Raw genomic sequence first — 144,179 nt, 5'->3', positions numbered from 1 at the left:
TCAGTTTTTCTTTGTTCTTATACTCCACATATGAGTGAAATCATTTGGTACTTGTCTTTATCCACCTGGCTTATTTCTCTGAGCATAATACTCTCTAGCTCCATCCATGTTGTTGCTAATGATAGGATTTGTTTTCTTCTTATGGCTGAATAATATTCCATTGTGTATATGTACCACATCTTCTTTATCCATTCATCTACTGATGGACACTTAGGTTGCTTCCATTTCTTGGCTATTGTAAATAGTGCTGCGATAAACATAGGGGAGCATCTGTCTTTTTCAAACTGGGCTGCTGCATTCTTAGGATAAATTCCTGTAAGTGTAATTCCTGGGTCCAATGGTATTTTTATTTTGAGCTTTTTGAGGAACCTCCATACTGCTTTCCACAAGGTTGAACTAATTTACATTCCCACCAACAGTGTAGGAGGGTTCCCCTTTCTCCACAACCTTGCCAACATTTGTTGTTGTTTGTCTTTTGGATGGTGGCAATCCTTACCATAAAACTCTTAGAAAAAAACATAGGCAAAAATCTCTTGGACATAAACATGAGCGACTTCTTCATGAACATATCTCCCCAGGCAAGGGAAACAAAAGCAAAAATGAACAAGTGGGACTATATCAAGCTGATAAGCTCTGTACAGCAAAGGACACCATCAATAGAACAAAAAGGTACCCTACAGTATGACTTGGGTTTTTAAAAATTTTTTTTAATTTCTTAAACTTTTATTGAAGTATAGTTGAAATATAATATTAGGTGTACAACATATTGATTCAACATTTCCATGCCTTATAAAATGATCACCATGATAATTTTGTTACTGTCTGTTACTGAAGTTACTAGAATATTATTGACTGTATTCCCTATGCTATAACTTATATTCCCATAACTTATTCATGTTATTACTGGAAGTTTGTGCCTCTTCATCTTCTTCACCTGTTCTGCCCATGCCCCACCTTGGCCAACTACCAGTTTGTTATCTGTATTCTTTTGTTTGTCTATTTGTTTCATTTTTTAGATTACACATATAAGTGAAATCACATGGTATTTGTCATTCTTTAACTTATTTCAGCTAGCATAATATCTTCTAGGTGCATTAATGTCACAAATGGCAAGCTTTAATTATTTTTGTGACTCAGTAATATTCCATTGTGTATATAAAACATATCTTCTTTACCCATTCATCTATCAATGGACACTTAGGTTGTTTCCTTATCATGGATATTATAAATAATGCTGCACTGAATACAGGCATGCATATATCTTTTCAGATTAGTGTTTTTATTTCCTCCAGATAAATACCCAGAAGTGGAATTGCTGGGTTCTATGGTATTTCTACTCTTAATTTTTTGAGGACTATCCATACTGTTTTTCAGAGTGGCTGCACCATTTTACATTCCTAACAGTGCAAAAAGGTTCCCTTTTATCTGCATCTTTCCCAACACTTATGTTTTTTTATCTTTTGGATTCTAGCCATTCTAACAGGTGTGAGGTGATATCTCATTGTGGTTTTGATTTGCATTTCCCTGATGATCAGTGATGTTGAACATATTTTCATGTGTCTCTTGGCCATTTATAGGTCTTCTTTGGGAAAATACTATACAAGTACTCTACTTAATTTTTATCAGATTTTTTGGTGGGGCATTGAGTTATATGAGTTCTTTACATATATTAGCCCCTTATTGGATATATCATTTGCAAATATCTTCTCCAATTCAGCCTGTTGCCCTTTGATTTTCTTGATGGTTTCCTCTACTGTTCAAAAACTTTTGTTTGATTTAGTCCCAGTTGCTTATTTTCACTTTTGTTGCCCTTGCCTGATGAGACAGATCTGAAAAAAATATTGTTAGAACCAATGTCAAGGGTTTTAGTGCCTGTTTTCTTTTAGGAATTTTATGGTTTCAGGTCCTAAATTTCGTTCTTTAATCCATTTTGAGTTTATTTTTGATTTAGCATATGAATGTGGTCCAATTCTTTTTTGCATGTAGCTATCCAACACTCTTAGGACCATTCATTGAAGAGACTGTCTATTCCCCATTGAATATTCTTGCCCTCCTTTGTCACAGATAATTTGAACATATAAGCATGGATTTATTTCTGGGCATTCTATTCTGTTCCATTGATCTATGTGTCTGTTTTTATGCTAGTACCATTATTTTGATTATTATTGGTTACTAGTATAGTGTAAAATCAGGGAACCAGCTTTCTTTCTCAAGATTGCTATGGCTAGTTGGGGTTTTCTGTGGTTCTATACAAATGTTAGGATTATTAGTTCAGTCCTGTAAAAAAAGCTGTTAGTTTTCTATAAGGATTGCATTGAATCTGTAGATTGCTTTTGGTAATACGGACATTTTATGAGTATTAATTATTCTAATTTATGAGTAGAGTGTATCTTTCCATTTATTTGTGTCATTCTCAGTTTCTTATTTTACTTAAATTGATTCCTAGTGATTTTATTATTTTGATGCAATTGGAAATAGGATTATTTTCTTAATTTCTCTGAGAATTCACTATAGGTATATAGAAATGCAACAAATTTATTTATTTTACATCATGTAATTTCACTGAATTCATTTATTCTAATAGTTTTTGGTGAAGTCTTTAGTGTTTTCAGTATATGTCATCTGCAAATGGTAAACTTTTGCTTCTTCCTTACAGAATTTGATGCCTTTTATTTCCTTCATTAATCTGATTGCCATGGCTAGGACCTCCAGTACTATGTTGAATAAAAGAGGTGAGAGTAGGCATCCTTGTCTTGTTCCTCATCTTTAAGGAAGAGTTTTCAGCTTTGAGTATGACCTTAGCTGTGGATTTGCCTTATATGGCCTTTATTATGTTGAGATATGTTCTCTCTATATGCACTTTGTGGAAAATTTTATCATGAATGATGTTGAATCTTGTCAAATGCTTTTCCTGCATCTACTGAGATAATCATATGGCTTTTATCCCTCCTTTTGTTAATATGGCAGACTACACTGATCGATTTTCAGGTGATGAACCATCTTTCAGCCCTGGAGTAAATCCCAGTCTGTCATAGCATATCATTCTTTTAATGTATTGTTGAATATGGCTTTCTGATATTTTGGGGTGGTTGTTCTATCTATATTCATCAGAGCTATTAGCCTATAAGTTACTTTTTTTTTTTTTTGCAGTGTCTTTCTCTGGTTTTGGCTTTAAGGTAATGCTGAACTTGTGGAATAATTTGGAAACATTCCTTCCTCTTCAATTGTTTGGCATAATTTGAGAAGGGTGAGTATTAACTCTTCTTTAAATATGTGCTAGAATTCACCTGTGAAGTTGTCTGGTCCTGGATTTTTGCTTATTGGTTGTTTTTTTGATTACTGATTCAATTTTATTACTAGTAAGAAATCTGTTCAAATTTTCTCTTCCTGATTCATTCTTAGAAAATTATTTCTAGGAATTCATCCATTTCCTCTATGTTGTCCTATATGTTGGTGTGTAATTGTTCATTCTCTTATAATCATTTGTATTTTGGGGTGTTGTTACTCATCTGAGTCCTTTTTCTTTTATGAGTCTTATTAAGGATTTGTCAATTTTGTTTCTCTTTTCCAAGAACCAGCTCTTGGCTTCATTGAGCTTTTCTATTGTGTTTCTAGCCCCTAATTCATTTATTTACACATTCATCTTTATTAGTTTTTCCTCCTAAATTTGTGCTTGGTTCTTTTTCTAGTTCCTTTGGGTTCATGGCTATATTATTTGAGATTTTCTTATTTCTTGAGGTAGGTCTGTGTCATTATAAATGTCCCTCTTAGATCAGCTTTTGTTGCATCCTATGGCTTTTGGAATGTTGGACTTCTATTTTCATGTTTCAAGGTAATTTTTATTTCCTCATGATTTCCTCATTGACTCATCAGTCATGCTTAATAGCATGTTGTTTAGCCTTCACGTGTCTGTTTTTTCCCATTTTTTTCTTGTAACTGAGTTCTAATTTCATATCCCTGTAGTTTGAAAAATGCTCAATATGATTGCAGTCTCTTTAAATTTATGAACACTTGTTTTGTGGCCTGACTTGTGATCTATCCTAGAGAATGTTCCATGTGTAGTTGAAAATAATGTGTATTCTGCTGTTTTGGGATGGAATGTTCTTTATATGTCTGTTAAGTCCATCTGATTTAATGTGTCATTTAAAGCCACTATTTCCTTACAGATTTTCTGTCTGTATGATCTATGCAGCAGTATAAGTAGAGTGTTAAATTTCTCCTTTTATTTCTGTTACTATTTACTTCATATATTTAGGTGCTCTTATGTTGCATGCAAAAGTATTTCCAAGCGTTATATCCTCTTGTTGAATTGATCCCTTTATCATTATATAATGTTCTTTCTTTAGTTACAGTCTTTGTTTTAAAGTCTATTTTGTCTGACATAAGTATTGCTACCTCAGCTTTCTTTTTTTCCCATTTGCCTGAGATATATTTTTCCTTCCCTTCACTTTCAGTCTGCACTTTCACTCTTTGAGCTGGTTCTTTGAGAAATGAGTCTCTTGTAGGCAGGATATAGATGGGTCTTTTTTTTTTTATCCATTCTGTCATCCTGTATCTTTTGATTGAAACTTTTAGTCCATTTACATTTAAAGTAATTATTGCTATATGTGTATATTTTGTCTTTTTAAATTGCTTTCTGGTTGTTTTTTTGTAGTTCTTTATTTCTTTCTTTTTCTCTTACTCTCTTTGTGATTTGATGACTTTCTTTGTTGTTTTGCTTGAATCCCTTTTGTTTATTATTTGTATCTGTTACAGGTTTTTGGTTTGCAGCTACAAACCAAAAACATACATATATATATGTATGTATGTGTATATATATATATATCAGCCTATTTTAAGTTGCTTGTGGCCACTAGATCAGGAGCCACTTTGGAGAGGTGCAAGTCCTGGCAGAGGCCACCAATTGGGTGTGGTGGGCATGAGCTGTTTTGTAGGGGCACTTGCTGGGGGTGAGTCCACAAGAGATTACTGGGCAGGGTGAACAGTGCTCACAAGGTAGATGAAGAGTGTCAGAACTTGAAACCATGGGCATTGGGTCCGATAGGCAAAGTGGGCAAGAAATACAGCACACACCAGTGCTTCAGTTCCCAGAGAAATTTCTTACAGATCCCCACTCCTCCAGCACACACACCTTAAAATTAGTCAATAAGTTTCCTTCATGTATGGCCCAAGTGCTTTAAAATTGCTGCCACTCTGCTGGGTCTTAGAATGAATTGGTGTGTGGGCCATTTCAGCAGGGAATCTCATTGTCATATAACCCTCTGGCTCTGCTGGATTTATGTCATGCTCATTTTCAAGGCCAAATGTTACAGAAGTTTATCTTCCTGGTGCAGTTCTCAGAGAAGAGGGTGCCCAATGTGGGCTTCGATCCCTCTTTCCTAGAGTGGACCTCCATGACTGTGATATCCCTTCTGCTTGTGAATCATCACAATGGAGGTATGAGTCCTGACCAGACTACATCTCTGCCCCTCCTACCCTTCTCGATATGGCTATTTCTTTATAGCTTTAACTGTGGAAGAGCTGTTCTGCTAGCCTTCAGGTTGTCCTCAGAGAGAGTTACTCCATATGTAGTTGCAGCCTTAGGGTGTCCATGGGCAGAAGTGAGCTCAGAACCTTCCTATTCCCCCATCTCCCATCTTAATTGGGATTATGATTTATTTTTTCCTCCCAACATAGGCCAAATAATATTAATTAAATACTAGGCAATTGTTCAAAGAATGACAAGGGCACTATTTGATGGATTAACTGAACTATTGTGCATATTAGATTATGATATTATATTATGATTCTGAAAACTAATATCAGTCTTAGATTTGCCCTCTAAGTTTGAGAAATCACTTTATCAGTGACACCACAATTACTTTATATTACACAAAATTAATTAACAGAGCTGTTTCCTTTTTTATATCTAACTGTAATGGCTCTTATACAATTTTTTTTTGAGGGCATCTCTCATATTTATTGATCAAATGGTTGTTAACAACAATAAAATTCTGTATAGGGGAGTCAATGCTCAATGCACAATCATTAATCCATCTCAAGCATAATTCTAATCAGTCTCCAATCTTCTGAAGCATAATGAAGAAGTTCTTACATGGTGAACAAATTCTTACACAGTGAATAAGTTCTTACATGGTGAACAGTACAAGGGCAGTCATCACAGAAACTTTCAGTTTTGATCATGCATTATGAACTATAAACAATCAGTTCAAATATGAATATTCATTTGATTTTTATACTTGGTTTATATGTGGATCCCACATTTATCCCTTTATTATTATTATTATTTTTATTTTTAATAAAATGCTGAAGTGGTAGGTAGATGCAAGATAAAGGTAGAAAACATAGTTTAGTGTTGTAAGAGAGCAATTGTAGATGATCAGGTGTGTGCCTGTAGACTATGTGTTAATCCAAGCTAGACAAGGGCATTAAAACATACACGGATGGAGAAGATTTCTCTCAAAACAGGGGGGGTGAGGTTCTAAGCCTCACCTCTGTTGATCCCCAATTTCTCACCTGATGGTCCCCCTGTGACTGTGCCTCTCTTAGGTTGTTTCTCCCTTGAGGAATCTTACCTGTCTCTGGCTAACCAGTCATTTTCTGGGGCCATACAGGGAGATGTAAAGTTGGTAAGTGAGAGAGAAGCCTTATTGTTTGAAAAGGTTAGCTTTTTACTTCTTTGCATATTTATGCCCTGTGGCTTCTATGCCCAGCATTTGTCTTGAGGTATCTTTACCACTTGGAGGAGTTATGATCCTCGGTAAATTCGATATGAGGCACAAATTCTATTTAAGGGTTGTAATTAGGAAGGAAGAAGAAAAGCTATAGAGGTAGCAGATGGAAGAAAACATGGGAGGATTGATTATTTCTTTGACATATCTTCTTGTAGAGTAACTAAAACCTGTATAGGTTTCAAACTACTAACTAAATTGCACACACACATTAACATAATAGGAATATAGTTACATAACCAAAGCAGATCTATAGTTACCAGCCATCTCCAGTGAAGCCAAGAAAACCAGTTAGGCACCCTAGGCATTTGTGAAAATTTGTTTATGATATGATGGATATTGTCCAACTGTACTTGAACAGTCTGAGAGAAATAAGATACATTAAAACAACCCATTCCTGGGAACTGTTCACATCCCATATGTTCTTTTAACTGTAGATAGTCTGTAGTTGTAAGATTTTGGAGCGCTACAACTTGCACTTCCCCTAATTCTTGGTTGAGTTCCAACAGTATAGATCCAGTCGAATTTGTTGTTTTACTGTATGCACAGGCCAGCTTAGATATCTCCTTCTTCATTCCAATGGCAAGTCCAGGAAACGGTGGGATGGATGCAGCTACAACTGCAGCATCGCCCGGATCTTTGTGGAGGCCTTTCGATGATCATCCTCTGGTATGACTCTTCCAGAGAGTGCTGATGTTGGAAGTTCTTCTTCATATTGTATCTTAGTTCATTTTCCGGGCAGCCAAACTGGGCTTTGATCCTCCATATAAACACAAACAGACACTTTGCCCTCACTCTGATATGCCCCCCATACCACTGTGTAGAGCTCATTGGAGATCCCCACACAGGAACCGCTCCTTTTTTTTTTTTTCTTAAGAGAAAGGAATATTATCAGAAAAGAGTACCTCCATAGCTGATCATCTGACACCCTTTAAGTGATCAACATTAAGGATATTTAAAGCATGCGTTGATCTTTGATTTACCAATAGTTTTATCCTATCAAGGAATAATCCCGCTTTTCTTTCTTTCTTTTTTTTTTTTAATCTTTAATCTACACTTACATGAAGAATACTAGGTATACTATGCTCTCCCCTATATCAGGTCCCCCCTAACAACCACATTACGGTTACTCTCCATCAGCTTAGCAAAGTGTTGTAGAATCACTACTTCTCCTCTCTGTGTGTGCAGCCCACACTCCCCTTTCTCCCTCCCCCCCATGCATGCTAATCTTAATACCCCCCTTCTTCTTCCCACCCCTTATCCCTCCCTGCCCACCCAAACTCCCCAGTTCCTTTCCCTTTGGTACCTTTTAGTCCATTTTTGGGTTCTGTAATTCCACTGCTGTTTTGTTCCTTCAGTTTTTCCTTTGTTCTTATACTCCTCAGATGAGTGAAATCATTTGGTATTTCTCTTTCTCCGCTTGGCTTATTTAACTGAGCATAATACTCTCCAGCTCCATCCATGTTGCTGCAAACGGTAGGATTTTCCCTCTTCTTATGGCTGAGTAGTATTCCATTGTGTATATGTAGCACATCTTTATCCATTCATCTACCAATGGACATTTAGGTTGCTTCCAATTCTTGGCTATTGTAAATAGTGCTGCGATATACATAGGGGTGCATCTGTCTTTCTCAAACTTGATTGCTGCATTCTTAGAGTAAACTCCTAGGAGTGGAATTCCTGAGTCAAATGGTAAGTCTGTTTTGAGCATTTTGATGAACCTCCATACTGCTTTCCACAATGGTTGAACTAATTTACATTCCCACCAGCAGTGTAGGAGGGTTCCCCTTTCTCCACAGCCTCGCCAACATTTGTTGTTGTTTGTCTTTTGGATGGCAGCCATCCTTACTGGTGTGAGGTGATATATCATTGTAGTTTTAATTTGCATTTCTCTGATAATTAGCAATGTGGAGCATCTTTTCATGTGTCTGTTGGCCATCTGTATTTCTTTATTGGAGAACTGTCTGTTCAGTTCCTCTGCCCATTTTTTAATTGGATTATTTGTTTTTTGTTTGTTGAGGCGTGTGAGCTCTTTATATATTTTGGACATCAAGCCTTTATTGGATTTGTCATTTACAAATATATTCTCCCATACTGTAGGGTACCTTTTTGTTCTATTGATGGTGTCTTTTGCTGTACAGAAGCTTTTCAGCTTCATATAATCACACTTGTTCATTTTTGCTGTTGTTTTCCTTGCCCGGGGAGATATGTTCAAGTAGAGGTCACTCATGTTTATATCTAAGAGGTTTTTGCCTATGTTTTTTTCTAAGAGTTTTATGGTTTCATGACTTACACTCAGGTCTTTGATCCATTTTGAATTTACTTTTGTGTATGGGGTTAGACAATGATCCAGTTTCATTCTCTACATGTAGCTGTCCAGTTTTGCCAGCAACATCTGTTGAAGAGACTGTCATTTCACCATTGTATGTCCATGGCTCCTTTATCAAATATTAATTGACCATATATGTTTGGGTTAATTTCTGGAGTTTCTAATCTGTTCCACTGGTCTGTGGCTCTGTTCTTGTGCCAGTACCAAATTATATTGATTACTATGTCTTTGTAGTAGTGCTTGAAGTTGTGGAGTGAGATCCCCCCTACTTTATTCTTCTTTCTCACGATTGCTTTGGCTATTCGGGGTCTTTGCTCAAGTTCATTGAAGAATGTTGCTGGTAATTTGAGAGGGATTGCATCAAATCTGTATAATGCTTTGGGCAGGATGGCCATTTTGACGATATTGATTCTTCCTATCCACGAGCATTTGATGAGTTTACATTTGTTAGTGTCCCCTTAATTTCTCTTAAGAGTGATTTGTAGTTTTCAGGGTATAGGTCTTTCACTTCTTTGGTTAGGTTTATTCCTAGGTATTTTATTCTTTCTGATGCAATTGTGAATGAAATTGTTTTCCTGATTTCTCTTTCTATTGGTTCATTGTTAGTGTATAGGAAAGCTACAGATTTCTGTGTGTTAATTTTGTATCCTGCAACTTTGCTGTATTCCGATATCAGTTCTAGTAGTTTTGGAATGGAATCTTTAGTGTTTTTTATGTACAATATCATATCATCTGCAAATAGTGACAGTTTAACTTCTTTACCACTCTGGATTCCTTGTATTTCTTTGTTTTGTCTGATTGCCGTGGCTAGGACCTCCAGTACTATGTTAAAAAACAGTGGGGAGAGCAGGCATCCCTGTCTAATTCCCGATATCAGAGGAAATGCTTTCAGCTTCTCGGTGTTCAGTATAATGTTGGCTGTGGGCTTATCATATATGGCCTGTATTATGTTGAGGTACTTGCCCTCTATTCCCATTTTGCTGAGAGTTTTTATCACGAATGGATGTTAAATTTTGTCAAATGCTTTTTCAGCATCTATGGAGATGATCATGTGGTTTTTGTCTTTCTTTTTGTTGATGTGGTGGATGACGTTGATGGATTTTCGAATGTTGTACCACCCTTGCATCCCTGGGATAAATCCCACTTGGTCATGGTGTATGATCCTTTTGATATACTGCTGAATTCTGTTTGCTAATATTTTATTGAATATTTTTGCATCTACATTCATCAGTGATATTGGTCTGTAATTTTCTTTTTTGGTGGGGTCTTTGCCTGATTTTGGTATTAGGGTGATGTTGGTTTCATAGAATGAGTTTGGGAGTATTCCCTCCTCTTCTATTTTTTGGAATACTTTAAGGAGAATGGGTGTTATGTCTTCTCTTTGTGTCTGATAAAATTCCAAGGTAAATCCATCTGGCCCCGGGGTTTTGTTCTTGGCTAGTTTTTTGATTACCGTTTCAATTTCTTTGCTTGTAGTTGGTTTGTTTAACTTTTGTGTTTCTTCCTTGGTCAGTCTTGGGAGGTTGTATTTTTCCAGGAAGTTGTCCATTTCCTCTAGGTTTTCCAGCTTGTTGGCCTATAGGTTTTCATAGTAGTCTAATAATTCTTTGTATTTCTGTGGAGTCTGTCGTGATTTTTCCATTCTCATTTCTGATTCTGTTGATTTGTGTTGATTCTCTTTTTCTCTTAATAAGTTTGGCTAAAAGCTTATCTATTTTGTTTATTTTCTCAATGAACCAGCTCTTGGTTTTGTTGATTTTTGCTATTGTTTTATTCTTCTCACTTTTGTTTACTTCTTCTCTGATCTTTATTATGTCCCTCCTTCTGCTGACTTTTGGCCTCATCTGTTCATCTTTTTCTGGTTTCGATAATTGTTATGTTATACTATTCATTTGGGATTGTTCTTCCACCTTCAAGTGTGCCTGGATCGCTATATACTTTCCTCTTAAGACTGCTTTTGCTGTGTCCCACAGAAGTTGGGGCTTTGTGTTGTTGTTGTCATTTGTTTCTATATATTCCTTGATCTCTATTTTAATTTGCTCATTGATCCATTGATTATTTAGAAGCATGTTGTTAAGCCTCCATGTGTTTGTGAGCCTCTTTGTTTTCTTTGTAGAATTTATTTCTAGTTTTATACCTTAGTGGTCTGAAAAATTGGTTGGTAGAATTTCAATATTTTGGAATTTACTGAGGCTCTTTTTGTGAGCTAGTATGTGGTCTATTCTGGAGAATGTTCCACAATGTGCACTTGAGAAGAATGTATATCCTGTTGCTTTTGGATGTAGAGTTCTATAGATGTCTATTAGGTCCATCTGTTCCAGAGTGTTGTTCAGTGCCTGTGTGTCCTTACTTATTTTCTGCCCGGTGGATCTATCCTTTGGGGTGAGTGGTGTGTTGAAGTCTCCTAAAATGAATGTACTGCAGTCTATTTCCCTCTTTAGTTCTGTTAGTATTTGTTTCACATATTCTGGTGCTCCTGTGTTGGGTGCATATATATTTAGAATGGTTGTATCCTCTTGTTGGACTGAGCCCTGTATTATTATGTAGTGTCCTTCTTTATCTCTTGTTACTCTCTTTGTTTTGAAGTCTATTTTGTCTGATATTAGTACTGCAACCCCTGCTTTCTTCTCACTGTTGTTTGCCTGAAATATGTTTTTCCATCCCTTGACTTTTAGTCTGTGCCTGTCTTTGGACTTGAGGTGAGTTTCTTGTAAGCAGCATTAGATGGGTCTTGCTTTTTTATCCATTCTATTACTCTGTGTCTTTTGATTGGTGCATTCAGTCCATTTACATGTAGGGTGGCTGTTGAGAGATATGTACTTATTGCCATTGCAGGCTTTAGATTCGTGGTTACCAAAGGTTCAAGGTTAGCTTCTTTAGTATCTTACTGCCTAAATTAGCTCACTTATTGAGCTGTTATATACACTGAAGATTCTTTTCTTCTCTCCCTTCTTATTCCTCCTTCTCCATTCTTCACATGTTGAGTGTTTTGTTCTGTGCTCTTTGTAGGAGTGCTCCCATCTAGAGCAGTCCCTGTAAGATGCCTTGTAGACATGGTTTGTGGGAAGCAAATTCCCTCAGCTTTTGCTTGTCTGGGTATTGTTTAATCCCACCATCATATTTAAGTGATAGTCATGCTTGATACAGTATCCTTGGTTCAAGGCCCTTCTGTTTCATTGCATTAAATATATCATGCCATTCTCTTCTGGCCTGTAGGGTTTCTGTCGAGAAGTCTGATGTTAGCCTGATGGGTTTTCCTTTATAGGTGACCTTTTTTCTCTAGCTGCCTTTAAAACTCTTTCCTTGTCCTTGATCCTTGCCATTTTAATTATTATGTGTCTTGGCGTTGTCTTCCTTGGATCCTTTCTGTTGGGGGTTCTGTGTATTTCCGTGGTCTGTTCGATTATTTCCTCCCCCAGTTTGGGGAAGTTTTCAGGAATTATTTTTTCAAAGAGACTTTCTCTCCCTTTTCCTCTCTCTTCTTCTTCTCGTACCCCTATAATATGGATATTGTTCCTTTTGGATTGGTCACATAGTTCTCTTAGTATTGTTTCATTCCTGGAGATCCTTTTATCTCTCTCTATGTCAGCTTCTATACGTTCCTGTTCTCTGGTTTCTATTCCTTCAATGGCCTCTTGAATCTTATCCATTCTGCTTATAAATCCTTCCAGGGTTTGTTTCACTTCTGTGATCTCCTTCCTGACATCTGTGATCTCCCTCCGGAGTTCATCCCATTGCTCTTGCATTTTTCTCTGCATCTCATCCCATTGCTCTTGCGTTTTTCTCTGCATCTCTGTCAGCATGTTCATGATTTTTATTTTGAATTTCTTTTTCAGGAAGACTGGTTAGGTCTGTCTCCTTCTCAGGTGTTGTCTCTGTGATCTTTTTCTGCCTGTAGTTTTGCCTTTTCATGGTGATAGAGATAGTTAGCAGAGCTGGTATGAGTGACAGCTGGAAGAGCTTTCCTTCTTGTTGGTTTGTGGCCTTCCTCTCCTGGGAGAATAGCGACCTCTAGTGGCTTGTGCTGGGAAGCTGTGTGCAGACAGGGCTTCTGCTTCCTGCCTGGCTGCTATGTTGTTTATCTCAGCTGTTGCTGTGGGCGTGGCCTGGCTCGGGCTGCTGCTCCAAAATGGTGGAGCCCTGTTGGAGGGGTAGTGGCTGGGGACTATTTATCTCCGTAAGGGGCCTCTGTACTCCCTGGTGCCCAGGGGGTTAGAGTGCCCAGAGATCCCCAGATTCCCTGCCTCTGGACTAAGTGTCCTGCCCTGCCCCTTTAAGACTTCCAAAAAGCACTCTCCAAACCAAAACAACAACAGCAACAACAGAAGAAAAAGAAAATAAATCAAATAAATAATTTTTAAAAAAATGAAAATAGAAAAACACACGATTTTCTTTGTCCTCAGGCTCCAGTCTCAGGCACCCGCTCTCCAGTCTTGCTTCCCTGTTTCCCTAGTATTAGGGTCCCTGTCCCTTTAAGACTTCCAAAAGGCACTCGCCAAAAAAAACAAAAGGCCGCTCCCGTTTCTTTGTTCTCCGGCATCGGCCTCAGGCCCCCACTCACCAGTCCTGCCACCCTATTTCCCTAGTATCCAGCACCCCACGCTTGCACTGTGTCTGCGCTCTGGTCTGAATGGCTGGGGCTGGGTGCTCAGCAGTCCTGGGCTCCCTTCCCCTCCCTGCTGACTCCTCTCCACCTGCAGGGAGCTGGGGGTAGGGGCGCTCAGGTCCCGCTGGGCCAGAACTTGTATCTTACCCCCTTCACGTGGCGCTGGGTTCTCGCAGGTGTGGATGTGGTCTGGGTGTTGTCCTGTGACCTCTGGTCTCTATTTTAGGAAGAGTTGTCTTTGTCATATTTTCATAGATAAATGTGGTTTTGGGAGGAGGTTTCTGCAGCTCTACTCACACCGCCATCTTGGCTCTGCCCCCTTCTCTTATACAATTTATAGATCATTTCTAACAAAATCAACATCTTGACCTGACACTTGATTAACTTTAATATAGTTTTGCAATACAATACTCCAAAGTTTGTTTTTTGCTGAACAATTTGTTTGATTAGATGACAATCTCCTGTTAAGTCTGCAACTGAGGAGAATTTGTGATAGTAATCTATGCTTAAAAAAATGATTTAGTGCTTAAATAGCAGTACCAACTTTAAATCTGCATAATTTCAAAAGTCAGTAACAAGCAAATCAAAATGATAAATTGTCTATTTTAGCCATTCTAAAGATTCTTCAAGTGAAGGGTTCTTTTCATAAATGTCAGCTCTGCTAAAATGTGAAGCATCAGCCTACTAAAATAGTGCGTATGGTCTTTCAATTAGATTATCCTTTCCCTCTTAAAGGAGAACTGCAACTAATTGGCCTAATTGCCTCTGAGAGCTTGGGACATTTTTATTTTCCCCCACATGGTTTATATTTCATTTGAGCAACAAGAGCTTTCTGTGATAATGACCTAACACTTTAATTAGAAAAATTGAAGTCTGATTTTAATGTTCAAATAGCCCACTAAAATGGAAATTCTAAATATTTTTGAAGAAGAAATACCAGCAGAATCGTGCTAAACTCTACTGTTACAATATTGTAAATAAAACATGTGCTAGGTTTAATTAACTTCCATTATCCTTCAGAAAAGCTACATACCTGGAAACAATATAGAACAGACGTACAAATACTGGAGGAGGCTCTTGCTGAAAAAAATCCAGTGATTTCTCTCAGTATGTACAGCATTCTGCAACTTTAAAAAATTATGGCTAACATTGTGAATTTCACATGGAAAGATGAATTTTGGAGTGTCTTTTCAGCATGCGACCAGATTCCTCCTTCTGAAAGTATGAGTCTAGTTTTTCTAGTGTATGTAAAGAATGGCCCATGTTGTGGTGTTATCAGATGAATTTAGGAAACAAAACATCTCAGGAAACACACCCAAAATAAACAGCCATTCTGTGTGTTTTCACAGAAAAAAAGTATAAACATACATACATATTAAGCATATGTGACTTGCAGTGATGTGCATTTTATTAGTAGTATTTAAATGTTACTATTCCAGATGGTTATCACTTAGAGAATACATATAATTTGGGGTTAGGTAAAAGTTAGGAGACTTGGTAATGGATTCTACTATGTTTATTATAAGTGTGTGGTGACTGGTTCTTGTGCAGGAAGCAGAGGAAGTAGGATGTCTCCTCTGCTCAGGCTCTTCCTCTTCTATAGTCCCATATCCTTACTGTAGATGAGCTGTGAAGTGAAAATACCCAGAATATCTCTGTCAAAAAACTGTTCTCATGCTTGCTCCATGTGGAAGATCCTGTTGGAGGAACTCCTCTACGGTCACTCAGTCTGATGACTATCCAAGCCTCCATCATTAGTCCTGGGCTACCTCGCATGCTTATCAGCTGCAATAGCAATAGCTTGTACGTGAAAGGCAGGAAAGTGAGAGCACAGAGGACACGTTTACCAAGGAAATGCCATTCTTCAGCTTTTGTAATTACTCTTTTTTCTCTGATTATTCTAATGAAGTCTGTCAACATTCAGGAATCATTTTTTTTTTTGCCAGAATGAATGCTCTTAAATTTCTAGAAGCAAAGGACTCACTAGTTTTTCATTCCTCCTCTGTACCCTTGTTATGCCTTTTCCTGCCATCCCATAACAACAAAAATGAGATAGTAGACAAAAGGAAGGAATTGATGATGAAAAGAGGAATGGATAACATAGGCAGGGGTTTGCAGCAGAGATGAGGGTGACAATAAAGAGACTGAAAGAACAAAATGGATTGCTGAGACATGGGACAGAAATGGCCACATTCCATTAGCCTTGCTTGCATTTTGAAGATACCATGTATCACCAGTATCATGAATGACACTACGCCCTGAAAACAACAAGAAACCATACATTTCAGGACCCCTCAAATAATAGGCAAACTTCCCAAGCCCTACTTAGTTTTATTTCCCTCTTCACAATGTGACATCATTAAAAATTCCAACCATGAAGAAGAAAAAAAAACAGATTTTTAGTCCTTACTGAGCATCAATCCTTAATTCAGATATTCCTCTGTGCCTGGCAGGAAGCTGGTTTACCAGTGCTCTTGAGATGGAAGTCTAATCTGTCTCCGGGTAGTGCAACTTCTTTCTTACCCACAACTGTGTTTAGATAAATGTTTGTTAAGTTCTGCTTCTTACCTGTGACCTCCAATGGATCATTTTAAAATGGATTTTATTACAAGATAAAATACAAAATCTGAGTCTGAAATTCAATATCCTACCTACATAATCAGCTCACTGACTGCCTTCATAAACATCTCTCCTACTATTTCAGCTGTTCTAACAGAAATCCACCATTCCCTTTGTCTGTCCTTGATCTGTCTACCGAACCACACAAAACATTTCCACACCTGAGGCTTTGCTTATAGTCTCCCTTCCACTTGAGCTCCTCTCTTCTCTTGTCCAATTTCCAACTACTCTTCTTGACACAATATATGTCCTACTTTTTCTGACATACTATCTTCCAGCTACACTGTCCAATAACAACTTCCTAAGCCCCTGTTGTACTTACTCAATTATGGCTTTATGTTACACTTAAATATTGGTATTGAACTTGCTGTATTTTTCTACTTAAAAGAAACAGAAACTTTGAGATAAATAGTCTTAGAGTCTTTTTAAAAATTATTTACAGAATCTGGTATGGCATGATATATATAGCATGTACTTACAAATTATTAAAAGACTGAGTACAGACTTCAAAATTTCTTTGCCTTGAACCCTGTAAATGTTGAAGGACAAAAATTAAGTTCAATAACTGAGTAATTCCAAATTATGGTTTCAGCAGTAAGTCCTAAGGCCATACTAGCATATATATGTATTACTCTACCAGGTAAGATACACATGACTTGAAAACTTTCTAATGTAAAATATAATCTTACAATTCCATACCTTGTGTATTTAAATAAAAGAAAATTCATAATACCTTTTGTTGAGTTATAATACTCTGTATAAATTTACCAAAATTTACAGCAAAATCTGTGGGATGCAGTGAAGGCCAGGCTAAGAGGGAAGTATATTGCAATACAGGCCTACATCAGGAAACTCATGGATAGGAAGAATTAATATTGTCAAAATGGCCATTCTGCCTAAAGCAATCTACAGATTCAATGAAATCTCTATCAAAATACCAACAACATTCTTCAAAAAACTAGAGCAAATAGTTTTAAAATTCATATGGAAACACAAAAGACCCTGAATAGCCAAAGCAATCCTGAGAAGGAAGAATAAAGCAGGGGGATTTACCCTCCCTGACTTTAAGCTCTACTACAAAGCCACAATAATCAAGAAAATTTGGTACTGGCACAAGAACAGACACATAGACCAGTGGAACACAATAGAGTGCCCAGATATAAACCCAAGCATATATGGTCAATTAATGTACAATAAAGGAGCCATAGATATACAATTGGGAAATAGCCTCTTCAACAGCTGGTGTTGGCAAAACTGAAAAGCTGTACATAAGAGAATGAAACTGGATTATTGTCTAACCCCATACACTAAAGTAAACTCAAAATGGATCAAAGACCTGAATGTAAGTCATGAAACCATAAAACTCTTAGAAGAAAACATAGACAAAAATCTCTTGAGTATAAACATGAGCAACTTCTTCCTGAATACATCTCCTTGGGAAAGGGAGACAAAATAAGAAATGAACAAATGTGACTACATCATGCTAAACAGCTTCTGTACACCAAAGGACAATATCAGCAGAACAAAAAGACATCCTACAGTATGGGAGAATATATTTGTAAATGACATATCTGACAAGGGGTTAACATCCAAAATATATAAAGAACTCATATGCTTCAACACCCAAAAAGCAGATAACCCTATTAAAAAATGGGTGGAAGATATGAACAGACAATTCTCCAAAGAACAAATTCAGATGGTCAACAGGCACATGAAAAGATGTGCCACATCACTAATCATCAGGAAAATGCAAATTAAAACCACAATAAGATATCACCTCACGTCAGTTAGAATGGCCAACATAGACAACAATAGGAACAGCAAATGCTGGCAAGGATGTGGAGAAAGGGGAACCCTCCTACACTGCTGGTGGGAATGTAAATTAGTTCAACAATTGTGGAAAGCAGTATGGAGCTTCCTCAAAAAACTAAAAATAGAAATACCATTTGACCCAGGAATTCCACTCCTAGGAATTTATCCTGAGAATGCAGTTTCCCAGTCTCAAAAAGAGATGCACCCTTACATTTATAGCAGCACTATTTACACTAGCCAAGAAATGGAAGCAACCTAAGTGTCCATCAGTAGATGAATGGATAAAGATGTGGCACATATACACAATAGAGTATTACACATCCATAAGAAGAAAACAAATCCTACCATTTGCAAAAACATGGATGGAGCTAGAGGATATTATGCTCAGTGAAATAAGCCAGGCAGAGGAAGACAAGTACCAAATGATTTCACTCATCTGTGGAGTGTAAGAACAAAGCAAAAACTGAAGGAACAAAACAGCAGCAACTCACAGAACCCAAGAATGTACTAACACTTGACAAAGGGAAAGGAAGGTGGGGAGTGGCGAAGGGAGGAAGAAGAGGAATAAAGGGCATTACGATTAACACACATAATGTAGCATGGTGCACGGGGAAGGCAGTATAGCACAGAGAAGACAAGTAGTGATTCTATAGAGTCTTACTCTGCTGATGGATAGGACTGCAATGCGGTATGTGTTGGGGACTTGATAATGGGCGGCAATCTAGTAACCACAATGTTGCTCATGTAATTGTTTATTAATGATACCAAAATTTTAAAAAAAAGAAAAAAAGTTTACCAAAGACTTTTTAGAAAGTGAGAATAGATTGACCTGTAGTTAATATGTACATCACTCTGAGAATGAAAATTGTAATCTTACTGAACAAAACAACATAACAAAAATGGTGAAAGACATGCAAACCAATGTTTGTAAATTGAGACTCAGCTAATCTCTTCTAAGGTCTGAAAGTTCCCAATTAAACTATTAAAGTAAATGGATGTGTTCTTAATTCTAACATCAAAGAAAGTACATATTGAAATGATTTTCACATATATAGTGGTAGGAAAAACCATCTCTTTCAATTTTGTTCTTATATGTAACAAAATAGTAATAAAAAAGCTGCTATCTACAAGAAAAATGCAGCTAGATCATTTTCCCCTTTCTAATAGAAACTTCAAAAAGACATCTTTTCTTTATCTTTCTTTTAACCACAAATACAATCTGGAACAGAAGCCAAGAATAAACTTTACCTCTTGGTGAGTTTCAGGCATTTGACAATTACATAGGTTGGCTCAACAAGTAGGCATTGATTGTTAGCATAAGCCAGGAGTCTATTAACACTTATAAATATTGCATGCAGAAGAGAAGCTGCACTTAGATTGATGATTAATAGTCCTGTTGTTGGTAATCTATAGTATCTATTTTGCATGGAAGAAGAAATTAGAAACACATTTCCGACTATCCTAGACAGACCTTAGATGCTTCATAGCGGAAAATTAAAATTTTAGACATTGCAAAGAGTATAATAAATGTATCTTCAGTCACCACATAATAATGGTACCTGAGGGACTTGGACAAGATCAAAAGCCACAATTTGACTTACCTTTCTTTTCCTTGACAATCTTTTTATAAAGCTGTGGATTTTTTTTTATTGTGATAATGATTTGTTTGTGTGTGTGTATCAGTCAATGTACAGCTGTATCAGCATGTTTGTGTCATGAGCAAGAGAATAAAAGAGGAAAGAGAAAAAAGAACTCCAGAAAAATAAGTATTTATGTGTAATAAATGTTAACTTTGATAACTGTACCATAAGAAACCCATATGCATGCAGATCAGGAGTGTAAAGCAGTCTGGAAATGAATTTTATTATCACATTTCCTGAGTCTTATTATAACCTTTGAGTAAAATTGATATTTTTTTAATATGGAAAAAAACCCTTTATTGTATCCTTAGAGTTTTTTATTATATCCACTATAAACTAGATTTTATAAATTTGGTAAGTAATTCTGAACTAAAAACTGCCATATCAGGTTTCTGTCTGGAAGAGAATTATGATTCGTGTTACTATTATCACTTATGCTGAGGAAATGCTCACATTCTACAAAAACTTTAAAAAATGATTTTAAGGTGAGCAGAGACTATTGAGCTAAGTTCATGTTATTAAGAATCCATTAAAAGTCCTTCACAGGCATTTCCTTTCTTTCCTTCTAAATTGCCATGAATAACAGGGGATATTTTACAGCAAAGCAATTTGCCCTACAGAGAGCACAAGGTCTGAATTCAATTCCCCAAAACACTTTATTTTTCTTTATTGTTACTTGTAACATGCTCACTCTACCAGAGTAATGAAAACAAATCAGAATGAGGATATAAAGTTTTGGAATTATTAGGTTGATACTCATACTATTTTCAGAAACTCAAGGCAATTTTATATATTTCAAATTTTAACTTCAAATTCTAAAAAGTGTAATAGTAGAGCTTCCTATTAACATGAATGAATTTGCTGATATGAAACCCCTAAAATTTATGCAGTAACTTTTTCCTTTGTATTCTTTCTTCTGTAACCCATAAAGCAAAGCTTTCAATTGCATAAAAGTAGGCATTAAGGGTCATAGTAACGAATATCAAAGAGAGTGGATAACTGTTCCAATTTGCTATTGATCAAACTTGGAACTATGGTGGGGTTTTTTTGTATCATTAATATACAATCAATGAGCAACATTGTGGTTACTAGATTTCCCCCATTATCAAGTACCCACCACATACCCCATTACAGTCACTGTCCATCAGCATAGTATAGAATTACTACTTGTCTTCTGTGTGCTATGCTACCTTCCCCATGCCCCCACGCCCCCATGCCCCCATACATTATATGTACTAATTGTTATGCCCCTTATTCCCCTTATCCCTCCCTTCCCACCCACCATCCCCAGTCCCTTTCCTTTTAGTAATTGTTAGTCCATTCTTGGGTTCTGTGAGTCTGCTGCTGTTTTGTTCCTTCAGTTTTTGCTTTGTTCTTACACTCCACAGATGAGTGAAATCATTTGGTACTTGTCTTTCTCTGCCTTGCTTATTTCACTGAGCATACCCTCTAGCTCCATCCATGTTGTTGCAAATGGTAGGTTTTGTTTTCTTCTTATGGCTGAGTAATACCTCATTATGTATATGTACCACATCTTCTTTATCCATTCATCTACTGATGGACACTTAGGTTGCTTCCATTTCTTGGCTATTGTAAATAGTGCTGTGATAAACATAGGGGTACATATGTCTTTTTGAAACTGGGATCCTGCATTGTTAGGGTAAATTCCTAGGAGTGGAATTCCTGGATCAAATGGTATTTCTATTTTTAGTTTTTTGAGGAACCTCCAACATGCTTTCCACAATGGTTGAACTAATTTACATTCCCACCAGCAGTGTAGGAGGGTTCCCCTTTCACCACATCCTCATCAACATTTTTTATTGTTTGTCTTTTGGATGGTGGCCATCCTAACTGGTGTGAGGTGATATCTCATTGCAGTTTTAATTTGCATTTCTCTGATGATTAGTGATATGATCATCTTTTCATGTGCCTGTTGGCCATCTGAATTTCTTCTTTGGAGAAGTGTCTGTTCAGATCCTCTACCCATTTTTTAATTGGATTATTTGATTTTTATTTATTGAGGCGCATGAGCTATTTATGTATTTTGGATGTCAACCCCTTATCAGATATGTCATTTGTGAGTATATTCTCCCATACTGTAGGAGGCCTTTTTGTTCTACTGATGGTTTCCTTTGCTATACAGATTTTTCATTTCATATTGTCCCACTCGTTCATTTTTGCTTTTGTTTCCATTGCCTGGGGAGATATGTTCATGAAAAAGTTGCTCATGTTTATATTCAAGAGAGTTTTGCCTATATTTTTTTCTACGAGTTTTATGGTTTCATGACACATTCACATCTTTGATCCATTTCGAATTTACTTTTGTGTATGGGGTTAGACAATGATCCAGTTTCATTCTCCTGCATGTAGCTGCCCAGTTTTCCCAATACCAGCTGTTGAAGAGGCTGCCATTTCCCCATTGTATGTCCATGGCTCCCTTATCATATATTAATTGACCATGTATGTTTGGGTTAATATCTGGACTCTCTCTTTTGTTCCACTGGTCTGTGGCTCTGTTCTTGTGCCAGTACCAAATTGTCTTGATTAGTGTGGCTTTGCAGTAGAGCTTGAAGTTGGGAAGTAAGATCTCCTCCCTCCTTTATTCTTCCTTTTCAGGATGCTTTGGCTCTTTGGGGTCTTTTGTAGTTCCATATGAATTTCAGAACTATTTGTTCCAATTTGAGGAAGCATCCTGTCGGTATTTTGATAGAGATTGCATTGAATCTGTAGATTGCTTTAGTCAGAATGGCCATTTTGACAATATTAACTCTTCCTACTGAAGAGCATGGGATGAATTTCTCTTTGGAAGTGTGTTTTTTATGTATTGTGATCACTATATTTGTCCTTAGATCCTAACACCCATCCATATTTTGGCACATGTGGTAACAAAATTGATTTTGGAGAAAGAGAAAGGACAGTGATAAGAACAGAGAGGAACGAGAATGTATTCCTACAATAGAACAATGCTCTTTCAAAGACACATTTAATGCCTGTTTCCCCATGAAGTCTTCACTTAGCTGTGGATTCTAAAATATTCCTTTTTAGGAATATAATCCCTAGAGAATAAAGCCCTAAATTATCTAATTTTTTTATGTTATTCACACAGCATAATTTTTCCTTTAGTCTATGATGAAATCTGAAACAAAATTATGTAAAATGTATTGACCAGTAAGAAGGATTTATCAGATGAACTAAAGAATGTTTCAGTCTTTATAGATGTGTTTTTCTTGACAACGAATTTTAACTTACATACTAAATGCTACTCCTACAAATAATGCTCCTTTGGTGCAGCTGTTTTAACTGATCTGAACAGGACTTTTCTTGACCTATAATATTTCCCTAGTTTTAGTATACTAGTAAGGTCCGAGACTACATAAATAGACTTTTTTGGGCTGCCTTGATGTTATGTGATTTTTCTAGCCAAGTAGATAGCCAAGCCAATCTAACTGTTTCAGTAGGGCCAAAAAGCTAGACTCAATGGCAATTATCAGTCCTCATCAGAAAACAGGTTGCTAAGACAAGGCTTCATTTGGAATAAACACCTCTTCTCTTCTCCAGATAGAGGTTTGAGGGAGCCAGGGACATGGGTTAGGTATTGTGTATCTGTGACAGTTTTGTGGCAGAGCAGTATTCCTTAATTGACCATCTAGCTGGGAGAAAGCTTTATTAGACACATTTATTGTCCCCATTGCAACTGGTGTAATGCAGATTACACTTCAAGTCAACTGTGTGACTGTTTTTTGGGGGATGCGTGAATAATACATCACTGAAATAGTCATTGGTTATTCTGACTATAGGAAGAATTTAATTATATTGATTTTGTGGCAACCTAATTGTTTGCCAAGAATTTGACTTATATTACAAAAGTGAAATTGACCTATGTGTAAACAGCTGATTTCATATACCTGTTTTTTTATATGCAGGTACACATGAAAAGTATTTTCTAGAAAATTATGGTAAAACAAAATATGGCCACAGTTTAATCACAGTTCTCAAGTGTGCATAAATGCACACAGCCTACTTCTGCTTCAGCTCATTCTTCTACATGCAATCCTTGTGTCATTTATAAAACTGCTTCCCTTCTGGACTCTGAAGGAAAGCAAAGCTTTGGGCCACTTTATCTCTCAGAATGATTCTATCCTTAGCAGCTTCCAATCCCTCTAGTGCTATATTTCTGAATAAATTTGTTTTTGTTCAGCGATATTTAGAGTACACAAACTGAACAGCATGTGAAATATTGCTCACCTGCAAAAGCTCTCAAAGGGCACTAAATGAGGTAACTATGCCATACAAAAATGATTGTTTCTGGGATAAGAGGATGAAACTACATGCAAGCAACACTCTCTAGGTAGAAATGAAATGAGTCATTTGACATATTTCAAGGGGCATACTGAACAGCTCAGAAAAGGCTTGTTTAGTAATAGCAAAAAGTTGCGGAGCTATGCATTCGTTTACTTAAATTGGTCCTACATTTGCCAGCCCTAAATACTGGCTAATAACTTCCTTTCTTCCCTTCCTTCTTCATTCCTACTTTCTCTCCTTCCTTCCTCCCTTCCTTTCTTTTTTTCTCCTTTCATCAATGTCCCAATGCAAATCTCAGCTCCTGAAAGCATGTGACAACTCCTCCAAGTCCACTGTGCTTTCTCTTCCCTAAATCCCTGTAGAAATGATCTAGATGTTTAATTATACATTACCTAATAGTGGTTTCACATTATTTATTACCATAAATATTTTTTCTGTGAGTTATATCACCAATAGGAAACTATTTGTGTGTTGCTTTAAAAAAATAGAAAAAATACAATGTCTTTATTACTCAGCTTAAATATAATCAGTACCACTAATTTTGAAGCCTTTGTGTGAAATATCTGTTTATGCCTTTCCCCCAATTTTCTATTAAATTGTCATCTTCAAATTTATAGGAGTTAATTTTATGTTCCAAATGGAATCTTCCATCAGTTGTATGTTGTAAAATCTTCTTTAGGTTTGTGGCTTATTGTTTTAAAAGAAAACATAGGAACTTATTCTTCATGAGTTTGGGATAAGGAAGAACTGTTTTTAAATAAGACATAAAAATGCAAATCATAAAGGAAAATGAAACATTTTTACTACAAATAATGTATTTTAACTAAAAATAAGTATAATAAAGAGAATGAATCATACCACAAAGCAATCATACCACAATTATACTTTCATAGATACTTTTTCTCATCAATCTGCAAATTTTCATTCTTTTCTGTTTTTTTTTTTTTTTTTTGCTGTTGAGAAGTGAACTATGTCTGATTGTCATTTCCATGTAGGTCAACTGATCTTTCTCTAATTGCTTCTAAGAACTTCTCTTTTTTTCCTTTTTTCTCGCTATTTTACCATGGCATGTCTAACTGGATTTTCTATTTATTAATTCTGCTTGAGATTCTTTGAGTTTGCTGAGTCTGAGGAAGAGGATCTTACTGAAAATCTAGGATGTTATTTACTATTATCTCACTGGATATGCCCTTTCCCCTAATCTTCCTATTCTCAGCAACTCAAAATATAATTAGACAGAGCTTGGGCTTATTCATTTTATCCTTCCTGTTAAGTGTTTCTTATCTCTTTGCCTTTTTGAATAATTTTCTATAGATCTATGTTCCAATTCATCAGTTCTTTCTGTGGCTATGTCTAATTGCTTTTAACTTGAAGTATTGTTAAAATTTGAAATATTAATATTAGTATTTTATTTTGTCATTTTAATATTAGTTTTTTCATTTAATATTAATAAATTTAATATTGGAATTTTAATAGAAATAGTATTTTTATTTTTAAAAGTTTAATTTGTGCTATTTTTTTAACATTTTCAGGAATATATTTTGAATTTTTTTTATAGCTTCAATGCCATTCTTTTTCCTTTACATGTAAATATATTTATTTTATATAGTTATCCAATGACTCCATTATCTGCAGTTTGGTAATCTGATTTTTTTAATTTGACTTTTCTTCTGGGTTTACTTATTTGTTTTCTCCAAATTCCTGTGGGTAAACCAGCATGGGGCTGCACTTGACTAAATTTTTGTCTTCATAATTTTAAAGCAACAATTGGTAAGATTTCATAGCACATGTGTACAATTATGAGCCTATGGTTCAAATAGTTTTTTTTTTTTCCCTTTCTACACAGTCCCATTTCCAGACCAAATCAGACAAGCATACTTTTGAAGGATGGATTTCTTTATTTTATATTTATTTTCCTAATTCACCTACTGAATATATGTCCTTTAGGGACATTTGCTTTATGTAGAGTATTCTGAGTTGATGCTCTTCCTTCTAAGGTCTAGTGCTTATCCATTCCCCTGGTATGTAATCCTTCTTTCAATCCCTGGTGTGTGGTGTCTGAAGATTGACAGATGACTTTCAGCCAAACATCAACTTTATTGCTACCATGTCCTTGTTTAATCATACATCTTCCTCTTTCTAGCTTCTATTTCCCTTAGAGTACTGCTAGAGCAGACATGATTTCATATACATATGTTAAGTGTTATAGAATTTTGTGTTTTGTCCCAGGAATGGTTTCTCTTTATTGGTTCTATTACCTCTTAATATTTTTTCCTTGGGGTAGTTATGAATTTCATTAGGGCACAATAATTATATTGCCTTTCATTGAAATCTAGAGTATATCTTGCTCAAAGTTATGTATTTAGAAGGGGATTTATAAACTTACTAAAATGGATTAATTCATTTTATGCATTGGTTTACTTGCATTGGATTAAGTCATCCAATTGGTGGACACTGAGGTATGCAATCCAGCCCACCTCCATTGAAGAATAAGTTGGCCGAACTGCTGAGAGTATTGCCAGTCATAACATTATGAGAGTCGGGGATTATCCCAGCAGAACAGATACTTGTGGGCTGGCCCGCACTCAGTGAATCCAAAAGCAATTGATGCTGGAGCATGAAGTCCCTCTTGGCTCCCCAGAACTTCCTTAATGTTTACTCAAAAGCCTGGAAATGTTGCATGTAAGTTGCTCTCCACTTTTGCTTATTAGAGATGTGTATCAAGTCAATATAATCTTTTTGTTGAGTACTTATTTATCTATAAAACATTATGTCAACTCCTGTGGTCACAGGAGGTAGTAACTGAGTTCAACTAGCTGAAAGTAGCTTAGTTAAATTGGAAGGCCCCTAGAAGAGTAAAAGGAAAAATCTTACTTTTAATTTAATTTGTTTGAATTAAAAAAAAAATTTAAGGTGTTTGCTACAATCCTTGGCACTAGAAACAATTTAAAAATTATGTGTGTCAGACCTAACTGGAGTGAAATACTCAATTGAAACAGTCATTAATTATTTTTCACTGACTAGTAAAATCTTTAAATATACTTTAATATCTTTCTGATTTAAATGTAATATATTAAGTTGATTCTTTGGAGTTAATATAAAAGATTTGATGTAAGTTAAGAGTCATTCCAGAAGTTTGGGAAGGGTGACTGAATTCACACATTTGCTTCTAAGAAGAAAGAGCAGGGTTAGCTTCATCTACCCTGTGTAATAAATAATAATCTAAGACTTTGAATGTGACTTGGTGATTTGAATCAAAGGGGAAAGCTGCTAATGTAACCTCAACTTTGTAAGTAGATTATAGCATAATATATGATAGTCAATTAATTCACTTAGGTAAAACTGGCAATGAAACAATCACATGAAGGGTATATTTATTGTTTACCAAATCAATTAATGGTTTTAACTGATTTCCACCACTGAATATGTTTTCTGTATTTGTTCTTAAAATAAGCTTGTTTTTATTTTTTAGAAGTTTTACAGATACAGAAAATTTACAAGAATATTCCCAAGAACCCTGTGTATTACACATTCAGTTTCTTCTATTGTTAACATTACTGTGGTACATTTGTCACAACCAGTGGACCAATGTTGATACATTTTAACAAAGTTGATACTTTAGTCTGACCTTCATAGTTTTTACCACATGTCCTTTTCCTGCGCAGGGATCCCGCACTGGATACCATATTACACTTGACCATCATGTCTCCTTAGGTTGCTCCTGACTGGTAGTTTCTCAGACTTTCCATGTTTTTCATGATAACCTTGGGTTTTTTAGGAGTACTGGGTGGGTGATTTTGATTACAATGACCTTGAGTATTGGTGTGTCTGATTTTTTTCTCATGATTAGACCGAGTGTTTTGGTTTTAGGAGGAGGACATCACAGGTAAAGTGCCATTCCCACCATAATATCCATAAAATGTCTTATCAATGATAATATCCTTGATCACTTGGCTGAGGGCAATGGTTGTCAGGTTTTCCACTGTAAAGTTATTCTTTTCACTTACCTTTTCCATACTGTATTTGTAAAACAAAGTCACTATGTGCATCCCATACTTAAGGTTTGTGGAGTTGTATTCTACCCCCATTAGGAGAGAATTCCCATTGCTCTACTGACACTGGAAATATGGTGACGTATGTCCATTCCCAATTCAAAGAATTTAAATGATGTATAGTACATCTTTAAAAAATCATTTTAAATGGATTCCTGAATGGGTATAAAAGAAAATAATCTGTCAACATGAAATTAAAGAAAAACAGGAAACTGAATGGTAAGGTTAGCTTCCATTTTGGGGGTTTCTTTTGAATCCTGGATATCATGCCTTTGATGGCAACAAGTGGGGAAAAAGATATAACATAGTCATCCAATTGGTGGACACTGAGGTATGCAATCCAACCCACCTCCATTGAAGAATAAGTTGGCCAAACTGCTGAGAGTATTGCCAGTCATAACATTATGAGAGTCGGGGATTATCCCAGCAGAACAGATACTTGTGGGCTGGCCCGCACTCAGTGAATCCAAAAGCAATTGATGCTGGAGCATGAAGTCCCTCTTGGCTCCCCAGAACTTCCCTAACGGCCATTTTAAATCCAACACTGAGACTGTCATTGGGCCTGAATCACAGATCAACGTACCCTCTGCATAATTCTTCTTTCTCTTCCTTACGAAGGGGTTGATTCCAAGGCTATTCCTTATTAAATGTCCAGCACATTAATCTCTGTCTCAGAATATATACTTCTGAAAAACATTTTCAAATCCATATATAATCTTTTGTTATTTGCAGTTTTCACTTAATATTATGTTTACAAAATCCAACTATGTTATTGTTTTCATGATATTTATTCCAGCTCTTAATGGGAGAAGCAGCAAAAATCACATGACAAAGGGAAGTATACAGAGAAAAGGAGTAATTTGAGGCCATTAGTCTACTATAAGTGAATTCTTTACAAATAATGTCAAATAGTTCTCTTAAGTGTATTTTGAACTAACTTGAAATTGCCTAGCAATTTGTAAGCAATTCTATTACTGCGCTGATCTATACTGCCCAGCATTTGAAATTGTCTGACTGCTTAATTTTTGCAGATCAAAAAGATATTAAGTGTGTCATTTTAGTATTGATTTACATTTCTACCTTATTACTTATTTTGAATGTCATTTTTTTGTATTTACTATTTACTATCCATATATTTTCTCTTCAATGAAATACCTGTCCTACCAATTGGTTTGTTTGCTGTTTTCTTCACTGGTTATAGCTTCTTTATATTCTGAAAACTATTTCATAGAAATACATGTTGCAAATGTTTACTTCAATATTATATAGTATGTAGCTTAGTTTTTTACTTCCTCTGAGGTATCCATTGATAAAGAGAAATTCTTTATCAAATATTACTTTTTATTTTAGAGATTTTGGTGTCTAATTTAGCAAACACTTTAACTTCAGATTAGAAAGCTATTTAATTATATTTTTTAAGTTTCAAGAGTTAGCTTTCACATTTAAATTCTTAACATATCTGGAGTTGATTTTCTCTCAGAGTTTGTCTTCCTTTCTTTTTTATTGTACAGTATGAGGTAAGAATCCAACTTTTTTTTCACCATTAATAAAACCTTTTTTTCTGTCCCTTTTTCTCTATGATTTGCCATTATATCCTGATCAGATACCAAAACCCTGTGGACATATGATTCTAATATCTAGTCTGTTCCATTCATCAATTAGTCTACCTACACAAATAAAATGCATCTTACTTTGTATCCTTTTATAATCATCTTCACATACAGTAAGGTGGCAAGTAAATCCTCTATTTTCTTCAGAATTGGTGCTTTGCTCTTACATGTACTCTTCAGAACAAATTATTAAAATATTATTAAAGCTCTGTTAAGAATCTGAATGAAGTTTCAATGAATCCATACATCCATTTGGAGAGAATTGGCATCATCCCTCAGGGGAGAATTGACATTTTAATGTTATGAAGTCTTCCTACCCAAGCCATTGGGATATATCTCTATTAATTTAGGTTTTCTTTATTCACTTGAAGTAGCGTTTTATGATTTTCTATGTGTAGGTCTTGCAGAACCTTGTAGATCTTATAGGTCCTTATTTGATTATCTTCTTAAGGATTTTAAATATTTTGATACTATTTTAAAGACTTTTTAAGATTTTTTCTAATCTTTGCTAGTACAAGGAAATGGAATTGAATTTTGTATATTGGTCTTTATCACTTGCTTAAACTCATTTTATCTAATAATTTTCAAAATCTTCTGTTTTATATGTAAATATTTCTGTCATTTGACAATAATGATCAATGTATTTCCTCTTTTCTAATCATTTATGCTTTAACATATTTTTCTCTTATCACACTGGCAAACAATATTAAACAGAAAAGGTAGAAAAATGACATTTTTACATTATTTTCAATAATTTTTATACAGAGTAAATGTGATTAGATAAGAATATCCTGATGTAATTTTTCCAAGGATGTTTTCAAAGGACAGTTGCTGCTGTTATTTTAGCCTTTCTGTAAGCAGCAGTGGAGAAGAAATAATACATATTTTGATGGGACAAAATCCTTGGCTCTAATATTAGTTCTGCTACTCAGTGGGTGGTGGCTTTGGGAGTTTTTGAAATAATTTAAAATTGACCTACTACACATCTCTTTGAGTTGAAGTGAGGAGTCAGAGAGTTGGTTAATACAGGAAAGGGGCATGTGCATAAATAGCTACAAGACAAGTAAGACCCAATGTTAGCAGACCATACTGGGCTGTAGATACTTAACTGGGACAAGTTACTATAGTGTATTTCATCTTCTCATCACTCATAATAAATATTTCTGGCAGTTCTCAGAGGAGATTCACATGAAAAGCATTATTATAAGAAGTTTCCCTCCAGGCCTTTGCACTCCTCTGGGGAGTATTTCTCTGCTGTAGATGGCTGCTGTGGTTTGTGGTTCCCAGTGCTGCTTTAGACCTGGACAAGAGCTGCTGCTCTGGGTACTGTTCTACCACATGATTTAGTGGAACATTTGTACCGGTCACTGCCGACATCTCTTTTGACTGTCTCTGTATCTCAAGAAGGCTAAGTCACATTTTGTGTTTCTCATTGTGGCAAACAAGGGCTCCTGCCTCTTTGTAAACCTGCAGGATAATGATAATACAAAAGCATTGTCTGTACCTCATAGGAAGCAACTGTTGCATTTTTATGAACAAGTTTCCTTCTCCCCTAGACTTAAATACAGGATCAGGAATCAGGGAAGAAAATGGATCTGAAGAGCTGCCACACCCCTGAACTCAGAATGACTCTTCTTTAAACAGCTGAGATTTGTAGCTTCAGTTCAGACCTGGACACTGAGACCTCTTCTGACTGACAGAGTTGATTACCTAGCAGAGACACACACATGGATAGATTTCTATTAGCCCCCATCCCGATTTGAAACACATGCCCAGATACATCTGAACCACAAGCAGTAGACAACACAGCCTAGGGAAAGCAGAAATCCCCCCTGTAACAGGTAGCAAAACATGACTGAGAACAGGATTCTTCTCTGCTTTATCCTTAGGAGTGGAACACTATAGTCCAAATAGCATTACTGTGTAATAACTCAGGTTAGGCTTTAATCAGATTTTCTCCATTTACTTAATCTGTACCAGAATTTATCAGGTTTTTTGGTGGTTTTGTTTTGTTTTGTTTTTTAGTAAATCTGGCTCCTACTTTCCTATGAAAGAGTTTTAATGTCTATTTAATGGTGGCTAGTATTATCAATTAAACAGCATGATATTTTTGGAGGTAATTGTTTAGGAAGACCTTTTTGTTGGACATATTTCTATTTTGAGATTTAATTCTTCAATCAAATGTATACAATAATACAGTGATATATGCTGTTATTTCTCTGAAACCATAAACCAAATTCATGATGGAATAGGTGAAAGCAATTTTTTATAGGGTTGTTTATAGATAAAACAGGACACTGATTGAAAAGTAAAAAATACAGTCAAAGATGGGTAGTTCAAACTAATATAAGATTCTTAGAGGCTGTATCATTAATGGCATTTATACCTCTGAATTTGCAGCTGCAGTTCTTGTTTATGTTATTTTTATGTTATGACGATGATCATCACCAAGAACAAAAATCTGACATTGTGGTATGAGCTACATTTACTAAGAAAGCCAGTCACAACAAACTGGTTACTCAGGAATATTTGAAAATCTGATTTATGCAGAATCCAAATAAGATAATCTCAGAATTTCTTTAATAGCTTAATGCCTACAATAAGCCTAGTTCAAGTATACTACACTGTATTATTAACAATAGTCACCATGCTGTATATTAGATCCTCAGAACTTATTCCTGTAACTGAAAACTTGTGCCCTTTGACCTACGTCACCCCTGAGAGTTAATCTTCAGCATTCTCACCACACACAGAAAAAGTGAGCTGTGTTAATTATGTGAAGTGATGGGTGTGCTAATTTTATTCGTCTTGGTAATCATTCTACAATGTATATGTATATGAAATCATCATGTTGTTTACTTTAAATATATACAATTAGTCAATTATTCCCTAGTAAAGTTTTAAAAAAGTTTAAAAACAGGCCTAGTTCATGAAGAATTGTAAAGATAGTAAATGTTATGCTTTTGCAAATGAGATTAATTTGGAAACATATTTCTTCATTTCCTAAAATAGAATAAGGGAGAATTACTTTTCCTTAATTGTTCTGTCAAGTATACATTATGGCTATTGGAAAAGAACCTTAGTGAAATTAATAAATTACAAGAGCATAATTTTCTTTTTCCCAGTATTGAGATAAAATTAAAGAACAGAATTGTAAAATATTGGAAGTGTTCTATGTGATGATCTGAACATACACACTGTGAAAGAATTCCCCCATGGAGTTAGTATAGCCCACATATCGAAATCTTCTTTACCATTTTTTTTGTTGTTGAGAACTTTTAAGTTCTTATCTCTAACCAGATTTCAGTTTTACAAGTAAGAGTCACAGTTTTCTGAAATACTCTTTCAGATTTTTCACTTGGATCAACATTCATGGAAGTTGGCAGAATTTCTATTTGTCTTTTATATCTGGTAATATGCAGGCTATGGAATGTATAACTAATACTATATAGATAAGGGCAATAAGAACTATTACATAATATCCTCTGGCATAGCAATGTCAGAGTCTGCCTCCCTATCACAGTCCTTTGAAAGGCATGGGAGATGTTTCTTAAATTATAAATTGTCGATATTTATGCACTGCGATAGTATTTCCTTAGGCTTGGAAAAATAATAAGATATATCTTTAATAAGTTAATGTTCCAAGTGTTGTAACCAATACGTACAGAGGACTTAAGAAGTACTTATCTAGCATGACTTCGAATGTTCTGATTTAATATATGTCAGCTACTAAGGACATCAACTAGAGAGATTTTTCCAAATTTCACACCAGAGAATATTAATATAATGATAAAAAACCATTCTTTTCTTTACTAAGCCAACATATATATATCATTGGCAAATGATCAGCTGATTTTCATCTCACTCTCATCAAAATATTCCCTGGTTTATCTGCTTAATAAAAAACTCAAGGTCACTTTCATATTGAATTGAATAGGGATGTTATTTTCATGTCACATGCTGTTATTTTTATATCTCCTTTAAATATAATCACTATTCTGCAAATAAATCCAAAAGGCAGAATGAAGTCAAAGTATCAAATATATTGAGTAATGATTTGTAAACTATGACCCACTCAACACTTAATGCCCATGTAACTTCATAACTTGTCCCATAATAATCCCATTGTCTTGTTGAAGGAAAACATGGCGCAGAGGAGGTAATTTCCCCTGAGTCATGCACATGGATACAAGCAGAGTAAGGCCTAGATAGTGGGCATTCCTGGATCAGATTGCATGGCATGGGATTCTGAAGGAGTGACTCTGATAATTGGAAAATTATGAAAATGTATATAATGCTGGTCAAATTAGTGTTTGTGTCACGGAGTCATGAATGCAAGGAGGGGTGGAGGCTTCTCTCGGTAATGCTATAAAGGTCCGTGTGAGCTGCCTCTCGAGTGGATGCTGCTTTTCAGGGGATGATGAGAGAGGGGTCTTTTCTGGGATGGAGGTTGGGAAGGAATTCTGGGAAGGAATGGAGAATGAGAATTCAAGAGTGTCAAGGAGGGGAGAATAGGTCCTCTTTGATCCTAAGTGTGGGGCCAGAGTGAGAATTTCCAGAACCATAACATGGCTCAGAGGACCAAGAGAACAGCAGCTGTGAGTCTCTTCTCTGCTGCTGATGACTGGACAGCCTGCATAGTGATACCATATGTATTAATATTACTAAACCCATTTGCTGTGATAATGTGTGTGATAAAATCTAAATGATTGAAATAGGAACATGTAATTAAAAAAGAAGTATAAAATATTAAGAGTTACTGTAAGGGCATATTTCACAATGAAACAGCAAAAGGAACCAACTTCAGAACTGACATGTGTAACAGTATAATTTGTTCAAGGGCACAGTATTTAAACCAGGCACTGTAGTATGTAAGTGTTACATGGTTTTGAAATTTTTACAAAATGTATAATGACTAAGAAATGCAAAAGAATACCTAAGTGCAGTAAAGAATACCTAAGTGCAGTTACAGATATTATATTTCCTGATTTAAACAATGTATGATTTACATAAACATAATGATATATCAAAAAAAGTAGTCTCCAGGAAAAATTTCATTCCCCTCTATCATAGAGGATATTAGATCTGAGACTACTGATGATATTCAGGCCCTCTGTGCAATAGGATGGTGTTATTCACATGAAAATTGTTTGGGATTCACTCTGTTTGCTGGGAACACACATTTTACCTTGTCACTTAAAGCTAGACATATTGATTCTTTTAGTAAAAATATTTTTCTGCTACATATTCTTCGAAAAGATAGTTTTATATAAAGAAAGATCATGATGACTTGTACACATGAAATTGGTATATTTAAGAGTAATTATTCACAGTAAAAACATTTTCTTCACTGCCATCAGGGCAAAATTAATTTAGAGAGCATATCATATATCCACTATCATGCTTCTGTAGCCTACATGAGATTGGCCAAGAGTCTTGGGTTGTGTCCACATAAGTATAGGGGAGATGATTTCAAGTTTCTTCTGTATTCGTATGCAGTTGAAGAAAAGCATAGATTTAGGTATTGCAGGCTCTGTAATATTTCACCATATTGGGTGAATTCCTCAGATACATATTCAACCCCATTCCTCTTTTGTTATATAAATTTGACCCACATTTCAAGGTCATAAAGATTTACCTTATCATTTTTAATGGCCCTTTGAAGTATTATTCTACAGAATTTTAAAATGAGAAAACATTAGTATTTCAACTCTCCAATTGTATAAAAATAGGCCACTTTATCTTTACATTTGGACATTGATGAGCTGCCTTACATTCCTGGGTCAAGCCTCCCTACTACCACAACAGCCAAACCTTCTCATTTAAGGAAGATCAATAGCTATACAGATTTCTCCTTTATGCAGTCTAGTTTACAACTCACTTTTAATATCATTTAAAAGTACATAAGCAAATCCTACATGACATTTTTATTACCATTGTAATATCTCAAGTTTAATTTTTGGCAGTAAATATAGGTTTGGTGCAAACTTAAAAGCAACCCCTGAGTTTAAGTATATTTTTGATTTATAAGATAGTTTGACTTGGGGGTGCCTACCATCTTTATAAAAGACACCTGTGCATGTGACAGATCTAAAGTAGTTTGATTTTCAATGACCTCTAGGAGTTGTATTTTGATTTTAATAGACATTACAATTTAGGAAACCTACCAAAGTTTAAAATTCTATTTTTAAAAGACTTCACATGGTATTGCCATTGGTATACCAATGGATGTTAATTGACCTACACTGCCAAGTTACATTTTTTGAAAAGCCCCAAATGAACTTCAGAGTCCAAAGAACCAAAGAATGGTATTTTACCTTTGAAGACATGTGTAATCATTAATAAAGATGTTTAGAATCTGTTAAAGGAGAGAAACAGGTTAAAAGCCAGGACTCTTGACATGACACAGATTTTGGGTTTCAGTTTCTGCCCTGCATCTTAAAAGCAGGATCATCTGGGCAAGATAACTTATTCTTTCTACGTCCCGATTTCCTTATCTGTAAAAGGGGGTAAAAATAGTCTTTATTTCATAGATTTCTTGTAAGAATAATTGAAATATAACTAAAGAGCACAGAATTCTTAGGATGTAATAATTGCACACTTTTGTTTCCTATTTTTGGCCTCTTTTCTGGTCCAAGACCAGATTTGGTGGAGAATGACGGATGGTGAGGCTATCCAGGGTAAAACATACAAGAATCAGTGCTTTCTGAAAGATAAGCAGGTGTCTAAATCCATGCAGGTCACTCAGAACTCACAGCAGAGGGCACTCCGCAGTCATCTTGGCAGTGGACAGTCATGGCTCCCAAACTTTGGGAAGCTCTGCCTGCTTAGGCTGTTTTTTCTGACTCATTCTTGCACATCACGATTCACTAGAATTAAACAGTGATATCAATTTGAGTTTTCAAAAGTTAGTTACTACCGAAACATGGTAAAATAGGTGCTCATTGCAGATTCATAAAAATAATGATTGTAGTTACTAGAGCTATCTAGCTCATTTATAAATGTTCAGTACTTTTTCTTTTGCTCGTCTTTTCTCTCTCACTTTCTATAACAAATGAAAGCATATTAGTGGAAATTCCTGAACACCTTTGAAGAAAATGAAATAATACAAATATGGTTATGGTTTTTGTTATTAATCTTTTTTGGAAAAGACTCACACATAGAAATGTTAGGAATTGTGGTATTATATATATGTATTTGAAAGACCTAAAATTCTAAGGAATTAGACTTTTCTTAGTTTTATATCCAAGAAAACTATGGATTTCTGAGTTTCTTTTTGACATTCATTCTGACCATTATGTGGTTTAGTAATCCAATCAACAAAGCTTTTAATTTCTTGCTGTGTTTGGAAGCTGCTTTGGCTGAGGACTGAAGGTCCAGCAGGGAAGCGTCCACTTCTTCTTGGCATCTAGCAAAGAATGGTTTAATGACTGAACTCTCACAGCATGCTCAGGCAGAATAATTAGTACTTCATAAAAACCTTATGACTCATTTAATGCCCTTTCTATGCTGCATATTTTGTTATTTTTAAATGGTAGCATGCCATGGTTGTTTAAAATCATGTCACCTTAAAACTTGCTGATGTCTGCATGTTATCTGTCAATTCAGGATATTTTTAAAATATAGTTGAACACATGCATTTTCAGTGCAGCAACCAAACATTTTTATTATGCAGTAGAATGGGTTATGGAGAGTATTTACATTCAAAATTAAATACATAAAGATGTATGGGGATGAGTGATATGGCTGCATCACTGATTTCAAAGTAACTTGATGTAGAATGAATACTTACACACAATCAGATGATCAATACTATACAGGAGAGATCTAAAGTAACAATATTAACTTAGTGAGGCTATCTTTCATTCTATTACAAATGCTACCATGCATTTTGCCCATTACAGTCATGGTGCCAGGTAGAGAGAAGTATTCTGAAAAATAACAGAAGCTCTGTTTCCTGAAATGCTATGTCCTCCTTTCAAATCATCTAAGGATGTTTTCACAGAATATTATACAGAAAATGATCATCACATCAACCTCTTTACTGACCCACCCCACTCCCTCCAAAAAGCTCTGCAAATGAGTTTTTATTTCAGGTGGTAATGATTAATATTATTTTTTCTGATTCACTTGAACTTCTCATTAAAATGTCATCTCAAAATAAAATTGAAATCTATATACATGAAATTCATTACATTGAAGCTGGCACTCATTAATTTTTTTCTTTTAGGTAATAAAAAATTAATAGCATTAATTTCAAGTTTGAGTTTAAGTATATTCACTATCTTGTATTCCTATTTCCATGTATTTACTATTAGAATTTCACATATGAGAGTATGGGTATGGGTATTGGTATAAAGGAAAATCTCTATTGACTAAAATACTCTAGTAATTATAGATGGAAGAAAAATGGACCTTTGGAATATTGGTTAAAATGCTTTTCTACCTTTTTCTTTAATATATATTTTGACTTTGCTTATAGTGAATTTTGCCTTGTGAATTAAAATATGTATGTGGTTGATTTTAATATATAAAGAACACCTACAATTAAATTAGAACAGGACCAAAACCTGAGAGGAAAAAAGGGAACATTTGGAACAAGCAAGCCCCAAAACCAGCCTACCAAAATGACTCAATATAATAAAACTATGCTCACTCCTACATATAATGGAAAAAATCCAAAACAAAGCAATACTCAAATACTATATATTTATACCCAAATACTATGTACATATATGTGTATATATAAAATCTGATATATATCTGATAATCTCATCTAATGTGCTATATTTGTACATATTTACATGTATTATAGTAATACATATTGTTCTTCTTAAGAAAGAATGAAGCATCATCTCTCTAGATATACCAGATTAGAAAATAATCACAGAAATACATGAGAAATAACTTACATTGTTGCCTAGGCTATGGAAAAACAGATACACTTTTATACTGTGGTTTCAGTATGGGCACCGTGAGCAATATAACCATTGTAAAAAGTAGTTGGGCAATACTGAACATAATTATAAATGTACCTATTCTTTGACCCCCAAAATTTCTTTATATTTAGCCCATAGAAAGATTTCATACAGAAGTGAAATCACGTTATAAAAAGATATTCATTTCAACATTATTTAAATAGCAATAGATAAGAAACACCCTACATGTCTATCATTAGAGAAATAGTTAAATATATTATAACATAGTAACTAGAAACATAAGTTTTAGTGCCGCCTTGGAGAGCTCTCTAGGATTTATCATAAAGGGGTGTGCTGAGCAGTATCTGCCAGTATGTTCATCATGTAACTGTGGACATACGAGACTAGTAGCAGTGGTGTGGGCTGATAAATGGGTGCCTGTGAGAAGGAAACTTTTTGGCATATGTTCTTTTGATTCTGGAACCATATGACTGTACTATTTGTGCAAAAATATGTTATGAAATTAAAATTAAAACAAAGGAGACAAAGTAGCTGGGTCATTCTTACTTCCAGATAACTGCTCTCTATAGATGTAAAATTAACACTGATACCTACATAAAATGATTGCTTTATAAATCATACACAGAAAGTGTAATTAGGAACCAAGAATATTGGTAAGTAGCAATAGATTTACAATTGATTGAAGAGTATGGTTACTAGGATAAATGTGCTGAAATTTCACATCTCTGTGTCTTTGCATAAGCTAAGGTCATTGAACCTAAAGGTTCCTTCTCCTATGTCTCCTGTTTTTCTATTTGAGGAACACTGTTCATTCTCCAAAATGGGTTCATATATCACTTTTTAAAAATGTAAATAGATACTCCAATGCAATTAGCTTCTTGCTTTGTTCTTTACTAAGAACTCTGATTATATATCTATTACAGCATATTTAATCTTTTATTATATATTTTTCCTTCTAATTTCTCATAATATACTGTCAGCTGCTTGAGAACAGAGATTTTACCTTGTTCATTTTGTATTCTCAGCATTTGGCAATATCTGGCACATGGTAAGAGACCAACAAATGTTTTTAAAATAATTGAACAATAAATGAAATGCACAAGGTAATAAAAATGGTTGCATGAATATAAACTATTTTAAATAAAATATAAGGATATAAAAGAACATGACTTTCTATTGTATGACTATTTTTTATATTTATGATGAGTATGAAAGAAGCTCTATTACAGGGGCACAGCAACAACATTAATTAACAACAGTGTGCTCATGCCTCTACACTATTCTAATTTTGTAGGTTAGTTAACTGAGGTGAATGAAGGTTAAGTAACCTTCCTCCAATAAGGTGATTCAAAAATTGAACAATGAGGGATTTAAATGCTGTCAGTATTTACCCAAAGTCTATACTCTGCTGTATAATTCATAGATAGCCTAAACGAACATGATAAAAATGACTAAAGAATATATACTCCAGGAACTATCTACAGATGATACATCTACATTTATTTGGTCTACCAATCGGGAACCATCAGGCCAATGAGAAAAGGATAAAGATGACCAATTAGTACCTTAAGTTGTTTTTAGCTGTGACTTAGCTCTATTCATGGATGGCATGACAGGATGGTAGGTTGAAACCAAAAGCTGTATTTTTCAAAATATATTTCCTAAGAAAATGAAATGCTGACACAGCTAACTATGAGAGTTTGTGGTCATTCCTAAGGAGTTCATCTTTTTCAGACAGTAAGATTATGTGGTGACTAACACCGCTTTGGATTTGCTTTGGATTTGCTTCTATCAAAGCTAGGTTGTAATACCCTTAGCTCCATCCATGTTGTTGCAAATGGTAGGACTTGTTTTCTTATGGCTGAATCATATTCCATTGTGTGTGTGAAATAAGCCAGGCGGAGAAAGACAAGTACCAAATGATTTCACTCATCTGTGGAGTATAAGAAAAAAGAAAAACTGACGGAACAAAACAGCAGCAGACTCACAGAACCCAAGAATGGACTAATAGTTACCAAAGGGAAAGGGACTGGGGAGGGTGGTTGGGAAGGGAGGGATAAGGGCAGAGAAAAAGAAAGGGGGCATTATGATTAGCATGTATAATGTTGGGGGAGGATGGGGAGGGCTGTACAACACAGAGAAGAAAAAATAGTGATTCTACAGCACCTTACTATGCTGATGGACAGTGATTATAATGGGGATTGTGGGGGGTACTTGGTGAAGGGGGGAGCCTAGTAATCATAATGTTCTTCATGTAATTGTAGATTAATGATAACTAAGTAAGTAAGTAAATAAATAAATAAATAAATAAATAAATAAAAGATAAAATGGAAAAAAAAAAGCTTGGTTGTGCCTTCCAATTTGTTTGTTCAATCAGTGTTCTGAGTGTTACATAAATAATTCATTTTTAGGTCTCAATGCCTCTACTATATTGCCCTTCCTTATTTCTAGCCCCTAAAGTTCTCTTAGTAATCATAACCAAAGCTATTATTGTTCATTTATTTTCCCTGGGGCATTTGTACCCCGTCCAGTTAAATTCCTCATTTGATTGGTCTATATGAGCTCAAGGTGTTTTTTTTTTTTTTTTGACTAGAGGCTTATCTATTTTGTTTATTTTCTCAAAGAACCAGCTCTTGGTTTCATTGATTTTTGCTATTGTTTTCTTCTTCTCAATTTTGTTTATTTCTTCTCTGATCTTTATTATGTACCTCCTTCTGCTGACTTTAGGCCTCATTTGTTCTTCTTTTTCCAGTTTCGATAATTGTGATGTTAGACTATTCATTTGGGATTGTTCTTCCTTCTTCAAGTGTGCCTGGATCACTATATACTTTCCTCTTAAGACTGCTTTTCCTGTGTCCTACAGAAGTTGGGGCTTTGTGTTGTTGTTGTCATTTGTTTCCATATATTCCTTGATCTCTATTTTAATTTGTTCATTGATCCATTGATCATTTAGGAGCATATTGTTAAGCCTCCATGTGTTTGTGAGCCTCTTTGTTTTCTTTGTAGAATTTATTTCTAGTTTTATACCTTTGTGGTCTGAAAAGTTGGTTGGTAGAATTTCAATATTTTGGAATTTACTGAGCTCTTTTTGTGGGCTAGTATGTGGTCTATTCTGGAGAATGTTCCATGTGCACTTGAGAAGAATGTGTATCCTGTTGCTTTTGGATGTAGAGTTCTATAGATGTCTATTAGGTCCATCTGTTCTACTGTGTTGCTCAGTGCCTCCATGTCCTTACTTATTTTCTGCCCGGTGGATCTATCCTTTAGGGTGACTGGCATATTGAAGTCTCCTAAAAAGAATGCATTGCATTCTATTTCCCCCTTTAGTTCTGTTAGTATTTGTTTCACATATTCTGGTGCTCCTGTGTTGGGTGCATATATATTTAGAATGGTTATATCCTCTTGTTCGACTGAGCCCTTTATCATTATGTAGTGTCCTTCTTTATCTCTTGTTACTTTCTTTGTTTTGAAGTCTATTTTGTCTGATATTAGTACTGCAACCCCTGCTTTCTTCTCACTGTTGTTTGCCTGAAATATGTTTTTCCATCCCTTGACTTTTAGTCTGTGCATGTCTTTGGGTTTGAGGTGAGTTTCTTGAAAGTAGCATATAGATGGGTCTTGCTTTTTTATCCATTCTATTACTCTGTGTCTTTTGATTGGTGCATTCAGTCCATTTACATTTAGGGTGACTATTGAGAGATATGTACTTATTGCCATTGCAGGCTTTAAACTCATGGTTACCAAAGGTTCAAGGTTAGCCTCTTTACTTACTGCCTAACTTAGCTCGCTTATTGAGCTGTTATATACACTGTCTGGAGATTCTTTTCTTCTCTCCCTTCTTATTCCTCCTCCTCCATTCTTCTTATGTTGGGTGTTTTGTTCTGTGCTCTTTTTAGGAGTGCTCCCATCTAGAGCAGTCCCTGTAAGATGCCCTGCAGACATGGTTTGTGGGAAGCAAATTCCTTCAACTTTTGCTTGTCTGGGAATTGTTTAATCCCTCCATCATATTTAAATGATAGTCATGCTGGATACAGTATCCTTGGTTCAAGGCCCTTCTGTTTCATTGCATTAAATATACCATGCCATTCTCTTCTGGCCTGTAAGGTTTCTGTCAAGAAGTCTGATGATAGCCTGATGGGTTTTCCTTTATAGGTGACCTTTTTCTCTCTAGCTGCCTTTAAAACTCTTTCCTTGTCCTTGATCTTTGCCATTTTAATTATTATGTGTCTTGGTGTTGTCCTCCTTGGGTCCTTTCTGTTGGGAGTTCTGTGTATTTCCGTGGTCTTTTTGATTATTTCCTCCCCCAGTTTGGGGAAGTTTTCAGCAATTATTTCTTTAAAGACACTTTCTGTCCCTTTTTCTCTCTCTTCTTCTGGTACCCCTATAATACAGATATTGTTCCTTTTAGATTGGTCACACAGTTTTCTTAATATTGTTTCATTCCTGGAGATCCTTTTATCTCTCTCTATGTCAGCTTCTATATGTTCCTGTTCTCTGGTTTCTATTCCATCAATGGCCTCTTGCATCTTATCCATTCTGCTTATAAATCCTTCCAGAGTTTGTTTCACTTCTGTGATCTCCTTCCTGGCATCTGTGATCTCCCTCTGGACTTCATCCCTTAGCTCTTGCATATTTCTCTCCATTTCCATCAGCATGTTTATGATTTTTATTTTGAATTCTTTTTCAGGAAAACTGGTTAGGTCTGTTTCCTTCTCTGGTGTTGTCTCTGTGATCTTGGTTTGCCTGTAATTTTGCCTTTTCATGGTGATAGAAATAGTTTGCAGAGGTGGGACAAGTGATGGATGGAAGAACTTCCGTTCTTGTTGGTTTGTGGCCTTTCTCTCCTGGGAGAACAGTGACCTCTAGTGGCTTGTGCTGGGCAGCTGAGCACAGACAGGACTTCTCATTCCTGTCTGGTTGCTATGGAGTTTATCTCTGCTATTGCTGTGCATGTGGCCTGCCTTGGGCTGCTGCTCTAAAATGGCAGAGCTGCATTGGAGGGGGAGCGGCTGGGAGGCTATTTATCTCCATGAGGGGGCCTCTGTTCTCCCTGCTGCCCAGGGGGTTAGAGTGCCCAGAGATCCCCAGATTCCCTTCCTCTGGACTAAGTGTCCTGTGATGCTTCCGTCTGGTTTTGGGGTCCCTGTCCCTTTAAGACTTCAAAAAAGCACTCGCCAAAACAAGGAAAGAAAAAAGCTGCTTGCTTTTCTTTGTCCTAGGGCACCAGCCTCAGGGACCCGCTCACTGGTCTTGCTGTCCTATTTCCCTAGTATCCAGGACCCCACGCATGCACTGTGCCTGTGCTCTGGTTCAGATGGCTGGGGCTGGGTGTTCAGCAGTCCTGGGCTCCCACTTCCTCCCCGCTCCAACTCCTGTCCTCCCGCCGGGAGTTGGGGGGACGGGTGCTAAGGACCCTCCAAGCTGGGGCTTGTATCTTACCCCCTTCGTGGGGCGCTGGGTTCTCTCAGGTGTGGGTGTGGTCTGAATGCTGTCCTCTGTCCTCTGGTCTCTATTCTAGGAAGAGTTGTCTTTGTTATATTTTCATAATTATATGTGGTTTTGGGAGGAGATTTCCTTTGCTCTACTCACGCCACCATCTTCTGTTTTATATCCTCAAGGTGGTTTTTTTTTGATACTTAACATACATCAGTGGAAATGCCACTGCTTGTTCAAAAGTAAAAATAAGATAACTAAAACCCCAAGAAATTAGGTTCAAACTTGTTTAGAAAAAGCACTTTTGTTTATTCTGTTCAATTAAGCTGATATATTCAGCTTAATTTTTCTTTCTATAAGTTATAGATTTAATAAAACTGAAAACAGAAAATAATTAAGAATGACTGCTAAGTACTAATTAATATATTTGTCATTGGTGATTATTTTATATTCTTTAAAATTGGCAAAATCGCTATGTGCTTTAAATTACAGAAATATTACAGAAAATAATTGACACTAGTTTGATATAATAGAAGATAGCATCTACAGAGACTTACATTTACTTCTATACATGACTGATATTTACAACTTTTTTGATGCTTGACATATGTTTACTTTTATAAGTCATGAACTCTTTGACCCTGAGAAACCAGTATAAGTTTTTGAGATAAAGACCTTTTAGATGTGCAAAAATAGATCACTCAAGTGTTTATCAGATAGTCAACCAACACATTCTATGTTCTCAGAAAGGCCCATTTCCTACTGAAAATTATTCTTTTGGTCATATGAAACTGTCAGAAGTCAAGGAAAGGGAAGAAAAAAAGAAGTTTCATTATTTCAACAGTCTCATCTAATGTATTCTTCAAAATCTAGCCACAGATCATAAACTAGCTAAACCTTAGTTTGACATAACCAAAGACAAGTTGAGCAGATAAAGAAATGGATAAACTTATGAGGGAGGTAGAATAGGAATAATTTCTATTTCCAGAGTACATTTCTTTGAAGGAGCTCAAGGCTAGCGATGAAAAAAAATATGACACTATAAATGAATTTATTTTCTCTCAGAGACACATATCTAGAACAAGGGATACTCAATAGAACACTAGAACACTATAACACTGTTGTGTGCTAAGGAATCCTTATAGGCAGTTTGTTAAACTAGAATCTGTTACTGATACAATGCAATTACAAGTCAGAGTTTGTGCATGTCTCTGTTGTTTTTCCCCCAACTTTCAAGACTTGTTCAAGCCTCTTCTTCCATGAAACCCTCATGCAATGCCTCAGTTCAAGCTGCTCTATTCCCTATTCTCTCTCAGAAGACCTGCTGGACTTTTAGGCAGTTAAGTACTTAATTGTTTTGAAATGGACAAACACTTTGACACTTTGAAATCAAAGTAGTTATTTGTTGAAGGAAAACCTCAGCTTTTGTCATTACTGTTATTTTGTTTGGAGACTTCCCCTATCCCCTTACCCCCAAAGTTATAGCCTATCTTTTCTTGATAGAATGACAGAGACTTTAAGTGTGATCATGATGGTTTATCAGCTTGACTGTGTGTGGTGCCCAGATATAAAAACATTATTCTGAGTGTATCTGTAGGATATTTTTAGATTAACATTTGTGTGGATAGACTGAGTAAACTAGATTGCCTTCCCCAAAGTGGGAGGGCTTTGCCCAATCCAGAGAAGGCATGAAGAGACCAAAAAGGCTTGAGCAAGAAATTTAATTCTCTGTGCCTGCTAGCCTTGAGAGGGAACATTGGTGTCCTAGTTTTCAAGCCTCTGGACTCAGACTGGAAGTTACTACATGGGTCCTCCTGGTTATCAGGCCTTCAGACTGCAGATCTTGGAATTTCTCAGCCTCCATAGGGTATGAGCCAATTTCCTATAATAAATCCCACTGGATGTAACCTACTAGTTTTATTTCTCTGAACAATGCTAACACAGTAATTAAGAATGTCCTCTTAAAAGCATAAGTTCTGGGAGGAAGAAAGGGAGGAACAAGCAAGGACACTTCAGGCTACTTCACAAAAAATCTGGTATTGACTTTATCCAGTGTAAATTAAGTTCAATGTTGCAGTGCATTTGTGCAACACTAAGGGATATGGAAAAAATCACTTTGGTTCAGATGTTCCAACAGTTGAGTTGGGACAACTTGGTTGGGCAGCATTAATCCAAATGTATCTCTGAAAAGTAAAGAACAGATATATTTTTGGATCCTCTCTGCAACTTTGATTCACATTTCTCCTTTCTTGTTTGCCCTATTCTTTCTATAAAAAGAATACATAAGGGAAATACATAGATATTAATTTTTACTTCTCTTCTGTATCATAGAATCTGTATGATTTAAAATAATATGTAACAAAAGGAGAAAAAGCAGAGCATCAAGGGGACTTCTATGGAGAGACAAATATCAAGACTAAGTTTTAAAGTGGCTGAGATATATTTTTGTTCATGATACATTTTCTTGTTCACAATTGACAATGTTACTTTGCAAATTACTTATATGTCTGTCAGTTCTTATACCAATATTTGTGACTTAGATCAACAGTATTAAAACTGGATTTGGCATACCCTCTGGGGCCTCAATATCTTTACAAAATGTGTGGAGGGTTTTGAGGGCATAAGCATGCCTTCCTTACCCCATCTAATGCTGATCTGAGAGGTAAAGATCCAGTGAGGAAAGGCTTAATGCCTTTTCTTTCTGTTCTTTTGCATTCTCTTTTCTTACTTAAAAAGAAAGACAAGACTCTAACCATCTTGAAACTCATTACAGAGCATTGTCTCCTGAGTGTGCACTGATTCTAGTAGTTTAACCATGTCTTTACAGTCACAAAACTGTCTCATTTATATCTTTAAGATGTATATTTGCAATTATTGTTCTGCATAGTTGTTTTCATCAAAGCTTATAATTTTGTTGTTTTGATCCGTTGTATATTACTTATAATTGTGTGCTAGTAATAATAGTAACAACAAGATAAAACATACTTTTAATACAAAGACATTTGAATTTTTATTCTTGAGGTATGTTACAGAAATCAATAAAAATTTTTGGAGGAAATATATTGTTAGGAAAATTTTTTTGGGGAAATAGGAATGTAAATTTGAGTTTAAGAACACAGAAAACTTGTTTCTGAGGGGAAAAAGATGGTGACATGAGAAGTGAGGGAGAAACCTCCTCCCAAAAACACATAACATGAAAAAGCAGCAAAAACAACTAATCCTAAAAGACTGAACTGAAGACTACCAAACAGACTGCCTACATCTGGGGAAAAGAGAAGACCTCACAGAAAAGGGTAAAGTAGCAAAGCTGCAATCTAGCAGGACCAAAGCCCTTCCCCACCCCAGCTCACAGGTGGTATGAAAAGAAAAGGAGTAAGGAGGGACTAGAAGCCCAGGACTGCTAAACATCCAGCCCTGGAGATCTGCTTCGGAAGCATGAACCCACATTACATAGTGCTCTATGAGGTTAGTGGGGTTGGAAAGCAAAGACAGGCAGAGCAATCTCGGAGAGACTGAGATTCTGGCTGCTTGTGGAGAACAAGTACTCACAACTAGATGCTCCAGAACAAAAGAAAGGTGGGCACTTTTAAAGACTTCCCAACAGCATGAGGGGTACAAAAGAGGCAAGGATTACCTAGAGCTTGCTACTCAGAAGAAAGGACAGGTGGACAAAATCATCCAGATACCCTTAAACCTGCAGGTTGGGAACTTCAGGTACATCAGGTGCTCCATACCATGGCTGGCAACACAGCACTGAGGCCCCTCACTGTGATAAGCAGCTTGTTGCTCATTCCACCCGGCAGGCACCAGTCCACACACCTGCTGACCCCGCCATTTGTGTCAGGCCAGCTGGAGGATGGCCCCACCCACCACACCAACAGGGGAGTAAGAAGAGGCTCCTCTCTGCATGCTTGGCCCACTGGCCCTGGCAATGGAGGCAGGCATTGCAGATGGGAAGCAGGAGAGAGCAATTTTCTCCTGGCAGATACTAGTGCCCTGTGCCTGTGATCCCAGCCATAGCTCCAGGTGCCTGACAGCTTCAGAGAGTAGAGCTTCTGGGCTCTAGAGGGCGCTGCCAACACAAAGTTGTTATCCATAGTAATCATTAGAAATGTGAAATGGCAAAAAAATTTTGTGCAAACAAGAATCCAGCAAATGCCAAAAAGAGGGCTAAGTGAATCTGAAGTAACCAATCTTCTTGATAAATATTTTAAAATAAAAATCATAAATGTGCTCACAGAGCTACAGAAAAATGTTCAAGATCTCAGGGAGGAATTCAAGAGATAGAATCTTGAAACATATGGTTATCTGAAATGAAATATTCAATGGAGGGATTTAGAAGTAGATTAGATGAGGTAGATAAGATGGTAAATGAAATAGAAATTGGAGAAAAGGGAAACAAAGAAACTGAGGCACAGAGAGAAAAAAAGGATCTTGAGGAATGAAAGAATATTAAGAGAACTGTGTGACCAATCCAAATGGAACACATTCATATTATAGGGGACCAGAAGAAGAAGAGAGAGGAAAAGGGATAGAAAGTCCTTGAATGAAATAATTGGTGAAAACTTCTCCAATCTGGGGAAGGAAATAAGTCTCTCACGTCACAGAAGTGCATAGATCTCCTAAAATAAGGGACGCTAGGAAGACAAAATCAAGACATATAATAATTAAAATGGCAAAGATCAAGGACAAGGAGATAGTATTAAAAGCAGCCAGAGAGAGAAAAGAGATCATGTACAAAGGAAAACCCATCAGGCTATCAGCTGCTCAGCACAAACTGTCTCTACAGTATATTTTAAAGGGACTGTTCTAGATAGAAGTGCTCCTAAGGCTAAATAGCTGTCACCAGAGAAAATAAAACCACAGTAAAGGAAGTAGACCAATTAATTACTAAGCAAATGCAAAATTAAATCAACAACCCATAAAGTTAGTTAAGGGATACACAAGGAATACAGAATATGACACCTAATATATAAAGAATGGAGGAGAAAGCAAAAGAGGGGTGTAAAAGAACCTTTACATTGTGCTTGAAATAGTATAAGTGAGTTAAGTTAGACCATTAGATAGTAAAGAGGCTGCCCTTGAACCTTTGGTAACCATGAATCTAAAGCCTGCAATGGCAATAAGTAGATATTTAATGATAATCACCCTAAATGTAAATGAACTGAGTACATCAATCAAAAGACATGGAGTTACAGAAAGGATAAAAAAGCAAGACCCATCTATATACTGCCTACAAGAGATTCAATTCAAATCCAAAGACATATACAGAGTAAAAGTGAAGGGATGAAAAAAGATATTTCATGCAAATAATAGAAAAAAGAGGGAGTTGTAATGCTTGTATCAGACAAAATATATTTCAAAACAAAGTAACAAGAGACAAGGAAGGACATTACATAATGACAAAGGGGTCCGTCCAACAAGAGGCTATAACTATTATAAATATCTGTGCACCCAACATAGGAGCACCTAAATATGTAAAACAAATACTAGCAGAATAGAACAGGGAAATAGAATGCAATGAACTCATTTTAGGAGACTTCAACACATCACTCACTCCAAAGGACAGGTCAACCAGATAAAAAATAAGTAAGGAGACAGAGGCATTAAACAACACATTAGAACAGGTGGACCTAACAGATATCTACAGAATACTCCACCCAAAAGTAGCAGGGTATACATTCTTCTGAAGTGCACATCAAACATTTTCCAGAATAGCTCACATACTAGGCCGCAAAAAGAGCCTCATTAAATTCAGAAAGACTGAAATTGTACCAACTGGCTTCTCAGACCATGGAGGTATAAAACTAGAAATAAATTATAGAAAGAAAACAAAAAAGCCCACAAACACATAGAGGCTTAACAACATGCTTCTAAATAATCAATGGATCAATGACCAAATATACACAGAAATGAAGTAATATATGGAGACAAATGAAAACAACAACTCAACAGCCCAAAAGTTATGGGATGCAGCAAAGGCAATTCTAGGAGGAAAGTATATTGCAATACAGGCTTACCTCAAGAAAGGAGAACAATCCCAAATGAACAGTCTAAACTTACAATTAATAAAACTAGAAAAAGAAGAGGAAATGAGGCCCAAAGACAATAAAAATCAGAGCATAAATAAATAAAAGTGAGAAGAATAAAACAATAGAAAGAATCATTGAAACCAGGAGCTGGTTCTTCAAGAAAATAAACAAAATAGATAAGCCCCTAAGCAGAATTTCAAAATAAAAAAGAGTGTACACATTTAAACTGAATCAGAAATGAGAAAAGAAAAATCACTACCGACACCACAGAAATATACAGAATTATTAGAGGATACTATGAAAAATTATATGCTAACAAATTGGATAATCTAGAAGAAATGGACAACTTTCTAGAAAAGTACAACCTTTCAAGGCTGACCAAGGAAGAAACAGAAAATTTGAATAGACCAATTACCAGCAATGAAATTGAATTGGTAATCAAAAAACTATCTAAGAACAAAACCTATGGACCAGATAGTTTCACTGCTGAATTTTATCAAACATTTAGTGAAGACCTAATACCCATCCTCCTTAAAGTTTTCCAAAAGGTAGAGGAGTAGGGAATACATCCAAACTAATTCTATGAGGCCAGCATCACTCTAATACCAAATACAGGCAAAGACACCACAAAAAAAGAAAATTACAGACCATTATTTCTGATGAACATAGATACAAAAATACTCAAAATATTAGCAAAGCAAATTCAAAAATACATCAAAAAGGTCATCATTATGATCAAGTCAGATTTATTCCAAGGATTCAAGGATGGTGCAATATTTAAAAACCATCAACATCATCCACCACATCAATAGAAAGGACAAAAATCACATGATCATCTCCAAAGATGCTGAAAGAGCATTTGACAAAATTCAACATCCATTCATGATAAAAACTTTCAATATAATGGGTATGGAGGGCAACTTGGACATAATAAAGGTCATATATAACAAACCCACAGCCAACATCATATCTAACAGCAAAAAGCTGAGAGCTTTTCCTCTAAAATTAGGAACAAAACAATGATGCTTACTCTGACCTCTTTCATTCAACATAGTACTGGAGATCCTAGCCATACCAATCAGACAGCACAAAGAAATAAAAGGCATCCAGATTGATAAAGAAGAAGTTAAACTGTCACTGTTTGCAGATGACATGATATTGTACATAAAAAACCCTAAAGAATCTAGTCCAAAAGTACCAGAACTAAAAATTGAATTAAATTCAGCAAAGTTGCAGAATACAAAATTAATACAAAGAAATCTGTTTCATTCTTTTATAGTAACAATGAACTAGCATAAAGAGAAATCAGGAAACAACTCCATTTATAATTGCATAAAAGAGAATAAAATACCTATATCTAGGAATAAACCTAACCAAGGAGGTGAAAGACCTATACCCTGAAAACTACAAGACACTCATGAGAGAAATTAAAGAAGACACTGATAAATGGAAATACATCCCATGCTCATGGATAGGAAGAATTAATATTGTCAAAATGGTCATCCTGCCTAGAGCAATGTACAGATTCAATGTAATCCCTATCAAAATACTGACAGCATTCTTCAACAAACAGGAACAAACAGTTCTAAAATTCATATGGAGCCACAAAAGATGTCAAATAGCCAAAACAATCCTGAGACAGAACAACAGTGCTGGGGGGATTATATTAAAAAGCCACAGTAATCAAGACATTTTGGTACTAGCACAAGAACAGAACAGTAGACCAAATGGCCAATTAATTATGATAAAATAGCCATGGATATACAATGGGAAAATGACAGCCTCTTCAACAACTGGTGACAGCTACATGTAAGAGAATGAAACTGAATTATTGTCTAACTTCATACATAAAAGTAAACTTGAAATGTATCAAAGACCTGAATGTAAGTCATGAAACCATAACAGTCTTAGAAGAAAACATAGGCAAAAATATCTTGAATATAAACATGAGCAACTTTTTCCTGAACACATTTCTTTGGGCAAGGGTAACAAAATAAACAAATGAACAAATGGGACTATATCAAACAAATTTAAAAATTTCTGTACAGCAAAGGACACTATCAGCAGAACAAAAAGGCATCCTGCAGTATAGGGGTTAACATCCAAAACACATGAAGAGCTCACATGCCTCAGCACCCAAAAACCAAATAACCCAATTAAAAAATGGGTAGAGGTTCTGAACAGATACTTCTCCAAAGAGAAATTCAAATGGCCTACAGGCACATGAAAAGATGCTGCACATCACTAATTACCAGGGAAATGCAAACTAAAACCACATGAGATATCACCTCATGCCAGTTAGGATGGCCAACATCAAAAAGAGTAGGAACAACAAATGCTGGTGAGGATGCAGAGAAAGGGGAACCCTCCTACACTGTTGGTGGGAATGTAAATTAGTTCAACCATTGTGGAAAGCAATATGGAGTTTCCTCAAAAAACTAAAAGTAGAAATACCATTTGACCCAGGAATTCCACTCCTAGGAATTTACTAAATAAAACAAAATCCCATATTCAAAAAGACATATGCACCCCTATGTTTATTGCACCATTATTTACAATAGCCAAAATACGGAAGCAACCTAAGTGTCCAGCAGTAGATGAATGGATAAAGAAGAGTTGGTACATGTACACAATGGAATATTATTCAGCCATAAGAAAAAAATCCTACCGTTTGTGACAACATGGATGGAACTAGAGGGTATTATGCTAAGAGAAATAAGCCAGGGAGGAAAAGACAAGTACCAAATGATTTCCCTCATTTGTGGAGTATAACAAAGCAAAATTGAACGAACAGAACAGTAGCAGACTCACAGACTTGAAGAAGGGTCTAGCGTTTACCAAAGCTAAAGGGTTGGGTTGGGTGGGTGAAGAGGGAGGGGAAAGAGGATTAAAGGGCCTTATGATTAGCACACTTAACATAGTGGGGGGCATGGGGAAGGCCATATAGCACAGAGAAGACAAATAGTGACTCTATAGCATCTTACTTTGCTGATGGACAATGATTGCAACAGGGGTGGGGGGGACTTGATAATGTGGATGAATGTAATAATCACAATGCTGCTTATGTGAAACCTTCAAAAGATTGCATACTAATGATAACTTAATAATAAAAAAACAAATCAGCCGTATTTATAGACTACTCTCTATTAGGTGTATTTAAAAGTATTGCACATCTAAAGGGGAGGACTGTACAACACAGAGAAGACAAGTAGTGATTCTGCAACATTTTGCTATGCTGATGGACAGTGACTGTAAAGGGGTTTATAGCAGGGACCTCATATAGGGGAGAGCCTAGTGAACATAATATTCTTCATGTAAGTGTAGATTAAAGATAACAAAAAAAAAAAGGAAAGAAAAGAGGGATTACTCCCTGATAGGATAAAACTAACTGTAAATCAACGATTAATGAATGCTTTAAATATCCTTAATTTTGATCACTTAAAGGGTATCAGATAATCAGCTATGGAGGTACACTTTTCTGATAATATTCCTTTCTCTAAAAAAAAAAAAAAGCAGTTCCTGTGTGGTGACCTCCAATGAGTTCTACACAGTGGTATAAAGGGCATATCAAAGTGTGAGCAAAGGGTCTGTTTGTGTTTATACAGAGGATCAAAGCCTAATTTGGCTACCAAGAAAATGAACTAAGATACGATATGAAGAAGAACTTCCAACATCAGCACTCTCTGGAAGAGTCATACCAGAGGATGATCATCGAAAGGCCTCCACAAAGATTCGGGCGATGCTGCAGTTGTAGCTGCATCCATCCCACCGGTTCCTGGACTTGCCATTGGAATGAAGAAGGAGATATATAAGCTGGCCTGTGCTTTCAGTAAAACAACAAATTTGACTGGATCTATACTGTTGGAACTCAACCAAGAATTAGGAGAAGTGCAAGTGGTAGCGCTCCAAAATCTTACAACTACAGACTATCTATGGTTAAAAGAACATATGGGATGTGAACAGTTCCCAGGAATGGGTTGTTTTAATTTGTCTTATTTCTCTCAGACTGTTCAAGTACAGTTGGACAATATCCATCATATCATAGACAATTTTTCACAAATGCCTAGGGTGCCTAACTGGTTTTCTTGGCTTCACTGGAGATGGCTGGTAATTATAGATCTGCTTTGGTTATGTAACTGTATTCCTATTATGTTAATGTGTGTGTGCAATTTAATTAGTAGTTTAAAACCTATACATGCTTAAGTTACTCTACAAGAAGATATATCAAAGAAATAATCAATCCTCCCATGTTTTCTTCTGTCTGCTACCTCTATAGCTTTTCTTCTTCCTTCCTAATTATAACCCTTAAATAGAATTCGTGCCTCATATCGAATTTACCGAGTATCATAACTCCTCCAAGTGGTAAAGATACCTCAAGACAAATGCTGGGCATAGAAGACACAGGGCATAAATATGCAAAGAAGTAAAAAGCTAACCTTTTCAAACAATAAGGCTTCTCTCTCACTTACCAACTTTACATCTCCCTGTATGGCCCCGGAGGATGACTGGTTAGCCAGAGACGGGTAAGATTCCTCAAGGGAGGAACAACCTAAGAGAGGCACAGTCACAGGGGGACCATCAGGTGAGAAATTGGGGACCAACAGAGGTGAGGCTTAGAACCTCACCCCCCGTTTTGAGAGAAATCTTCTGCATCCGTGGATATTTTATTGCCCTTGTCTAGCTTGGATTAACACATAGTCTACAGGCACACACCTGATCATCTACATTTCCTCTCTTACAACACTAAACTATGTTTTCTTCCTTTATCTTGCATCTACCTACCACTTCAGCATTTTATTAAAAATAATAATAATAATAATAATAAAGGGAGAAATGTGGGATCCACATATAAATCAAGTATAGAAATCTAACTAATATTCATATTTGACCTGATTGTTTATAGTTCATAATGTGTGATCAAAACTGAAAGTTTCTGTGATGAATGCCCTTGTACTGTTCACCATGTAAGAATTTGTTCACCATGTAAGAACTTGTTCGTTATGCTTCAGAAGATTGTAGACTGATGAGAATTAGGCTTGGGGTGGATTAATGATTGTGCATTGAGCATTGACTCCCCTATACAGAGTTTTATTGTTGTTAACAGCCATTTGATCAATAAATATGAGAGATGCCCTCTCACAAAAAAAAAAAAAAAGGAGTTTACAGTCTATGTTTTCTTTTAGGAGTCTTATGTCATCAGGTCTTACATTTCAGTCTTTAATCCATTTTGAGTTATTTTTGTGTATGGCATATGACAGTAGCCTAGTTTTTACTCTTTTACATGTAACTACCCAGTTTTTCCAACACCATTTATTAAAGAGACTGTCCTTTCTGCATTGCAAAAAAAAAGTATTTCACATCTATCACTCAAATTGTGTCCTCTGACAAGAATTTTTTACTAAGAGGAACCAGGAGGATTTCTTGGGTTGATGGTGGGCTTTATATCTGAGACAGGCAATTTACAGTATCATATTGGGACAACTTTTCTCAGGTGACAGAAAGCAAGTATCTATTAAAAAACAAAAGCAAACAAAAGAAAACTAATAGGTCATTTCAAAAAGAAATGACTTCTAATGGCAAAAGTTGAGAACATAAAAAATAATGGGGAATAATTAATTTAATATTGAATAAAAATTGTGCAAAATACTGTGCATAAAAAATAAAAAAATAAAAATAAACCCAAACTCAACTCTTTAGATTCTGTTGGAACTAACTGGATGCTGAGAACTAGCTCTAGTATTTCATATTTAGAAGAAATTTTTAACCATTCATCCTGCATTTTTTGCACAAACTACATTTTAGGTTGACATAGTGGTCATAATTATTACTGGGAATTCTGCAAAGAGGAATTACTTTAATGAATATGGATAGAACTGTACATAAGCATACCTTATTTTATTGAACTTCACTGTATTCTGCCTTGCAGATGTTTTTTAAAAATTGAGGTTTTGTGCTATTCTAGTGAACACACAAATGATAAGAAAGCAAAACAGCCTTTTTGCTGATATGGAGAAAGTTTCAGTGGTCTGGATAGAAGATCAAACCAGCCACGAAATTCCCTTTAGCCAAAATCTAATCTACAGAAATGCCCTAATTCTCTTCAACTCTCTGAAGGCTGAGAAAGGTGAGGAAACTGCAGAAGAATAATTGGAAGCTAGCAGAGGTTGGCTCATATGTAAGGAACGAAGCAATCTTCATATCATCAAAGTGCAAGGTGAAGCAGCAAGTGCTGATATAGAAGGTGCAGCAGTTTATCCACCAGATCTACCTAAGATAATTAATAAAGGTGGCCTCTCTAAACAACAGATTTTCAACAATAGGTTTCATCTGTAAAGAAAACAGGTGAAAAAAAGAAGGTGTTGTCCTAAGACTTTCCCAGCTAGAGATGAGAAGTCAAAGACTAGCTTCAAAGGACATTCTTGTTAGAGGTTAATGCATCTGGTAACTTTACTTTGAAGCCAATGTTTATGTACCATTCTGAAAATCCTAAGGCCCTTCAGAATGATATTAAATTTACTCTGTCTATACTTATCAAATGAAACAACAAAGCCTGCACAACAGCACATCTGTTTACAACATGGTTTGCTGAATATTTTAAACCCACTGTTGAGACCTACTACTCAAAAAAATCCATTCAAAATATCACTGCTTATTGACAATGCACTTAGTCACCCAGGAACTCTGATGGAGACATACGATGAGATTGATTTTGCTTTCATGCCACCTAATACAACACCAGCTCTGCATCCCATAGCTCAATGAGTAATCTCAGCCTTCAAGTCTTATTTTTTAAGAAATACATTTCATAAGTCTATAGCTGCCATGTATAGTAATTCCTCTGAGGATACAGCCAGAGTAAATTGTAAACCTTCTGGAAATGATTTACCATTTGAGGTTACATTAAAGACATTTATGATTCATGGGAAGAGGTCAAAATATCAACATTCAAAGGAGTTTGGAAGAAGTTGATTCCAACCCTCGTGTATGACTTTGAGGGGTTCAGGACTTCAGTTGAAGAAGTAACTGCCTATGGGGTGGACATAGCAAGATACCTAAACTTAGAAGTAGAGCCTGGAGAAGTGACTGTATTGCTGCAATCTCATGATAAAAAATACTAATGGACAAAGAGTAGCTTTTTATGGATGAGCAAAGAAAGTAGTTTCTTGAGATGGAGTTATTTCCTGGTAAAGATGCTGTGAAGATTGTTGAAATGACAACAAAGGATTTACAATACTGCATAGAGTTAGTTAATAAAGCAATAGCAGGGTTGAAGAGTGTTGACACCAACTTTGAAAAAAGTTCTACTTTGGGTAGAATGCTATCAAACTGCATTGCATGCTACAGTGAAATCGTTTGTGAAAGAAAGAGTCCATCAGTGTGGTAAACTTCAGTGTTTTCTTATTTTCAGAAATTGCCACACAACTACCCTGTCCTCATCAACCACCACCCTGATCAGTCAGCATCCATCAACATCCAGGCAAGACTCTACTAGCAAAAAGATTACAACTCATTGAAAGCTCTGATGTTGATGATTATTTTTTAATTTAAGGTATATATATATATCTTTCTTGACATGATGCTATTAACACTTAATAGACTACAGGATAGGGTAACGTAACTTTTATATGCACTGAGAAAATTCATTTGATTCACTTCATTGTGATATTCACTTTATTTTGGTGACCTGGAGTCAAATGTAATATCTCTGAAGTATCCTGTAATTTTAAAATCAGTATTTTACAATTTACAATTATATTTTTAGGATAATGATCATATATAGAATGAATGACAGCATACTTTTAATGCACAGGATTGACTTTCATCACTTAAACCAAGTAAAATCTACATATTCCTAGAAGTGGTGTAATCATCCTTTGTCCTTCTAATATGCAATGAATGGTAAAGCACCTGGCATTCTCCTTGAGGCATTTTGCCAAAATACTTCTTACCTTATTTTAGCCTAGATTATGGTTGAATTTGTGCAGAAATATAAGAGCTAGAAGAACAAGCTAAGAAAATTTCAAAGAAGCAAACTGACAAATAAAGAATTCGATCATTCTAGTAGGTCCAGGGAAAGGAAATCTTGGGGCAAAATACCTCTAAAAACCAAAATCAGTCAAAGGGAGAAATAAAGTTTAAAACCCATTTATTGCTCACAAACTGCAGTCCCAAGCTGTCTTTCTTCTCCAGCTCAATCAGCAGCAACACCGATCTTCCCGTTCACCTCTTGGATACGGATAAGCCCTCTGTTGCCCAGGTAATCACCCATTGATATGGAGATGAACGTCTCCACCCCTGAGCAAAGATGCAAATGCACTAAAGCCATACCTTTCCACCTCTGAACGCCTGTTGATATGCATATATACTAAAGCCAGGCGAGATATTCTGGAAATGTTTCCATTTTAACCACAGTAACTAGTTCTCTTTTTGAAAAAAATTAGTGGCACAAAACATGAAAAGGAAAGAGGAACATTTCATTTTGAATGAAATAACTTTAAAATGATGTTTTTGAGAAATTGAAATTTGACTCTGAACTATCAGATGATACCAAGGGCTTACTTAAGGTATCATTAATTTGTCAAGTATGAAAATGATTATAATATAAAGTGCATATTATTTAGAAATGCATACTGAAATGAGAATAAAATGACATGATTTTTGGAATTTGTTTTATAATACCTCAAAAAGGAGGAAAAAGAAAGTTTAGATGAAGAATAACCAAAACAACTGTTGAATCTGCATAATGGTATAGAGGATTTAACATACTGTTCTCTTAAGTGTAGCATAAATTTGGATTTTTTTAACACAATAAATTTAAAAATTTAAAGTGTCAATAACTACAGTAGTGCAGGAATGTATCACTTATAATTAGTGAAGCAAATGATAAAATTTTTCATTTCAACCTAATAATGTATAAAAAGTATATAGTTTCCATGATTATTTTGGAGAGTTCACAAAGAATTTTAAAGAATGTGGCCAAAAAGTATACCACCAAATCTACTGAATGTGCAGAAGGCCTGATTGTGAATTTAATTATGGTATCTATGACTCATTTAGCTTCTATGCCCATAAAAACCAGTGAATATGGTTGCAAAGATTCTAGGATTATGTATTTACTTATTTACTTACTCACATATTAGTTAATTGATTGATTGATCTGACATCCAGAGTTTTTCTCCTGGCGTCTAAGCTGAAACTTAGCATCTTTTTTGTAACAGATTTCCCCTATAGATTGTTCCTATACCCCTTTACAGCCTAAACCTGGGATATTTTTATTCCTGTTTCACTTTCTTGTGTGAACTTAACATTGCAAATTTCTTGCTTTTTAAAGGATGATATACAAATCATACTTAATGTCTTTCAGTTAGAAATAGAGGTTATGGGTTTATTTGTAAAATATACATTTTTTTCCACCAGAGGAAAGAATATCTCCAAATATGACAAACATTTAGACAAACTGCATAATAAATAATTTACTTACAAGTGCATTCCTTTCAAGACATGTTTTTGAGTAGGTGTCATATATGAAATTGCAAGTAACCACTTTATTAGCCAGCAGATGGCAAGACATCAAAATTTTACTAGTTACAGCATCAAAATAATCTCCAAGTTGTGTTACTGTAGGATCTGAAGAATCAAAAGTTAGCATAAGTACAGCCATCTTAAGGCCTAAATACCACCCCCTAACCCAGAAGAAGCAAAATCATTAGAATCTTGAAAAACAAGTTAGTTAGCCTGTGTCAATTGTAGTGACCTTTCTGTGTCAATTGTAGTGACCTTTAGTTAGCTAACCGTAAATCAGTTAATCATACACGCCTAGCTTATCTTACTAGAACCACCCTAGACATTCCGTAGGTGATCTCATCTAATCAGACCCCAGGATGTGGCGCCAGCAAAAGATTTATGAGCCTATAGAAAAAAACCCTGTATTGTGATTATGGAAAATTTTACCCCTTTTGAAAATGCTATAAAACCTTCTGCCTTAGTGTGCTCGGGGTCCTCGTTGAGACCCGCTGCGACGGGCTGACGTGGACCCCAGCTAGTTGGCTTCTGAATAAATTCCTCTTGCTTGTTGCATCAAGAAACGTCTTTGGTGAGTGATTTGGGGCGGCGCCTTCCTCAGGGGAATCCAACTTTACAATGAAATGTCCCTTTTTGGAGCAGCAAATGCAAATGAATTGGGGCATGAAGCACCCAAATTCTAAGACAAAAATATCGATAGTTAAATGGATTTTGTATTTACAGTTACAGCACACAAGTTTTACCACAAATCTTTCATTCGAATACGGTACAGCTGCTTGTGTATTGTCACTTTAGTGGTTTGGTAGAAAAACTCGGTGAAAGATGTGTGTGCCATTATTTCCTATTGAAAATGTTTTTCATTGTACACTTTTAAATGGATTTACCACTTGATAAATATGGTAAACCTGGAAATGTGGAGTGCTGGAGTGCTCTTTTCCATTTATGTTAAAGTAACAAGCCTGGTATAAAGCAGTTCAGGAGAAGAGGGTGGGTCTGTTAACACACTGACTTCACACTAGTAGCTTGACAAAGCCATATATACAGGACTTGCATTTAATAATGTACAATCTGCTGAAAGCAAAGTGTAAACTAAAGAGGTTCAGGATAAATGTCCAGAAATGTGGACTACTTCGAGCTGAGAGCAATTGAGACCCTGAAGGCTCAAGAGAAACTTTTGCCCCTTCCTTGATTACTTAGAAGAATCTAAAATAGGGGCCTTTCCTAGCATAGGAGTTATTACCAGAGATAAATTTTACCTGAGTGGTCCATGTATGGCAGGGCAAACATCCAATTACCAAACATCTCCTATTCCTATTGCCCTGTGAGTTGCCTTCCCCCTCTTTGAAGCCCCAGGCTCCAATCCCACTCCTTAGTGCAGGATGGTATATGTACCTCATTTTGCCTTTCTGTCTTTGAATCATTCATGTATATGGTGTTCATGTACATACAAAATTAAATTTGATTTTCTCCTATTAATCTGTCTCATGTTAATTTAATTCTTAGACCAGCCAGCAGAACCATTGAAAGGTAGAAGAAAATTTTCCTCCCTAACAGTTTTGATGAGCTAACCAAGACCTTGACTTCACCAGCTGGACACTGTACACTTCAAGGTTGTTGCAAGAGAGACCCTGGGACCTCTGACAAGTGGTGGCAGAAGGTAAGAATTCTTACCACCTCACTCTCCTGGATCTCTACCTGCGGGGTCTGCTGAAACCAATAGTAGTGAGGCCTTTCTCTTTTTCTACATTTAGATTTTAGGAAAAAATATTTGTGGAACTTGTTCCTTGGGTTTAGTGATTCTGGTGATCCTTTTTCTGCCAAAGATCAATGTTTTTGTTTATTTCTGTCTGTTGTGTCATTTGTCCTAAGGAGGGAAAGCAGAGGCCAGAACAGGCATAGGCCCTGAACAGCTGCCAGGCTTCCAGACTGGTGAGTTCACAGTTCTCCCCAGACTGGGTCCAGTTAGACAAACTTTGCTGTGGGTTAATATGCACATGACATAAAGGCTGTTGCTAAGGGACATCTTGGAAGCCAAGCTACAAAATTGGTGGGCATAGGTTGACAGGTATTAGTTTGGTTTTGAGAGACACAAAGCTTAGCTAAAGCTTATAATTTACATATAAGAAAAACCAGATGAGGCTTTCCTTTCATCTTGTTCTAAGTCCTGAGAGCTTGGCTTTGTGCCCTGTGAAAACACTGTCTCAGGTTTCCACCATCTGGAAGGTGCATTTCCCGGGTACACCTTGGTGGACAGTCGAACAGACTGGAGCTTCAGCAGCACTCTGCCCACCATGCCAGCTCTCAGGGGCGTTTGTCATAAAGGGCCCATTCCAAAAGGGGCCTTCATCATCTTAACTTTCATTCTTCTGTTAGCAGCAAAAATGTCCCATTCCAGCAGTGGTTGCCCACTGTCAGTGTTACAGATCAGCAGGTGTGTGACCAGAAGAGTCTCACTTTCTCCAGAGAAGCTACACTGCACCATCCCTACTGCCTGTACAACAGAAGCCTTTGGTTTCTTAGACTCTGCTTGGAAGTGAACTTCCAGAACTTGTGAGGACTGCATATTTGGCTCTCTCTTGAGGGATGCCTCTTGAGTCCTTGGTTAGCCATAAAAAGTCTAATTGGTTTGAGTCATTATTAAGAGATCCTACTTGTCCATGGCCAGATCATGGATTCTGTGAATTGCCTGTATTTGAAAGAAAAAAAATTTAGACAGCTCTCATCCTAAATAATCTTCTGTGGAGAGAACAAATTAAAAGGGGAAACAATGAAATATAACAACCAGCCTTAGAGACTCCTCTTAAGATGGAAGAACAGAAATTAGAACAAAAATTAAATGCTGCATAAACACCCTTTCTCAAAATCTGGCCCTGACTGCCTGTTTTAGCTTCCCTTTTCCTACATGATCTACAGAGAGCCCATTGCCTAATTTTCAGACCTAGAGTATACAGGTTAACATCAGGAAGTGAATTTAAATTACAGAAGCACCTGGAACAGGCTGTTGGGCTCACTTAGCTGGGCTGTGTAATAAGGCTCTGCCAGTTCTAGGCCTTCCTATGCAATGTCCCTTGATGATATCTCCTGGACTCCCACCCAAAGAATTTCTGTCCTTTGGATAGCAGCAAATCTTTTCAGAAGTTCTGCTAAACTTAAATTAGAAAAATTGGTGGCCATTAACAAATCCTTCCCTTCCCACTGTTCCCCCAGAGGAAACAGATGACCAGAATTCCTCCTAGGCCCTCCTATAATTGATCAGCTAAAGGCCAATGTTCAGTGGTGAGCAGAAGAAGAAAATCACACTGTACAAATCCAAATATTGGTTATTGATCCTTTCTTCCTCAGCGATAGCTATTGCCTTCCTATTTGTCTAATTTTGTCTGCCTGCCTGGGACATGCAGGTTCTTTCTTTTGCAAATCTTTGGGACTGACTATGGATCTTGGGAAGGTAATATCCTTTGGACCCTCTTTGGGGACCTCTCCCCCTTATAAACAAACGGGGGTTATTCAAGTATTGCTGGAAGTATTTACTATTTGTCCTACCTGAAATCTGACAGGATGTTTAGAAGAATTTTTTTAAGTAACGTTGAAGTCAAAATTTGGCTAGATTGGAAGCTGATATTCAGAACCTGACAGGAATTCCCTTTTTAGGTCTTCTTCCCTGAGCTAAAATAAAACTATATTGGGAAAGAAGTAAAATGAAGATAATGTAGTTGGATGTGTCCATCAACCTATGATGTCATTTAAGTTGCAAATCAATTCCTTGAAGGATTAAAAACAACTGTCCTTACTTTACAAATCTTTGCACAACTAGAAATATCTCCCCCAAAATAATTCAGTCTGTCCTTTTTACCAATCCCAGAACCTTCCCTCTTTATCTCAAAAGGCTTGGGAGAATAGTCATTAGGAAACCAAGGTCTCCTCTTGGAGAAATCTGGTTGTGTCTTTGTGATGATTTTCTACCCCAGTCTTATCTAGGACCAAAGAGCCATTCTTTGAAATGCAAACTTTGAGGAAAGGTTTCTCAAAGGAAGGAAAAAAAAAAAAGGAGAGAGGAAGTATTTGGGCAGACAAAAATTCTTCACATATATTAATAACTCTAAAGTCCCTGTTTGCATCTGTCTGTATGTTCATTATGTCTATACATATTTGTTGTGGATGTGTACTATTTTTCTATGTCCAGATGGTATTAAAATTAATTTGTAAAAGAACCCTATTTGGTTTGAAGGCAAGTACTTACAAGGGTTGGCTATTCTAAAACTGAAATATAAAAACTAACCCAATTGTTTTTCAACTTCACATGATATAGAAATTATCTATCATAAATAAAAAGTAATTGAAGTTTGTTGGTTTAATTTAAATAAGCATGTCTTTAGACTTAGCATTAAATGTAGTACTTTTATTATACCTTGGTTTACTAAGAGTCAAAAAAGCTCATTATCCCTGTTACAGAATTTGTCATCAAGAAAGATAACAGAGATGATGATTCAGTGTATAATATCACCTGAAATTTTCATGAGTAATTGCCGGGAAAATGGAAGTTTTCACACAGAGTTTACAGAATTTCCCTCCTGGCCTTAGTCCATTTACATACCAATGGGTGTTTACTACAGCAGAACCTCTGGTCAATCTGGGGCAAGGGGTGGAGAGAAAATGGCCATTCTCTTCTCCCTCAATTCCTGGTACTTAATTGGTCTGGTGCCAGTCAGTCACCACAGCCCTGCCTGTGGAGTTCCTGCCAGAAGGGGAAGGCAGAGGAAGGAGATCATGAGCCACAGCCAGAGGTGAAGGATGGAGTTTGGCCTGGCTAACAAACTTGAGCCAGCTGTGAGCAGTGAGGAGTCTTTCTCCTAACCTGACATTCCCCTTGTCCTACCTTGGTTTCACTTGATTCATAGGGAATTTGCTCTGGGAGGAGAACCCCCTTTCCCCTGGAGCTACAATAATCCAAACATAATTGTTGTTAAAAAAATGAATTAAATAGATGTAAGTAAGATGAATGTTTATAAATGAACTTTTAAGCAATACTTATGTTTTATGGTGTCCAGTTTCCCAAATCTCTTTGATGACTTCCACCTTTAGAATTTTGCTAAGTTAAATTACATGATGAGTATTCATTGAATATCTAGATCATTTCTAAATAAGATAAAATACTGAAACATTAATTGCTAAATAAGCCTAAGTTTAGTTTCTATGTAATAAGACAAAAGCAGGTAAAGATGTTTGGGTCTGTTAGCCAAACACATCTTGTGTCTCATTGAAAGACTATACTATTAAAATGCTCCTAAAAATTTTGCAATGTATTCATAAATTAGACATTCTATAGAATGCTGTAAAACAGGTTACAGTTGTTTACTTCATAGTATTCACTAGAAATTTAGGCTCCTAAGGGTTAAGAATTCTAATTGATATATGTAATTAAAGCTACTAGAAATAATAAGGGCAACATCTGTGTATGCAAGAAAAGTAGGATGTGTACTTTCAGTAAAAGAAGATTGAGGAATGTAAATACACTTTTCTTGAAGAAAAAGCATAATTTGTCCTAAAGACAAACTGGTTATAGGAAAGCTTAGGACAAAATATGTAAGTGAGAAAGTTGTAGAAGATTCATGAAAAACAAATATTTGAAAAGGAATTTTAATGTGTGGTCATACTGGCTAAGATTAAAATGAATTTATTTAAGAATGAATTTTCAATTCAAAAGTACACTGCTACAAAATTAAACTTTGTTTTTTTTTTCTCTGTTAAAAGAACAAAGCTTTCTTAGATTATGGGTCTGCTCTTCATAAGAAATTGTAAATAAAGGTTTTGTTTTTCTAGGCAGACATTACAGATATTTTGTCTTTATCAGGACCTTGATTACTTAGAAATAGAAATAAAAATAGAAATAGAAAATAAACCAAGTCTTATTGATATGAAAAGTTAGTGCTTTTTAAAACTATTTAACTTTTCTGTATTTGCCTATAAAGTCTTTAATTGCCACTTTGATTAAACGTTGTTTTGTAGTGACTACAATCCCATTTTACAAAGTGTCCATTCCTTTTGATGTTTTTGACAAACTTCTCTAGAATCAAGATCTAAATGAAGTCTCTTGACCTTGAACTAATTTTGAAATTTTCCATAGGATCCCTGAAATGTATCAAAGGATTTTTCCTCCTTCTTATAAAAAGGGAGATGATGAACTAATTAGGCTTATTTGGGCTATATTAAATTAGAGGGGAAGCATTGTCAAGAAGTAATCCTAAACCTTTTTTTTTTAAAGCTATAGCTGACATATAATAGTTTCAGATGTATAACATAGTGATTCAACATTTATATGCATTACAAAATGCTTACTGCAACTGTAGTTACCATCTGTCACCATGCCAAGTTATCACAATATTATTGATTATATTCCCTATGTTATACTTTTCATCCCTATAACTTGGTGTGTACCTCTTGATCTCCTACACCTCCATTCTCCTGGCAACTACCAGTTTTTTCTCTGTATTTATGAATCTATTTCTGGGGTTTAGTTTGCTCATTTGTTTTGTTTTTTAGATTCCACATAAAAGTAAATTTATAGGGTATTTGTCTTTCACTGTCTGACTTGTTCCATTAACATAATACCCTCTAGGTCCATCCACATTGTTGGAAATGGCAAGATTTCATTCTTTTTATGGTTGAATAATATTTCATCATATATCTATCTATCTATCTATATATATAGATAGACTGATAGATAGATAGATAGATAGATGTCACATCTCCTTTATCCATTCATCTAATGTGGACACAGGTTGCTTCTATATTTTGACTATTGTAAATAATGCTGCAATAAACATAGGGGTGCACATATCTTTCCAAATTAGAGTTTTCTTTTCTTGGGGGAAAATCTTAGAATTGGAATTACTAGTAAGGTAGTTCTATTTTTAAGTTTCTGAGGAATCTCCATACTGGTTGCATATGGAATTTTCTACAGTGGTTGCACCAGTTTACATTCCCATCGACAGTGCATGACAGTTCCTTTTCCTCTACATCCTCACTAACACTTGCTATTTCTTATCTTTTTTGATACTAGCCATTATCACTGGTGTAAAGTAACATCTCACTGTAGTTTTAATTTGCATTTTTCTGATAAGAATTTTTTTCATACGTTTACTAGCCATTTGTATGTCTTCTTTGGGAAAATGTCTATTTAAGTACCCTTCCCATTTTTTAATCAGATTACTTATTTTTTTGGTATTGTTATATGAGTTCTTAACATATTTTGGATATTAACTACTTTTTGTATATATCATTTGCAAATATATTCCCCCATGTAGGAGGTTGCCTTCTATTCTTGTTGATGGTTTCCTTTGCTGTATAATTTTTAATTTGATTTGTCCCACTTGTTTATTTTTGCTTTTATTTCTCTTGCCTGGGGAATGTATCCAGAAAAAATGTTAATACTAATGCCCAAAAGTTAACTGTTTATGGTTTCTTTGTGATTTCAGGACTCACATTTAGGACTTTAATCCATTTTGAGTTTATTTTTCTGTATCATATAAGAAGGTGGTCCAATTTCATTCCTTTGCATGTAACTGTCCTGTTTTCCTAATACCATTTATTGAAGAGATGGTCTTTTTCCTCAGTGGATACTCTAACTTCCTTTGTCATAGATAGATTAACCACATAAGTGTGGGTTTATTGCTGGGTCTTTATTCTGTTCCATTGATCTATGTGTCTATTTTGCACCAGTACCATACTGTTTTGATATTATAGCTTTGTTTGTATAGTTTGAAATCAGGGAGCATAATGCCCTTAGCTGTGTTCTCTCCCAAGGTTGCTTTGCTGTTTGGGGTATTTTCTGGTTTCATACAAATTTTAGGATTATTCTAGTTCTGCAGAAAATGTTACTGGTATTTAGAATCTACTTTGAGTAGTATGGATATTATAAGAATATTAATTATTTAATTAATGAATATATATTTATTTCCTTTTATTGATGTCATCTCCAGTTATTTTCATCAATGTTATATTTTTCAGAGTACAGGTCTTTTGCCACCTTGTTTAAATTAATCACAAATGGAATTCCTTTCCTGATTTCTCCTTCTGGTGGTTCATTTTTAGTATATAGAAATGAGTAGATGTCTGTATATTTGTATGCTGGACTTTTGATGAATTCATTTATTAGTTGTAATAGCTTTTGGTGGATTCTTTAGGATTTTCTCTATATATAATATGTTACCTGCAAATAGTGACAATTTTACTTCTTTCTTACCAATTTGGATGCCTTTTATTTCTTGTCTGATTGCTGTGGCTAGGACTTTCAATACTATGTTGAGTAAGAGTGATGAGAATGGACATCCTTGTCTTGTTTCCTGATCTTAGAGGAAAAGCTTCTAGCTTTTCCCTGTTGAGAAGGATGTTAGCTATGGGTTTGCCGTATATAGTCTTTATTATGTTGAGGTATATTCCCTCTAATGCCACTTTGTTGAATGGATACTGAATTTTGTCAAATGTTCTTTCAGCATTTATTGAGATGATCATATGGTTTTTATCCTTCTTTTTGTTGATATGTATCACATTGATTTATGGATGATAAACCATCCTTGCATTTGTAGAAAAAAATCACACTTGATCATGATGAATGATAATTTAAACATTTTTTAGTTTACTAATAGAGGATTTTTCATCTATGTTTATCAAGGAAATTGGTAATTATCTTTTTTGGTAGTGTCTTAGTTTTGGTATCAGGGTAGTGCTGGCCTTATAGAATGAATTTGGAAGGATTCTTTCCTCCTTTAGAACAGCTATAGAAGGATAGGTATAAATTGTTTTTTAAAAGTTTGGTAGAACTCACCTGTGAAGCCATCTGGTATTGCACTTCTGTTTGTTGGGAGTTTGATTCAATTTTTGATTGATTCAATTTTGTTACTAATAAGCAGTCTGTTTAGATTTTCTATTTCTTCTTGAATCAGTCTTGGTAGAGTGTATGTTTCTAGGAATTTATGCATTTCTTCTAGGTTATCCAATTTGTTTGTATATAATTTTTCATAGCATTATTTTATAACCCTTTCTATTTCTTCATGCCTGAGGTAACTTCCTTCACTTCTGACTTTGAGTCCTCTTTTTTAATTCATGTATGTAGCTAAAGGTTTATCTTTATCTTTCTTTTCTTATCTTTTCAAAGAACTAGCTGTTACTTTCATTGGTTTCTATAATTTTCTTAGTCTCCTATTTCTTCTCTGATCTTTATTATGTTCAACTTCTCCTAACTTTGGCCTTTGATCTTTTTCTAGTTCATTTAGGTGCAGTGTCCCTGCAAAAGTGCTTCATCTTCAAGGATAGTCATGGAAAGACTTGGTCTCTTAAGACTGCAAAACAACTGGGTGAGAATTTCCAGAACTAGTGAGAAAACTGTATTGAAGTACAAGTATTAATAGCATGGGAATGAATGAGCTGAAGAAGAAGTTTACAATTTTATGACTCTTGTTTAAAGTATTACTCATTCCCTAATGTTTGCTTTTCCAGACTTAAGGTAACTTTTTCTCTTAAGCTATCTATGACTTACAGCAATTTTGTAAAATACACCTTTATAAACAAGATGAAATAATTTTCTTTCTCCCTACATAACTGCTGCAGAATTTGGAAACAACTTGTTATATTACCCATACTCTGACAGGAATGTCACATTTCAGAGAGATGTACAAAGACTCAGATATGACCAGACAGCTTTAAGGAATTAAGGTTGAATTTATGAAGCCAGTAAGGAATAGCAGGTGAGTTTGATAGCAAGTAAGAGCCTATTTTACAATCACTATTAGGGTTAATCAGTATTCTTGTTGCATTTATGTAAATAATCAGGCTAAGTTTGTTCACTTAGCCTGGACTTACTTTGCAAACATATTACTCTTAATTTGGCTATCTTTGGTAGAAGGTGATTTTAGAGAGAAAATTAGATTCTCATAGAATTTGTTGTTTGCCTATAAACTAGACTGGATCCTGAATTCTTGTTTCCTCAGATACCTGACTATGACTCTCCAAACTAATGTTTTCAGTGCTCTCCCCAGCTTTGACTTGGCATCACTGAGAACTAAAGCTTCCTTTTTATTAATAGTTTGCCCTACAAACTGAAGCTAGACAACTTTATATAAACTTCAGAAAAATTGCCACAACAGCCCATATTTGAACATTCTTTTTGCCTATTGCTATATGAGCCACTCAGAAAGATCCAGAGATTGTCACAGTCTGCCATCACACTGTCTGGAGGTGCTTCAAGATTGAAACCTTCTTACTGGCAGCACCCAGGATTCAAACTCTGGTTTTGTAATTGGCTCCACCCATTGGTTTGTTTCCACATAAATGCTTCTTATTGAGTGCTTGTATAATGTAGGCCTAAGTTTGGGAGCCCACCTGCAAAACCTGCTATGAGATGCAGCTATTTAACTGAACTGACTTAATCTCAAGACTGAGATTAGTTTATGGAGATATGGAGCAATCAACTAAGTTTCTGGACTGTGAAACTTCTTCGTAGTTTCAAAGGTGGGACTGAGGGGGTTCACAAGTCTTCACAAGGCCACTTTTGACTGTAGACTATTTTGAACTGAAGGCAATTCAGACCCTATGGGCCCAAGAGAAACTTTTGCTCTTCCATTAACTACCTAGAAGAATCTAACTCTTATCCTGGGAAAGACCCCTATTACCAGAAATCAGTTGTATCTGAGTGGCCCATGTATATGGAGGGCAAAGATAATTATCAAGCCTCTGCTCCTATTCTTATTTCCCTGTGATTTGTCCTCCTAGTCTTTAAAGCTGGAGGCCCCTATCCCATTCCTTAGCTCAGGATGGCCTGTATACCTCATTTTGCCTTTCTTTCTTTAAGCCTCTCATGGATGTGGGGTTCACATATGTACAGAAGTAAATTTGATTTTCTCCTGTTAAACTGTCTCATGTTGATTTAATTCTTACATCAGTTAGAAAAACCTTTTAAGGACAAAGAAAACCTTTTCTTCCTCAACAAAAGCAAACCACAGAAATAGCAAGTAAAAGGATGTGTCACTGCTTTTTTTATAAAGACTCCTCTACCCTGTGCTTATGTCAGATCTACACAGCACTCACATGAGGATAGCGAAAGTTCACAAAGATGTTAGAGTGTTCTGAGGCTATCTAGGGAATGTTAAAACATGGTTCCTCAATGGACTTAGAATAAACCTTTCATCCTCAGAAACTAACTGAGTCATGATTTAGATAAAGTCATTAAATGAAGCTAACAAAAGACCTTGGACAGAGGACATACCATGAAAATGAAGCTTTCTGGTAGGTGAAGTAGGATATTTCTTCATAACATGAGTTAGAGGGTTGTAAAAATGCTCATTCCAAAATATAATTTCCTTCTACACATGTCCCTCTGAACATGCAATATGCACTGAACTCGTTGAAGTCCCTTGCACACATCATAATCTTTCATGTCTCAACTATTTTTGTTTCCTCTGGTTCTTTCTTATCCTTTAAATTATTTCTAAATAATCATTATGGGAATATTTTTAAGAGCATTATGCTCTCTTTAATCTCATACTTACTTTAAACTTCTCCTCCTTTCTCCATAAATATTAGATTTTTATGCTTCCTCCTTCCCAATATTATATTCATCTTCAACTCTCTTGCAAAGGAAGATGTTCCCCAAAGCAAATGCCTAGATGGGCACTGATTTGATCTTCACCCATCTCCAAAGGGCATGCTACTCCATGAATTGTCTTCTCTTCCCTATTTCTTCAAACTATCCTCTATTAGAAATTCTTTCCACCATATACAATTATAGTCACTGCCACCTACAAAATAAACTGTCTTCTGATTTCCATAGTCATTTAGCTTTTAGCCTATATTCTACCTTCAGGAAAAAAAGTTCTACACTACTCTATTTAATATTCACTGAAATGGTAACTCCCCTATTTGTTTACTGAATCTCAAGCCTCAAAAGTTCCTGCATTTTGGACACACACCACAAAACATAACGAATGAATACTACTTTGATTTACTTCTGCAGGTCCTAAATTTTAGTGTATGTCTCTATTTATCCCTAACATTCTATTTATTTTTTGTGTGTGTCTCCCAGTTAGATCTTTTGGTTGCTAAATAAAACAACAATGTTTTAGGTTTATTTTTATACTTCTCAGTGAAATACTAAGGTATTAATATTGGATAGAGATTTTTCCTTCATCACCCTTGTTCTCATGAGCTCTTCAGAAGAACCCTGTTTTTCTTGTGCCCAGAAGCCCTAAAATAAAATGGGGATGGACCCATCAAAATGAAAGAGGAGAATACCTGGGTAGATATGGTTGCATATCAGAGCACCAACATCCAGGGCTACTCATTACATGTTCTCTTTACATGTACCCATCAAACAGAAATCCCATGTAAAAAAATTACATTTCTTACAAATTATAGTGACTCTTAAGTTTTTCAGGCATCCATTGGGCAAATGTTATTAATATGCAAAACATCTCAATGTCTAAATATTTTTTATCCTTCCCCTCTTCACTTCTGAGCCTAGGGAGCTAGCCAGGTGAGATATGATTCTTTAAATCTATCTTCATCTTCAAACATGTGGCCTTCTTGGTCTACTATTAAAGATACAACATAAAAAAGAGCTCTTACTGCCATTCTGGAAGATTCTTTGAGGCTATGAATATGGAATTTCAATCCTCTAAAAGGTTGCCACCAAAGGGAATTAATCTGTAAGAGATTTCCCCAGAGAAACATCTGTGAAGAATAAAGCATCCGGTGTGCTTATCTTCAGAATAATAAAAAGCATACATGGAATCTTCACATCAACTCAGTAATTCCATTATTCTAGAGAGGGGCAGAAAGTGAGTGAGAGTAAAAGAGAAAAAGAGTCAAGAACAACAAAAAAGGTGACTGAGGAGAAAAGAAAAATGAAAGGTACACATCACTAGTCCTTCAAGCTGAAATACACACTTTCCTTTTCTGTGATACCTAGGATACGTTTATACCTGTACAATGAATGTTATCTGTGTACATTTCTTACTACTTTGCACATCACAGTTACTTAAGAGAAGCAGTGAGGTATGAAAATTTGAACTTTCCAGAGTACATTTTAATTTATTCAAATAGAAGTGTTAGAAAAAAAGATGAAATATGTCAGTTGTTATATGAATATTAAATAACTTAAGGTAGTACATGCATGTTTTTAGATGGGTTTTCCTTACATAAGGTTAATATAAAAACCAATAATTTTTTATTTATTTAAATAACCAATTTATTAATTCATAGAATACCTTGCTAAATATTTGCTAGACTTTTACACCCTATTTTATTTCTTTATCAGTTTAAGTTAAAACAGTGTTTTGTTGAATGCTGAAAATTGGATGTTTACTCTTACTTTAGCTCCAAATCTTGCCTAGTCCATCTACTCAACCCTATAATCAATAATGTATCATTTCACACATCTTTAAAAAAATTATAAGCTATTCACATAATTAAAGGTTATATATAAAGCATAATAAAAGGCTACTTTGTTAACTGCTGATTTTCCTTTCTGATTAAAAAAAAATCAGCTAACCAACACAGAACTGCTGTTCAAAATTAGCAGCAGATAGGACAAACAGCCCATCCAATTATAGAAAAAAGCTGAAATTTAGGTGGAATGAAGGTAATGTTTGAGATGAGGTATTTGGCTGTATACTTCCTGAAACACAATGGAACTGAATAATGATAGTATTCTCAGATACAATACAAAATAAATTCTGTTGAACATTTTAAAACTCAGAGGTGATAGAATATATGGGGGATCTAAGGATACAAAAGAGGAAATATTCCCCCGTCAGTATAATAGGAAAGAAAACCAAATACCATTTCATTCTTAAGAAGGTTAAAATATTGTAAAAATGGTAAAATATGACAAACCTTTTCTTGTGTGTTTGCTTTTTATCATGATATTTCACTTTCTTTTTCAAAACTTATCTCTCACTTTCTGGTCTTTATTATTCATTTCCTCTTGTTCTCTAGTCCCTTGATATTTACCCAAAGGAGTTGAAAACTTCTGTCTGTACAAGAACCTGAACAGGGATGTTTACAGAAGCTTTATTCATGATTGCCAAAACTTGGGAGCAACTAAGACATCCTTCAGTAAGTGAATGGATAACTAAACAGTAGTGCACACAGACATAAAACCTCCAGATGGATTTTATCCAGCTTCCTCCTCCATGGAAATTGAATATGTTTTATTATTAGATATCCTTCTTATGATGGATTTAAGCACTTTCTTGATGAAAAATCTACAGCCTTTATAGATACTAAAAAGGTGCTTGATTTTGTCTTGCAACCTGAGGAATATAAACTTTCATATCAAGAGACCAAGACACAAAATTTATGGGAAATATTATATACTCAAAAACTACAGTGTCCTTCTACCCACTATCATTTTGAAAGGCTGAAAGAACTAATAGCATTCTTATAATAACATATAATAAAACAAACAAAATTTAAGAAATTCTTGTGATTCCTTGAGCAAAGGAACTCCCACTTAAAGCCATAGAAGCCAGTGTCTCAGGTACACATCAGTTTTTAGTTTTCTGCTTATGTACTGGTGACTGGAAAGCCAATAAATTTGGGGATTTCATTTCCATTGCTTCTCTATCCTGCTCCACACAGACATAGCAAAATACTGCAAAGGTTTATCACCAAATGGCTGAGGTAGCCTTCCCACAACATCTTCGTAAGCAGTGTTTTTATGATCTTGTGGATAATGAATAACCCTACATGGTGAAGATCTGGCTATGCAGCCTTTCCTGAATAAGTGATTTCCACTCAGATGAGGGAATAATTAAAGGCAATACAGGAATATCTCATTTTACGTGCTTCAGTTCATTGAACTTTGCAGAAAATGAATTTTTTACAAATTAAGGTTTGCGGCAATTGTACATTGAACAAGTCCATCAGCATTGTTATTCCAACAATATTTGCTCACTTTGTATCTCTGTAACATGTCTATAATGTTCAAAATATTTCATAATTTTTTATTATATTATTATGGTTATTTTTGATCTATGACCTTTGATGTTCCTACTGTAACATTATCTCCTTTAACATTTTTTAAATGGCTATTTGTGATCTATGATCTTTGATGTTACTGTTGTAATTGTTTTGGGGGTGCCATGAACTTTGCCCATATAAGATGGCAAACTTAATCAATATTGTGTATGTCCTGGTGACTTCACCAACTGTCTATTTTCCCATCTCTCTCCCTTTTCTCAGGCTTCCCTATTTCCTGAGACATGACAATATAGAAATTAGGCTAATTAATAAACCTACAATGGCCTCTTAAGTATTCAAGAGAAAAGAAGTGTCACATATCTCTCTCTTTAAATTAAAAGCTAGAATTAGCGAGGAAGGCATGTTGAAAAGCAAGACAGGCCAAAAGCTAGGTCTCTTACATGAAACAGCCAAGTTGTGAATGCAAAGGAAAAGTTCTTGAAGGAAACTAAAAGTTTTACTATGGTGAATACATACATGATAAGAGAGCAAAATAGCCTTACTGCTGATATGAATAGAACGTTTTAGTGGTCTGGTCAAACCAGCCTGAACATTCCCTTCAGCCAAAACTTAATCCAGAGTTAAGGCCCTAACTCTGTTCAATTCTATGAAGTCTGAGAGAGGTGAGGAAGCTGCAGAAGTAAATTTGGAAACTATCAGAGGGTGGTTCATAAAGTTTAAGGAAATAAGCTATCTCCATAATATAAAAGTACAAGGTTCTGCAAGAAGCAGCAAGTGTTAATGTAGAAGCTGCAGCAAGCTATCCAGATGATCTAGCGAAGATAATTAATGAAGGTGGATACACTAAACAACAGAATTTCTTTCAGTGTAGGCAAAACAGCCTTCTATTGGAAGAAGAAGCCATCTAGAACTTTCATGGCTGGAGAGGAGGTCAATGCCCAAAGGACAAGCTGACTGTATTTTTAGGAACTAATGAAGCTGGTGACTTTTAAGTTGAAGCCAGTGCTCACTAACCATTTCAAAAGTTCTAGGGCCTTTAAGAATTATGCTAAATCTACTTTGCCTGTGCTCTATAAATGTAACAACAAAGCATGGATGATCACATATTTGTTTGCAACATAGTTTACTGAATATTTTAAGCCCACTGCTAAACTTACAGCTCAGAAAATATGATTCCTTTCAAAATGTTATTGCTCATTGACAATGTATCTGGTCACCCAAGAGCTCTGATGAAGATGTATGAGTAATGTTGTTTTCATGCCTGTTCACATAACATTCATTCCTTAGCCCATGGATCAAGGGGCTATTCTGACTTTTGAGTTTTGTTATTTATAAAATATATAAAAATTATACTTTTTATAATGCTATAGCTGCCATAGATACTGCTTCCTCTGATGGATCTAGACAAAGTAAATTGAAAATCTTCTGTAAAGATTTCACCATTATACATGCCATTCAGAACATTCATGAGTTAGGAGAACAGATCAAAATTTCAACATAAACAGGAGTTTTTAGAAGAAGTTGATTCCAATTCTCATGGATGACTTTGAACAGTTCAAGACTTCAGTGGAGGAAGTAACTGCAGATGCAGTGGAAATAGTGAGAGAATTAAAAGTAGAGCCTGAAGATGTGCATGAATTGCTGTTATCTGATGATATATCTTTAATGGGTAAGGAGTGCTTTATTGATTAGCAAAGAAAGTGTTTTCTTGAGAGGGTCTCTACCCCTGCTAAAGGTGCTGTGAAGATTGCTGAAATGGCAGCTAAGGATTTAGAATATCACATACATACATACATACATACATACATACAATATATTACATATATTGATAGAGCAATGACAGAGTTAGATTTTGAAAGAATTTCTATTGTGGATAAAATGCCACTCCATTTTGAAAGAATTTCTATTGTGGGTAAAATGCCACTGAATAGTATTGCATGCTACAGAGAAAGTTTCGTGAAAGGAAGACAATCAATGTGGCATGCTTCATAGTTGTCTTATTTAAGAAATTACAACCTTCTTTTCAAGTGTGCATCAAGAGTTATCCAGGATAGACTATGTTAGGCCACTGATCAAATCCCAATACATTAAAGAAGATTGAAATCATATCAGTGATTATTTCTTATCACATCATGAAACTAGAAATCAATTACAAGAAAAAAAATCTGAAAAGACATAGACATGGTAAGGCTAAATAACATGCTATTAAAGACCAGTGGGTCAATGAAAAAAAACAGAGGAAATAAAAAATACCCTGAGACAAATGAAAATTGAAACATGTTTCAAAATCTGTGGGACACAGCAAAAGGAGTTCTCAGAGGCAGCTTATAGAAATGCAGGGCTACTTCAAGAAACAAGAATAAGTTCTAGTTAGTCATCTAAACTGTCACCTACAGGAACTACAAAAAGAAGAACAAATCTCAAAGTTAGTAGAGGGAAGGAAATAATAAAGATAAAAGTCAAAATAAATGAAATAGAGACTATGAAAACAATAGAAAAGGTCAATGATACTTAGAGTTATTTCTTTGAAAAAATAACATTGATAAACCTTTAACCAGACTCATTGAGAAAAAAAGAGAGGTCTCAAATTGTAAATCAAAAATGAAAAAGAAGTTAAACCAACACCACAGAAGTACAAAAGATTATAAGAAACTATTACAGTTATACTCTGACAAACAGGACAACATAGAAAAAACTGGTATGTTCCTAAAAACATACAATCTTCCAAGACCCAGTCATGAGGAAATAGAAAATCAGGGTAGACTGATTACTAGTAATGGAATTGAATCAATAAACAGAAAACTCCCAGGAAACAAAATTTCAGGACCAGACAGTTTTACAAGTGAATTCTACCAAACATTTAAAGAAGAGTTAATACCAATCCTAACCAAACTATTCCAAAAAATTGAAGAGAAGGGACTGTTTCCAAAATCATACCAGAAGTCCAGCATTATCCTGAAATCAAAATCAGAAAAAAACACTACAAAGAAAGAAAATGTAAACGAATATCCTTGATGAATATAGATGCAAAAATCCTTAACTAAATATTAAAAAATTTAGCACACTAAATTCAATAATGAATACATTAAAAGGTTTATATACCATGATCAAGTAGGACTTATTCCAGGGAGCACAAGTATGGTTCAATATCTGAAAATCAATCAGTGATATACCACAGTAACAAAAATGAAAGATAAAAATCACATAATCATCTCAATAGTTACAGAAAGTTCATTTTACAAAATTAAACATCCATTCATGATAAAATTCTCAACAAAGTAGCTATAGATGGTAAGTACCTAAATATAATAAAGACTACATATGACAAACCCATAGCTAAAATCATACTCAATAGGGAAATGTTGATACATTTTCCTCTATGATTAGGAACAAGAATAGGATGCCTACCCTCATCTATTTTATTCAATATAGTATTGAAAGTGCTAGCTATAGTATCAGACAGGGAAAGTAATAAATGCATTCAAATTGGTAATGAAGAAGTAAAACTGTCACTATTTGCAGATAATAACATGTTCCTGTACATGTAGAAAACTCAAAGACTCCACCAAGAAATTATTAGAATAAATGAATTCAGTTAACTTTCAGGATACAAAATAAATATACAGAAATCTGTTGCTTATGGAGACCATAAGGGAAAATCTTGTAGCAATTACACAAAAGAACATGATAAAGAAGTCAAAGCATACTAATACCAAAAAACACCGTAACACACAGAAAAAAGACAGAGCTAAAACACAAGGAACAAGGGATCCATAAAAACAACCACGAACGTGAGTAGAGCAGTGGAAATCTCCTCCCAAAAACACATAGAGCTCTGAAAATATAACAAAGAAAACTCTTCCTAAAATAGAGAAATCAATTACAAGAAAAAAAATCTGAAAAGACATAGACATGGTAAGGCTAAATAACATGCTATTAAAGACCAGTGGGTCAATGAAAAAAAAACAGAGGAAATAAAAAATACCAGAGGACACAGGACAACATCCAGACCACATACACACCTGCAAAAACCCAGCGCCTTGCGAAAGGGGTAAGGTACAAGCCCTGGCCCGGTGGGACCCGAGCGCCCCTCCCCCCGGCTCCTGGCAGGTGGAAAGAAACCGGAGCGGTTTTTTTTTTGGCGAGTGCTTTTTGGAAGCCTTAAGGGACAGGGATCCCGTTGCTAGGGAGGCAGGGCGGCGGGACCGGTGAGCCGGTGCCTGGGACCGGCGCCTGAGGACAAAGATTATCGCGCGTTTTTCCCTACAGGACCGGTGGGCGGGTGCCTGAGACTGGTGCCTGAGGACGGAGGAAATCACGTGTTTTTCCACTTTTTTTTCCCTCTTTTTGGCAAGTGCTTTTTGGAAGCCTTAAAGGGAAAGGGACCCCGTTGCTAGGGAGGCAGGGCGGCTGGAACAGTGAGCCGGTGCCTGGGACCAGTGCCTGAGGACAAAGATTATCGCGCGTTTTTCCCTATGGGACCTGTGGGCAGGTGCCTGAGACCAGCGCCTGAGGATGGAGGAAATTGCGCATTTTTCCCCTCTTTTTTCTCTTTTTGGCGAGTGCTTTTTGGAAGCCTTAAAGGGACAGGGACCCCAGTGCTAGGGAGGCAGGGCGGCGGGACCGGTGAGCAGGTGCCTGAGACTGGTGCCTGAAGACAAAGAATATCCCGTGTTTTTCCCTGTGGGACCGGAGGGCGGGTGGCTGAGACCGGTGCCTGAGGATGGAGGAAATCGCCCCTTTTTCCCCTTTTTTTTTCTCATTTTGGCGAGTGCTTTTTGGAAGCCTTAAAGGGACAAGGACCCTGGTGCTAGGGTGGCAGGGCAGCAGGACCAGTGAGCGGGTGCCTGGGACCGGCGCCTGAGGGAAAAAAAAAAAAGAAAAAGAAAAATCGCGTGTTTTTTCCTTTTTTTTTTTTTTTTCTGTTCCCTCTCTCATTGTTGCTGTTGTTGTTTTGGTTTAGAGAGTGCTTTTTGGAAGTCTTAAAGGGGCAGGACAGGACACTAAGCCCAGAGGCAGGGAGTCTGGGGATCTCTGGGCACTCTAACCCCTGGGCAACAGGGAGCACAGAGGCCCCTTACGGAGATAAATAGCCTCCCGGCCACTCCCCCTCCAAAGGGGCTCCACCACTTTGGAGGGGCAGCCCCATCCAGGCCACGCCCACAGCAACAGCGGAGATAAACTACATAGCAAACGGGCAGGAAGCAGAAGCCCTGCCTGCACACAGCTGACAAGCATAAGCCACTAGAGGTCGCTATTCTCCCAGGAGAGGAAGGCCACAAACCAACAAGAAGGGAAGCTCTTCCAGCGGTCACTAGTACCAGCTCTGCAAACTATCTCCATCACCATGAAAAGGCAAAACTACAGGCAGACAAAGATCACAGAGACAACACCTGAGAAGGAGACAGACCTAACCAGTGCTACTGAAAAAGAATTCAAAATAAAAATCATGAACATGCTGACAGAGATGCAGAGAAAAATGCAAGAGCAATAGGATGAGATGCAGAGAAAAATGCAAGAGCAATGGGATGAACTCCGGAGGGAGATCACAGATGTCAGGAAGGAGATCACAGAAGTGAAACAAACCCTGGAAGGATTTATAAGCAGAATGGATAAGATGCAAGAGGCCATTGAAGGAATAGAAACCAGAGAACAGGAACGTATAGAAGCTGACATAGAGAGAGATAAAAGGATCTCCAGGAATGAAACAACACTTAGAGAACTATGTGACCAAGCCAAAAGGAATAATATTCGTATTATAGGGGTACCAGAAGAAGAAGAAAGAGAAAAAGGGATAGAAAGACTCTTTGAAGAAATAATTGCTGAAAACTTCCCCAAACTGGGGGAGGAAATAATCGAACAGACCATGGAATTACACAGAACCCCCAACAGAAAGGATCCAAGGAGGACAACACCAAGACACATAGTAATTAAAATGGCAAAGATCAAGGACAAGGAAAGAGTTTTAAAGGCAGCTAGAGAGAAAAAGGTCACCTATAAAGGAAAACCCATCAGGCTAACATCAGACTTCTCGACAGAAACCCTACAGGCCAGAAGAGAATGGCATGATATACTTAATGCAATGAAACAGAAGGGCCTTGAACCAAGGATACTGTATCCAGCATGACTATCATTTAAATATGATGGTGGGATTAAACAATTCCCAGATAAGCAAAAGCTGAGGGATTTTGCTTCCCACAAACCACCTCTACAGGGCATCCTACAAGGACTGCTCTAGATGGGAGCACTCCTAAAAAGAGCACAGAACAAAACACACAACATATGAAGAAGGGAGGAGGAGGAATAAGAAGGGAGAGAAGAAAAGAATCTCCAGACAGTGTATATAACAGCTCAATAAGCGAGCTAAGTTAGGCAGTAAGATACTAAAGAAGCTAACCTTGAACCTTTGGTAACCACGAGTTTAAAGCCTACAATGGCAATAAGTACATATCTCTCAATAGTCACCCTAAATGTAAATGGACTGAATGCACCAATCAAAAGACACCGAGTAATAGAATGGATAAAAAAGCAAGACCCATCTATGCGCTGCTTACAAGAAACTCACCTCAAACCCAAATACATCCATAGACTAAAAGTCAAGGGATGGAAAAACATATTTCAGGCAAACAACAGTGAGAAGAAAGCAGGGGTTGCAGTACTAATATCAGACAAAATAGACTTCAAAACCCTAAGAACACAGCAATCAAGTTTGAGAAAGACAGATGCACCCCTATGTTTATCGCAGCACTATTTACAATAGCCAAGAATTGGAAGCAACCTAAATGTCCATTGGTAGATGAATGGATAAAGAAGAGTGGTACATATACACAATGGAATACTACTCAGCCATAAGAAGTGGAAAAATCCAACCATTTGCAGCAACATGGATGGAGCTGGAGAGTATTATGCTCAGTGAAATAAGGCAAGCAGAGAAAGAGAAATACCAAATGATTTCACTCATCTGAGGAGTATAAGAACAAAGGAAAAACTGAAGGAACACAACAGCAGCAGAATTACAGAAGCCAAAAATGGACTAACAGGTACCAAAGGGAAAGGAACTGGGGAGGATGGGTGGGCAGGGAGGGACAAAGGGGGTGAAGAAGAAGGGGAGAATTAAGATTATCATGCATGGGGGGAGGGAGAAAGGGGAGAGTGGGCTGCACAACACAGAGAGAACAAGTAGGGATTCTACAACATTTTGCTAAGCTGATGGACAGTAACCATAATGTGGTTGTTAGGGGGGACCTGATATAGGGGAGAGCATAGTAAACATAGTACTCTTCATGTAAGTGTAGATTAAAGATTAAAAAAAAAAAAGAAAGAAAGAAAAGGGGGATTACTCCTTGATACGATAAAACTATTGGTAAATCAAAGATCAATGCATGCTTTAAATATCCTTAATGTTGATCACTGAAAGGGTGTCAGATGATCAGCTATGGAGGTACTCTTTCCTGATAATATTCCTTTCTCTTAATAAAGAAAAAAAAAAAAAGGCAGTACCTGTGTGCTGACCTCCAATGAGTTCTGCACAGTGGTATAGAGGGCATGTCAAAGTGTGGGCAAAGGGTCTGTTTGTTTCTATGCAGAAGATCAAGGCCTAGCTTGGATACCCAGAAAATGAACTAAGATACGATATGAGGAGGAGCCTCTGGCATCAGCACTCTCTGGAGGACTCGTGCCGGGGGATGATCATCAAAAAGCCTCCACAGGGATCCAGGCGATGCTGCGGTTGTGGCTGCGTCCACCCCACCGTTTCCTGGACTTGCCATTGGAATGAGGAGGGAGATGTCTAGGCTGGCATGTGCATACAGTGAGACAACGAATTTGACCAGATCTGTACTGTTGGAACTCAACCAGGAGTTGGGAGGGGTGCAAGTTGTAGCACTCCAAAATCTTATGACTATAGACTATCTACGGTTAAAAGAACATATGGGATGTGAACAGATCCCAGAAATGAGCTGCTTTAATTTGTCTGATTTTTCTCAGACTGTTCAAGTACAGTAGGACAATATCCATCATATCATAGACAAATTTTCACAAATGCCTAGGGTGCCTAAATGGTTTTCTTGGCTTCACTGGAGATGGATGGTATTATAGATTTGCTTTGTTTATGTCACCGTATTCCTATTATGTTAATATGTGTGTGAAAGTTAGTTAGTATTTTAAAACCTATACATACTTAAGGTACTCTACAAGAAGATATGTCAAAGAAATAATCAATCCTCCCATGTTTTCTTCTGTCTGCTACCTCTATAGCTTTTCTTCTTCCTTCCTAATTACAACCCTTAAATAGAATTCATGCCTCATATCGAATTTACCGAGTATCATAATTCCTCCAGGTGGTAAAGATACCTCGAGACAAGTGCTGGGCATAGAAGCCACAGGGCATAAATCTGCAAAGAAGTAAAAAGCTAACCTTTTCAAACAATAAGGCTTCTCTCTCACTTACCAACTTTACATTTCCCTGTATGGCCCCGGATGATGACTGGTTAGCCAGAGACAGGTAAGATTCCTCAAGGGAGGAACAACCTAAGACAGGCACAGTTGCAGGGGGGCCATCAGGTGAGAAATTGGGGATCAACAGAGGTGAGGCTCAGAACCTCACCGCCCCTGCTTTGAGAGAAATCTTCTGCATCCATGGATGTTTTGCTGCCCTTGTCTAGCTTGGATTAATACTTAGTCCACAGGCACACACCTGATCATCTACATTTGCCCTCTTACAGCACTAAACTATGTTTTCTACCTTTATCTTGCATCTACCTACCACTTCAGCATTTTATTAAAAATAAAAATAATAATAATAATAAAGGGAGAAATGTGGGACCCACATATAAATCAAGTATAAAAATCAAACGAATATTCATATTTGACCTGATTGTTTATAGTTCATAATGTATGATCAAAACCGAAAGTTTCTGTGATGACTGCCCTTGTGCTGTTCACCATGTAAGAACTTATTCACTATGTAAGAATTCGTTCACCATGTAAGAACTTGTTCGTTATGCTTCAGAAGATTGGAGACTGACGAGAATTAGGCTTGAGATGGATTAATGATTGTACATTGAGCATTGACCCCCCTATACTGAATTTTATTGTTGTTAACAACCATTTGATCAATAAATATGAGAGATGCCCTCTCAAAAAAAAAAAAAAAAAAACAACCACGAAATGATTAACAAAATGGTAATAGTAAGTCCTTCCCTAACAGGTATGACTTTAAATGTAAACAGATTTAATTCTTCAGTTAAGAGACATAGAATTATTTAATGGATAAAAATACAAGATCCAACAATATGCTGCCAGAAGAGGCTCACTTTAGCCTTAAAGATACACATAGACTGAGACTGAAGGGTTGGAAAAAGACATTGCAAGCAAATGGTAGGGGGGGAAAGGCATGAGTGGCTGTACTTAGATCAGACAAGATACACTTTATACCAAAAAGTGGTAAAAAAAAAAAAAAAAGAGAAAATATACAGAAGTTTATTATATAATGATAAAATTGTCAATATATTAAGAAGATATAATAATTGTAAATACCTATGCACCCAATCTAAATATATAATACAAATCAGAAAACAGAGCTAAAGGGCAAAATAATAAGTAATATAGAAATAGCTGGGGAATTCAGTATCCCATTCTCAGCAATTCATCTGGACAGAGAATCATTAAGGAAACAGTAGATTTGAACACTATAGACCAAATGGACCTAACATACATACATAAAACATTCTACTCAAATAAACAATCTAATTTTACACCTTCAGGAATTAGAAAAAGAAGAACAAACTGAATTCAAAGTTAGCTGGAGAAAGAAAATAATTGAGATAAGGATGAAAATAAATGAAACAGAGAACAGAAAAATAGAAGGCTTAACAAAACTAAAATTTGTTTCTTTGAAAAGACAAACAAAATTGACAAACGTTTAGGTAGCCTAATCAAGGAAAAAAAGAGAAAGGAGTTAAATCAACAAAATTATAAATGAAAAAGAAGACATTACAACTGATAACAGAATTTCAAAGGATCATAAGAGGCCACTCTAAATAACTATATGCCAACAAATTTGACATACTAGGAGAAATAGAAAAATTCTTAGAAAGATACAATTTACCAAGAGTGAATTCAGAAGAAATATAAAACTGAATAGACCAATTACTTGTAAGGAGATTAAATCAGTAAAGAAATCTCCCAATGAAGAAAAGTTCAGGACTATATGGCTTCACTGGTGCATTTTCCCAAATATTTAATGGCAAATTAACACCAACTTCTCCCAAACTCTTCCAAAATATTGAAGAGGAGGGGACACTCCTAAACTCCTTTCATGAGGCCAATATTATCCTCATAACAAAACTAGAAAATGATAGTAGTAGAAAAGATAGCTGCAAGCCAATATCCCTGATGAATATAGATGCAAAATTTTTCAATACTAGCAAAGAAAATTCAGCAGCACATTAAAATGATCATTCACCATGATCAAGAAGGATTTATCCCTGTTATGCAAGGGTGTTTCAACATATGCAAATCAATGTACTACATATTAGTAGAATCATATGAGCATCAGTAGGTATAGGAAAGCCTTTGACAGAATTCAACGTCCAATCATGGTAAAAACTCTTAAGAAATTAGGCATAAAAGAAGATATCTCAACATCACAAAAGCCATTTAGAGAAGCCCACAACTAACATCAAACTCTACGGTGCAGGACCGAAAGTTTTCCTCAAAGATCAGGAACAAGAAGAGAGTGTCCATTCTCACCACTGCTACTCAGCATAGTACTAAAAGTCCTAGCTAGAAAAATCAGGCAAGAAAAAGAACTATAAAAATTGGAAAAGAAAAAGCAAAATTGTTTCTATTTACAAATGACATGATTTTATATATAGAAAATCCTAGACTCAAACAAAACACTGTCATATCTAATCAAAGAATGTTGTTGGATACAAAACTGACGTACTAAAATCAGTAGCAGTAGTGTTTCTACTCACTAACAATGAATTTCCTGGAAAAGAAATAAAGAAATTGATTCCATTTATAATAACATCAAAAATAATAGAATACTTAAGATTAAATTAACTGAGGATGTGAAGGAACTCTGAAAATTACAAGACACTGATTAAGGAAATTGAAGAAGATACAAATAAATAGAAAGGTATTCCAAGTTTATGATTTGGAAGAATTAATATTGTGAAAATGTCATATTATCAAGTTATCTATAGATTCAATGCACATTTTTTACTGAAGAAGAAAACACTTCTAAATTTTAAACGGTACCCAACAGACCCCGAATAGCTAAAGAAATACTGAGAAATGGAAGGTAGGAGGCATCACACTTCACAATTTTAAGCTATACTGTGAAGGTTCAGCCATCAAAATAGCATGGGACTGACACAAAAGCAGACAAATAGATCAATAGAACAGAACTGAATCCAGAAATAAACTTAGCATATATGGTCAACTAATATTTGACAAGGGAGCCAAGACTCCCCAATGGAGAAAAGACAGTCTCTTCAGTAAATAGAGCTCAGACAACTGGATATTCACATGCAGAAGAATGAAACTAGACCCTTATCTTACACCACTCACAAAAATTAGCTCAAAATGGATTAAAAACTTAAATGTAAGACCTGAAACCACAAATTAAAATCACAATGAGATATCACCTTATGTTTGTTATAATGGCCATCATAAATAGGATAAGAGAACAATGCTGGCATGGATGTCGAAAACAAGAAACCCCTTGTTCACTGTTGGTGGGGTTGTAAATTGATACAGCCATAATGGGAATCAATATGGAGGATCCTAAAAAAATTGAAAATAGAACTACAATATAATCCAGTAATTTCATTTCTGGGAATATATCCAAAGGAAATGAAAACACTGACTCAAAAGGTATCTGCACCCCCATGTTGATAGTAGCATTATTTACAATAGCCAAGACATAGAAACAACTGCCCATTGATGGATGAATGAATAAAAAAGTTATGGTATGCATATATGCATACACACACACACACACACACACATACACAATGAAATATTATTCAACCAAAAAATAGAAAACAAGGAAATCCTACCATTTGCAATAACATGGAAGGACACTGAAGGCATTATGCTATGCTAAATAAAATAAATTAGATAGAGATTTATAAATACTGTATGATCTCATTTATATGTGGAACTGAAAAAAAATTTTTTATAAACCAAACTCAGAGAAAAAGAGCTCAGACTTGTGGCTTCCAGAATTGGAGGGTAGGGGATGAGAATTTAAGTAAGCTTGTCAAAAGTTACCAGCTTCCAGTTATAAGATAATAAGTACTAAGAATGTGATGACTATAGCTAACACTGTATGATATATAGGAAAGCTGTTAGAATAAATCCCATGAATTCTCATTACAAGGAGAAACTTTTTTCTTTTTTCCTTCTTTTATTGTATTTATATGAGAAGATGGATGTCAGCTGAATCAACTGTGGTACTCATTTCTCAATATATGTAAATTAAGCCATCATGCTGTACGACTTAAATTTATACAGTGATATAAGTCGATAATTTTTGGTGACATGGAGAAAAATATATCTTCCACAGGACTGTGATCATCCAATCCTGAGGAGTATCCTCCAAGATAAAGAAAATGAGTAGTTTTCTATGCTAGCATAATTTTTTTCCCTATGTATCCTTTAGTTAAACTTGAGTTTGAGCAGAAGAAACTACATGTGTAACAAGAGTAAGTAAGGAATTTTTTCCACAATCAATTCATTGCTCTTGGTGACTCCCTAAATATTTTTTCCAGATCTCAAGATGTCAAACGAACTGCATACCCAGCAGGTAGAAAAGCAGTCTTTTTTTTTCTCCTTCCCTCAGTGTTCCCTATCACCACCAATGACTTTGCTAATTCAATCCAAACTGAAATTCTTCATATATTTAATGAAGCACGACATATTTTAGTAAGTTTATTTTTTCACAGATAATAAAACTGAAGTGCAGAGTTAGTGTGATCCTCTGATATGTGGTATAGAGTGCATGACTAGAGCCTGTATTGGATTGCTTTAAGTCACACTTTCTTTACCTTAAAATATACTATTGCATTTAGGCCCATGATTCCCTTTCAAAGCCAATGTCTTACTAAACATGTTTCTATGGTAACATTCCTGACAATTTTGAAGTAAAAACCAAGTACCGCCACATAATAAAAGAGAACAAATGAACTAACAAAACCCAGCACAAACTGTGAAGAAATGCATAAGATATTAGCAAGTAATTATTTTCTGTTTGGCAGTGGGTGTTGCATTATAACTTTTGAGAATTGGATGTGTGCTTAGTCATGTTAAGTCATCCTCCTGATCTGCCTTAGTTAATTGATTTTTGATGTTTATTCATTAGGGTTTATGTCATTACCTATTTGCACAATCATCTGCTATTTTATTAAACCAGATTACGTATTTTTTTCAACTCTAATTCTCCATCAATGATGCACAAATTGGGGAGAGAGATGTCGTTTTCAGAATCTGACTAGTACCATCTGCTAATGCAAAATTTACTTCCTTCCTTTTTGATGTATCATCAACTTTGGGTACCAGTCTTCACCCAAGGCTTTGGAGAAATAATCTCCCCCTAATTGTATTAGGTGATTGGCACCTAGTTTCCTGCCAGCCCAGAAGGTTGCCCAGTGGCTTTTATTCTTGCCCACTGCCTCCTGTGTGGATTCCTAGTTTTGTGAAGATAAGAGATTTTTTAATTTTATTTTTTGGTGACTAAACATTATGGCTTACTTTCTCCCACTCCAAATGTCAGGTTGTAGTGAGAAAATTATTAGAATTATTTTCCAGATGCATATGCATGTGAGGTCATTAACAGTTTCATGTAAAACTTTATTGCAGGCTGATCCTCATAAAGGATCATTTTGCAAGAATCATTGCTTGACATATTTATTGCTGAATAATGATTACAGGCAGAACTGAGGTTCATGTCTCAACAAAGGGCCACATGTTTTAACCATCATCACAATCATATATAATGCATATTCATACATTTATTAAATATTATTATATCTACTAAGTATTATTTTCTCTATTAGGCACTGTGAAGGATATGGAAGCATAAAGACATTTTATAATGAGCTTATAGTAAAACATTGGAGAAGATGTGCTCAGAAATTACTGTAATACAGGGCAGCATATTTTGTAGTAGAAGAGTACTATTAACACTAAGTACTGTGGGGATCCAGAAAGAGAGAGATCATGTCTTTATGTAACACATGATTTGGGGGCATCCAAGGATGGGTGAGATTTTTGAGATTCAGAAAGATTATCACAAATGGCAACAATGTTGTATATCAGAGCATGTAAAATCCACAATATATCAAGAGAAATGACACTCATTCATTTAGTGTATGTAGGTTATATTTAGGAGGATAGGATAATGTGTTTCTAAAACAGAAACAGGGAAATGAGGGAGAAACTTCAGTGATCTTTTGAGAAATTTATAGTTTTTAGCATATGCAGTAGGGTGTCACTGAAACATTAAGCAAGGAATTGGCATAATGTGATGTTATCTTAGAAGAACAGATCTGCAGTGGCAATGAGCAAGGTGGATTTTGAGGAGCTGGCATGACAATTAGGCAAGTGAGTTCAAATTGGGAGAAAATGTGATAGTTTAAGAATATTATATTTGTCATATTTTTCTCTAATAATGTCACACATTTTCATGTGATATATTGAACATGGTATTAGAAAGTCAGATCAATAAATAGGTTAATAGGAATCAGAAAGGAAAAAATGGCAAGACACTTTTTGAAGAAAAAAACTAAAAATTCTTTGGGTTGATTGCTTGTGTGTAAAATAAGGTAAAAGGTAAAAGGCTGATTTGGATGAAATTTCTTTTTGGCTTTCGACGTCAGGGAGATGCATGGCATAAATAGAAAAGTCACATGAAAGTGTTTTTGGAAAGAAAGACAATTAATTTAAGACATATTGAAATTGGGTATCTTGGGATGTCTAGACCAACTTGTGTATCTAGAAATGTAGTTACAATCTAGGAAGTGGGAAGGGTTAATAGAAATTTGGATATATTCAAAATGTAACTTAACACTAAATTGGTGAAACCGTATTAAATTACTTATTGACATATATTTATGCACATTTACAGACATTTTCTTCTAAGCTCCAAATCCAAATCTGCACATGCAAGTAATACCTCATTCATTTGAACTACTTGAATAAGAATCTGCGATTATTTGAAAGCAGCTATTCCATCTGTGAGAAACAGAACTTGCCAAGTAAATCCACAGGGTAATCAAATTTGTAGATTGGGGAAAGGAATAGTAAACCACTCAGGAGAACACATTGTTTTCAAATACTTGAATATGTTAGAGGAAAGCAGTCATTAAAAAGTAAAAGAAGAATAACGTATCTTCTATAATAGATTACAAACTTTCAGAGGTCAACAACAACATTTTATATGTAGATCTGGCATACTAATTGAAATATCTTAAGCAATTATAAAATACTGGTTGACTAAAGAAATAATTGACTACACTATTTTAAATACTCCTTCCAAAATATGCAGTAGTGGTAAGAAACAAAAGTTGTAGAGGCTGACAGACAGGAGATAGAGTACTAGTTATAGCACTTACCAGATATGTGACTTTTGGAAAAATAAACAATTAAGCACAATTACAGGAATAGCTATTTCATAGGTTTATAATGAAGAATAAAATAATGCACATGAAGAAAATAAAATAAAGTTTATATTCATTAAATTTAAGATGAAAAAACTTTATTTGGTAATGAATAGTAATAGAAACTCACTGCTCCCTGCACTGTAGTCACATTCTATTCCTAAAGATACAGATAGCTATGTATTGATTGTATTAAAATATATTGGTTGGGTCATATCACCCAATAATAGATCTCCTGCTATTCTAAAAGAAGAAATTAAGTCAGTACCCACATGGGGCTAAATTTCAGCATGCTTTAACTCTTTAATAAAAGTCTGGGGAAAAAAGTCACTTTAAATGTATCTCTGTTTTGAGATCTACCACTCTATGAGGATACATGAGGTAAGAAACGAGGACAGCTCCATTCTAGGTATTAGGGGAAAATTTTATATCTCTTAGCTATGCTGTTCTTGAACTGGCATCCTGATGGTTGGTATACTCTGCTTGGGTTGGTCTATTGTGCCACAGAATTATAATTGTGTAGTTGAATATTACTGTGGACTGAGGAAAGGAAGGTTTGAAAGAGCCTGCTCTGCCAGTATTAGTTTCAGGCCTTAGAACTGAGTCTTGTCTGAGTAAAAGTAGTTCCCCTAACTTTCCAGTCAAGACCTATGAGAGACTATAGAGCATTTGTGACCAGACCTTATAGTAACATAGAATTAAAAGGGGGAGAATGGATAGGGTAGCATGACCTCACCAAACTAAGAATTTGGCATTTTTTACTTCTTCCCATCTCTATCATATATTTATATATTCACTGGTCCCCTTTGCAATGTAGTAGTTTGTTACTTTACTTTCTGTACTGATGTACATACAAAACCAGATAAACTATCCAAGAGTAGGTATCTATACTTTTTCTATAATATTGTGCCCCATAAATATTTATTGAATATTTTCTCTCTGTAAGTCAATATGCTAAGAATTCTGAAGCATGCCAAAAGGAATTTAATATGCATTGCCCTTAAGAAATTTCCAGTGTATTATAAATACAGTAAGATGAGGGTGAATATTTAAAAAATATGTGAGTGGTGATAATACCAGCATAAAAATAGGTGCCATAGTTCCTTGAAATAGAAGATGAATTCAGTCATACACACAGTTTTGAGATACAAGTAATATAAACAGGAAGAGATGCTTAATAATCAGTTGGAAATGCAGGGCTGAAATTGAAAGAAAGAGGTCAGTGTTAGAGTGAAACAAGCTAAGGAGTAAATGATACCAAAATAAATAACCAAATTCATGATGTAAGACTGTAAAGAAAAAGTTTTTCTTGGATAGGAGAATAATACACTTTTCTAACAAGCTTTCAAGTTATTCTTTGAAATTCATTCCTTGAAAAAATATTGAGCATCTACTATATGTAAGGTATTGTGGGATTCTGCAGTGAAAAAAATAGTCCAAGATCCCTGTTCACAAGGAGACTACAACCTAATAAATTACACAAAAGCAATTAAAAATATACTTAATATGTTATATAGAGATAAGAGCTTTCAACAAAAAGCATTGTAAAAGAACAGAGCATGCTTGGAATTAGGGAGGAGGATTTCTAGTTTGTAAAGAAGGTTGCTGAGAAAATTACAAAGCTTGAAGGGTATGGGATAAGTATAAGGATATCTGGGGAAATAATGTTTCTAGAAAATGGAATAAGGCATGTAAAGCCCCTAAAGTGGAAACATATTTGGAATAGTCCTCTAAAAAAATGTCAGGGAGGCGAAAATAACTAAAATGCAATGAGCAAGGTCGAGAGAGTAGATGCCTGCAGAAGTTAATTTGGTGAGAGCATTATATTGGTAAAAGATAGATTTTAAAAATGTTGACACTTTGAGTGGTTAATAGGAAGTCATTTGAGCCAAAGAATGAGTGGCATACTATGATTATATTCTCTCCATATATAAAATGGAATAGAGGGAGACAAAAGGTAAGAGCAGGTGAGGTAAAAGTTGATGGCACTAACTCAGGCAAAAAGATGAGAATGGTCTGCTCCAACATGTTAATGTGTAATGGTTACAAATATTCCCAAGGTATATTTTGAAAGTTAACTGAATTGAATTTGTTGATGTATTGAGCATGTGGTTTGAATGAGAATCAGTTTTTTTGCTCCAGACAACTGGAATATGCAGAGTTACCATTTACTAAGATGGGAGAAAAAACATACTTTAAGGCTTTTATGTTTGCTATGTCTACTTTGTATACAGGAAAATATGTCAAAAAGGCAGTTTCATATTTAAGTCCCTGTGAAAAGTCAGGTCTGGAAATATCAGTGCACAGAGTATATTTAAAGCTTTGAGACTTGGTGATCATAAACCCAGTGGGAATAAAGTAAACAAAGCACCCATGGACTGGATGCAAGATCCCAGATCTCTCCAGTGTTTAGAGAATATGAACTAAAAATATGAAAATTAGGAAGGGCAACAAGTTAGTAATGAGGCAAACCAGGAGGAATCAGTGACTTGAAATCTGAGTTTTTTGTTTTTTATGGATAAATGATTAATTTGTTACATCAAATAATGCTCACAGTCCAATTAAGATGAAGACTGAGAATTAACTATAGGATTTAGTAACAGTAAAGTTGTTGATGATTTGACCATCAAGTGGGCATGAGTTCAACTAGTTAAGAAAAAATGGAAGGAGTGTGATATAAGGTAGAATTTCCCCTAATAATAGTCTGTGCTCATTCCGGGTTGCCTGCCACACCAACAGGAGGACAGTCCTCCTCCTGCCCTCGGCCCACCAGCAAGAGGACTTTATCGTCCTGCAGACCCCAATTAGAATCCCACAAACAACTGAAATTTCAGTCCAATGGCACAAAAGTTATCCATTTATTTCTTCCTTGACAAGGCAACTTTCTTAAGGCTGCCCTGTCAAAAGATAAAGTAACAGAGAATAATGTCCACTCATTGAAACACAGATTCATCTTGGATGACAAGAAATTTGAGCCAGGTCCTAGCATGACTCTGTGGAATGATGGACATATGATGGACAAGTTACCTTCTCTTCATTTGTTGAATGTAGTCTTGTACGTTTTCCCTTTCCCCAGTAAAAGCTACTCCTTAACCCATGCTGTATGATGTGGAGTACATCCTACTCTCTGTAGAATGACAGAATGTGGTGGATTCTTTGAAAAATGCTGCAATATTCTCTCCTAAATTAATAATTATTTGAAATATAGTTTTATAGGCATTCCCATAAAGATGTGGAACCTTTTCCACATCCCTTGGTTCTGGACTTGCTTTGACCAGTAGGATGTGGCAAATTGTGTGCCAATTCTGAGAATAGGTCTCAAGAGGCCTGGCACACTTTGGTTTGTTTACCTTGTACAGATGAGGCCAGTTTAGACAAGCCAGCAGATTTATCAGCTTACTGGAGAAGCATGAATGAGCACAATCAAGATAGCAGAAATGCCCAGGTCACTACAGACTTAATAATAAAAACAAATAATGTTTTATGTCACTAAGTTGTGGAATGGTTTGTTATGCAGCAATAGAGGAGCCTTATAGAGAGCGTATAGAAAGGGGTACAGAGTTTTCTACAAAGGGATACAGAAAAATGGAGCAGTAGCTGGAGAAAGGCATGGATGCAAAAGAAGATATTTTAAAAACTTGGAATAAATTAAAACTTATTTCATATGCTATTAGAAATGAAAGAAAAGGGAAATAAAATAAATTTAGAATATAGAAACATTACAATGTAAATTCCATAAAGCCAGGAATTTTTGAGGTTTTTTCACTGTTGTACCACCAGTATCTAGAATTGTATATACATATAATAAATGCTAAACTGTATTCTGTTGAATAATCAATGAATACAGATATAGGAATATATAGACACATCTCTGTATGAATGATCTAATAATATCTTAAATTCTGTATATTAAATACCAAACTTCTAAGATTGTCCACAAGATCTTCTCTGTCAGATCTATACTCATTAGTTTTACTTCTTATTCATTTATTTATTTAACAAATATGTATTTGTTATATGAGTTCTATGTGCCAGATGCTGGGTTAAAAGATGGGAATATAGCAGTGACCCAAGAAAGAAGGCTTATTATTTCATGGAGCTTGCTGTCTCACAGTGAAAGAAAAATAAAAACAGGAAAAGAAAAACAAATAATTAGCTGCAGTTGTGAGAAATAACAAAACTTATAATATCTAATAGGGGAGCCAAAGTAGGCATTATTATTCTTTATTTAGATCAACCAGAAATTTAGAACTCATCTTTTGTCTCATCTCCTATGCTTAATCAGTGATCAATCAATCTGTTTTGATTCCAACCTGTTCTTCTCATGCCCATTTTCACTGCTTTCTATCAGGGACTAGGCTTTAACACATACTTTTTGAATTATATAAAAAGCTTTCCAATAATCTTCACCTGTATTTCTCTTATTTGTATCAAGTCTCTCCTGTGCTAAAAACTATAAAAAATAAAGTTTCTCTGTATGGACCTTTAAGATCTATTCCCAAACTAATTTTCCAAACTCTTCTTTAAATGTATCCTTTTACCTCTAGCTTAAATTGATTCAGAAACTCTTATTACAATACAGTCCCTCAATCTCAAGCTTAAATTGATTTAGAATACTCACTGTCCAGAAAAAAATACAAAATTTGCACGATATATGCCTTTGCTAAGGGTGGTTCCTCTTCAAAACTGCTTAGCCTTCAACTACTGAAACTGTCTGCCTTCTTTAATACAGTAATGTAATTCCACCATCTGCATACTGTCTACATTGACCTTTTGATCCTTAAGCATTTTCTCTGAGCTTATTTTTAATTCTTGAGTATAAAATGTGCCATGCTTTATTTTACATTGTATTTTAAGATTTGCAAAAGCATTTCAGCCACCATATTTTGTGTTAATAACTGGCAAAATACTACACCTTAAACATTTCAAAATAACCTATCCTGGTCCACTGTACTTAGCAGATGTTAAATATCCACTTCCAATTTATTGACTTTTCAAATGCCACATCAATCATAGTTTCTTAGCTATGCTCAATTGTCCTAACTCAGAAGTTAATATGCATTTATAAATATAGATCACTTAAAAATATTAGCTAATTCCAATTTTTATGAATAAGGGCAAGGGAACCAAGTGATAGCCTACAAGAGACAACTTCCAGGATACAAAGAAGAAAAAGTTAGATGATGCACCAGTTATGGGGAGAGTGAGCAAATGGAGAATACCAGTACTATTTTAAACAAAGTATCAGAAATCATAGCACTATTTCCAAATCGTTTTGCACTGTTGACAAAGAATAACTGGTCTCACTTAAGTATGTACTCACTTCTACAAATACTGTTTTTTCATGTTTTTGAAATTTTCAGCAGCAATTATACCTTAGATGAAAGGACACCCCATATTACTTTGTAATAGATAAGGGAGGAAAAATGAGAAATCTGGGCCATTTCCTCCAGTATAACATGAATGGAAACAAACAACAATATTAAAGAAGAAAGCTACTTTAAATTAGGCAATGCTTTCTGTTGTCTGATTAATATTACACTTACATCAAAGGCTGTTTCTGCACCTGCAGCAGGACAGCTGAATGTGGCTGGAAAGAACACGGTGCTCCGATGACTTTTATTCCATTTTACATTGAACACAGTTCAGCCTTAGCGCTACCACATTTCTCTGAAGGCTTTTAACAACTCATCTCCTAACTGTCTAAAATCTGAGTGTTCCCAGGCTTCGTCCTGGAGTCTATTCTCTTCTCTACTTACACATGACCTTTTATTATGTCATACCATCTTTGCCTTTAATTATCTTCATGTCTGATGATGTGCATCTCCTCACATCCAGTTCAAACCTGTCTCCTCATGTACTGATTGTGCAAATGACTACATATTCCTATTCAACACCATGGTCTGTACTATAAAATAAACTTATTCCAGCAGATCAGATAAAAAAAATTTCTCCTTTTTTTCTATTGCATCCTCCATCCACAAATCTGTTGGTTCTAGTTTTGAAATTTATACATAATCAAACTTTCTCATTGTCACTGGTATCATTACCATTATGATCCAAGCCAACATCTGCTCTCTCCTAGAATGATTTCAATTCCCCCTAACTGCTTGAAACAGTTATACCTTTATTGTTTCCAGCTCAAATGCACACTTTGGTACCTAATCTATGATAATAGTCTGGGCTCATGAGGAATTTCTCCTGTACAGTGAACACAGTGTTAGCTCCGTCAGTAGAGGACACTGGAGGGACACTGTAGAAGGAAGGGGGCTTTTCTTATTCCCATATACTGGGCTTTTGTTTTTACTAATTTCTGTCATATGCTCTGCCAGTGGTGTGGGAGTGTAAGGACATCCGGTGGTGTTCGTGCCAGCCACGTGCCCAGGGTGCGCTTTTCTCTGTTGGCCACCTAACTGCTGCCTTTCCAGTACAGAGACTGCATGTCCCAGGCCTCATGCCCATAGCTGCTCCAACTCCCTCGGCATGCCTGCTCACCAGCCTCAGTTTGTTGGTGCCCCAAAGGGTTTTTCTCCCTTGTCCAGTGACTGTGAACCAGTCTGGCCCTGACAACCCAGTGAACTAGGCTTTCCAGTGGGCACGAACCACCCCTTCTTCTGTGAGGTCTGAATCCCACTGGAGAGGAGGGGCCCCCACTTCCAAGTTCTTCCTTAGGTCTGCTCCCTCAGCCCTTACCCTTTAGAGTTCTCTTTACCTCATTATATTCACTCTTCCCTCATTGATTCAGAGGTGATAAGTTTTATGTTAATCTTCCACTGTTCAAATTGCTATGTGCTTTCTGTCTCCTCATGGCCCCCAGAATGGAACACTGCTCTCCCTGCCGCTCTTCACCACCCAGCAGCCACAGGGATTCTGTGAGGAGCGGACTTCAGATGAGGTCATGCCATCCATCAAAGCCCTCTACTAGCTTCCTATTTCGTGCAGAGTATAAGTCATAGAGACAGTTATTATTTGGCCTTCCACTTCCATCTGACATCTACCTTTGCTCTCTCTGGTACACTAGCTTCCTTGGTTATCCTTGGAAACACCAAAGCATGATGCCCTTATGTTGGTGTTCGTGACCCTGCATTTGCCTGTCCTTGAGCACCTTTCTTCCAGATGTCTCCGTGTCTCAGTACTTCATTGCCTTTAGTTTTGTTTTCTCAAAGTCATCTTTTCTGAGAGGCTTTTCCTGCACACTCTATAAAAAGTAGCAGTTAATGTACTCCCTTCATCCTACACCATCCCAGCACTTTCTATCTCTGACCTTGCTTTATTTTCTCCATGGAACTTAGTCCTACTTTAAAAAAACAAAAATTATTTGTTGTCCATCTCCTCCAACTACAATGCAGGGTAGAGATTTTGGGTCCTTTTTACTACTGTTTCCCCAGGACCTAAATAATTCCTGGCAAATAGTAGGTGCTCCATACCTATTTTTGAATGAATGGATTTATTTTGGAGATTATTTATTTTGGGATAATTTTAAAATCATCAAGACATAGCTAGCATTTTGGCCTTTACCATATAGGATCTCACTTCTTTTTAGTTGTAAGTCATTTAAGGACAAGGACAATATCCTAGTCATATCCTTTTCTCTGGTCTCAGGCACGATCTATATTGTGTGTGTGTGTGTGTGTGTGTGTGTGTGTGTGTGTACCTTTAAAAAAATCTTTAGCTTTATTGAGGTATAATTGACAAAACTGTAAGATATTTAAAGTGTACATCATGGTGATTTATATACATATACATTGTGACAGTATTTACCCCATCTATTTAATTAATACATTAATCACACCATCACCTCTTCCCCCATTTTTTTTGTGAATATATAAATTCTTTTAGTATATTTCAATTATGCAGCAGAGGTTATTAATTATAGTCACCATATTTTACATTAGATTCTCAAGCCTTATTTCTCTTATAGCTAAGAATTTGTACTCTTTTAACAACCTCTATTTCTGCCATTTCCCAGAACCTTCAACCATTTTTTTTTTTTTTACTGTTTTCATGAGTTAGATTTTTTAAATTCTATAATTGATACCATGAAGTCTTTTGCTTTCTCTCATGGCTTATTTTACTTAACATATGCTCTCAAGGTCTGTCTATGTTTTCACAAATGGAAAAATAAGTTTTCTTCTTTCTCATGACTGAATCACACACACACACACATGCACGCACATTAAATCACATCACATTTCCCTTATCCATTTTTCCACTGATGGACACTTAGGTTGTTTACATTTCTTGGCTATTGTGAGTAATGATGCAATGAATATGGGAGTACAGATATCTCTTTTATTTACTGTTTTAATTTCCTTTGTCTATATACTTGGAAGTGTGATTGCTGGATCATATGGTAATTCAATTTTTAAGTTTTAGAGGCACCTCCATACTGTTTGTTGCTAAATTTAGCTGAAACTGATAAGAAATGTTAGCCTTAGAAACTTACCCATTACATAAATCATTTTATAATAGTTTGTTGCAGATGCTGCCCCTGTGTTTAACGCATTTACAAAATCTCCCATTTCTATTGTTGTGGTGCATAATGTTGTATTTCTCTGAACTGTTTTTCAAGTGCTGCTTGTGCTTCACAATCTCCTTATTTTTAGGTTGTGTAATTAACCAGTGTTCAAGTCATGTGACTTAGTGTCCATCTGCTCCTGTTCATGCATTCTGATGCATTCTGAACTTCACTCTTGGTTGTTCACTGATTTTCAAGTTGATAAAGCAGGACACTAACTGAACTCTCCCTTCCAAATTTGAGGTTGGGATTTGAGAGTCACATCAGTAGTAAGAGCACGTATAGAAAAGTGATTCTTAAGGTATGTGTATCTTCTGAGATAAAAACCTATACAGTGCCCTGAAAAATAAATTACAATTTTCTTCTATAAAACATATAACCTTTCAAGAGTGAATTTCCTTTCTTTCATTCTTTTTTTTTCTTTTTTTTTTGAGAGGGCATCTCTCATATTTATTGATCAAATGGTTGTTAACAACAATAAAATTCTGTATAGGGGAGTCAATGCTCAATGCACAATCATTAATCCACCCCAAGCCTAATTATCATCAGTTTTCAATCTTCTGAAGCATAATGAACAAGTTCTTATATGGTGAACAAATTCTTACATAGTGAATAAGTTCTTACATGGTGAACAGTACAAGGGCATTCATCACAGAAACTTTCGGTTTTGATCACTCATTATGAACTATAAACAATCAGGTCAAATATGAATATTCGTTTGATTTTTATACTTGATTTATATGTGAATCCCACATTTCTCCCTTTATTATTATTATTATTATTTTTAATAAAATGCTGAAGTGGTAGGTAGATGCAAGATAAAGGTAGAAAACATAGTTTAGTGTTGTAAGAGAGCAAATGTAGATGATCAGGTGTGTGCCTGTAGACTATGTGTTAATCCAAGCTAGACAAGGGCAATAAAACATCCATGGATGCAGAAGATTTCTCTCAAAACAGGGGGGGTGAGGTTTAAGCCTCACCTCTGTTGATCCCCAATTTCTCACCTGATGGCCCCCCTGCTACTGTGCCTGTCTTAGGTTGTTCCTCCCTTGAGGAATCTGACCTGTCTCTGGCTAACCAGTCATCTTCCGGGGCTATACAGGGAAATGTTAAGTTGGTAAGTGAGAGAGAAGCCATATTGTTTGAAAAGGTTAGCTTTTTACTGCTTTGCAGATTTATGCCCTGTGGCTTCTATGCCCAGCATTTGTCTTGAGGTATCTTTACCACTTGGAGGAGTTATGATACTCAGTAAATTCGATATGAGGCACGAATTCTATTTAAGGGTTGTAATTAGGAAGGAAGAAGAAAAGCTATAGAGGTAGCAGATGGAAGAACATGGGAAGATTGATTATTTCTTTGACGTATCTTCTTGTAGAGTAACTTAAGCATGTATAGGTTTTAAACTACTAATTAAATTGCACACACACATTAACATAATAGGAATACAGTTACATAACCAAAGCAGATCTATAATTACCAGCTATCTCCAGTGAAGACAAGAAAACCAGTTAGGCACCCTAGGCATTTGTGAAAAATTGTCTATGATATAATGGATATTGTCCAACTGTACTTGAACAGTCTGAGAGAAATAAGACAAATTAAAACAACCCATTCCTGGGAACTGTTCACATCCCATATGTTATTTTAACCATAGATAGTCTGTAGTTGTAAGATTTTGGAGTGCTACCACTTGCACTTCTCCTAATTCTTGATTGAGTTCCAACAGTATAGATCCAGTCAAATTTGTTGTTTTACTGTGTGCACAGGCCAGCTTAGATATCTCCTTCATTCCAATGGCAAGTCCAGGAACCGGTGGGATAAATGCAGCTACACCTGCAGCATTGCCTGGATCTTTGTTGAGGTTTTTTGATGATCATCTTCTGGTATGTCTCTTCCAGAGAGTGCTGAAGTTGGAAGTTCTTCTTCATATCATATCTTAGTTCATTTTCTGGGTAGCCAAATTAGGCTTTGATCCTCTGTATAAACACAAACAGACCCTTTGCCCACATGTTGATATGCCCTCTATACCATTGTGTAGAGAAAGTAATATTATCAGAAAAGTGTACATCCATAGCCGATCCTCTGACACCCTTTAAGTGATCAAAATTAAGGATATTTAAATAATGCATTAATCATTGATTTACAGTTAGTTTTATCCTATCAGGGAGTAATCCCCCTTCTTTCTTCTTTTTTTTCTTTTGTTATCTTTAATCTACACTTACATGAAGAATATTATGTTTACTAGGCTCTCCCCTATACCAGGTCTCCCCTATAAACCCCTTTACAGTCACTGTCCATCAGCATAGCAAAATGTTGTGGAATCACTACTTATCTTCTCTGTCCTGTAGAGCCCTACACTTCCTCCCACCCCTCCAGGCATGCTAATCTTAATACCCCTTTTTTTCTCCCCCCCCTTATCCCTCCCTACACACCCATCCTCCCCAGTCCCTTTCCCTTTGGTACCTGTTAGTCCATTTTTGGGTTCTGTAATTCCACTGCTGTTTTGTTCCTTCAGTTTTTCCTTTGTTCTTATACTCCTCAGATGAGTGAAATCATTTGGTATTTCTCTTTCTCCGCTTGGCTTATTTCACTAAGCATAATATCCTCCACCTCCATCCATGTTGCTGCAAATGGTAGGATTTTCCCTCTTCTTATGGCTGAGTAGTATTCCATTGTGTATATGTACCACATCTTCTTTATCCATTCATCTACCAATGGACATTTAGGTTGCTTCCAATTCTTGGCTATTGTAAATAGTGCTGCGATAAACATAGGGGTGCATCTGTCTTTCTCAAACTTGATTGCTGTGTTCTTAGGGTAAATTCCTAGGACTGGAATTCCTGGGTCAAATGGTAAGTCTATTTTGAGCATTTTGATGAACCTCCATACAGGTTTCCACAATGGTTGAACTAATTTACATTTCCACCAGCAGTGTAGGAGGGTTCCCCTTTCTCCACAACCTAGCCAACATTTGTTATTGTTTGTCTTTTGGATGGTAGCCGTCCTTATTGGTGTGAGGTGATATCTCATTGTGGTTTTAATTTTCATTTCTCTGATAACTAGTGATGTGGAGCATCTTTTCATGTGTCTGTTGGCCATCTGAATTTCTTCTTTAGAGAACTGTCTATTCAGCTCCTCTGCCCATTTTTTAATTAGATTATTTGCTTTTTGTTCGTTGAGGTGAGTGAGCTCTTTATATATTTTGGATGTCAACCCTTTATCAGATCTGTCATTTTCGAATATATTCTCCCATACTGTAGGATACCTTTTTGTTCTATTGATGGTGTCCTTTGCTGTACAGAAGCTTTTCAGCTTCATATAGTCCCATTTCTTCATTTTTGCATTTGTTTCCCTTGCCCAGGGAGATATGTTCAAGAAGAGGTCACTCATGTTTATGTCTAAGAGATTTTTGCCTATGATTTTTCTAAGAGTTTTATGGTTTCATGACTTATATTCAAGTCTTTGATCCATTTTGAATTTACTTTTGTGTATGGGGTTAGACACTGATCCAATTTCATTCTCCTACATGTAGCTGTCCAGATTTGCCAGCAACATCTGTTGAAGAGACTGCCATTTCACCATTGTATGTCCATGGCTCCTTTATCAAATATTAATTGACCATATATGTTTGGGTTAATGTCTGGAGTCTCTATTCTGTTCCACTGGTCTGTGGCTCTGTTCTTGTGCCAGTACCAAATTGTCTTGATTACTATGGCTTTATAGTAGAACTTGAAGTTGGGGAGTGAGATCCCCCCTAATTTATTCTTCTTTCTCAGGATTGCTTTGGTTATTTGGGGTCTTTGGTGTTTCCATATGAATTTTTGAATTATTTGTTCCAGTTCATTGAAGAATGTTGCTGGTAATTTGATAGGGATTGCATCAAATCTGTATATTGCTTTGGGCAGGATGGCCATTTTGACAATATTGATTCCTCTTATCCATGAGCATGGGATGAGTTTCCATTTGTTAGCGTCCCCTTTAATTTCTCTTAAGAGTGACTGGTAGTTTTCAGAGTATAGGTCATTCACTTCTTTGGTTAGATTTATTCCTAGGTATTTTATTCTTTTTGATGCAATTGTGAATGGAACTGTTTTCCTGATTTCTCTTTCTATTGGTTCATTGTTAGTGTATAGGAAAGTTACAGATTTCTGTGTGTTAATTTTGTATCCTGCAACATTGCTGTATTCTGATATCAGGTCTAGTAGTTTTGGGGTGGCATCTTTAGGGTTTTTTATGTAGAATATCATGTCGTCTGCAAATAGTGACAGTTTAACTTCTTCTTTACCAATCTGGATTCCTTGTATTTCTTTGTTTTGTCTAATTGCCGTGGCTAGGACCTCCAGTACTATGTTAAATAGCAGTGGGGAGAGTGGGCATCCTTGTCTAGTTCCTGATCTCAGAGGAAAAGCTTTCAGCTTTTCGCTGTTCAGTATAATGTTGGATGTGGGTTTACGATATATGGCCTTTATTATGTTGAGGTACTTGCCCTCTATGCCCATTTTGCTGAGAGATTTTATCATGAATGGATGTTGAATTTTGTCAAATGCTTTTTCAGCATCTATGGAAATGATCATGTGGTTTCTGTCTTTCTTTTTGTTGATGTGGTGGATGATGTTGATGGATTTTCGAATTTTGTACCATCCTTGCATCCCTGGGATGAATCCCACTTGGTCATGGTGTATGATCCTTTTGATATACTTTTGAATTTGGTTTGCTAATATTTAATTAAGTATTTTTGCATCTACATTCATCAGGGATATTGGTCTGTAGTTTTCTTTTTTGGTGGGGTCCTTGCCTGTTTTTTGTATTAGGGTGATGTTAGCTTCATAGAATGAGTTTGGGAGTATTCCCTCCTCTTCTATTTTTTGGAAAACTTTAAGGAGAATGGGTATTATGTCTTCTCTGTGTGTCTAATAAATTCCGAGGTAATTCCGTCCGGCCCGGGTGCTTTGTTCTTGGGTAGTTTTTTGATTACTGTTTCAATTTCTTTGCTCGTAATTGGTTTGTTTAACTTTTGTGTTTCTTCCTTGGTCAGTCTTGGAATGTTGTATTTTTCTTGGAAGTTGTCCATTTCTTCTAGGTTTCCCAGCTTGTTGGCATATAGGTTTTCATAGTAGTCTTTGATAATTCTTTGTATTTCTGTGGAGGCTGTCATGATTTTTCCATTCTCATTTCTGATTCTGTTGATTTGTGTTGATTCTCTTTTTCTCTTAATAAGTTTGGCTAGAGGCTTATCTATTTTGTTTATTTTCTCAAAGAACCAGCTCTTGGTTTCATTGATTTTTGCTATTGTTTTCTTCTTCTCAATTTTGTTTATTTCTTCTCTGATCTTTATTATGTCCCTCCTTCTGCTGACTTTAGGCCTCATTTGTTCTTCTTTTTCCAATTTTGATAATTGTGATGTTAGACTATTCATTTGGGATTGTTCTTCCTTCTTCAAGTGTGCCTGGATCGCTATATACTTTCCTCTTAGGACTGCTTTCGCTGCGTCCCATGGAAGTCGGGGCTTTGTGTTGTTGTTGTCATTTGTTTCTAAATATTCCTTGACCTCTATTTTAATTTGTTCATTGATCCATTGATTATTTAGGAGCATGTTGTTAAGCCTCCATGTGTTTGTGAGCCTTTTTGTTTTCTTTGTAGGATTTTTTTCTACTTTTATACCTTAGTGGTCTGAAAAATTGGTTGGTAGAATTTCAATATTTTGGATTTTGCTGAGGCTCTTTTTGTGGGCTAGTATGTGGCCTATTCTGGAGAATGTTCCATGTGCACTTGAGAAGAATCTATATCCTGTTGCTTTTGGATGTAGCGTTCTATAGATGTCTATTAAGTCCATCTGCTCTACTGTGTTGTTCAGTGCTTCCGTGTCTTTACTTATTTTCTGCCCGGTGGATCTATCTTTTGGGGTGAGTGGCGTGTTGGAGTCTCCTAAAATGAATGCATTGCAGTCTATTTCCCCCTTTAGTTCTGTTAGTATTTGTTTCACATATGATGGTGCTCCTGTGTTGGGTGCATATATATTTAGAATGGTTATATCCTCTTGTTCGACTGAGCCCTTTATCATTATATAGTGTCCTTCTTTATCTCTTGTTAGTTTCTTTGTTTTGAAGTCTATTTTGTCTGATATTAGTACTGCAACCCCTGCTTTCTTCTCACTGTTGTTTGCCTGAAATATGTTTTTCCATCCATTGACTTTTAGTCTGTACATGTCTTTGGGTTTTAGGTGAGTTTCTTGTAAGCAGCATATAGATGGGTCTTGCTTTTTTATCCATTCTATTACTCTGTGTCTTTTGATTGGTGCATTAAGTCCATTTACATTTAGGGTGACTATTGAAAGATATGTACTTACTGCCATTGCAGGCTTTAAATTCGTGGTTACCAAAGGTTCAAGGTTAGCCTCTTTAGTATCTTACCGCTTAACTTAGCTCACTTATTGAGCTGTTATATACACTGTCTGGAGATTCTTTTCTTCTCTCCCTTCTTATTCCTCCTCCTCCGTTCGTCATATGTTGGGTGTTTTTTTCTGTGCTCTTTCTAGGAGTGCTCCCATCTAAAGCAGTCCCTGTAAGATGCCCTGTAGAGGGGGTTTGTGGGAAGGAAATTCCCTCAGCTTTTGCTTGTCTGGGTACTGTTTAATCCCACCATCATTTTTAAATGATAGTTGTGCTGGATACAGTATCCTTGGTTCAAGGCCCTTCTGTTTCATTGCATTAAGTATATCATGCCATTCTCTTCTGGCCTGTAGGGTTTTTGTCGAGAAGTCTGATGTTAGCCTGATGGGTTTTCCTTTATAAGTGACCTTTTTCTCTCTAGCTGCCTTTAAAACTCTTTCCTTGTCCTTGATCTTTGCCATTTTAATTATTATGTGTCTTGGTGTTGTCCTCCTTGGATCCTTTCTGTTGGGGGTTCTGTGTATTTCCATCGTCTGTTTGATTATTTCCTCCTCCAGTTTGGGGAAGTTTTCATCAATTATTTCTTCCAAGATACTTTCCATACCTTTTCCTCTCTCTTCTTCTTCTGGTACCCCTATAATACGGATATTTCCTTTTGGATTGGTCACACAGTTCTCTTAATATTGTTTCATTCCTGGAGATCCTTTTATCTCTCTCTATGTCAGCTTCTATGTGTTCCTGTTCTCTGGTTTCTATTCCATCAATGGCCTCTTGCATCTTATCCATTCTGCTTATCAGTCCTTCCAGAGTTTGTTTCATTTCTGTGATCTCATTTCTGACATCTGTGATCTCCCTCCGGACTTCATCCCATTTCTCTTGCGTATTTCTCTGCATCTCTGTCAGCATGTTTATGATTTTTATTTTGAATTCTTTGTTAGGAAGACTGCTTACGTCTGTCTCCTTCTCTGGTGTCTCTGTGATCTTGGTTTGCCTGTAATTTTGTCTTTTCATGTGATAGGAATAGTTTGCAGAGCTGGGACTAGTGACGGCTGGAAGAACTTCCCTTCTTGTGGTTTGTGGCCTTCCTCTCCTGGGAGAACAGTGACCTCTGGTGGCTTGTGCTGGGTAGCTGCGTGCAGACAGGGCTTCTGCTTCCTGCCCAGCTGCTATGGAGTTTATCTCTGCTTTTGCTGTGGGCGTGGCCTGGCTTGGGCTGCTGCTCCAAAGTGGTGGAGTTGCGTTGGAGCGGGAGCGACCAGGAGGCTATTTATTTCCATAAGGGGCCTCCATGCTCCCTGCAGCCCAGGGGATTAGAGTATCCAGAGGTCCTGGGATTCCCTACCTGTGGACTAAGTGTCCCGCCCTGCCCCTTTAAAACTTCCAAAAAGCACTCGCCAAAACAAAACAACAACCACAAAAGAAAAAATAAATGAATAAATGGCCTCTCATTTTTCTTTATTCTCCAGCACCAGCCTCAGGCACCCGCTCACCACACTTGCTGCCCTGTTTCCCTAGTATTGGGGTCCCTATCCCTTTAAGACTTCCAAAAAGCACTCGCCAAAACAAAACAACAACAACAAAAAAAAAAAAAAAGAGAAAAAAGGTGGCTGCTCACATTTCTTTTGTTCTCTGGTGCCGGTCTCCGATACCCGCTCACCAGTCTTGATGCCTTGTTTCCCTAGTATTTGGGTCCCTGTCCCTTTAAGACTTCTAAAAAGCACTCACCGCAACAAAACAACAACGACAACAAAAAAGATGGCCACTTGCTTTTCTTTTGTCCTCTGGCGCCAGCCTCCGGTACCCGCTCACTGTTCTTGCTGCCCTGTTTCCCTAGTATCCAGGGCCCCACGCATGCACTGTGTCTGCACTCTCATCCGGATGGCTGGGGCTGGGTGTTCAGCAGTCCTGGGCTCCTTCTCCCTTCCGCTCAGACCTCTCTCCTACTGCTGGGAGCTGGGGAGAGGGGTGCTTGGGACCTGCTGGACTGGGGCTTGTATCTTACCCCCTTTGCGAGGTGCTGAGTTCTAGCAGGTGTGGATGTGGTCTGGATGTTGTCCTGTGTCCTCTGGTCTCTATTTTAGGAAGAGGTGTCTTTGTTATATTTTCATAGATATATGTGGTTTTGGGAGGAGATTTCCACTGCTCTACTCACACCGCCATCCTGGCTCCACCCCTCCTTTCCTTCATTCTTAAGAAATATTTCCAGATGTTGAATGACCTGCTTCTGAAGGTTATTTATTGTTCTCACTGGTGACTCCAGTTCAGACAGATTAAGAGCCAAGAAAGATACAGACAGCAGTAATTGAATAAAGAAGAGAGCAGTGTGCTGGGTGACAGAGGAACTGAAATGCAGTCCAGCTCCAAAATATTTTCTAAGTAAATAGGAAAATTTCTTCTGCCATAGAATCCAACAGTTTTGACAATCTCAGCCACAAAGAAATAGCTACTTGATTGACTGATCATGTAGAGAAAACCCTAAATTTGAGGGAAAAGTCACTATCCTTGCAGGCAACTCTAATTATTCTAAGTTACATGAAGTTTCCTTACTGCAAGTAACAGTACAATGTGCAAATATACCAATATATAAATCCACCAATTAGTGACCTATATCAGAGTTAGAAATGTTAGAATTGTTTTCTAGTCCTAAAGTAACAAAAAAATAGATTATTTGAACATTCACTGTTGAAGTACTTCTATGACATCCACCAGTTGGAAGAATTTCAGGCAAACATAGATGGAAATGAAAAAAAAAGCAATGAAATAGCTTTATTGATTAGCACTCTAAAAGAGAGACTTTGCAAAATGAGTCTTTTCCACTTCCAAAGTCATTTTATGTAGATAAATATATAATATTTGTGACTTTTATCAGCAAGTGATAACTGTATGCATTTTGATGATTAAAACTAACTTAGACTTCTGGATAAAGTGAAGTGCAAAATTAATTTATGAGTATTCAGAAAATTTAGAATTGATGCATGCATGTACTAAACCAAATTATAAAGAAACTGCCTAATTTGTAACTGAAGTAGTATACAATGCTTGGTGAAATTGAAGGCATGCAATTGCAGTTTAGGATAGGTTGATTGGCACTAAAAATTATTACAAGTACATGAAGAGAATAAACTTCCTTGATGAAATAAGCAGATGATTTAGTGTTTAATAAGACAACAGAACATGTAATTGGATGATGTACTGTTTCTATTGTAGATTAAGTGAACATGTATAAAAGTGTTATTAGTACACATCAAAACTGGATTTAGCTATGAATTCTTCAAAGGATTAAAACTGGATTAAAAATAGAAAAGTTTAAATTCAAAAAATCTCCATAAAGGAATAGAGGAAAACACTGTGATTATTGGCAAGTCATTCTGCCATGTAAGAGATTTCATAGTCGAATCTGAATTGGTCTTCTAAATTGCAGCAATAACATGGGTTGAAGAGAGATTTAAGTATTTAGAATGAACAAGGAAACTCCATTTTAGAGCAACTGACTAGGAAGGGATTTGGAAAGGTCATTATATATGGTCTTTTGCCTTGTAAATATATAGGAAAGTACATTGGACTGAGTGAATACATAAATAAAAGTATTATTTCATGCTTAAAATATTGTGCCTATTATAAAATACTACCTTAAAAGACTTAGATACAAAGTATGCAACTTTACAAGGTCTTTAATTGACATTTTTTTCCTTATATATTACTGAAAACATTCTCTGAAGCTACTAATGAGGTAATCTTAAGATATGAATTCTCCTAAAGACACCAAAGAGGGATTTAATTAAATCTTTAGCACATTTGAAACATTTCTATCAAATTCTTGAAGATCAGTTTTAAAAATGTCTGCATAGTACCAACTAAAAGAATGTGAGCTTAAATAAAAATTCAGTATTTGTCATTAATTACTTTCATATACTCAGCTATTCAATCTGTTAACTGTGGGGATGTGGACATCAGTAGGAAAACTAGAGATGACTATATATTCTGTATAGCAGAAGACCAAACATTTATACTTAATTTCTAAAATTTGCTTCTCAGTAAGGCATGTAGAATAATTTTGTGTAAATAAATAATAAAATAACTCTCATTAAAGTTGATATATTTTTTTAAGATAACATTTAGAACTTTCAATATACAGTGAAATATGTTTGCACAGAGTACTTCAGAGAGCAGGACCACACCAGCAGTTTTAGGAGTATCAAGATATGACACCACTGGAACCAGGCTTAGAATCCTACTGACAGCGGGCACTGAATGAAGTGGGCTGACAGGCAGTGGTGGGTGATGGGTTTCATTAAAAGTGGCAAGAAAAAAAGGAAAAAAAAAAGCAGTGGATGTCACAGGCTAACAAATAGGGTTGTTTTGTAAGCTCATAGGAGAGCATTTTTACAATTTTCCCTTGCATTAGGATTGTTTGAGGGTGGAGGCTATTACATGAAGATTCTGTCCATCCCCAGAGATTCCAGGTGAGACTTCATGAGTGTTTGTAATAAAATACTATTGAAGTACATCTAATAGTAGATGGAGTAACTAGCCCAATTTTTTTGCTTCCCCTGTGTCCACACCATTTCTATGTCCTCTTCATGGGCTTGGCTCAGAGACATCGGGCTTGGCCATTTGACATGCTTTGGGCACCGGCATGTGGCAGTTCTAAACCTAGGCTTGAAGAAGCCTCATTTAAGAAGCAGTGTTTCTGCTTCTCCTCTTGTGTGTATGCCATCAACATGGGAAGATTAATCCATGAGAGAGAAATTTTATGGAAAGTTGTGAAGTTGTGTTACTAAAATGGCTAATACTACTAGTTCTCTTTTAACAGGTATTTCAAATTCCTGACATTCACACCCCAGTATGGAGAGAAAAATGTTATCTTCACTCTGTCCAGTATTATCTGGAATGAGTTGATTCTTATATCTCTTCCTGGGGTAACTGCTGCCCCATCAGTTGGAGCCCCAGGGTAAACACAGATGCAGCCGCGCCACCCCAGCTAATGCACAGACCTGTACGGAACTGCTCAGCTGAGTGGCCCAGGCAAGCTGGGTCTAGATCAGCACAGTGTTTAAAAGGACCCACTGGCTCATGAGAATGAATGGCTATTGTTTTTAGATGCTACATTTTGGGGTGGTTGCTTATATATTTTTCTTGTACAATGCAACAGTTGATTGAGATATTTATGTGATATCACATATTTTAGTAAGGTTTCTAGTATAACAATGCTAAGTAACAATGACAACAAAACCCCAAACCTCAAAGTCTTATAAGCAAGAACACTTTCCCTCCCAATTCAGGGGTTTTTGGATTAGCTAGGTAACCACTTTAAACTGCAAGCAGATTGCAAGTCACATCCAGTTGTTTCCAATCTGAGAACAGGATATATTCATTTCATGGCAGAGGGCAAAAGGAGAAAGAGGGAACTCAAACATGAAAGCAACCTAACCCAGCTCTCAGACCATGTTTGCCCTCTTTCCACTGGTCAAGAGTTCACAAAGCCATTCCCAAGGGTGGGGAGAGTGGCAGGAGGTACAGTCAGCTGTAAGAGAGAAGGGCAAGGCTAGAAAGTAAATATATGCTGAAAAATAATCTATCCCATCATATATTCCTTGTATTAGTCTCGGTACATTCTGTGTGGAGATTGCAGGATAAAGCAATATCCTGCATGGTGAAAACAAGGTATCAGAATCCATGATCTTCAGCTCCTTTTTCTCTCTCGTACTGGGTGGTCTTAAAGACGTATAAGGCAGATATTCCCCAAGGCCATTTTTCAAAAAGGTGCATGCTTGCCAAGAACCCAATTCTGAGTAGATTTTAACCTGATCATTGTCAGTAACATATTCTCCTTTACAAACTCCATAGAAATCCTTCCAGCCTCAGGGCAACATTTCTTTCTGTGTAATTATAGACCTGATGTTAAATAGTACCATCCTTTTTTCTTGTGTTACCCACCTTTGTTGTGCCTATTCTTTAATGCTGAAATAAAACAAACTCACTGTGATCCTTTGCTTTTAGCTTACGATACATTAATTTGGAGGTAAAAAATGTACATGCCTGTTTGACTTTGTTGACTCCTAAGTTTCCTGAAGGCAGAGGAAATATATTGCTCATCCTTCAACTGCAATATCTGGCTCCTTCCCTGAGCCTTTATAAGTACTCAGTGAACACTGATTGAGTTCCACTTACCTGAGAGAAGCACCAGGAATAGAGGGGGTGCTTACTTGTATCACACAGGTGCTCTCCTCTCAAAGTTCTAAAAATCACATTAGCACAAACTCTGTCTGATAATACACTTGACCCTTGAAAGATATGGGTTTGAACTGTGTGGATCAAATTATATGTAGACTTTTTTCAATAAACATATTAGAAAATTTGAAAAAAATTTCTAGCTAATTTTATTGTATGAATATAGTATATAATACATATAACATACAAAATATGTATTATTTGATGTTTTATGTGTTGATAAGCCTTTTGGTCAACAGTAGACTATTAGTAGTTAGGTTTTGGGGTAGCCAAAAGTTATACATGGATTTTTGACTGGGGAGGTTTGGTGTCCTTAACTATCCTGTTGTTCAAGGGTCAACTGTAAGTAAAGAGTAAAATCAATTCCAAACACCGCAAATAGCCTCTGGATATAATATGTAATTACTTTTAATATCATTGGATTATGTGATTATATGATTGATTATAACTTGATTTGTTCTTTTTTTAATTGCCAACCTAATTAACTCAAACGTACATGTCATTGAACCCAATGATAGAATTTCCACTTCCACATCACCTCCACATTCATCCTTTTATGCTAGCATTTATCTAAAATCTCTGTCTTGGGACCTAGTGAATATTTAGGCCTCACCTTTGCCTTGTATATGACCTGACATGACTTTTCCCTTGATTTTTCCTTCACCTACTCCCAAACTGCAACTAATGAAATTTCCTCTTTTAAGTCCAATTCACAGTTGTATTTTATTTCCAGTGACATGTTCTATTGCCAAATGCTCTCAAAGACTGCCCTCTGCCAATACTTTATCTTCTTTTGAATCATGGCTCTTTCCTCCTTCCTAAATATTCTAGGGCCTCCGAGGGCTCTTTTATGTTAGAGTTTTTAAGCATCCATTAAAAATAACAAAACAATCTATTTCTTTACTTTTTGGTATCAATCTATCATTATAATTGAATCTTTCATTCTGACTTTCTCATCTGGTTCAAATATTCTTAATTCTCTTTAGCTATGACTTCACTGAAATTAAACATAATCTATTCATTCTTCTACATAGCTCCTTATATCAGTTTATCTTTGCATTACTATAATCATTTGTATTGGGTGCCACAAAGCTCTTACAACAATTGTAATAACATATTTTCACCTTAACCACACCCTGAATTTTCTCTGTCATTTTTTTTTGTATATGTCCTTAGGTAAATCACTTTTAGAAGTCTTATAAAAATAAATAAATAGAACAATTTACCCTCCAAAAATTACTTTGTACATGACATGTAGACATTATTTTCTTTTCTTCATTTTCCCATTAGGCTTTAAATTAAATTACGGCATAATTTCCCTTTAGAGTCTGGCTACCACTTCTACCATTCTTCTGAACATAGATGCTCCCTGATATAAAATTGTCTACTAGATATAAAACACAATGAATTCTGAGCCTCCCTCATCTTCCCATCTCTCAGGAAAACTTGGTACTGATACTGATACCTGGGTCTCTCACTTCTCTGAATATTTTGTCTTTCAGGTTTTCTTTTCCTTCACCCCTTGCAAAATGTGAATATTTCCTAAAGTTAAGTCCCTTGCCCTCTCCTCATCTATTTTCTTTCTTCCTTCAGAAAACTTCTCTATTTCTATCAACTTAGACTACTTGACTAATAATTTCAGTAATTTCAAAATTGATGTCTTTTCTCTGTCTGTCTAGTAATACACCTCAAACATCCTATTAACTATTTCTACAAAGGTCCCATCCTGTGCTACCTCAGATTCTTCCATGTTTACCAATTTCCCCCACTAATTTATACCAATTATTTTGCTCATTTCCATTAAAGAGTCCTGCTATTCCTCTATTCAAAGTCTCAGTTATAATAGCTATTTACTGAGCCCTTGCTCTATAGGATATACTAGGTACCCTTCTTCAACATAATTTGCCATATTTTACTCAGAGGACCTGGGGGACTTTTTACTCTTGTAGTTGTGTAGACCATAAAAAAATCATGTCTCCTAATATCCCCAAATGAATCCTGTTAACTGTATTTTGAAATAGATCCAGAGATCTCCATTCCTTACCTCTTCCTCTGCTACCACCCTTTCAAGATCCCTTTATTTCTCATTAGGATAATTGTGGGAACATTCTAGCCAGGTCTCCAGTTTCCACTCTTGCTTACCTATAGCCTATTTCGCACTCATTGATCAGAATGACCCTATGCAAATTTCCTCCTGCTCAAGTCACTGCAATGAAGGTCCTGAAAATGTCCTCTAGGGTCCTACCCCTATTGACTTCTAGCCCTCCCTCTCAGACACATCTCTTATGATTCTCTCTTGTTCCTCTGGTTAGAATCAGTGGTTCTAAAACCATGGTGTTAGGAGAGATTTTGGTGTCCTCACTGCCAGGCAGGGGCATTTAGCATCATCTGGAGACATTTTGGCTTTCACAGCTGGAGGGATGGATGGAGGGGTGCCACTGGCATCCAGTGGGGAGCAACCAGGGATTGTGTAGTACACAGTTGAAACTGCTACATGGCCCAAAATAACAGTAGGACAGATGTTAAGAAACCCTGTGTTACACTTACTATGGATACCCTTCAGACTACCATATTAAACATATATTATGAACACATTAAAAATGCCCCACCCTAGGGTGTTTCTCACTAACTGTTGCCTCTCTCTGAAACGTTCCTTTCCTGATGCCTCTCTCAACATTCTTTTTACTGATAAATGTATGTCTTCATTTTATTCAGATCTCCATCAAATATCACTTCAGAAAGCCTTTTGTATATACATCCTGTCTCTCTGCTCTCCAAGTACCCTCCATCTTTAAACCTACTTTCTTTCCTTTATTACATTGATATATAGCCAGTATATTATATATTTGCATATTTGGGGATTTTTTTGTCTGTTTCTGTCCCTAAAATATGAGCTCCATTACAAAAGAGTTTTCATCACTACTATGTCCCTTACCCCTAGAACCAAGAAGAGTATCTGAAACACATCAGGCACTAATACTATGATGAATGAATGGATGAATACATGGATGAATTCCTTATCCAAATTCAACTCATCCTGTCCTATTTGTTTCTCTCTATTTACAGTAATCTAACTCCCCAAGTTTTAAAAATTTTCTTTCTCTAGGTGGAGCCAAGATGGCGGCATGAGTAGGACAGTGGGAATCTCCTCCCAAAAAACATATATATTTTTGAAAAAACAACAAATACAACTAATCCTAAAAGAGAGACCAGAAGACATAGGAGAACAGCCAGACTACATCTATACCTACGAGAACCCAGCGCCTGGTGAAATGGGTAAGATACAAGCCCCGGGCCGGCGGGACCCGAGCACCTCTCACCCCAGCTCCCAGCAGGAGGAGAGGAGTTGGAGTGGGGAGGGAAGAGGGAGCCCAGGACTGCTAAACACCCAGCCTTAGCCATCTGCACCAGAGCACAGACACAGTGCATGCGTGGGGTGCTGGAAACTAGGGAAGCAGGACAGTAGGGCCTGTGAGCGGGTCCCGAAGCCGGTGCCCCTGTGACAAAGAAAAGCGAGTGCTTCTTGAAAGTCTTAAAGGGACAGGGACCCCACTGCTGGACGGAAGCATCCTGGGTCACAGTCCAGCAGCTGGAAATTCCAGGGAACTCTGGGCACACTAACCCCCTGGGCAATAGCTCTGAGACCCCTCACAGAGGTAAACAGCCTAATAGCCCCCCGTCCATTACCCCACTGGGGCCCCACCATAGCAGAGCAGCAGCCTGAGGGTGGCCATGCCCACAGCAAGAGAGCTTCCTCCATACTGGCTGGGCAAGATACAGGGACCCAGTCTACACGCAATTGCCCCAAACAAGCCACTAGGAGTCACAGTTGTCCCAGTAAAGAGGCCAGGAGCAAGTGGAAAGCCTTAGCTCTCCCAGCTGACAGAAAGCCAATAGCTCACCACTGCACCTGTCAACATGAAAAGGCAAAAAAAAATTTGATCCAGACAAGACTAACTCAGACAGATTCAACATCTGCTACATCTTCCCCTGAGAAGGAACCTGGGGAGATAGATTTAACCAGTCTTCCTGAAAAAGAATTCAAAACAAAAGTCATAACCATGCTGATGGACTTGCAGAGAAATATGCAAGAATTAAGGAGGGAGAATACAGAAATAAAACAAGCTCTGGAAGGACTTCAAAACAGAATGGACGAGATGCAAGAGACCATTAATGGACTAGAAAACAGAAAACAGGAATGCAGAGAAGCTGATGCAGAGACAGATAAAAGGATCTCCAGGAATGAGAGAATTTTAAGAGAACTGTGCGACCAATCAAAATGGAACAATATCTGCATTATAGGGGTACCAGAAGAAGAAGAGAGAGAAAAAGGGATAGAAGGTGCCTTTGAAGAAATAATTGCTGAAAACTTCCCCAAACTAGGGGAGGAAATGGCCTCTCAGACCACAGAGGTACATAGAACTCCCATGACAAGGGATCCAAGGAGGGCAACACCAAAATACATAATAATTAAAATGGCAAATATCAAAGACAAAGACAGAGTATTGAACACAGCCAGAGAGAAAAAAAAGGTCACCTACAAAGGAAAACCCATCAGGCTATCATCAGACTTCTCAACAGAAACCCTACAGGGCAGAAGAGAATGGCATGATATACTTAATGCAATGAAACAGAAGGGCCTCGAACCAAGAATACTGTATCCAGCATGATTATCATTTAAATATGAAGGAGGGGTTAAACAATTCCCAGACAAGCAAAAGTTGAGGAATTTGCCTCCCAAAAACCAGCTCTAGAGGGCATCTTACAGGGAGTGCTCTACATGGGAGCACTCCTAAAAAGAGCACAGAACAAAACACCCAACATTTGAAGAAGAGAGAAGGAGAAATAAGAAGGGAGAGAAATAAAGAATCATCAGACCATGTTTATAATAGCTCAATAAGCAAGTTAAGCTAGACAGTAAGATAGTAAAGAAGCTAACTTAAACCTTTAGTAACCTCAAACTTAAAGCCTGCAATGGCAATAAGTACATACCTTTCAATAATCACCCTAAATGTAAATGGACTGAATGCACCAATCAAAAGACACAGAGTAATAGAATGGATAAAAAAGCAAAACCCATCCATATGCTGCTTACAAGAGACTCACCTCAAACCCAAAGACATGCACAGACTTAAAGTCAAGGAATGGAGAAAGATATTTCATGCAAACAACAGAGAGAAAAAAGTAGGTGTTGCAATACTAGTATGAGACAAAATAGACTTCAAAATAAAGAAAGTAACAAAAGATAAAGAAGGACAATACATAATGATAAAGGGCTCAGTCCAACGAGAGGATATAACCATTATAATTATATATGCACCCAACACAGGAGCACCAACATATGTATAACAAATACTAACAGAATTAAAGTAGGAAATAGAATGCAATGCATTCATTCTGGGAGACTTCAACACATCACTCACTCCAAAGGACAGATCCACCAGATAGAAAATATGTAAGGACACAGAGGCACTGAACAGCACACTAGAACAGATGGACTTAATAGACATCTACAGAACTCTACATCCAAAAGCAACAGGATACACATTCTTCTCAAGTGCACATGGAACATTCTCCAGAATAGACCACATACTAGGCCACAAAAAGAGCCTCAGTAAATTCCAAAAGATTGAAATCCTACCAACCAACTTTTCAGACCACAAACGCAAAAAACTAGAAATAAACTGTACAAAGAAAGCAAAAAGGCTCACAAACACATGGAGGCTTAACAACACGCTCCTAAATAATCAATGGATCAATGACCAAATCAAAATGGAGATCCAGCAATATATGGAAAAAAATGACAAGAACAACACAAAGCCCCAACTACTGCGGGATACAGCAAAAGCAGTCTTAAGAGGTAAGTATATAGCAATCCAGGCATATTTAAAGAAGGAAGAACAATCCCAAATGAATGGTCTAATGTCACAATTATCGAAATTGGAAAAAGAAGAACAAATGAGGCCTAAGGTCAGCAGAAGGAGGGACATAATAAAGATCAGAGAAGAAATAAATAAAATTGAGAAGAATAAAACAATAGCAAAAATCAATGAAACCAAGAGCTGGTTCTTCGAGAAAATAAACAAAATAGATAAGCCACTAGCCAGATTTATTAAGAGGAAAAGAGAGTCAACACAAATCAACAGAATCAGAAATGAGAAAGGAAAAATCACGATGGACCCCACAGAAATACAAAGAATTATTAGAGAGTACTATGAAAACCTATATGCTAACAAGCTGGGAAACCTAGGAGAAATGGACAACTTCCTAGAAAAATACAACCTTCCAAGACTGACCAAGAAAGAAACAGAAAATCCAAACAGACCAATTACCAGCAAAGAAATTGAAGCGGTAATCAAAAAACTACCCAAGAAAAAAACACCCGGGCCAGATGGATTTACTTCAGAATTTTATCAGACATACAGAGAAGACATAATACCCATTCTCCTTAAAGTTTTCCAAAAAATAGAAGAGGAGGGAATACTCCCAAACTCATTCTATGAAGCCAGCATTACCCTTATGCCAAAACCAGGCAAAGACCCCACCAAAAAAGAAAACCACAGACCAATATCCCTGATGAATGTAGATGCAAAAATACTCAACAAAATATTAGCAAACCGAATTCAAAGATACATCAAGAGGATCATACACCATGACCAAGTGGGGTTCATCCCAGGGATGCAAGGATGGTACAACATTCGAAAATCCATCAACATCATCCACCACATCAACAAAAATAGACAAAAACCACATGATCATGTCCATAGATGCTGAAAAAGCATTTGATAAAATTCAACATCAATTCATGATAAAAACTCTCAGCAAAATGGGTATAGAGGGCAAGTACCTCAACATAATAAAGGCCATATATGATAAACCCACAGCCAACATCATACTGAATAGCGAGAAGCTGAGAGCTTTTCCTCTGTGATCAGGAACAAGACAGGGATGCCCACTCTCTGCACTGTTATTCAACATAGTACTGGAGGTCCTAGCCATGGCAATTAGACAAAACAAAGAAATACAAGGAATCCAGATTGGTAAAGAAGAAGTTAAACTGGCACTATTTGCAGATGACATGATATTGTACATAAAAAACCCTAAAGACTCCACTCCGAAACTACTAGAGCTAATGTCAGAATTCAGCAAAGTTGCAGGATACAAAATTAACACACAGAAATCTGTGGCTTTCCTATACACTAACAATAAACTAATAGAAAGAGAAATCAGGATGACAATTCCATTCACAATAGCATCAAAAAGAATAAAATACCTAGGAATAAACCTAAGCAAGGAAGTGAAAGACCTATACCCTGAAAAGTCTAAGACACTCCTAAGAGAAATTAAAGAGGTGACTAACACATGGAAACTCATCCCATGCTTCTGGCTAGGAAGAATTAATATCGTCAAAATGGCCATCCTACCCAAAGCAGTATACAGATTCGATGCAATTCCTATCAAACTATCAACAGCATTCTTCAATGAACTGGAACAAATAGTTCAAAAATTTATATGGAAATACCAAAGACCCCGAATAGCTAAAGCAATCCTAAGAAGGAAGTATAAAGTTGGGGGGATCTCACTCCCCAACTACAAGCTCTACTACAAAGCCACAGTAATCAAGACAGTTTGGTACTGGCACAAGAGCAGAGCCACAGAACAGTGGAACAGAATAGAGACTCCAGACATTAACCCAAACATATATTGTCAACTAATATTCGATAAAGGTGCCATAGACATACAATGGCGAAATGACAGCCTCTTCAACAGATGGTGCTGGCAAAACTGGACAGCTACATATAAGAGAATGAAACGGGATCAGTGTCTAACCCCATACACAAAAGTAAATTTGAAATGGATCAAAGACTTGAATATAAGTCATGAAACCATAAAACTCTTAGAAAAAAACATAGGCAAAAATCTCTTAGACACAAACATGAGTGACCTCTTCTTGAACTTATCTCCCTGGGCAAGGGAAACAAATGCAAAAATGAACAAATGGGACTATATGAAGCTGAAAAGCTTCTGTACAGCAAAGGACACCATCAATAGAACAAAAAGGTATCCTACAGTATGGGAGAATATATTCAAAAATGACAGATCTGATAAAGGGTTTACATCCGAAATATATAAAGTGCTCACACACCTCAACAAACAAAAAGCAAATAATCCAATTAAAAAATGGGCAGAGGAGCTGAATAGACAGTTCTCTAAAGAAGAAATTCAGATGGCCAACAGACATGTGAAAAGATGCTCCACATCGCTTGTCATCAGAGAAATGAAAATTAAAACCACAATGAGACATCATCTCACACCAGTAAGGATGGCTACCATCCAAAAGACAAACAACAACCAATGTTGGTGATGTTGTGGAGAAAGTGGAACACTCCTACACTGCTGGTGGGAATGTAAATTAGTTCAGCCATTGTGGAAAGCAGTATGGAGGTTCCTCAAAATGCTCAAAATAGAAATACCATTTGTCCCAGGAATTCTACTTCTAGGAATTTACCCCAAGAATGCAGCATGCCAGTTTGAAAAAGACAGATGCACCCCTATGTTTATCACAGCACTATTTACAATAGCCAAAATATGGAATTAGACTAAATGTCCATCAGTAGCTGAATGGATAAAGAAGATGTAGTACATATACACAATGGAATATTATGCATCCATAAGAAAGAAACAGATCCTACCATTCGCACAACATGGATGGAGCTAGAGGGTATTATGCTCAGTGAAATAAGCCAGGTGGAGAAAGACAAGTACCAAATGATTTCACTCATATGTGGAGCATAAGAACAAAAGAAAACTGAAGGAACAAAACAGCAGCAGAAGCACAGAACCCAAGAATGGACCAATAGTTACCAAAGGGAAAGTGACTGGGGAGGAAGGGTGGGAAGGGAGGGATAACGGCGGGAAGAAAAGAAAGGGGGCATTATGATTAGCATGTATTGTGTTGGGGTGGCATGTGTAGGGCTGTGCAACACAGAGAAGGCAAGTAGTGATTGTACAGCATCTTACTATGTTGAAGGACAGTGACTGTGAACTTGGTGACAAGTAGTGATTTTACAGCATTTTACTATGTTGAAGGGCAGTGACTGCGAACTTGGTGACAAGTAGTGATTTTACAGCATTTTACTATGTTGATGGACAGTGACTGTGAACGGGGATGTGGGGGGGACTTGGTGAAGGGGGGAGTCTAGTAAACATAATGTCCTTCATGTAATTGTAGATTAATGATACCGAAATAAAAATAAAATTTTCTTTTTCTAGTAGGACTTGTATCTGTTCTTTGGAATTTGAGAATGACAGCATTTCTGTTTTCACATAAAGTTGTCAGGGTTTGTTATAACTTAACTGCTTGTCAGGAAATGCCCACTGAAAACCACTTACACTATGTAGTTTAATAGTCCACTGCTTCATAAAGTCTATTAGTAAGATTTCTCTGAATTATCAAATTCAGTTTCTACACTAGGTATTATTTTTCTGATTGACTAGCCATAACTTTCATGGCTGCATATACTTTTAAAATAGGACTATAACAAATTTTCCTTAAAAACCACAAGCTGTGATGATCTTGACTATAAATATTAAATTCTAATTATCAACTATATCCTCCTGATATTAAGGAAAATGATTCAGACTCATCTCTTACAAAGTTAGTTAAATTATATAGGCCATAAAAATTACTTTTTTAGACATAATTTGTTTTTATCTATAAGAGGAATCTATTGTTGCATAATCATTAATGAATGGATGTTATAGTTAATAGATGGATAGAAATTAAACAGGCAGATTAATCATCAACTTGAAATTAAGGATGGTCATTTAATCCTGGAATGTGTGAATCCTAATAGCAGAAAAAGATGCGTTCTGAGTGCCCTTGATATGGACAAATTTTATTCTGTAATGAGTTGGATAACAATGCCAGAGACCTTTTTTCTTTCATACCCTGCTTATAGGTATATTTTTATATATTTTTTCTTTTATGTTTTGTATTTTTGTATCCTATTAAGATACTGTATATATATGTATGTGCACATACTTATAAATACACACATTATGTATGTATATGTCCATATATACACATGCAATATATAGCTATCTGTATATCTATTTACAAAACCTTGAGTTCATACTGGTAACTCTAATTCCAATTCAGCACCGCAAATATCTTCTAACCTTCCCATCTTCTTATGTGTCACATCTTTTTCCAATAGTTAGAAAACTGGCTATTAGCTATAATATATTTATTTGTGTTCAACCCAGTAAACTCACAAAGTAGTTAGGGAATTGCTAACTGATATACCTATGGGACAGGGCAGGAATCACAAACTAGCTTTTTGTAGCTACCTTGGAATTTTCTTCAAAGACAGTCATTATATATACACATCTACAAATATAGCTTCATTTTTTCTTTTCTAATTTTTGTTTGCATGCTTTATTGCATTATAAAGAATTCTTATATGATGTTGCATAAGAGTGTTCTGAGAGAACACCTTTGTCTTGTTCCTAATATTAGGGGGATATCATTCAGTGTTTCAGCATTTATAATGTTAATTAATCAATTAATTAATTAATTAATTTTTTGTTTTGGTTTTTATTTTTATCAGTGCCCTTTTTAAGGTTAAAAAAGCTTTTAGTTCCTAAACTGTTGATGGTTCTTATCACAAATGGATATTGATTTTTATCCAGTAATTTTTCTTTATATATAATTTTTTATATATAATTTATTAAGAAGATCATATTTTTTATTTTTGTCATTTGGTGAATTACATTGATATTTAAATGTCTAGTGGGCCTTCCATTCCTGAAATAAATTATACTTAGAGTTATGTATTATCCTTTTTACATCTGACTAGATTAAAATTGCTAATTTTGTTTTGGAATTTTTATGTTGATACTCATGATGTTATTAGCCTATACATTTGTTTCTTGCAAAGTCTTTGCCTTGTTTTAGTATTAGTGTAATGCTGGCCCCATAAAATGAGTTGGGAAGTGTAAGTTTTCTTTTTTATTCTATATTATTTTATAACTTTGGTGATATTTGCTCTGATTATTATACTTTTCTTCTTCTTGCTTGCTTGGGATATAATTCAGTCTCCTCTACTCACTTAAGGTGAAAAACAGATTAATGCTTTTAGATTTTCTTTTCTAATATAAATATTTGCGCCTATAAACATTTCTATATTGTTTTAATTTTACACTACAATTTTGTTACATTGCATTTTCATTTTTATTTAGTTATAATACTTATTCCTTGAAGCTTCCTTTTTAGCCTATGAGTAATATTACAGAAAAGAGTTAATATAGCCAACAAATAAGACAACCTGGAAGAAAGTATAAATCCCTAGAAACACACACCTTTTAAGACAGAGTCATGAAGAAATAGAAAATCTGAATATACCAATTCTAGCAATGTGATTAAATCAGTAATCCAAAACTTTCTAACAGACATATAACCAGGACCAGACAGATGATTTCACTGTTGAATTCTACCACTCAAAGAATTATACTAATCCTTCTCAAACTCTTCCAAAAAAATACAAGAGAAAGGAACACTTCTTAACTAATTTTATGAGGCCAGAATTATCCTGAAATCAAAATCAGACAAGGACTCCACAAAAAAAGAAAATTACAGGCCAATATCTCTAATGAATGTGATACAAAAATACTAAGTAAAATATTAGCAAACAGAATTCAACAATACATCAAAATCATAATACACCTTGATCAAGTGGCACTTATTTAAGGGATGCAGGAATGGTTCAACATCTGCAGATCCATCAACATGATACACTACATTTACAAAAGGAAGAATAAACATATGATCATCACAATAGATGCAGAAAAAGCATTTAACAAAATTCAACATCGATTTATGATTAAAAACTGTCTACAAAGTCAGTATAGAGGAAATGTACCTCAGCATCAGAAAGGCCATATAACAAGCCTACAACTAATATACACAATGAAGAGCTGAAAGCTTTTCCTTTAAGATCAGGAAAATACAAAGATATCACTATTGCCGCTTTTACTTAACACAGTATTGCAGAATTCTAGCCAGAGTCATTAGGTAAGAAAAAAAAGAGATAAAAGACATCCAAATCAGAAAGGAAGAAGTAAAATTTTTGTTTGCAGATGGCATATTATATATACAATACCCTGAAGATTCCACCAGAAACATGTCATTTTTGGCCTGTTGACATGATGAGTTATATTGATTGTCAAATATTGAACTAATAGGGTAATGCTGAAAGCCCTAGCTTTCTACCTGGACTTCTTTGATACCACTGTGTTAAGAAGAGGGGTCACTCATGATAGGCATGTGTGGAAGTCTAAGCCCACCCTTTCCTTTAGTGACGGAGGCAAGTATGGAATCAGAGAGTTTTCTGTGGTGTTTTGTTAGAGTTGAATGTATTGTTAGGCTGCTCCTTTCCTTGTCTTTTGACTATTGAGAACAGGTGATTCTTACATATATATATATATATTGTCTACACTAATGCTGTTTCCAGTTTGCCCACTGCCCATTTCTCCAGTAACCAGTAGAATATATAAAGAAAAAAGAAAATCCAATACCCAGGGAACCTATTGCCATGTCATTCCTTAGGTGTTGAAGTCCCTAGTCAATATGCCTTCTTCTCTCCCTCTTTCATAGCCTTAAGTTTGTTTTGTGTATGATGCCCAGTATTTTTAGCTGGAATCGGGAAAGGCATATGTATTCCATCTTGTTCAGAACTGGAAGTCAGCATACACCATTTAAGATCTAGGTCACATTAACTTTTATATATTGCTGTTCCAGCAGTTCTAGTGCTGACATTTTATTAAGTCACTAGATTTTTCAATTCTTTTAGAAGAAAACTGTCTTCCATGAGAAGCAAGTGTTAGAATCATTTACATAGAAAATAGAGGCAAGAACTATACTTTATAAATTTATCTTAGACAAATACCTACCCAGGAATTTCATACACATTCTCCCTCTCACCACAGAATACAAAAGTTAGGGAATTCAAAATGATTTACCTAAAAAATGGTAGATGATTGATTAAACAAAAAATAAGAATGTAAATGAAATGCATCAAATATGATAAGGGAGGTATACACATGAAAGCAGCAGAACATAAAGGAAGGAAACATAATCTAGGCTAATGGTTCCCCAACTGCATCAGAATTACCTAGTGGTCAGAATTACCTAGTGGCCTTTTAAAACTCCAGGCATTAATCCAGAGTTTCTAATTCAGTAGAATGAGACATGGCACAAAATGTCACATTTAACAAGTTCTCAGGAGTTATAAAGGTGTTAGTCCAGAGACTCCTACGCTAAGGAATCTTGATGGGCTTCCTTCTGAAAAGAGTAATTCTTGGGTGTTTTAGAACTGAAGAGTTACTACAGAACTCAGAATACAATTCTTAGCTGTCAAAGATGTTCTAACATAGAAGATGTACAGTAATTAAATATTTCAAGTAGTCATTCTTAGTCTTAATATTGCAGTGCAGAAACTTTGGTTGAGAGAGAAATATTGCAATCCATATACATAGATATAAGAGAGCAATTCAGTCTAGGACTTGGCTGGAAAGGGCAAAGGTCAGATGTCATCAAGTGGCATCAATGAGTTAAGAAAGAATGAAGTCATTCCTAACACGTTAGTAGAAAAGGAGTCTCAGATCTTTAAGTGTAAATGAAGTTTCATTATATTTAAGGCTGCACTGAAGTCTATTTTCATCTGACTAACCTAATTAGAAGAAAGTAGATCAATGAAGATAAAGGCAATGCCAGATTTGCTAAGTGAATTTCTCTTACTATTTCTGAACTGCAATATTTTTTTGAAATATTTCATTATATAGTGCTTTATAATTAAGAGCTTCTATAGGATGCTTCATTTCATACTCTTTACTAACAGCCTGACAAGTCAGTTTCTTTCCCTCTGACATAAATCAGGGATGAGTACCACTACAGCCTGGATACATGAAAGTTATTTTATTCTACTTTCATAAATCTCAAGTTCTCACACTGTCTATTTTCTAGCTTGGAAATACAATGTTATACAAAATATCTTTCCTCTCTACTTTTAATTTACCTCTTCCATAGGTAGCTATCTCCAAACTTTTATTTTACAAATGTTAATTTTTTATTATTTTCATTTGTTTTACTTAAATGTCAGAAAAAAACAAAGGTATCCTTACCCTTAATTGTATTATTTTGATTATTATTGTCATAGGACATAGTCATTTGTAACCAACTGTTTGGGCCAACAGTGAAACATAAAACTTGTGACAAAGTAGGGATTAGACAGGTATTTGTAAAATGAATGAATTAATCTTATCTAGTATTTTTATAGAAACACCAGCTTTATGTTTCCTGAGAAAAGTGTACCCAACAGTCAAGGTCTGTCAAATGTACATTCTGTTTATGAAGAAGGATTATAGTGAAAAAATTAAAAGAGTAGAATATGGAGCCAGACTACTTCAACTGTAATTCCAATTACTCCTCTTAACAGTTGTATGAAATTGAGCAAATTACTTAATTTTCTGTCTCAAAATTGTCAAAACGAGGATGACAATAATAGGACTTTTGTTCATAGGCACATTGTGATGTTAAAATGAGGTTAATATATGTAAAGCACATATTAACACACTTTCTAAGTGTTAGATGTTATGACCATGAGATAGCTTCTCCAAACAGCATTCCATTGATGTGCTATGCTAAACTACACGGAGAACTCATTTGACATGTGTCATTAATGACTCACCTGAGCCCCACACTAACATTCTGATGTTGTGTAAAGGAAGATGCAGAGGGCACAAGAGGCTTAAAGCCTCAGAAGAAGCTTCTAGAGAGAGCACTGACGTTCTTTAAGGCTTATAGTAGGGTAGCACCAGTATTTCCACTTGGGACTTTTGAGGCAGACCATTTCCTGAAGATTAAATAACTCTTCTGAATCTAATGTTCCAGGCTTGTGGAAAAACCCTCTCATCTGAGACTGCCTCCTCACATAAGGGCTAAAATGTTCAATCTCATTCCTTACCACTGGAAATCCAACCAGTAGATCCCATTGATACCCTTAGAGTTTACCTGGCCACTAATCTTCTTCCCCTCCTTTGGGTGATGTGAGGGAAGGGTTCAAGGAAGGGGTAAATTGAAATGAGGCAAAATTTGAGTTCACACTAGAACCTATAGAATTCCTTGATCTCCATTCATACTTGCTAGGTTTTTGAAATGGCTTTTCCTCAACTTTAATTCAAATGGAATGTGCACACCCTTGTTGCCATGGAATGATGGTAGAAGAGCCACTTACAATCTAAACATTACCTCACCAAAACTGTTACCATTATTCCAGAAGAATAATCTTACCATTAAACTGAATAATTCATTCCTCTATTTATTTATTTAGTCACACACCAAATATTTATTCCCACCATTTGGTGCTAGGAATTCTAGGTAATGGAAATAAATATATACATGTATGGCAAAGACTTTCTCTCTGCTAGAATTGCTCTTGCAGCAAGAAAAGCTTCCAGGGCACTGAGACTGGTAAGCAAAATGGGAGGGTGGGTTGGCTTACAGTAAAGGATGGGTGACATATGCCTTGGGGAACCTGAGAAAAAATGGGAACCTATACAGCATTCACAGGAAAGACTGATACAGGAAACAAAGAATGATTTTAATCTAAGCTTCAGTGCAAATGTTCAAGACTGCAGGGTAAAAAAACAGGTCTTAGAAAAAGAGTGCTACAATCTGGGACAACAGATTAGTGAAGGTAAGAAGCAATTCCTAAAAGAATGTGGTTCACAGGGAAAAATGCAAGATATTCCGTGGGATGTTTGTTATGTTTCTGCTTTTACTAGAATGTTTTGATTATATCAAAGTTGACATTAAATAAAAAATTAGTCCCATATCCAACTCCAAGTCTGTTTCATTATTATGGCCATTATCCCAAAGTACCTTTTAGACCCTAAGGAAGGAAAAAGATATTAGGCAAATTATGACTGGCAATGGGAATCTATCTGTTCATCCTCTGGCTATGGCACTATGGCTGCTGATTTTCTTCCACTGCTCCTCTGGAATTTGAGCAGCAGAGTACACCTATGGGCAATTCAGTAATTCAGTACAGTGAGCCACCTTGGACTTGCTCATTCTGTTGAATATTGTTAATTATACAAAAAAGTTATCACTGATTGACATAAGCATCTTGTCACTCATCTCTCATTCAGCTATTGAGAGGTTTAGAATGACCTGACCAACCCAGCACCATAGTGCAGAAAACATCAACAAGCAATGAATGTTCTAAAAATCTTGAAAGATCTTGAAATGGGAAGGCAAAGAGAAATATGCAAAGGATCTGAGTCAGCTATTTGCAGACTCATTAAAAAACAAACAAAAAACTTAGTATTTTTCACAGAAAGGAGAGAGTTAAAGCCATTACAATTCAGAAAAGAGAGGGCTACAGGTCCATAGGTTTCCACAAACCAAACTTCTAAAGCCTGAGTGTTCTAAAATGTAGATACAAGTGTCCTTTCATAGAATAGCCTGTAGATGGTCACTGATGTTAGAAATCATGATCTGTACACTTTTTACCTCCTACTACTACATACACATTCCCAAACTTCTTTACTTCCAGTCTTTCATTCTTGCTGTTTCCAAATTCCTAACCTACCAGCCAATGTTTTTCAACTTCCTAGAAGTCTAGATATATTGGTAAAGATCCTGCACATTGCTCAAAGTCCTACTGACTAGGAGGATTCCTCTCAACACTATCTTTTAAGACCATTCCCATGCCAGGTTGTAATGTAGCAGCAGTTCATTTCCATCCCTCAAGCCATTCCAACCATGAACCAGGCCCATATTTTTATTCTAACTCCATCACTTAATTGTAGATAACATTCCATAGGGTTATAGGTGTGTGCTGAGGGAGAACTGAAGTCAAATAGTGATAGGTGTCTTGGAGGCCCATGGTGATCTCTTTTATATCTATGTCCTCTATACCAGCTCACACCCAATCTGGAATAAACTGTCATACCATGGTTTACTGATATGCTCATGTGGATTTATGGTTTGGTAGAACATTTCTAACTGTATAATTGCTTGATGTCCCATGTCAGGTGCTCAGTATCTACTTAAGTACCAGGACCACAGCAGAAGTTGCTTTTCAGGTGATAAATCTTTCAGTGATGAATATGGCATAACATAATTCCAGAATCTTTGGGGATCTGTGCTGCAACTCTCCTATGAGGACTCCAGTAATTACATAAAGTCCTTAAGTACCACAAAAACCTAACCACCATGGGACCTTTTAGGTTCTATGTCCCAAGAAGAAGGGGTCACTTGCATATTAACTCAAATCTTTTGCAAAGACCCTTCTCACACTCTAGAACCCACTAAAGCTGTGGTCCTTCTAACACACCAATAAATGATGTTTGTACTGCTCCTAAATCTGATATGTACTGTCTCCAAAATCTGAAGAGAACTGCAAGTGATATGCCTCTTTCTTATTGTTTACATTTAGAAGTACAGGTGTAATAACATGTTCTTTACTTTGGAACAGATATGTCAGCATAATGAACTCTTACAAATTAATGTGCCAACTGCTGAATTTTTGAATAATTTATCTCCTACCATCCAGTGTACAAGTTCGTTACTGGGGCATACAGAGAACAACTTTTGCTCCATTGGTCCAGTCAACATGATGGCACCAATATAGGGGACCACTGTGATGACCTGCAGAATATCCATATAATCAAGTTCTCCAGACTATATTGTCAAAAGAGTGTAGGATCCACAAATGTATGAAAAGGTGCTCAACATCACTAATAATCAGAGAAATGCAAATCAAAACCATAATGACATATCACCTCACACCCACTGGAATGGCTCCTCTTTAAAAAAAAAGAAAAAACAAAAAATGGGTGTTGGTGAGGATGTGGAGGAATTGGAATATTTATGCCTGTTAATGGGAGTATATAATGGTGTAGCTCTTGTGGAAATCATTATGGCAGTTCTCAAAATATTAAAAATGAAATTAGCATATGATCCAGCAATTCCACTTCTGGGCATATATCCAAAATAGTTGAAAGTAGAGTCTTAAGAGGTATTTGCAAACCCATGTTCATAGCAGCAGTATTCATAATAGCCAGAAGGTAGAAGCCATTCATATGTTCATCCATGTATGAATAAACAAGAAGTAGTATATAGTTACAATGGAATACCATTCAGTTGCAAAAAGAAAGGAAATTCTAACACATTACCACATGGTTGAACTTTGAGGACATTATGCTAAGTGAAGATAAGCCAGTCACAAAAAGACAACTATTTTATGATTCTACTTATCTGAGGCAAATAGAGTAGTGAAATTCATAGAAACAAAAAGTAAAATTGTGGTTATTAGGAGCTATGGGAGGGAGAAATGGGGAATTGCTTAATTGGTATAGAGTTCCAGTTTTACAAGATGAAAAAGTTTTGGAGACTGGTTGCATAACAATCTGAATATACTTAGTACCACTGAACTGTAAAGTTAGAACTAGCTAAACTGGTAAATGTTGTTAGTGTTTTCTTTTTAGCACAATTAAAAACAATGTCAAAAGTATGAAGCCATAAATACACCAGAGAAAACATGCATTAATTCCTTTGGAGCCTTGAAACATGAAATACTTTCTATGACTCAAATTCTAGAAATCCTAAGATGAAATACTGATAATTTTGACTACATGTAAAAAAACTTCTATGTGACAAAAATAAATAAATAAAAGAATACAAGCAAAGTCCAAAGACCAAAGATGAACTGAGAAAAACATCAGTTTATGTTTCAAACAAAAGATTTACTTCTCCAATATACATGTTGCTTCTAGAAATTGAGAAAAAAACTGACTAAGAATTCTACAGAGAAAGAGCGAAAGACATGAACAGCGCTTCACAGAAAAATAAATAGAAATAACCTTCACACATGAAGATTCTCAACCTCACTAAAAATTAAAGAAATGCAAATTAAAATTACAATGTGCAAACTATTAGACTGACAAAAATTCAGGAACACCAGGACTCTCATATGTTGCAACTGGGAATTTAAAACAGTAAATCCCTAAGTAGGGAAGTTGGCAATATCTAGCAAAATTACATAACCCAAGTCTCCACTATTAGAAGAACAGGGTTTATCATATGAATTTTATGGGGGCACAAGTATACAGTCAGTGGCAAGAATAATTAAGGAAATGTAAATAAAAATTACAATGATACATTTTCATACTCACTAGAATGGCTTATAATCAAAAAGATAATAAGAAGTGCTAGGGAGAATGTGGAGAATTTGCAACACTTACACACTACTACTGCAAATGTAAAACATTGTAGCCATTTTGGAAACAGTCTGGAAGTTCTTCAGAAGGTTAAATATAGAATCACCAAGTGATCCAGCAGTCCAGACCTAGAAGTTCTCCTTAAGAATTCCATTCCTAATAATGCCACTCCTAGAGTTTCCACTCAAGAGAAATGAAGACATATGCAAATAAAAATTTGGACATGAATACTCATAGCATTACTAATAAACAAATGGTGGAAACAGCCCAAATATATATCAACTAATAAAATATGGTATATCAAAGAAGGCATACAGATGGTGTTGTGAGAAGTGAGACAGAAACCTCCTCTCAAAACCATATAAAAATACAGCAAATAAAACTAATCCTGAAAGAGTGACTGGAAGTAAGACCGCAACAGACTGCCTACATTTGGGGAAAAGAGAAGACCTCACAGAAAAGGGTAAAGTAGCAAAGCTGCAATCCAGCAGGACCCAAGTACTTCCCCCACCCCAACTCACTGGCAGGAGGAAGCGAAATGGAGCAAGAAGGGAATAGAAGCCTGGAACCACTGAACACCCAACTCTGGAGATCTGCTCCAGGAGCACAAACCCACATTATGTTCGGTGCTCTGGAGATGAGTGGGGTTGGAAAGCAAAGACAGGCAGAATACTTGGAGAGACTGAAATTCCAACCACCTGTGGAGAACAGGTACCTGCAACTGGCCACTCTGGGACAAAAGAATGGTGGGCATTTTGAAAGACTTCCCAACAGTGAGAGGGGTGCAAAAGAAGTAAGGATTACACAGAGCTTGCTGCTCAGGAGAAAGGACAGGTGGACAAAATCATCCTAGCACACTCAACCTAAGAGGTTGGGAACTTCCAGTAACTTCAGGCTTCCATTCTGCTGGCTAGCAATACACACTGAGGCCCTTCACTGCAATACACAGCCTGCTGCTCCTTCCTCCCAGGCAGGCAGCAGTCCAATCACCTGCTGTACAAACCACTGTGCCAGGCCAGCTGGAGAGTAGCCATGCTAGGGCAGCTACAAGGAAATAATACACAGGTTCCTCCCTGCATGCTGTGCCCACTGGCCCTGACAGTGGAGGCAGGCACTGCAGCCAGGAAGCAGGAAAGAGCTCTTTCCTCCTGTCAGGCACCAGTGCTGCTTGCCTGCAACTCTCACTATTTCAGGTGCTGGGCACTCCAGAGAGTAGAGCTTCTGGGCACTAGAGGGTACCACAAACACTAAGTTATTATTCCATAGCAATGATTAGAAATATGAAATGACAAAAGAGTCTGGTACAAACCAAAATCCCTCAAACACCAGAAAGAGGGCTAAGTGGAAATGAAAATGAAATCATCAATCTTCTTAATAAAGATTTCAAAATAAAAATCATAAACATGCTCATGGAGTTACAGAAAAACATTCAAGATCTCAGGGAAGAATTCAAGAAAGAGATAGAAACATTGACAAATATAGTATCTGAAATGAAACATACAATGGATGGCTTTAAAAGATTAGATAAGGTAGAGGAGACAATAAACAAAGTAGAAATTAGGGAACAGGAATACAAAGAAGCTAAGGCACAGAGAGTAAAAAGGATCTCTAGGAATGAAAGAATATTAAGAGAACTCTGTGACCAATCCAGACAGAACAATATTCATATTATAGGGATACCAGAAGAAGAAGAGATAAAGGGATAGAAAGTCTCTTTCAGGAAATAATTGCTGAAGACTTCGCCAATCAGGGGAAGGAAATAGTTTCTCAGCCAAGGAAGTGCACAGATCTCCCAACACAAGGAAACCTAGGAAGATAACACCAAGATGTATATATATAATAGTTAAAATGGCGAAGATCAAGGACAAAGACAGAGTTTAAAAGCAGCCAGAGAGAGAAAAGAGATCAAGTAGAAAGGAAAACCCATCAGGCTATCATCAGACTTCTCAGCAGAAACCTAACAGGCTGAACAGAGTGGAATGATATATTAAATGTGATGAAATAGAAGGGTCTTGAACCAAGACTACTCTACCTGGCAAGATTATCATTTAAATTCAAAGCAGGGATTAAACAATTTCAAGATAAGTAAACGTTGAGGGAATTTACCTCTCACAAACTCTCTCTCCAGTGCATTTTGGAGGGAAGTGCTTCTAAGGCCAAATAGCTGTCACCAGGAAAATAAAACCACAGTAAAGTAGACCAATTAATAACTAAGCAAACACAAAATTAAATCAACTATCCACAAAATTAGTCAAGGGATACACAAAGAGTACAGAATGTGACACCTAATGTACAAAGAGGGGAGGAGGAAGAAAAAGACGGGAGAAAAGAAAAGAACATTTAGATTGTGTTTCAAATAGCATGAATGAGTTAAGTTAAACTGTTAGATAATAAAGAATCTGCCCTTGAAACTTTGGCAACCATGTATGTAAAGCCTGCAATGGCAATAAGTACATATCTATCGATAATAACCCTAAATGTAAATGGATGGATTACACCAACCAAAAGACATAGAGTTACATAATGGATAAAAAACAAGACTGATCTATACAAGAGAATCACTTCAAACCCAAATACATACACAGTCTAAAAGTGAAGGGACGGAAAAAGATATTTCATGCAGACAGTTGGGAGGAAAAAGCAGGAGTTTCAGTATTTGTATTAGAGAAAATAGATTTCAAAACAAAGAAAGTAATGAGAAAAAGAAAGACATTACATAATGATAAAGGGGGCAGTCCAATAAGAGGATATAACCATTATAAATATTTATGCACCCAACTTAGGAGCACCTAAATATGTGAAAGAAAAACTAACAGAATTAAAGGCAGAAATAGAATGCAATACCTTCATTTTAGGAGACTTCAACACAATACTCACTCCAAAGAACCGATCAACCAGACAGAAAATAAGGAGACAAAGGCATTGAACAACACATTAGAACAGATAGACATAACAGATATTGAAAGAACACTCCACCCAAAAGCAACAGGATACACATTCTTCTCAAGTGGATATGGAACATTTTCCTGAAAGATAACATATTAGGTCACAAAAAGAGCCTTAGTAAATTAGAATGATTGAAATTGTACCAGCCAGCTCCTCAGACCACAAAAGTATGAAAATAGAAATAAATTATGCAAAGAAACAAAAAAGCCCACACACTCATAGAGGCTTATCAACATGCTCCTAAATAATCAATGAATCGGTGACCAAATTAAAACAGAGATCAAGCAAAATGTGGAGACAAATGAAAGAATAACTCAACACCACAAAAATCTGTGGGATGCAGTGAAGGCTGTTCTAAGAGGGAAGTGTATTGAATACTTACCTCAAGAAAGAAGAACAATACCAAATAAACAGTCTAAATTCACAATTAATGAAACTAGAAAAAGAAGAACAAATGAGGCCTGAAGTCCATAGAAGGAGGCAGAATAAAGAACAAAGCAGAAATAAATAAAATTGAGAAGACTAAAGCAATAGAAAGAATCAATGAAATCAGAAGTTTGTTCTTTGATAAAATAAAATAGAGAAATCCCAGGACAGAATTATCAAGATAAAAAGAGAGTCTACACACATAAACAGAATCAGAAATGAGAAAGAAAAATCAATCCAGACATCACAGAAATACAGAGAATTATTACAGGATACTGTGAAAAACTATATGCTGACAAATTGTATAACCTAGAGGAAATGGAAAACTTTCTAGAAAAGTACAACGTTCCAAGACTGACCCAGCAAGAAATAGAAAATCTGAACAGACCAATTACCAGCAGTGAAATAGAACTGGTAATCAAAAAACTACCTAAGAACAAAACCCATGGACAAGATGGCTTCACCACTGAATTTTATCAAATATTTAAAGAAGACCTAATACCCATTCTCCTTCAAGCTTTCCAAAAAGAAGAAGAGTAGGGAATAGTTCCAAACTCATTCTATGAGGCCAGTATCACTCTAATACCAAAACCAGGCAAAGTCACCACAAAAAAAGAAAGTTACAAACCAATATCCCTGATGAACATAGATGCAAAAAATCAACTAAATATTAGCAAAATGAATTCAAAAATACATAAAAATCAGCCATCATCATCAAGTGAGATTTATTCCAGGGATTCAAAGATGGTACAATATTAAAAAATTCATCAACATTATACACCTCATCAACAAAAAGAAGGACAAAAGTCACATGATCATCTTAATAGAGGCTGAAAAGCAACTGACAAACTTAAACATCCATTCATAATTAGAAACTCTCAACAAAATGGGTATAGAGGGCAAGTACCTCAACATAATTAAGGCAATATACAACAAATCTACAGTCAACATCATACTTAACAGTGAAATGCTGCAAGCTTTTCCTTTAAGATCAGGAGCAAGACAAGGATGCCCACTCTCCCTTGTTTTATTCACATAGTACTGGAGGTCCTACCCATGGCAATCAGACAACACAAAGAAATAAAAGGTGTCCAGATTGTCAAAAAAGAAGTTAAACTGTCACCGTTTGCAGATGACATGATATTGTACATAAAAACCCTAATGAATCCACCCTAAAACTACTAGAATAACTGAATTCAGTAAAGTTGCTGGATATAAAATTAATACACAGAAATCCGTGGCTTTTCTATATACTAATGATGAAGTAGCAGAAAGAGAAATGAGGAAAACAATTTCATTTACAATTGCATCAAAAGGAATAAAATACCTAGGAATAAACCTAACCAAGGAGGTGAAAGACCTCTACTCTGAAAATGATGACACTCATGAGAGAAATTAAAGAAGACATGAATAAATGGAAATACATCCCATGCTCATGGATAGGAAGAATTAATATTGTCAAAATGGCCATTCTGCCCAAGGCAATCTACAAATTCAATGCAATCCCTATCAAAATGATGACAGCATTCTTCAACGAACTGGAACAGATAGTTCTAAAATTCATATGGAACCACAAAAGACCACGAATAGCCAAAGCAATTCTGAGAAGGAAGAATAAAGCAGCAGGAATCTTGCTTCCCAACTTCAAGCTCTACTGCAAAGCCACAGTAATCAAGATAATTTGGTACTGGCACAAGAACAGACCCATAGACCAGTGGAACAGAATAGAGAATCCAGATATGATAAAGGAGCCATGGTTATACAATGGGGAAATGACAGCTTCTTCAGCAGATGGTGTTGGCAAAACTGGACAGCTACATGCAAGAGAATGAAACTGGATTATTGTCTAACTCCATATACCAAAGTAAACTCGAAATGGATCAAAGACCTAAATGTAATTCATGAAACCATAAAACTCTTAGAAGAAAATGGAGGCAAAAATCTTTTGAATATAAACATGAGCAACTTCTTCCTGAACACATCTCCTCAGGCAAGGGAAACAAAAGCATAAATGAATAAATGAGACTATATCAAACTAAAAAGCTTCTGTACAGCAATGGACACCATCAGTAGAACCAAAAGGCACCCTACAGTATGGGAGAATACATTCATAAACAACGTATCTGAAAAGGGGTTGACATTCAAAATATGAAAAGAGCTCATATGCTTCAACACCCCAAAAGCAAATAACCTGATTAAAAAATGGGCAGAGGATCTGAACAGACACTTCTCCAAAGAAGAAATTCAGATGGCCATCAGGAACATGAAAAGATGCTCCATGTCACTAATCATCAGGGAAATGCAAAGTAAAACCACAATGAGATATCACTCACACCAGTTAGGATGGCCAACATCAAAAAGACAAGGAACAACAAACGCTGGTAAGAATGTGGAGAAAGGGGAACCCTTCTACGCTTTGGTGCAAATGTAAAATAGTTCAACCATGTGGAAAGCAATACAGAGGTTCCTCAAAAAACATAAAATAGAAATACCATTTGACCCACTCCTAGGAATTTACCCAAAGAGAACAAGATCACAGATTCAAAAATTCATATGCACTCGTGTTTATTGCAGCACTATTTACAATAGCCAAAATATGGAAGCAACGTAAATGTTCATCAATAGATGAATGGATAAAGAAGAGGTGGTACATATATACAATGGAATATTACTCAGCCATAGGAAGAAAAAAATCCTACCATTTTTGACAACATGGATGGAACTAGAGGGTATTATGCTCAGTAAAATATGCCAGGCAGAGAAAAACAACCACCAAATGATTTCCCTCATTTGTGAAGTTTAACAACAAAGCAAGAGTAAAAGGAACAAAGCAGCAGACTCATAGACTCCATCAAGTGACTGGCAGTTATTAAAAAAGGGAATGGATAGGGGAGACTGGGGAGGGAGGGAGTGAGAATGGGATTAAGGCGCTTTATGATTACCACACTTAATGCAGAGCATTGTGGGGAGGACTATAGCACAGAGAAGACAAGTAGTGACTTTGTAGCATTTTACTGTGTTGATGGACAGTGTGTGCAATGGCGTGTGTGGGGGGACTTGATAATATGGTTGAATGTTGAAACCACAGTGTTGCTCGTGTGAAACCTTCATAAGATTATCAATGATACCTTAGTAAACAAAAAGCCAAAAAAATGTGGCATATCATACAATTGAATGTTATTCACCATACTTCATTATTCCATTTATATGAGATGTGCAGAATAGGAAAACCCATAGTTAGATTGGTGGTTGCCAGAGGCTCATGAGTTTGGGGATAAATGGGGAGTCACCACAAACAGGCAGAAGCTTTCTTCATAGGGTCTAAAATTGATTAGTGACGGCTGCACAACTTGATGGATATATTGCAAACCACTGAATTGTATATTTTAAATGGTGGAATATATGGTATGTGAACTGATCTCAAAGTGTTTACCAAATAAATAAATAAATAAACAAAAATAGTTTGAGAGAATTACTGGAATCTGAAGCAAGTATGAGTGTACTCGATTGCTATGGTTCTTGCTGTTTTCTTTTCAGTAAAATATATGTAGTGTACTTACCAATAATAGGTTGGGCACCTCCAACAGACTGTTCATCATAGAGGTTTTTCCAAATCAAGAGGGCCTTGATTTAGGAGAATGACTAACAAAGTGAATAGCAGTTTTGATTTCCTTGTCCTGAAATAATCCCTGCCTGATTCCCATTTCATTGTACTAAAGCCCAATTAACTAACTAGATAGACAAACTAAAAATTTAATTTGTGTTGTATAATAATGACCATTGTGATTGATTAGTTGATTAGGCCACTATTAAATTTTCAGACAATAAAGGCATTAGGCAAAGGACATTTTTTGGGTAAAATATTTTTTTTGACAAAATATAATCCATAACTCTTAAATGAATACCTATATACAGCCCATTCATCTGTTGTAACATATGTGTTGTGTATGTGTGTGCTTTTAAGTGTGTAAGTTCTAGTTAACATGTTGCCTTGCCTGAAGGTTTCAGCTGTGGGCAAGTTCACTGTGGATTTGCTGAGACCAAAAAACAACTATGGAACATTTTGAGGGTGAAAGGTCTCATACTAAGCCTTATTCTCAAAGGTGGCAGGTTGAGTGCTACAATCACATCCACCTTCAGGGAAGTTTTCAGGCAGCAAGCTGGTCTCTGCCTCAGGGCCTCTCCACTGCTGCAGTCCCAGAGCACTCAGTGGAGCTCTTTACACAGAGTCAATAATACTCATTGCCCACACATGTGCAAGCCTGCCCCTGTGAGCATTGCATGTGTGTGTGTGTTCTGGGCAAATAAGCAGATCTGAGTCAAGTGAGGATCTTGGCCATGGAACTTCCATTTTCCCCACACACATCATCCCTTTTCCAGGACTGGAAAATAATTAAACAGAGTAACACATCTTTGCTACTTTCAGCTACCATATTAATCAACTATTTCATAAGAGATTTTAAAAATCTTGCATGGAATGTGTATATAACAAAGTAATTCCAAAATTGAAGCAACTCAAAAGAAGTCTTCTCTGAATGTTTCCAGGTTCTAAAGCAAACCTTGAAATAAAGCATGTTATCCTCAGAAATATTTATTTCCACTTGATTAAAAATATCATTGCTATTAATTTTGCATTTTCCTTCATTTTATCATTTTTTTCTTTCAAAGTGCTCAGTGAAATGGAATATGAGAGGAACTTAACATCATTTAGGAATCAAGATAGTGACTGTCTTGCCAATGGGTTTCAGCCCCAGGCAAGTTCACTATGGATTCAATGAGACCAAGGAATGACAATGAAACATTCTTGGGGTGAAAAGGTTTATTACCTGGCTTGTTCTCCCAGTGATAGGTCTAGATTCAGCACTAGAATTACTCTGCATCCAACAGTCTGCAGGTTTGTAATCCTCCTTCATCTCTGCCTCTGCCCAGAGCACTGTACAGGGCTCTTTATATAGTGACTCAGTCAATAATAGCTCATTGGCTATGGTGTGGAAGCAGTAGCCTAGCAGCAGGCCAGTTACATCATCAAGCAGTTTAGGTTCAGGTGAGGATCATGACCATAGGAAGCTTCACTTTATCCATAACTATCTACATATCAGAATCAAAGAAATGCTACTAAAAAAACTTTTGAAACAATAAAACTCTATTGACAGCTCAATTCTAGGTATACCAGTTAGGAAAACTTTTGTAATTCTCTTCTCTCTCCAGCTTATTTTATCTTGCCTAAGTGAAGCATAGTGTTAAGCAATTAGTCAGGTAATTGCTTTAAAAAAAGCAGCTGTATATGACTATGGCTTTGACTTTGAGGGTCACAGAATGAAAGGCATTGTAAAGGTAATTATTTTCTTCACTCTGAAGGAGAAAATGAGGTCGAAAAAATGTTAAGCTTTTTCTGTTTTCAAGAATCCTAAATGTAACTAGAATTTTACGGTGTTTTCCTGTGTGTGTGACATTCCTGAAAACTGACCTTAAACTTTGAATATCTCCCAATTTTAGATTATTAAATACTACTCAGATATTTCTAGCATTGTCCATGATTCTTCTAATTGAGTTTCTTTTTAACATCACAGTTAGAAGCAAGATGGCTGGCTGACAGTTCCAGAGATCCTTTTACTCTAATTAAATAGATTATTCTCTTCAATGGTACATTTTGCTGTGCTTAATATACACAATGACATTCATGATGACCTTTTATACTCAATAACAAATAAGATTCTAGGAAGCATTTGAGATACTGTCTTGCCAATGGGTTTCAGCCCTGGGCAAGTTCACTCTGGATTCAATGAGACTGAAAATGACAATGGAATGTTCTTGGGGTGAAAGGGTTTATATCTAACTTTATACCCATGGTGGTAGGTCAGTCATGAGAATCCCTTCCACTCAGAGCAAGTCTGCATGCAGCAAGCCGGTCTCTGCCTCTGGGCCTCTCTACCCGCAGCCTCTCAGTCTCTGTCCTTGGCACTGTCACCACTCCAGCCTCTGCTTTCCTGCAGCTGTGAGGCTGTGCGGCAATGCCACCATGTCACCCAGAGCACTGAGTGGAGCTAATAACAACATATTGCCCACACATGTGTAGTGAGCTGGCCAAACAGGGCCAGGTGAGAATCCTGGCCACAGGAACCTTCATTTTATCCACAGTCAGACATACTGATGTCTTAACAGTTGGAATTTCCCCTTTTTTGAGAAAGGTAAGATTGATAGGCCATTATATGTTCAACACTAACATTCATGTTTCAAATCTAATCATTATGTCTCAGCCCTTGTCTTGCTGCCCTAGTAACATTTGGCATTGGTAATCATTTTCTCTGTAAAATACTTTCCTGTTTTGTTCTTCAGAAAAATCACTGGATTTCACATTTTCTGAACCTCTTTTTTAGTCTCTCTCACTGGTTTCTACAGACCTCTAATTGTTGGGTTGTCTCAGTTCTCAGAAGTCTTCTGTGAATTCATGCAGTCTCATGACTTTAAACACCATTCATACGCTGATCATTCCCATCTTTATAACATTCCTTAATTCTAGAACCAAATATCTAACTCTTTGCTCAACATCTATTTGGATGTCCAATAGAGATCTCAGACTTGGTCTATACCAAAATAACATCTCTTAGGCTTTTCTGATACCATAGGACACATCTTACTAATGGATGCACAAAATAAATTGAGATAAAGCACCAATGCTCACAGACACAGTTCAAAGCTACCGCAATCTGATGCAGAGATGAGGAGTGTAGTGCTGGGGAAAGAGTTTGGTGGCATCATTCTTGCTTCTAGGTGCATTTCCTCTGTATTAGCTTGTTGCAATACAGAAGCTAAACAGTTTTGCTTTCTGCCTTTTTTTTTTTTTGTAAAAACAAAAATCCTCTTCAGATTTCTCTTGGTTAGCAAAAACAGGTACTCATGTAGGTCATTTATAGAAGCAAAGTGGCCTAACGAACTTCTGAAAAGTGGGGAGTACCTGTATTCAGAATTATATCACTTCTCATTACACCACTGTCACCTGCTTGGTGGAAACTGCCAGCATCACTCATCTTCTGTTTTTTTGCAGTTTATCTTCAATACAGCAACCAGAATAATGTTGTTCGAACATGTATTTTCTCACTTTTTTGGTCAAAACTCCCCCAAATTTTCATATCACTGATGAAAAACCAAAATCCTTATGACCTAAAAGGCTCTTCATGATCTGGTTGTGAAAAGCTTCCCTTTCCCACTAGTTATTCTGCTCTTCCTTTTGTTCATTCTCCTCCAGCTACTTTACTTGGTCTGCTGTCTTGTTTTATGCCCTATGTTTGGTGAGACACTTATCATACTCTTCTACTGTAATCTTATTTGAGAGCATTCTCCTTTTATATTCCCATTGTTCTTTGCTTTACCAGATCCTGAAGAATTCCTTATGTTGAATAACAGAGCTCGATGCAGTTCTTCTACCAAGGCAAATAAATGCCTCTAGTGCTTCCAGTGAGCAACAGTAGCTCCAAGTATGCAAACAGATCAGGTGTTATAAAAGCATTTAATATTTTGCTAGTTTCTTTAGAAATGGCAAGGGAGTTTTTTGGTATGTCTAAGTATAAGCACTTACTTTCAAGTAAAATATTTGGGAGACATACAGTTGAGCCAGAAATGTGCACAAACTGGAGGAAACTAATGCCACAGGAATTAGGTGGTATCAAATTTCAGCCTCTTTTTGTTTTATTTTTTATCATAATGCCATTCTTTATGTAACAGGTAGATGAATTCAGATTGCATCCAGAACATTTACTATGCTCCTCACCCTATTTTAATGTACCTTTTCTTACATGAGCTTCTTTATAATAAATCTAAAGATTGGTAATTAACAGATTACCCATTCCTCATGAAAAGTATGCTAAGAAATAGACATGAGTTGTCAAGCTAAGAAATTCAGCTTGCTGTCTTTATGCATCTCTGATAACCAAATAACATGCTTTCACTTTCCCCACAAATGATGTCAATCCAAAATTGTAAATTCTTGCCATTAAATTCCTAACTGATCATTTAAAAGCTGAAAGTCATTAGAAAAATACATCTAATAAAATGAATTCACAAACTCTTCAAACTCTAATCCAAGAATTTTTTACAATTTACTATAAATGTTGCAAAAATCTCCAGACTATGTAGAGCGTAAACTAGACATCTGAAACAGAAAATTGTGGGAAATATTTAAAAAGTAATTAAACATCAAAAAGTATGTGTTTGATGAAGGCCTGTTTTCTTTATCCCACTTAGGATCTGCATCTGCATAAAAATCAAAAACCTTATAGGAGAATGTGTTTATGGAGAAAATAAATAGGTATAGGTAATGGAAATACCTCCACTCTTCAAAGTATTAACAGTGATAATGACCTACCTGAGGTGAACAGTGGCTCCTTTCTCTACTCCTGAATAATTGTGCAAAGATTATTAATTAGCTGAAAAAAATTCTATGCTTACTCTGTTGTTTAGAATAAAGTATATGTGGGAAGTTGCATTGCATTACATATAAAAACACTTTGTGTTAGTATTCTCCCTATTCATATTTCTAAAAACACATGTGGTAAGGAATACATGTATATATATATATCTCCATTACACAATTAAAGAAGTTTAAACTAATGAATATCAAAGTTACTCTCCCAGACAGAATGCATTAAGCATGATGTTGTTATCCACTATCATTGTAAAGGCCTTTTTAAGTTTCGAATGCTTGCCTTCTAGAATTCAAAGCAGTCATCTACTTAACTTTATCCTACAACCATGTCTTATCTTCCACCTTAGTGGAAACAATCATCTATTGTTTATGTGAGTCCAGTTCTCCAAGAAGGAGACCCCAAGATGGAAGTAAGCACCAAAAGATTAAGTGAAAAACATATCAGAAAAAAATTGGAATGGAGCCAGGAGTCAGCTGTCTAAAACACTTATGAGAGACACTTATGAAGGAAAGAGGGAAGAAGAAAAGCTTGAGACTGCAGTGTAGGTATATAAATATTCACCAAGGCTGTTGGGGTCCTCCATGGCCAAAGTCTGTCATCAGAGCTGTCTCTCATCTCCCAGGAGTGGGTGCACATTGATATCCCTGCCATGCTCAATTACTGCCTGACAGCAGTATGGGAAGTATGTCCTCAACATGACATAGTGATGGGGTTTAGGACACAGTAGTTAGGGTGGCCAACCAATTAGCCTTCACACTGTTGAAGACATAAGAGGTGCATTTTCCTGTGGCACACACTAGTACCACAGAATCTTATGGGAGCTAAACCACAGATCTTTTTCTACCTATGAGCACTACATTTGAATTTGAGAAAGAAAAATATGTTCTAAGTGCTCAGCTAGGTAACAAGCTAGCTGGATAGATAGATTCCATTGGTATACGATAGGCAGGTAGATAGATAGGTAAATGATAGGTTGATGATTTAAGGTGTCTCTCTCTCACCAGAATCTTCCAGCAACAACTTGTAAAGAGCTTATTTATCACTTTCAGAGCTAACAAATGTCTGTACTCTATTGGAGCTAATTTGCATGGACAATCTCCTTTTCAATAACCCAGGACAAACTCCTAAGTCCTTAAAATATAGGTGAGGTGATTTACATTTTCTTGAACAATGTCATTGTGTTTAGTGAAAACACCAGTAAGCTGATCACAACAACTCAAACTGACTTCCCCACTCAGTCTCCCCTAGGTGTGTCCTGTCAGCCAAAGCCTCAGCTGCAGGTGCACTGGAAACCATTCCAATCTGCTTCCAAATTCTGGCCTCCTAGGTTGCAGTGTTTTAAGTTATAAAGCTGTGCTCATTCAGCATCCAAAAGACAGCCATTCTCAAGCTTGTAAAATAGTAATGCCAAGATTTTATATGTAAGGTTTGTAGAAATACATTAAATATTAAAAAAAAGCATCATTGCTTAAGTGATTTATGTATAGTCATTTAGCATGGATTGATACTGTTACTTGTTATTGATATTACTAATAACAAACAGCTTAAAAATATGTATGTTTTCCTATATGGTGTGTTTTCTGGACTTATTCCCAAAGGCTAGAGGTATATCTAGATATAAGCACAGAAAACAGGTAATATCTTGCTTTCCTTCATTAATCACAGGAGTAGTAGAAGGTAAAGCTGAACAT

Source organism: Manis javanica, chromosome 3 (genome assembly GCF_040802235.1).
Source record: "Manis javanica isolate MJ-LG chromosome 3, MJ_LKY, whole genome shotgun sequence".
NCBI lineage: Eukaryota > Metazoa > Chordata > Mammalia > Pholidota > Manidae > Manis > Manis javanica.
This window is presented reverse-complemented; position numbering follows the sequence as displayed.